Genomic DNA, 144179 nt, shown 5'->3' with positions numbered 1-144179 from the left:
CAGAATACAAATGATGACTTGAATTATATTCATATCTCTAAACAACGATAACAAAATATAAATAACGTGATATCCATAAAGAACGATAACTGGATATAAATGATAATTCGAATATCATTTACATCGCTAAAGAACGATTAAAAAATAAAATGAAAACTTGAACAAGGCCCGAACCTACAACCTTTGAATCATTAAACAAGCACTCTACCGCTGGCCTACAAGGCGTAGATATGGAACACTTTCATAGTTCCGGAACTACTTGTACAAGCACATGCATCGTGTAACACAGCCGCGACCCGAAGTGGACTTTGAAAATATTCGCTGTTCACGAGTGCGGTCACTTTTTTTTTTTGACAACTGTACATACACATGAAAGGCATGTGCATGCATATGCACACTCATATGAGAACATTACACATCTACACACGCATGCATAGCCTATAGCTTACACATACATACTTGCACACATGTGTATACATACATAATACATGTACATAAATACTTATCCATACTTTCGTCTGGGACTTCCATAAAGTACGGGTAAATATTAAGTAAAATATTAAGATAAAATACTGTGTAATTGCTAACTGAATCTCGATCCCACAGATGCCGAACAGTCCAGTGCCTGTGTTTTAATAGCATTTGTGTGTCTCGTCGGAATAATGGTTTGTGTACAAGTATTTATCGTCCGAAAGAGATTATTGAGAGTGACCAGTGAAAAAAATTGCGGGGATTGATGCAGCTGTTGGGTATTGGGGACACGGAGCTTTATTGCACTCTACTGTTCATCTCCAACTCTGTAGATACAGAAGCTTCGGATTTTAAGAACATGAATTGGATTCAGGGAAAGAGTACGTACCGGTACGTAGTTTGATAGTGCATTAATTGAGCGCTCTTCTCCTACTATTAATACAATTCCGGGACTACAAATTACCTCAATGAAACGATGATGGATTAAGTAGGTCTGATGTCAGTAGATTTACTGGCATGTGAAAGAACTTCTGCGGGACAAAATTCCGGCACACCGGCGACGCTGATACAACCTCTGCAGTTGCGAGCGTCGTTAAATAAACCATAATTTATTTTCTTCGATACGCCTTGTTACATTGTTTCGCGATAGACTTAGAGATTTAATCATATCTACTATATGAGACCATACTTCCTCAGCTGCTATTATGAAGCAGTTTTTGATAAATCTATCTCCGATTTCAATAACATTCTCTGAACCACATCATACTTCTCATTCATTTCACTGTAATAACCTGACGTAGTGACTTACTAAAACTGTGTTCTGTTTTAGTGCATTCGAAAGACCACCATTATACTCCGTAAACGTTGCACTTGACCAGTACATTCAATTTTGAAGGAATAGCCACGAATTAAAACCAACAATTTCTGTCTTTTGTTTCACACGACACGGTACGACCAATGAGCTCTATACAAAACTGGAGACACCACCATAATGCTCTTTCCTGTCTGTAAACGTGACTGTAGAATCGCAACGACGTCATGTTGGAGAGAGTATTGGTCTCTCTTTCTAACTAATGTGTATCAATATCTTTCGTGAGGTTCATGTTCTATGTGCGCAATAAAAACAATAAAATGGGTGAAAAGTTGTATGCCTTTGGTTGTTCGGAACAACAAAAAAATAGAAAGTGATATCCGGTTTCATAGGTAGATTTATTCTGCTTTTGTTACACGAAACAAACGAAAGTAATACGTAGCGTTACTATAGGCCTACGGTAGTCATCATTTGTTTATACAATCTTGGCCATTAAAATTATTACATCATTTAAATTTTAAGGGTGCTATTCATAGACATTTCGCTAGCCCGCACTACGAGCGTGCTAAACTAGCCTCGGCTATCGGCTGATTACTTGTACAGGATTCATATCATATCATATCATATCATATCATATCATATCATATCATATCATATCATATCATATCATATCATATCATATCATATCATATCATATCATATCATATCATATCATATCATATCATATCATATCATATCATATCATATCATATCGCTAACACTGGTTTGTGAATACGAAAAACGTTAGTTCGCTGATCATCCACCGGAAGCCCTCGCAGAGAATGTCTATGAATATGGCCCTAAGAGTGTTCCACATTCTTGCCTTGAAATCTTAGAACAATGGGTCCAAGCAACACGAAGAGAAAATTGGTTGTCTTCCAAACACAGTTGCATGTAATAGACATATCACAAATTAATGAGTCGAGTTCGCCCCGGAGCGCAAGTAAAAGTACTCAAACCCAAAGCTGTTCCATCAATATTCAGTTTCCAGCATACTTGCAAAATAAAATTTCAGTGAGGACGAAACTAGTACGTTATTTTCTACGAACTGTTCTAGTGTGCTTCATTTTCCTGTTTATATTAATTACTTTTTTATCGTTTCTATGACTTCTCTTATACTACCTCCGTCCCAAAATATGGTATAGTAACAAACAAAACAAGTTTACTTATTGCTAGTGATCTTGGTTTTAAACCAGAATGCTGTTTTAAATTGGGTTTTTATCACGTTTTATTGGAATAATTTGTTTTGTTATCAACAGTAATCTCACTAGAGGTTTTGATTTATCTAGAGAAAATCAAAACTCGAGCGGGATTTAATTGACTAATAATAATAATAATAATAATAATAATAATAATAATAATAATGGCTTTATTTAACCTGGCAGAGTTAAGGCCGTAAGGCCTTCTCTTACACTCAACCAGGATTAAAACTTGCTTACACTGTTAAACATAAGACTGGATCGGAATTAATTACATACTGATACAATTTAGGTACATAATGAGATCAAAAGAGATAGTTACATAAAAATTTACCTCATAAAATAAACATTAACATAGTGTGAAATACATATTAATGTTGTTGGAATCAAATACGAATCACATAAAAACAGAAGTCGATAATTCAATAAAAAAATGTACACAGTAAAAATAAAAATAAACACATTATTATACATATTAGTATTAGGTTACAATTAAGTAGGATTTACATAATTAAACCAGAAACCGACAATTGAATAAAATGTACACAAAAAAATAGATTAATAATAAAAAACAACACAGTGGGATACATATTGGCGTTAAGTGTGATAAATAAACACGATTTACATGATTACACAATAAAAATAAGAAACAAAAAATAAAATAAAAAATAAAAATAAATACAGTTGAACACATGTCATTAAATATTTGCAACGCGTTAGGTCCGGCAACTCATCATAAGGTATTTTTCTAATTTACATTTAAAGGAAATTAAAGTTCGGCAGCCCTTGACTTCAGGCGGCAGAGAATTCCAGTGACGAGAAGTAGCAACAGTGAAAGATGAAGAATAAAGAGATGATGTGTGCAGTTATTACACGACTAGAAGAAAGCATATAAAGGTTAGAAGTATCGAAGTACTCCAATACAATAAAATATTAATTGACTTACGAAAATAAAACTGTCTTCAAATGTGTTATTGTACACTCTTAGACAAAAAAATGACCGGACTCTTGAAGCATAAATTTTCCTAAGTTCCGTTCGGCCGTGCGCCTGATACACAATACTAAAATCAGAGTAGTAAGGACGAAACCAGCGAGATCCAAGAACATACTCTTATATTGGCAAACAACGTTTTGAGCTGTGTATGTGTTATAGCTCCGGGGTAAAACTCTGACTTGCCACGCAGAAAACCCGGGTTCATATCCGCCTTCGTATAAGTATATATATTTGCTTCGTTATATTTTTTCTCTAGCTAGAAACAAATGATACATTTATTAACGTGCACAGGAGTTTGGATTAGTTGAACAATTAAACAAAAACATTCAATAATATCGGAGACTTCTTCGTAATTACCCTTGAATTAAAATAGATGTTCAGTTCTTGGATCTTCTCCCCTCTCCATAAGGAATATTGTTCAGTTACTATAATTTGTATAAGTAATAATAATAATAATAATATAATAATAATAATACTAATAGTCTAATAATAATAATGCAACAACCAGAATAATAACAATAATAATATTCATAGTATTACAAACTCAATAATAATGATAATAATAATAATAATAATAATAATGACCACACATTATTCCGCCTTGCATTTTCAGAGGAAAATGTTAATTTCGATTGGAATAAGGTAATATTTTCAGACGAAGTTACTTTTTCCTCTGACAATTACGGGAGGCAAATAGTTTACCGTTCACGAGGATCCCGATACGATCCTACGCATATGGCAACTCGCTTTCGCAGTAGCCGTGTATCTGTTCCATATTGGGGCTGGATGTCCAGTGACGGTCTGGGTGTTCTGTGGCGGCTCGGCGGAAATCTTTGCCCAACAATACAAGGTCTTATTGGAAAATGTTATGCTTCCCTCTGTACGGATGATACATCCTGATGATGATGTCATATTTCAACAGGTTAATCATCGTGTTCGCACATGTGCCGAGGTTATGAGATGGTTTTCAGAGAGGCCATATATCAGACTGATAGAATGGCCTCCCTGTTCACCAGATCTGAATGTCCTAGAAAATGTGTGGTCGGAGGTGAACGCGATGATAAATACAATGCCACGTCGGCCGACCACGAAAGATGCACTCTGGAATATTATCAAGGACGCTTGGGATCGTGTATCTTCACGTCGACAGTGCCTGAGACGCCTGATCCATCCATACCCCGTAGGATGCAGGCGGTTATAGATGCGGAGGGATTATTACCCGGTATTGAATTTTTTGTCTATTTTGATTTTTGTTTATTGGTCTCAGAGATGTATTTATTTATTTTGTTTAATACAAAGAAAAGGATAATGTCTGTTTATTCCTATCCGAGAAGGATTTCTTTTCAGGTTTATTATTGTTTATGTCTATCCGAGAAGATTTCCTTTAGTCTCTTTAAATACAAGATACAAGGGAAAAGATTGCTATTATGTATCTAACTTGTCCTTTGTAAATATTAACTTTCTGTTAAATATTTCACAATACTGGTTATTATCATTATACAAGAAGTAAAAAATGAGAATGAAAAAAAAAAAATAAAGTATAGACTGAGATTCGAACTCGAAACCTTTCGAATACAAGGCCACAATGCTACCGACTACGCTATGCGAGAGAGACGATGACTATTTAAGAAGCATGCTATATAATCATCATATAGTGGTGGCTAGGGAGTATCGGAAACATTTACGACAGAAGAAATTCATCCGCGTGTGTATCATGCTCTGACGAATGCACCCGAAGTCTTCCGAATCGGACATAGAATCTGGAGCCCGGTCATTTTTTTGTCTAAGGGTGTACCATCTCAACATTACGAATATTAGGCGAGATGGCAGTAGTGTGTTATGATTAGCTGTTTTCTTGTTACCAGTTGTGGCAACCATGGAATCTTAATTGAACTCTGTGAACGGTTACTAGTCAGGAAGGCTTTGTTGATTCAGTTTCATTTTTATTAAAACAGTTGCATTCCACTTCAATTATCCGGATCCCAGTAATCAACGTCATTTGACAGATGATTTTCAATAAATCTTAATATTAAACAATCTCTGATACGTGACTATCCATAATATAATATAGCAGAAGCTATATCATAACCTAAATAATATAAACAAGTGTTAGAAATGTTTTAATTAGGAATGATGAAATAAAAAACTTTTAATTAAGGAAAATGAAATAAAAAATAAACATTAATAATTTTAAAAGGAACAATTATTGAAAGTACAATTTTAAAATTTGAATATTTTAGTGGTTGGTGGTTCAGTTGATGTCATACTGGACGTGTGCGTAAAAGAATTGGAACTCGTTGATGTCTGGTTTATTCCTCAACTTATTCAGGATTTCCGAATGGTGCTCTTCATTTATTTGTAAATAGGGTTTCAGGGAAGATGCATAGCAATGACTAGTGATCTTTATTAATTCTTGTTCTTGAATGCCAATGCGAGTCATATTTGAAACTGCTGTGCATCGACTGGAGTGGTTTGTAATTTTCTGTTTTTTGACGTCCTGACCAGTGCAGTTCGAAATGTTGGCAAACAAAGAAACAAATGCTAGGGTAGTGATAAAAAGAAACAAATGCTAGGGAAGCGATAAAATTGTGCGATAAACAGCCATGATTGGTTGAAAGACTTCCTTTCGTACTGTTTTATTGGTCAAAAGTAGTATGATGTAGTAAAAGTGTAATAGTCAAGTTAAAAGGGTTCTTGACACAAATATTAATAATAAAAATGAGATTGCAAACATGTAATAATAATAATAATAGTAATAATAATAATAATAATAATAATAATAATAATAATAATAATAGCAACAATAACGTAACTCATAGTTTTAGTCTTTTCAAAATTAAATACTTTTGAGCTAGAAAACTGAAAGTAAATTTTGTTCACAATACATGCTGCAAATATATTATAGCAATACTAATAACAAGAGGAATAAAACTTGAAAATAATAAACATCTTTTCTATTGTAATTTTGAAAAGTACAATAGTTAGTTAAACTAGAAAACAAATATATTCCTTATTTCTTGTTGGTACACTAATCTTCCTCAATAGTTGCTTCATCAGGTATTGAAGGCCCTGGATTCACTAGTTCAGAATAGTGAACTTAAGATTCCATCTTACCGTTACAAGTTTCTCCAACCTTTGAGGACACCGACTATTTCTGAGTTTTGTAGGTATGTTGTCATGAGCGGACCAGTTTCTTTCGCATGCAGCCGAAGAAGGTGACACATTTAATATTCGCGAAGAAATTGATTATCAAACCTGTCCAGAACATAAGTCTTTCCCCCAGACTGCTGTTTCAAAATGATTCCAAATGCTTGAAGAAGGTATCATTGTACTCACGAGCTTACACAGTACAGTATTACGATACGACTGGTTACGGACTATAAGCGCCGCACTGAAATTATCCATCAGCTGTATTATGTATTTGTATACAATCAAGACATCCAACGTCCAGCAGCATACTCCAACAACCCTAGAGCCTTGCACACAGAAGTAAAACGCCCGGATGTGTATGCAAAATGGATGGCATATATGATGTTTGGTTCCATTCAATAAATCCAATTAATCCTAGTAAACAGGGTTTTAAACCCATAAAAACCGATGTATATGGATTTAAACGGATTAAAACAGTTTTTTTTACGTCACTAATTATTGCGCATACGCGTACGAAATATTTCGCAGTGTGGTATTCTGTTCAGTAGTGAAGGGACTATCAGACAGTGCAGTTGTGAATGTTTCTAATCTTCTGTAGTGCATCAACTATCATATTTAAATAGTTCATTATGAACAGGAACCAAATGGGCACCTGCTGTGGTGTTCCTGCTGCAGAAAACGTAACACCAACCCAGTCAATTTTGAATAGAACATTTAAGGCTCAATAGTCGTACAAAAACGGTTTATAATTTAATGGAGTTTTTATATTAATTAGCGTCTCTCAAAACAATGTTTGGTTTTTCTTTTGTTAATTTGACATCACACAGAATGAAATGTATCTAATGTTTATGTTTTTCTTATGTTAATTTATCAAACAAGTATCTAGATGATGTACTAAAGTTACATTATATTGCTGAGAACTCTAACAAATGTATACCATATATTGGAACAGAATTAATGATATCTTTCTATACCATATTTTGGAAGAGAGGAAGTATCTAAGTTTCATTTCTTATATGTTTTGTAGATGTTATTATTTTAGTATATGCATTGTGACTGTTCATTATTTTTACCAGCTAGTCTTTTGAATATGTTACAGTATTTCTTGTTAACTTTTGAAGTATGATCTATTGTATTTTATATATTTTGAGCTGAGTGTCCTATAGTCGAGACTCAATAAACTGATTAGAAGTCTTCAAATTTTTGTACAATCAGATCTACTAGTATTGCTAAGGGGAATATTAAACCAGTATGTTGATCTGACAATTAATTGTAGGACCTACTTCAATTCTCGAACTGTTGATCCTTTCACTTTAGTCACTTCCTCTTACTTTTACATCTGTGTACACTTTGGGTTTAGGACTTAATATTATTGGCATACCGATGGATGGAGATCTTAGTTTTAACTCTTCCCAGAGGCGAAAGATAAATAGGATAGAAAGAATGATATTAAATTCAGCCGCCTTCATCACATGCAACTTCAGTCTCCGATATCCGAATGTTCAAGTAATAATAATAATAATAATAATAATAATAATAATAATAATAATAATAATCCGTGGCGCTACAGCCCGTGAAGGGCCTAGACCGACCAGCCGGCTGCTGGCCTCAAACCCCACATGCCGAAGCAGAGGTGGACGATCATCCAACCAGAATGGAGGTAACGTGTGGTTGGTACGTTGATTAGCACGTTGATCCCCCCCAGCCGTTATAGCTGGCATTTGCAACCGGATTTCGCTACCTATCGTAGCTTCCCAAGTGCATCACGATGCTGGGTGGGCACCGGTCCCATACACTAGCCGAAATTAAGTATTAATATTGCCTTCTATAAATCCTGTTAATGAAATATAAGAGTGAAACATAGTAAGTAAAATAATGTCACAGAAAGACGTTTTAAGGTCTTATTTGGGGTTTAAATGCATCGAGAGTTACATACTTCCATGATTACGTAAAAAAACATCTGATCGAAACTCTTGTGCTTCAAAAGAAACCCTGCATACGCCACTGATTTTTGCCATATATTTTGACTTTAAGATTGTTGTGTAAAAATTATGCCAGACTTTTCCTGGGGACGATATAGCACGGTACTAAATAAATTAATCACAAATCTAGTGTCTTGAAAATTTTCCAGGAGTCGAACTCGTGATCGATAGCTTTCGTAGATACCATTTCATTACAAACAATGTTATTTTTCAGCATAGGTCTACCAGTATTTAATATTATTTTTGTGTTTTCATTTATTAGAATGCTGATAACTTAGTTTGAAATATAATACAGGGACATCATTTTATTTTTACTAACATTTTTCTTATTAACCTGACTATACCTTTGTATTAACAGTTGAGAACCGGAAACACCGTTTGCTACCCCCTTCCACGACTGGAGTTCGATGATACTGGCGTAAAATACAAACAAATCACTTTACTAGATATAGGAGGGAAATATCGCCATTTTGACTTTGGTAATTTTCATTATACAGGTTTTTGTTTAATCAAAATACAGTACTGTATTAACTAAAAGTGTTTTTACTCACGTATTGAGTTGTTCATGTGAACGTATTCATCATGCATTGTATATTATACTGTCTGCAGCACATTAGCGTATGGGTGCAATATAGAGAATGAAGTTAAATTTAAAAATAATCATAACATGGATATTTAAACACATTTTTGAAAATGATAGCCATTTATATCGATACAGGCTTCAGTTCTTTTGTGCATATTATAGCACTATAGACTATTGCATCTAATTCCAATTACCAGTTTCGTCCTTCGCACTAGTAACTCATGTTGAAATAATGTTGTACCTAGTCTATAAAAGAGTACCTTACGTACTGTAAATTCGGTCTTCACTTCTGCCTGACCCGCACAGATAAAATTACTCAGACATGCTATTTACTGTCCGTTCAAGTTGTTATGTCGTAGGATCGTAGAAAGAGGGAAAATCACGTGACAGTTAATTACTTAACGAGGCCCTTTTATTTCAGTTATTTTAAACAGTTGTATAATATTACGTAGACGTCCAATTCCTAACAGAAATTAATGTTTTCAGAAAAGAGCAAGCTAAGACAGCCCAGCCACTAGCCTTTACAGAGGGGCGAGCAGAAGCAGGTGGGGGAAATCGGGATGCGACTTAGGCAAACGGACGACAGTACGTGTGCGAAAATATGATCCAATATTGAAAGCTCTTTCGTCACTGGAAAACGCGAATATATTTCTGGAACGTACTATACTCACTAACTCAGTCCTGTTTATTATATGCGGGCTTGGTTCTGTGTGGAGGACAGTTGGAACTTCATTAGTAGAAGGGGTGGGAGTGAAGTACATTCAACAACTCAGGTACAATAAAAATTGAAGTAAAAATAAAATGATGTCCCTGTATAATGTGTATTGAAATAATATAGAAAACGCTAATAGTTTGAAGCAGGGATACATAACCGTAGTTGGAAGATGGGAGGGTGGGTTTACCTTTTTCCACAAGCTACGACGTTCTTTTGTGATCGTGTACTGTGTGTTCACACACATGGGATATGTCTGCTGAGTTTGAGTGGTGGCTTGAATGTATTGTGATATTTTTAACGAAATTTAATGCAATATGAACGCTGAAAATTGTGCCGTTTTTTACTTCACATTTAACTTAGCGACTTTTCTGGCAGCTCTTAGTTTTAACAAGTTTCTCTATATTTGGCACAAATGAAGACGTACAACGTCTTCGAAGATATACATACCAAGTGATCGTCGCGTATCCTATTTCGATACTGACTTTTAATGTAATTCATTTTAGAAATGGTTTACTCGCAAATGTATGTAGATCGGAAGATTATCATTACATTTGTTGCACACACGCGCAGCCGTGGAACTATCACAGGGCAGTGATTTAACCCAGATTTTCCCACCGTCCTTTTTTAAGGACAGTTGCAGTACCTTCGGATATTATGTCATTGTTGGTGTTAGGGACATTTTATAAGTTGTGCGATAATGTTGGTAGTATTTGTTAGCTTTAGAAAATATACATTCCTTGTTTCAGTTTATTTCAACATCATTTAACCTATTTTTGAGAGTAACTAATGTGCTACTGTATTTTTATCACAAAAAAAGTTTTGGGCTTATCTGGGTTAAATAGTTGCCAGCCTTCTTTGATAGAAAATTTAATTGTAGTAGAATTCTGTAATTCAAGTAATATGCCTCACTGCATATTTAGAACTAATGAGACATTTTACTTTGTCGTTCTCTTTGACACAAAAATATTGCAAGTCCCATGATTAGTGAAATAAATATCTGGACGTCTTTGGATAAGCCATTGAAAATTACAATAATTCACAAGGCCGCCGCGACTGCGAATGAATTAATGTGAATGTCATGTTAAGAGACGGACAGCTGGCAAGTCCTTTCCTCTCAAGTCGAGGAGGTGGGGGTGCTAATAGCTCAAATGCCACTAAGACGATTTACGGTTGAACTTGACTGGTTTGGAGTTTCGAAAATAATTTCAAAGATAACGACGAGTTGATATTGTGTACAATAGCATTTGCTGCAAAAAAGACAAGGACAACACTGTCTTAGAAAGAGATAGAAATTCGCTCAGCACTCGCGTAGTGTATCCAATTTAGTACAGTGCTCACTGGGTACGGCTGGGTCACTAGTGGAAAGCGTAGTCGGCGCTGTTTGCGTTTGTCATTATCCAGTTGTTCCATTTTTTAAACAGCTCTGGGTGCATCAAACAAAATTAAAAATAATTATTTACCGAAACTGCATTATTTCAGCTATCACTCGAAAAATCTCCTTGCAACTGGTTAGTTCCGAGTTCAGAACTTTCAAGAACCAAAATAGATTGTTGTATAGACTTGTTAATTGGAAAAGAAAAAAAAAGGTACATGTTTTCCCGTCAGGTTACGCTTAGCAGCAAACAAATTAAATACATTTTCTCGATATTTGTTGAAACTGATAATTAAATGTCAATTCCATATACGATAATATATTCTGTCAATTTATTAAATATTTTCCTAGAACATAATCAAATTTGTACATGAAAAACGACCATACATTATTATTATAATTTTGCAAGTGAAATTGAATAACATTTTGTTCCAGTATTGATAAAGTAAAACATTTCATTTTAACCAGCTAAAATAAATGCATCTCATGCAGAATTCCTTGCGTTATCTAATTGGAAAAAATATACCAGTAAAATATGTGAAACTTGACGTCTTTCTTGATTCTGAATTATTATATTACTCTAAAGTCTGGTATTTTATGCTTGCTTGTGTATTGGATATACTACATAGAGGACGTAAGCTCATATTTGACACCAAAATGAACCTGATTATACTAGGTCTTACTTACTTACTTGCTGGCTTTTAAGGAACCCGGAGGTTCATTGCCGCCCTCACATAAGCTTGCCATTGGTCCCTATACTGAGCAAAATTAATCCAGTCTCTATCATCATATCCTACCTCCCTCAAATCCATTTTAATATTATCTTCCCATCTACGTCTCGGCCTCCCCAAAGGTCTTTTTTCCTCCGCCCACTCAACTAACACTCTATATGAATTTCTGGATTCGCTCATACGTGCTACATGCCCTCCCCATCTCAAACGTCTGGATTTAATGTTCCTAATTATGTCAGGCGAAGAATACAATGCGTGCACTTCTGCGTTGTGTAACTTTCTCCATTCTCCTGTAACTTCATCTCTCCTAGCCGCAAATATTTTCCTAAGCACCTTATTCTCAAACACCCTTAACCTATGTTCCTCTCTCAAAGTGAGAGTCCAAGTTTCACAACCAAAAAGAACAACCAGTAATATAACTGTTTTTACAAATTCTAACTTTGAAATTTTTTGACAGCAGACTGGATGATAAGAGCTTCTCAACCGAATAATAACAGGCATTTCCCATATTTATTCTGCGTTTAATTTCCTTCCGGATTATAATAGGTCTACAGCAGAAAATGTTACAATGTGATTATTTGAACAATGAGATGCTAACAAAATCACGGTGCTCCATTATAAAGTATTCTGACAATACATGTATGATGTTACCAATACTTTTAGCATCCTCAAATAACCAAACAAAAATGAGTATTGATTGTAGATATCTTTCAGTTCGAATTCTTATTTTCATTTAAAAGTTTTTCCAAGGCGCAATGTTTTCGAGGAGCCGGAGTCAGGTTTATAAACACACGTTTTAGTCTGGATGTGAAGTAGTGCTTATTTTTGTCCCTCGTGATAAATATTTCCTTCAAATTATATTGAAAGAAGTACAGAAGGGAACAGGAGGATCCGCTTTGCAAGTCACTGTGTCTACAGGTTTATCTTCGGGGCTCAACTTGCATCGAAAATGTTATGGTCTGCATCTCTGAACTTGGATTTGTGTGGTTACCATAAATTTGTATGGAAATGAGGACCGCATTACAGCCGATACATAATGAAAAGCTGAGCACGTGTGTGGCTGTTCAGTTTACCTTCTGGAATTGCTGTATGGATATAACCCCAGTGAATGTAGTGGCGAGAACAAAAGCCCAGTTCCTCAGCTACACCTCTCCACGCCTCAAGCATTGCAGGAAGTGTAGCCTACACACATACAGGGAGTTGTGTTAGTGCTACAACACATTGTAGTGATTCTGAGCGCGTATTTTGGAGGAAACTGTATCAGTCGTTTCCGAACACCTTAATGGCCTCATTTTCAGGAAGAGGAGGAGGCGACTCAAATGGAACTGCTATAATTCTGAAATAATTTCCCTTAAGGGGACTATGAAGTTCTCCAGAGTGTTTCCTTTTCCCCATAGACGAGTATTTGATAACATTGAACCAATTTATTATTTCCCTGCAAATTGAGACCAGCTTTATTTGGTTCCTGACTGAAAGATTTTAGTACCGGGTGGACTAAGACGTCATGCTTAGGTTCGAGTTACGGAATTAGCGCTGATTCGAGTGCTAATGAAATTTTGACTAGTTTAAGGCACCGGTGCCCACCAAGAATTGTGATGAACTCAGAGCTACGAGACTTAGCGAAATCCAGTTTCGAAAACTAGTTATGATTTTAGAGAAAGATGAGTGGAACGGAGAAAAATTCTCTCCGGCACCGAAATTTGAACCCGGGTTTTCAGCTCTACGTGCTGACGCTCTATCCACTAAGCCACACCGGATTCCCATCCCGGTGTCGGATTGAATCCTCTCAGTTCAAGTTCCACCTCTTGGGTTCCCTCTAGTGGCCCGTTCCAATCATCTTTCATCATATGATGACACAGAATTTCTGCATGGAAATATCATATACACTTCGATACATCATAATTAAACCGCGGGAGTGCGGGCCCTTTACCGTCAAGTTAAGTATATCTGGAGCGTTCCGTGGCGAGTGTACTGAACTCTCAGGTAAGCAACTTACTGTGCGTGCTTCAGAAGTACAGCCTTGAGTATATGAATTGCATACATACAATAATCATACATTTTGTACTTATGTAATTGATGCGATGTCGACAGAATTATGCAGTCCGTGCGCCAGATAACTTAAGTTAAATGCACCAGTTGAAATACCGCTCTTTAAGTTGTTTTGGTGCCTAAATAATATAAGGAGCTGCATCAGTGACAAAAAGAAGTACATTATTATATTTAATCCTTTCCGGCCATAAAAGGCGCACAGCCTTATAAAAAAACTTGGACAATAGTTACATGGTTTACCTTTTCGAGTTTCTCTGAAGTTAGCACAATTTTTTTTTCCTGCACAGTTCTCGGAAAGTATACCGACCACCACATTTGCCACATATCTACCACTGACGTCCGTAGACTCATCAACTGAAACCCATATATTTTCTGATCATTCACGCTTTCTCGAATTTTGGCAATCTTATTCTTGTATGAAATTGGTAAATATTCTTTACGTATTGTTTCTTCTGGAATATATTGATTTGTGTATTTTTCCAGAAATGATCTAAAGTGGGGATTGTCTAAAGTTCTGAAAGGATTGTTTGTGTGTACCAACATGTCACATAAGTCTGTATATTGAATTGTGACCGACTATTTGAACTCGATTGTTTCTTGTTTGAATTGCGTTCAACATGTTTGTGTCCTTTACTATTACAGTGTCTTTCAAAATAGTACTTCTTAATTCGTAATAATCTGAAACTACACACGGCATATACACTTTCTCCTTCTATAATAGCCTAAATATATCGCGTCCGAATTGTTCCACTAAATTCTTCAGTATTGCACTTCGTGAACGAGTTGTTTTAGGCATTGTAATATGTGTCATTTCACATACGCAACTTTTCAGTATGACACCTAAGATCATTGTGCAGAAGACACGTTTACCTCCTAGTTGGATGATCGTTCACCTCTGGTGAGGCCTGTAAACCTGAGACCGATAGTCGGTTGGTCAGCCTTGGTCCTTCTTGGGCTGTCAAGCCACGGATTACTTACTGTTACCGAAAGATTGCTACATTGCGAAATAATGCATGTAAAGCACTCTGCAATATGGTTTAGTGCGAGTTGCAACTTATTTTTCAAAAGCATGCTCGCAACATTACTTTTTTCACAGAGCGCAGCAGAATTTTATTTAACAAAGCTCTCAACTGTAGAGGTCGTTGAGAATAGGAATTAAAATGAACAAGAATTGGACAGACAAATTTCGCCTGGAGCCATCTATCGGGGAAAGAGTTTCTTCTTCTTTCACGTGCTTTTCTCTGCTAAATATTTTGATCGTCTTATGAAATCAGTTATTATCGTCCGGGTTTGAACTTATACCTCAGCAAGATAAGCTTTGGACCAGAGAAGAAAACTGTTTAAAGCTAAGTTCATAAATACCCAGCGGATATTTTCTAGTCGACATTTTATTTCCATGCATTACTCTAGTCCAGTCGTGTTCACAGAGGGCAACCTGCACTCAGTGCATGTACGTGGAGCTAGGGCAGGGCATTACGCTGTGATGACGTAACAGCGCGCTAGCTCGAGCTTTTCCCCACCTGGGCGATCTTTCTTGGCTTGTAGACTTGGATTTCCAGACAGATGTGACAAATCACTTAAATCATGCCCGTCCAAACAGCGCCACCGGCGCAGCAGCGCGCCAGTCACGCTCCAGACTGTGCGCCGGAGCGCACAACTGATATGGGCAGTCTACCTCCCCTCTCGCTTACCCCGCCAGGCTGCGGAGAGTCTGTCGTATTTGCTCCGCGCTTGATGTACGTACAGACTATAGAGTGATACGTGAATTGAATAATTGAAAGAGGGGAGAAATTTAAAAGGTATGCGAAAACGCGTTCTTGCAAAGGGAGTTGGGGCTGAGAGAAACAGAGTATGTGAGCTCCAAGGGTGTTGACCACTTGTCTCACTCTGGGTTACGCTGTTCCACTGAAGGAGCCCTAGAAAATTTTGAAGGAGAGAAGACGAAAATGGACGTAACTTCTTTGTTACCACATTCGGGGGGAGAGGGATGCATGGCACGTGTATGCTTGATGGTAGCATTTAAAGGCGAGTGGTGAAAAGAAACGGAGAGTCGTCGATCTTCAAACAGAAGTGCGAGGTAGCCGATTTCTGGATTCCACATAGCGGAAATGCAAAATGCCTTCTATGTGACCTTGTGCTTTTAAATTGAAATAAATGTTTCTTGGAACGCCACTATAATCGAAAACACAAGAATACTTACAGCGCCGGTAGGCGTCGATCGTGAAATGAAGCTGAGCGAACTTAAGCAGGCGTTACAGTTGGTTCTAAATTGTGTTCAATTTGTGTGTGCGATCACTTTGTTAGCAGCTTGACGTGCTCGTAGTGCGTTTGCTTTTGCAAAAACCTGAAGTGACGAGTCCGTCTCTCCGTGCGAGCTACAAAGTATCTTTAAAATTCGTCAAATCAGACAAGCCTCTTTCGGAGGGTGAGTTTGTGGTTGTCCCCACTACTACCACAGTATAGTATATACAGTCACGAAGCTTGAGTTGTGAGGGTGCTAGGAACAATAGACTCTGCCGGTACTATTTCGCATTGTCTGTAATGAGGCGATAGTAGCGATCCTAGTGATTAGCAACTATCTATGGATGCATATTTACTACGTATTGAACTTCGTGACTGTATATACTAGACTGTGCTACTACTCTGATAGTCGCGTGGTGGGGCCTTGGCGCGGTTCAGTGTTTGTTGGCGCACTGACGCAGCTGAGTAGCGCGCCTAGGGCTCGAAGTCTGGACAGGCCTGGTTTAATTGACCTAAATATTTCCTTGCAAGATAAAGATCCCCTGATTATTGATTTGTTCAATAAAATTAAAGCATTTCGAGTGGAACTTAATTATTGTGGACACAAAAAATGGAACAAAGCAAATTTGCCTCATTTTCCAAATCTAAGCAAATTTGCGTCTTATGTTTCGGACTCACAATATGCTGCATTTGTGGAGTCTTTGAATAATTTGGATAAGACATTTGAGGAACTATTCAGTGAAATAGAATTCCTCCAGTTGGATTTTCAAATATTCATGTTCCCATTTTCCGTTGATATATCCACAGTTCACTCTACTCTTTAAATGGAATTAATAGGTCTCAAATGAGGGGCTCACAACCAGAGTGGATCAAGTCCACCAGTGATCAGTTTGTGGATTAATACAATTTCGGATGAAAACTTAGATTTATTCATTGCCATAACAAACAAAGTCCATAACTCATTTGTTACTCCACAGAGGGCAGCATTTCCTATGGAAGGTGAAGGTTGCTAAGCGTGAGCCAGGAACTTTAAGACTCAATATCTTAGAACTATTCCAGATGGACTTGGTCCACTCTGGTTGTGAACCCCTGAAATGTGACAGCTTTCTTGAGGTGAAGTTCAAAATAACTGAAGACATAACTACATTCTATCATTATATCTCGTGTGATCGTTTTCCACGTCTGCTCAGGCATGCACAAAAAATAATGAGTGTTTGGTACGACGCACTTATGTGAGCAGTTTTCTCTGGTCTAAAAATGTGTGAAACCAGCCACGGATCACAGCAAGCGATAAGCATTTGACATCTATGATTCGGCTGCATTAGAGTAGATAGATTGTTCCAGATATTACCCATCTCGCCGCACAAACACACATGTAATGTCTAGCATTTTAAGTTCATATTTCTTCCTAAAACACTGTTTCTGTTTAGAATTTCTTTTGTCAATGTAAATACAATTGATTTATATTGTTTATATTTTGTTTGAAAGACGATCCTACATCCTCATCTTCTTGCCCCGCTGGATCCGCCGAGTTCCACAGCGCCTGCCCAGTCTGCACCCTCTCGCCCTGGTCTAGGCTTCAGGGCGCTCCCATGAGCAACCCTGCTCTAGTCTTTAACCAATCCATAATACAGTAACATCTTAGACCAGGAGTCGTCATCTCAGTGCACTATGGTGCAGGCACAGTTTGCTCGCTGCTCAGTTCTATCCCTTAGACATCAACTGAGCAGCAGGAGGTGGGGGGAAGGAATCAGGTGATGGCAGTGGCGTCCGTTCACTTGTTCAACCCTTTTAATCAGTCTTTAATAATTATAATAAACACGGAAGAAGCATGTACTTAATTTATTTTAAGAGGCACTGTGTAATAAGTAAACCACTTTTTAGTTTAAGACAAGAAACAATATGTATTTTTCCGTTATATATTGTATCGGTTTTGAAAATAAATAGTTTTTTTTATATTAAAGTAATTGAGAACTTACAGACGTATAGGCCTAATGCATTTTCACTATTACGAAATATTAAACAAATCGAATTCATTAATATTTAAATCATGTCATCCTATTCCTTTGTTCAAGTGTCATTAATAAAATAAAATTAATTATCCATTTTTTATCTGACACTAATATCACGAAAGAAATTATTTGTTATTATGTATAACATATGAAACAAATTATCGTTTCTGTTACAAGGCTAAAGTAGGCTTAAATGATTTTATTACAATGTAAATAACAAATTATAAAATTTATTTTCGCTGTTCGTTAGCATTGGTTTTCCTTGATTTTTAAATCACTTTTTAGTTTAAGACAACAAGCAAGTTGTACTTTTTCGTTATGTATTGCAGCGGTTTTGAAAGCAAATATATATTTTTTTCATATTAAAGTAATTGAGAACTTACAGACCTATTATGCATTTTCGCTGTTACAAAATATTAAACAAATCGAACCCATTACTATTATTTAAATCCTGTCATCCTATCTCTTTGTTTAAGTGTCGTCAATAAAATAAAATTAATTATCCATTTTTTATCTGACACTACATATCACAAAACCAATTTGCAATTCATTTTATATTTCACATGTGTCTGGTAATGTCATAAAATAATGTTATAAATTTCAATCAAAGACACGACTATCTGCAAATGTTTATTTGCTACATGAATATAAGGTATATAAATGTTTTCGCCTTGTGGGGCATCATCAGATATATTAAAATTATGTGATCTGAACTTAGATTAAATTAGATTTATAAAAGCAAATACGAACAGTGTGTAATACATGGTGATAAAATTTCATGAGTTGTATGTATACTAATTGTAACAAGAAATAAGATAAAAAGATGAATTTCAATGTAGTATAAATTCAAATATGATTAAAATTGGAATTGTGTGTACATATAACTCATGTTACATTATAATACATTTTATCAAATAATGTTATGCGAATTATGATCATGTTAAAATGAATAAAAGGATAAAATCTTGGGTTATAGTTATTCAATGTTTAGAAAAACACGTCTTGGAGAACTGTGTATCATACCGAAGTTTGCAGTGATCGATGTTGTAGGTTGATTGTGATGTGCGTATAAATTATCATTCATATAGAGTACTTTGCTTGATTGTAATCTAAATTTTGTCTAGTTTCGATGCAAATAGTGGTTAATCCTTGTCCCTTTAGATCTAAATAATCTATCTTTTATAATGCATATCGTTGTTGAATTACTGTGTTTAATTAAGATGTGTGTATATGGAAGAATTGTATATGTCTCGGTGTATGTGGGAGTGTTGATGGTTTGAAGTACAACTCATGAAATTTTATCACCATGTGTTACACACTGTTCGTATTTGATTTTATAAATTTAATTTAATCTAAGTTCAGATCACATAATTTTAATATATCTGATGATGCCCCACAAGGCGAAAACGTTTATATACTTTATATTCATGTAGCAAATAAACATTTGCAGATAGTTGTGTCTTTGATTGAAATTTATAACATTATTTTATGACAAAACCAATTTCAAATCTAGTCTATCAGGTAAGGCTCCCTGTAAAGCAGATTTGAATAATTTCGAGGGAAAAATTGTTCCGGCATCGATAACCGGCCCCGGAACAATTTTTCCCTTGAAATTATACAAAACCAATTATTTGTTATTTTGTATAACATATGAAACCTATTGTCGTTTCTGTTACAAGACTGAAGTAGGCCTAAATTATATTATTACAATGTAAATAACAAATGATAAAAATTATTTTCGCCGATCATTAGCATTGGTTTTCCTGGATTTTTAATTCGTTTTTCCCTCACTAACTGATTTATGTTAGGTGTCAATGATCGTGTAGAATACAATCGAAGAAGGCATTGTAAATTATGGTCAGAAAGTTGGCTTCTGTGATGGGATGCGTTGGTTTGGCTAGACACACTGCACACTACTGCCTCCTCAGCCAGCGTCTCGGCGCTCAGAACTAGTATGCAGGCCAGTTGACGATGGCTGTCTGAACATATTGAGATTTCAATCAATGGCTTTCCGAAAACATGCTATGAAATATTTCATATAAAACAATTTTTATCTCGAAAAGGAAGAAAAAACGATCAAGATTTTATTAAAATTTTTGTTTGAAATATCTCGAAGAATATCCCTCTGAAATTAATGACAATACTTATGGTTCACTCTCTATAGTTAACATTTGTAGACACAAGTGTAAAAAGATATTGCATCTGGATTTAATAAATGATGTTCATTTTACCTACCTTTCGTTTTTCGGCCACTGCTTCCTATATAGCAATACTCTCCAGCCATGTAGCACGCAAAGGAATCGAAGTCATTCCATGCTCTATTTTTCTGATGTCGCTGGTCTATTGTAATGTATGATGGCATGTAATCTTGATTTTATTAACAAGTAGAAAGGTTACCCAGTTTCAACTGGAACTATATATTTTTCGGTATTTTTAAACGTTTTTGTGCATCGTAGTTTCAATTGGCAGCTCCAATTTTATAAATTAATTTTGCTTTTCAGTATTTCATATTGAAGAAATAAAATTTACAATAGGGATTTCTACCTAATATGAGAAATTTCCTTGTCAGAATCTTTACTTGAGCAAACTTTTATTAAAACTCTTGGAATACACATGCTTGATACGACGCTCCATTAGCCTACTCTTCAGCTAGGCTTGCAGATAAAAATAATGAAACTTTTGTCTTCGACTTTATATACAAATGAAGGGTTCAGAACCATAGTGGACCAAGCGCCACTTACTAAAACCGCAGAAAATTAAGATTAAAGTGAAATTATTACCATAATTCAATGGGAACATATAGCAAGTAATATAAAACTAAATGATATGTCAATCTTCATTAAACTGTGGTATTCACTTAACTTTAACCCTTGCTTTCTCTGTTTTTAATAAATGGCGCTTGGACCACAATGGCTCTGAACCCTTCAAATATAATCGTTATTTGTCTGTTGACAGGATACGAAAACTTAACCAAGTACTGAGTATACATAATTTGTAATAGACTACATGTTCCAATCGAATTGTTGTTTTCAGTATGTGTCTCCCGTACTGCATCCTGTGGCTTAGCTAGCGAAAAGTAGAAACGTTCACTCAATGTTCAGCAATATGAATATATTTTTTGTCAAATTTGAAAACAAATTTTGTATCTCAGCAGTTAATACTACCAGATGCAATGTGCAGGTCTTTTTTATAGCATATCTTTTATTCTTAGTGTGTTATTTGACGACGTTGTATAATCTAGTAAGCTATTTAATATCATTGGAGTTTATTTTATCGAGATAGTATCTGACGTTATGAGAACGAGGATTCGCCATAGGATTATCTTGCATTTGCCTTACAGTTGGGAAAACCTTCGGTAAGCTCAGCATGTAATTAGCCCAAGCGGGGATCAAACTCACGCCTGAGCGCTGATCCATGTCAGGAGGCAAATGCGTCTACCGAATAAGCTATACCCGTGAATTCTTTATGCTATCCACAAACTTAAAGGGGGCCTAGACCTGATGTGAAATCCTCCCTCGTCAGTACTGCTTTAAGGAAGTAAAATGACGAAATCTTCGAACCAGAGAAGCGATCTAAACTTTTGAATGAAGAGTTATTTATGATCTGTTGGTTTAAAATGAGATTCGTTATAACGGATCTAGATCAATCACTTACACTATACTGAAGTTCTCAGAATACCCTTAATGTGGGACGTCACGCATGACTAAATGGTTTATGGAAAAGACGGGTATTAATTTCCTTTCCTCATAAATCTGTCTGAGAAGACTGAGGATTTCTTTCATTGTTTCCCAAATTACATATCACCGCGTCTCTGGATTTTCCTTAATTTAGAGCTACTTGGGATCAACAAAGTTCTCACATGGAATTAAAACGAAAGAATCATTCCTGAATTCGAATTGTGAGCTATATTAGTTTCTATAAGCTTTCACTTAATGAGAAAAAAAAGTCACAGGTAGTTAAAATAATAACAAAGGCATTATCGATATTTATACTCGGACTATCGCAATTCGAAAAAAAAAAGAGAATACAGGGTGTGCAACATATTTTCAGAAGTCATTCTCTGAGATCAATGTATATTGTAAGTTATTATGATATTCTCCTATAATAACACATATCGTCGTTGTTCCTGCAGTAACTCCTATGTGACATATTTATCGATTTTCAGATTTTTGCTCTATTAAATAACTTAAATAGTGATAAAGCAAATAATAAAATCTTCTATATGTAATTATATTTCTTTGTTTCGAAAATGTAAGAATTTACAATCTCCTATGTACGGCTGCCATATGATGAATAAATGTGTTTTTCTTCCTACTGAAACATTTTATATCTTGCACATAGGAGTTATTGCAGAAAAGACGACGATATATTGCAGGTTCAGAAAGATTTTGTCTGAATATGTTTTCGATAACCCAGCTTCTGTGTGGTAGTGAAGCATGGACCATACGAATCCAAGATGAAAGACTCATAACATCTGCTGAAATGAGATTTTTGTCCGGATACGGTCTTCTAGATCACAAAAGGAATGTTAATGAACTCGAAAGAACCCCTATAACTGAATAGGCTACTAAGCCTGTTACTTGAGAGGCAGATGATGATGTTTTCGATTGGGGAATAATAATTACACATGTAAGACATTATTAAGATCTAAAAAAAAGCCTTCTTCCATACATACCGCCTACAAAATTTCATTAACCATATTATATTATGTAGGGAAGAAAATAATTTATAAAATTCGTTAGGGACGATTGGAAGTAAATAGTTACGCAGTTTTCCCTTTCAATTGTAAAAAATTGTAAAAAAATTGCAAATTTATGAAGTGGTAAAAATTGTACAAAATTGTAAAATTGTAATTGTAATCTTGTAAAATTTTGACTTGTTCCACATCTTAAAGCTTCATTGCCAATGTCAGATCTATGGAATATAGTAAATGAAATGAAAAATCAGACTCGTTAAATTTGTATAAAACTGACTGTATTTTATATGCGTCGCTCGCAGATTGACTCTTAGACACAGAACTGAACCAAATCTGTGAAACTGTTAAGGAAAAATTCTGTCTGAGAATGAGTGAATCCCACAGCCCTAGTGCAGTAATGCGACTGGAAAGATTAGACCAGGCCTGTGCACTAATACCTCAAAGGGGTCACTGAAGACTGTCCCTTAACTCTCCACTCCACCTTTCTCGGCTGAGACAGGTTTTGAAATCAGTAATGAAAGGAAAATTCTGAAACATGAAATTCTGCAATAATTACAATTCATTTGAGGGGAGTGGTTAGTAATGTCAATGCTATTAAAGAATTTTAGTACAAAGGTTTAGTTCACTATTTCTAGGGTTTTAGTATGGATGTAATGTTATGTTATGTTATGTTATGTTATGGTATGTATGTATGTATGTATGTATGTATATGTAATGTATGTATGTATTCACACTGCAAATGGGTAAATACCCGGTGGCAGTGGTAACTAATTACACTCAATAATAAATACAATTAATAATAAATCAATAATAATAATAATAATAATAATAATAATAATAATAATTTATTTATTTATTTTATTTATTTTATTTATTTATTTAGAATATTAACGTGCAAAACAACAGCACAAGGCCAATTACAGTTTAGCACGATACAAAACAGAACAAAACAACAAATGATGATGAGAATGAATGATAGAAAATGGCAATGAGATGAAATACAAACAATAAAATAGTCTACATCAATAATTGATCAAATGCAACAGAGTAGAATAGCATAAATAATTATAAAATTAGTACAATGAGATAATTGAAATAATGGAATAGTCTACATTAATCAATTGACCAAATGCAACAAATAAATGGACAAATAATTATTAAAATTAGATCAGTGAGTTAATTAAAAATGAAGCCTGGAATAATATGAGTAATATTGTAAAGATATGCAATTGATAATAATAATAATAATAATAATAATAATAATAATAATAATAATAGTGTTCAGAGTGAAATAAAAATTTCCATGGTTATACAATAAATTATTCTGAATGCAGTGGTATAAAAGACAACTATTTAATATCGTATCCAAGTGCAAAAGAAAGGCCCTAATTGATAACCTGGTTTCCGACTGTGCTAAAATTATCTTCACTCATATGCCCTGTATTTTTTTAAGTTGTCAAGTAATGTGAAATGTAAATCATAAAGCAAAATTTAGTTAAACATTTCACACTTAGTGAAACAGGAGAAATATTGAAATTTGATTAACAATTTTTGCCATTTTTTCAAAGCATATATATATTTTCCTCGTGTTCTACAGTATGTGTGATATTCTCAAACCCGTGGGTCTACGTTATAGGACACAGGCTGCAGAAAACACTCTAAAATTTTAATGTAAATTGATCCAGTAGTTCGAGAGAAAAATGCACATAAGTTTGAAAAAACATAAACTTCTGGAAAGCTGCATTTAAAAAAAAGGATGTGTGAATTACATACTCCGCCAAATTTAAGATACCATTTAAAGGGCTGATCTGCGGAGATACTCCCCACAATATCTATATTGTTTTAAAAATCAAGTGTGTACTTTTTTTTTCAAATACAAAATAATCGATTTTTTTACCCCTAGTCACTACCCGGTCACTTGAGAACGAGTTTCACGAACACCTGTGCTACTTGAACACAGAATTCCCTATGTCAGTCAGGATATTTTATTAGACTCGCGGATCACATCTTGCGAATTTGCGCGTAGGTTATTGCAATACTTTTGAAGTTCTTCCATCAGAACCCGCGATCTTGCTGAGATACTGGGGCGATCAATTTAAAGAAGTCCGACTCAAGTTTTATTTTGAATTTTCAATTATCGTGACTCGTTGATTCCTAATGAAATTTTCGGTCGAAATCTCTCATACGTTCATTCTTCTCTCCAGCAATTTTATGCTCTAAAATCTTTGTCGTTCAGTTCAACAACTCCATTCCTTCTCGAAGGGGATCTAATTTTGCTGTTATGTTGTCTTCATTCGAAATACCTTCCTCTCGTCTGAGTGAGCGAATGTAGGTTCCAAACCAATCGTGCCTACGACCGCATTCTTAATGCGATTTATTCAATTTGTTAAACTTCTATTTTCTGCTCGTTAAACTTTTGAATAGGAACTCTTCTGTTATTTAAAGTACATAAAGTTGTGTGAAGTCCATTACATAAATTATATACCATGCGTGATGTTAAATGTTGCACTATATCTTATACAACTTAAATGAAGGCACAAAAGGAATGTAAAATTCAGTTTGGAATTTAAGAGAAAAATATATTGTAACAATATACAAGGTGTTTTGGATTTAATGTTTATAAATTGAAGAAATTGTTTCTCTGCTCATTCTACGTTCATATACTCCTATAATACAAACTTTGCCACCGGCGTAGCTTAGTCGACAAAGCCGCTTGTCTACTGATCTTGAGTTGCTCTCGGCTTGGATGGATTACATGGTTGGGTTCTTTCCGAAGTTTTCCTCCACTGTAAGGCAAATATCAAATAATCTATGGCGAATTCTCAGCCTCATATTCCCAAATATCATATCGCTATCAGCAATTCCATCGACGCTAAATAACCGGGTATTTGATACATTACCTTTATATAACCAGCGAAAAAAAAAATGCAAACCTACATTAAAAGCTATGTACAATTTGGAAGTTACTGATGCAAGATACTTGAAATTATGAGAATTTTTCTAAAATAAATGCTAAAAATATACCAAAATTTAAGAAATTTATTATCAAGTCACTGCTTTTTTTATTTACACATTAGTAATATCGGTACATATAGGCCACGAGAAGTGAAATAAATTAACATGAGATATTAAACATTTCACAAGCCATTTCAAGTATTGTAAATGCTTCCTACATAATGCCAATGAGGAAAACCGTTAAAATACGCGATCATGTAAACTGTAGTCGGTTTTTATGACTATTTCATGACGTATGTCGCATGCTGTGAATGGGCGTGTAGTGCACGGAATAACAAGAAGTTCTGACTTCCCTAGCTCAATCGTTTTTTATAATTTTTAATCGTTATATCCTAGTTACATTGAATTTAATCTATATTTACTTAACGAACGAGCACTTCGCTTATTAAATATTGAACATTTAATCTAAAAAATTAGGCTTGTATACTTTTTCTCTTGTACGGAGGAAGGACCCAAAGGCTTACACTGCAGCCTGAGGATTATTGTACATACTACTCCTATTCTGTGAATGATTGGGTAGCCGAACGGCCGCGCTCTTGTACAAGTACAACACGCCGCAAAGTGAACTTAACCCGGGCTATTGTATGGATGATGTTTTCTGAATTAATGATGGCGAAATGAATCCGAGGTCCAACGCCGAAAATTACCCAGTAATTCTGCTTCAATTGGATGAGGGGAAACCCCCGGAAAAACTCCGAACCAGGTAATTTGTCCCAACCAGGATTTGAACCCGGCCCCACTCGTTTCATAGCCAGACGTGCTCACCATTACTCCACGGCTGTGGACAGGCTTATGTACTTAATAAATTTTGAGTCACACAAAGTAAAAATGTGTGCTATGTGTTATATGTACTATAGATTTAGGTTGAAATATCGACTGGATAAGGTGAAATTTCTAGTTTATATGGACAGTGTTTGGGAGATTTCAGAAATACGTACTCTTCTTTCTCAGTCATCGTTTCACAGTTCTTCAGTTCACTTCAAACTGTAAGATAAAATAGATTACAAGAAATCGCATTTCCGATATTATTCGTGCAAGCCTCTTGTGATATATGACAGACGTAACACTTGCTCCTCCTTTAAGGGTGCACGTGTAGCATGTGACTCGAAAGTAATTTTCTTCATTGCCATGTACGCACTGGAGTTAAAAGAAGCTCCGCCACAAGAGAAATCTAACGGAGGTCTTCTATGCGACTTAACAAAAGCGGAATTTGGTTAGATAAGTTAGTTAGGTTGGAATTTTGCAATTATTGCTTTTCTTTTTGGCGCGATCATCAAATTCAAACTAACACTTCAAGACACTCAAGAACAGAACGCAGTCGGACTACGTCGAGGAGTGTTGTTTACTACGTACGAGCATAATATTAAAGAGATAACGAAAGAGAAACTGATGCCGTTTGGGATCCTTAAGTCTAGTCTCAAATGCAAAGAAGCAATCCGTATATAATATCCTGATCACATTATTATTATTATTATTATTATTATTATTATTATTATTATTATTATTATTATTATTATTATTATTATTATTATTATTATTACATGTGAATTAATGTAGGCTACGTCAGCCAGTAAAAAACTCGATAATAAATGCGATCCAAGCGTGACGTCATGGGAAGGAAACATTAATAGTAGTTCTTGAAACATCGTTACCCATACTTGTAATTAATTATGAATAGGCCTATATTAATATCTCAATGTTGTACACACACTTCCTTACATACTTACTTATGGCTTTTAAGGAGCCCGGAGGTCCATTGCCGGCCTCACATAAGCCCGCCATCGGTCCCTATCCTGTGCAAGTTTAATCCAGTCTTTATCATCATATCACACCTCCTTCAAATCAATTTTAATATTATCCTCTCATCTACGTCTCGGCCTCCCCAAAGGTATTTTTTCCTCCGCCTCCCAACTAACACTCTATATGCATTTCTGGATTCGCCCATACGTGCTACATGCCCTGCCCATCTCAAACATCTGGATTTAATGTTCCTAATTATGTCAGGTGAAGACTACAATGCGTGCAGTTCTGTGTTGTGTAACTTTCTCCATTCTCCATTCTCCTGTAACTTCAATCTTCTTAGCCCCAAATATTTTCCTAATAACCTTATCCTCACACACTCTTAATCTCTGTTCATCTCTCAAAGTGAGAGTCCAAGTTTCATAACTATACAGAACCACCGGTGATATAACTGTTTTATAAATTCTAACTTTCAGATTTTTTGACAGCAGACTAGATGACAAAAGCTTATCAAACGAGCAATAACAGGCATTTCCCATGTATATTCTGCGTTTAATTTCCTCCCGACTCTCATTTAACTTTTTTACTGTTGCTACAAGATAATGTTGTACACAACTAAAATTTTGTACAGACGCAGAAACAAAATTCGGGTGGCCCAAACTTTGTTTCTGGATCTGTAACTTACACTAATGTCTTAGTATTGGGAATAAATTTGAATAAGGAACAAAAAAAAGTTTCCTTCTCAGGCAGGATTCGAACCACGAAAGTTTAGTTACCAATCTATCGTGCTCTGGAGTGAACAAGGCTCTGAAATCAGCTACAATTGTCGGTCCGGTTTTTTTGCTATTACTGTACGTAACTACAAAAAAAATCAGTAACGTAACGCGTCACAAAGGGATATTGGTGTTGTGTCTGCATTTACTTCTTTCCGCTCTACTCTTCGACTTAGTTCTGCCGCCACTGAATGCACGGTTGCCACGTATTCCTGTCATACAGTTTGTTACAGATTTTCAATGAAATTACAGCGAAACCGCCAGCGTTACGCAACAAACCCACATAGACACAGTTGTTTGTAATTGCTCTACAAAACCCTCAACATTCTCTCTCCAACTTCTCGCATTTTACTTGAATACGCACTGCTAAATTCAACCAAAACTGCTATTTTTCCCAAAACCCGTTCGCAAATAATCACAGTGATAACACACTTTTTTGGTTTACCTCAGTGCCCTAATTCATCTCTCCCCAAAACAATTCTGTTTAGTCCTTTTCGACTCTGTATAGGGCGCACATTGAGTCAATGTAAGTCTACGCTTATGGATCCGTTATAGCTACGGTCCTTGAAAAGTCATTATAGGATATAAATTGGAATACATTTTCATTCTTAATGACTTCATAATATTGTCATATACGAGTAGAATCAATGAACAAATTTATAGTGACCAGACATGTAATAATTTGTTCTTTAATAATTAATACAAATTAAATACATATGTTGCCACTATTTTATAATATTTTAACATCACAAATACATGTATTTAATGTGTATTACACTTTATGTGAAATTTAGATATTGCTATCACTGTCTGATGATGCTTAATACGGCGAAAACGTTTATAGGTATTCAATATACAATATAATTAATGAACAAATTATTATATGTCTGGTCACTATAAAAATGTTCTTTGATTCTGTATGGTGATTATTATAAGTCATTAAGACTGAAAATTTATTACGTTTTATATTCTATATAACTGATCATAGACTTATCTGAAACAAACTCCTAAAATTAATTGCAAACTTGAAAAGCCAGGCGAATGAAGCCTGTCTTATGAGAATTTCGAATATCTGCTCTGAGAAATGCCACGTGCAATACGCCTATGCATATTTTTCTTCAATAACTTTAACCCATTAGATATTGTATGAATAAAATGCGGTATTCTTTTAAACCATTCAATTTTTGACGCAAATTTCTCTATTATTTTTGTGTATGGAACAACCGTCCTAAACTTATCGGGGAATTTTGAGTAGCTAAGTCATGTATTTAAATAATTTTTGTCCTCCTATTAAGCAGGACATATTGAGGTCTTCCAGCCACTTTCTAAACTCAATTCTATCGTGGGCTAGGTGTTTTCTTTCAACTAAATTATTGCCGCATCTGATGGCCAGCTTCTCAATACACTACTCACATCCCCGTCTTGGGCTTATTCTTCCTCTATTCATTATGCATACTTGTTATGTAATAACTGTTCCAATAAAGGCCAAAACAGTCCAAAGAGTGGCTGGAGGTTAAGACTCTCATCTATACAGTCAGCATTAATAATAGTAGGGATGTTAGTCCTACGAAATATTCTACGGTCATATGCGGCCGGAAAGATTAGATCAATTTAGAAAATCTATGACCCCATCAGGAATCGAAACCACGACCTTCCCGTTTTGCAGTGTTACGCCTTAACCGTGCGCACCCATGCATCCTTTTTACATGTCCAAACTATTGCAGTGACTTGTTTTCCATTATCTTCACTATCGATACCTGCTGACACTTAATTTGATACTTATTATAACGAAGAAAGTCTGTCGTGCCTTTTAAATAATATTTTGTATGAACTACGACAGTAGTGTATGAGATATTCCCCAAAATACTTCCTAATTGCTGTAAATGTATAAGTAAATAAAAGTAAATAAGTAATTAAGTGAGTGATTGAGTAAATGAATGCGTGATTGAGTAAATAAGTAAGTGAATGCGTGATTGAGTCAACGAATGAGTGATTGAGTAAATTAATTAGTGATTGAGTAAATGAATGAGTGACGGAATAAATGAACGAGTGATTGATTAAATGAACGAATTATTGATTAAATGAACGAGTGATTGATTAAATGAATGAATGATTGAGTAAATAAATGAGAGGTTTAACAAATGAACGAGTGGTTTAGTAAATGAACGAGTGGTTTAGTAGATGAATGAGTAAGTAATTATGTGAATGAGTAAGTCAGTATGTGAATGAGTGGATAAGTAAGTGAATGAATGAATGAATAAGTGAACGAGTGAATAAGTGAGTGAGTGAATAAGTGAATGGATAAATATGTTAGTGAATGGGTAATTAAGTAAATGAGTGGATAAATAAGTAAATAAATGGGTAAATAAGTAAATGAATGAGTAATAAATGAACGAGTGAGAAATAGATAGATAGATAGATAGATAGATAGATAGATAGATAGATAGACAGACAGACAGACAGACAGACAGACAGACAGACAGACAGACAGACAGACAGACAGACAGACAGACAGACAGACAGACAGACAGACAGACAGACAGACAGACAGACAGACAGACAGACAGACAGACAGACAGACAGTTAGATTTATTATGTGATTTTAATTTTGGGTATATACTATTATCCCTTCCTCAGTTCGTGTCGCAAACTTCAACAGCTGAAGTTCTAATCTTTCTCGCCTTCAAGAGGAACAATCCAATCTTTTTTTCGTATGCTCTATTCCCCATGAGGTCAAGACATGCAAGCGAACTCGTATTCTTACTTAGCATCGAGGGTGGTAGATATTTTCTCCGTACATTTTCCAATTCGACATGCTGTAATGAAGTATATTTATAGGAGTACTTTTTAAGTAAGAAATAAGTGAACGAGTAAATAAGTAAATGAGTAAGTAAATAAATGAGAGATTGAATGAATAAATAAACGAATGATTGAGCGAGTGAACGAATGAGCAAGTAAATAAATGTGCGAATATTGGTAAGTAAATATGTGATTGAGTAAATGAGTGACTTATGGAGTAAACAAGTATATAATTAAGGTGAGTAATTAAATGAGTAAGTGTGTGACTAAGTGAGTGCACGAGTAAATGAGCGAGTAATAAACTGTGTACGTTGTTTGGAATAATTACGTTTAAGTGTGATGTTGAAAAGAGGTGAAATTGTTGATTTAATTTACATTGCGGTAGTATGTTAATAATTGTACTTTGTTCAATTGAGAATGAAATATTCTTTTAACTTAAGAAAACCACTAATACAGCATACTTTATATAGCAGAGCTAATCTAACCACTTCGACTAATTCAAGTTCTATCAATTGTCAGCATTGTTTCTTCACGGAATTTATTATATTTCTGCATTCCTGTAGTTCGTCATTATTTTCATTTTCGTAATCGTCATCGTCGTTTTCATTCATTATCCTTGTGGAATTTACAGTCGTAATCATAGTTACAGCACAATCTGGTATATACAGTCACGAAGCTCAATACTTAATAAATGTGCATCCATAGATAGTTGCTAACCACCAGGATCGCTACTACCGTCTCATCACAGAACCTTTCCCTAGCAGACGATAAAATGTATACTTTTGATTTCGTGTTCTTTTGAAAAAAATGAACACCTTTCTTTCACTATTGAAATATGAAATACATAAGGTTCATATATAATTTTCATAAAGCATATATTATATTTTATAAACTCACCTTCCTGGATCTTTCGGAAGAAGGATAACTCCGACCTGTTTTTCTTACAATTTATAGTACTACAAACGTCTCCTCTCATATTATTATTAAAATTATTGTATTTTAGCCATTTACAGTTATTACAACCGATAACGAACATTTAACAGTTTACACAACTTTTTATAACAATGCGAAATACGGCACGATCAATGCTTTTTCGATCTAGACCAGGCCGTAATGTATGTTCGGTTTTCTATTTCAATGTATGGAGCTCAGTGAAATATTACATAACCTTATTGCGTATCATTGCTAAGTTTTATTTAGTGTAATGTGTCCACAAGTTCCGTTTACTTCTTGTTGCATAATATGTTGCAGAAATAAATACAAAACTGTGTTATTTTAATGTGAAGAGAATTTTACATATTAACATAATCTGTTCGCATCAACATTTTAAGTTTAGAATGGAAGATATTTTGAGGTTTACTAAAAATAATTTATATTGTGATTTTAATTTAGCACATCTACCTTCCTTAATTGTAGATAGAAAATTTACCATAACACTCCTATGAAATTAGTGTACGTACGATTGTGTTACTTCTTCTCTTAGGTAGTAGATAAATACGATAATTCAGTACTCAATTGTAGTATTCAAATCCAGACAATTTGAATGTGCGGGGTATCCTACATGCCATTATGCTTAATTTATAATATATAAATGCGAATATTGAAGTACTGGTACAGTAAATATAACCTATAATTTCAACATATCTAAATATCCATGCGATGCAACTGAAAATTATTGAATCGTGCATAAATGAATGTACAAAAATTCGTTTAACCGAATTTCCAAATATTTAATCGAAATAAAGAGAGGTAGGCCTATTACATATACGAACAACGTAATTTTCACACCAAAAATAATATTGCACCTTAACTCGCAAGTGAATTATGTCTGAAGTGTCTCATAATCATTGTTTTAAATTTTATTAATGCAATTACACTACATTTTAGAGAAATATATGTTACTCTTTATGGATTCCAAATAATTTTCATGGTTGAAACGCCGCCCTTCATGGTAGAGTTAGCCGAGTCACATGGTCTGCCTTACGGCCTGTAGCCTATTAGATCACGATGGCAGTGACACAGTCTATTGTTCCTAGTACTTACAGCGCTGCAAGTGGCTAGCAACTATCGCGAGAAATGCAAAAATTCATCCCAAGCTTTGTGACTGTATATACTAGACTGTGGTTACAGCATATTTAATCAGGGTTGGAGATCTCATTTTTAATCTTGTAAGAAGCAGTAGAAATAATAATAACAAAAATAATTATGATGATGATGATGATGATGATAATGTGAACATTACAATAATCCCTGTTAACGTTTTGTAGTGTGCTACTGACCAATTTTGTTAGGTTACATGTCTGCATACAATATCAAAACTACAATTAGGGTGAATACAGGGACATCATTTTATTTTTACTTCAATTTTTATTGTACCTGAGTTTTTGAATGTACTTCACTCCCACCCCCTCTACTAGTAAACTTCCAAACGTTCTCCACGCAGAACCAAGCGTATTCAGTCAAAGTCGCCTTACGGTCATAGTAAACACAAACAGTACTGAGTTAGTGAGTATAGTACGTTCCAGAAATATGTTCGCTTTCAATATTGAATCATATTCTCGCACAGGTACTGTCGTCCATTTGCCATTTGCCTATGAAGCAATCGACTCTAATAAAGTAACAATACTAACACTTCTTGACCTTAGCAAAGCTTTCAACTCTGTAAATTTCGCCCTGCTCACCCATAAATTGAGAAATCTGCATTTGTCAGAGACTGCTGTGAGTTGGTTCGAATCCTACTTACGGGAAAGACAACAATGTGTTGTATCCGGGAATCGAAGCTCTTCCTGGTTTAACATAACATCAGGTATACCACAGGGTTCGGTACTGGACCATTGTTGTTCACGATATATGTCAGTGATATTACATCTCATGTAAGGCATTGTAACTATCACTTGTATGCTGACGACCTCCAATGCTACATCTCTTCCCGCTTAGATCGAATAAATGACGCTATAGATAAATTGAACAAAGACATTGACTCGATTGTGACATGGACAAAGAAATTCCATCTTAATATCAATCCTGGAAAGACACAAGCAATCATATTAGGACATAAACGGCAAACCGACGCTGTAAAGCACCTCGACATTTCCCCCGTTAAAGTAAGTACAGTGCATATCCCTTTCAGTTCTTCGGTAAAAAATCTTGGCATTCACATGGATAATAATCTCAACTGGGACATGCAAATCACAGAAACCTGCAGAAAAGTATATTCTATTATTCATGTGCTAAAAAGGATAAATGTTCATCTTCCCTCTTGCTTAAAAAAGTCCCTTGTGCAGACCCTTGTATTTCCCCATTTTGACTATGCTGACATTTTACTGACTGACCTTTCCAGCGACAACAAAATGAAACTTCAACGTGCTCATAATTTGTGTGTACGTTTTGTAAGCAATGATCGTAAATATGATCATATTACCCCATCCCTGGAAGCAATAGGTTGGCTTAAACTAGATAAGAAAAGAAATTTACATTCACTTCTCTTTCTCTTGGAAATCTTGAACTCTTCTATTCCTTCGTACCTGTCGTCTCGCTTCACTTACCTTTCTTCCCACCACAATCTGAGCACACGCTCTCGCCATGAAACAATACTAACAATACCATCCCATCGCACCTCCTCATACTCATCCTCTTTCACAATAGCCCTGCCAAGACTCTGGAATTCGTTACCTGCTAGCATCAGGGACTGTCGAAATAAAATTCAATTCAAACGCAAACTTACTAGGCACTTGGTCAGTAATTGAGACTCGTTCAGACATGGTTTCTTGTAAATAGTTCTTTTAATCTACCACAAAATATCTCAATATCCGGTAATTTCATCACTATAGAGTTTTGTTATTGTAGGTTTAATTTGTAATTTAGTAAATACAAAAATATTCTTTGTTCTTAACTTCTATGATAAAATGTCTAGCTTTCATTAATCAGGTATTCTTGTCGTACTTTAATTTTTATTGTAATTGTAATTGTAAATTTAATATTAATTGTAATCTTATTGTTCATGTTATAGTTGTAATCCCCTGGTAGAGGGGCAGAGAAGGCCTGACGGCCTTATCTCTACCAGGTTAAATAAATAAATCTAATCTAAATCTATGTCGCATCCCGGTTTCCCCCACCCGCTTCTGCCCGTCCCTTTGTGGCTGGGCTGTCTTAGCTCTTTTCTGAAAACATTAATTTCTGTTAGGAATTGGACGTAATATTATACAACTGTTTAAAATATCATAAATAAAAGGGCCTCGTTAAGTGATTAACTGTCACGTGATTTCCCCCCTTTCCTACGACCTTGCGACAACACTACTTGGACGGACAGTAAATAGCATGTCTGAATAATTTTATCTTTTCGGATCGGGCAGAAGTGAAGATTGAATTTACAGTACGTAAGGTACTCTTTTATAGAGTAGGTACAAAATTATTTCAACATGAGTTACTAGTACGAAAGACGAAACTGGTAATTGGAATTAGGTATAATAGTCTATGTGCGATAATATGCAAAGAAAGGACTGAAACCTGTATAGAAATGAACGGCCATTATTTTCAATATGTGTTTAAATATCCATATTATTATTATTTTTCAATTTAACTTCATTCTCTATATTGTACGCTAATGTGCTGTAGACAGTGTAATATGCACTGCATAATGAATATGTCCGAATGGACAGCTCAGTTCGAGAGTAAAAACACTTATTGTTAGTACTGTACTGTATTTTGAAAGAAAAACCTAATGAAAATTATCAAACTCAAAGTCGGGATATTTCCTAGTTTACGTAAATGGATGAACTACTTTTCTTCCTTCCTATACTTATTAAAGTGATTTGTTTGTATCTTACGCCAGTAGGCTATCATCGAACTCCAGTCGTGGAAAGGGGTAGCAAACGGTGTTTCCGGTTCACAACCTTTAAGCCAAAGGTATAGCCAGGTTAATATTAGAAATGTTAGTAAAAATAAAATGATGTCCCTGTAGTATTTACTATGAATATAAAAGCGGCCATCAGCGTGATCTAGAGGAGCGGAAGCCGTGCCCGAAGGCCGCGCTCGGCTGTGGATTTGAATTGCGTTTGAGTTAATTACCACTTTTTTCGAAGCCTTCTTCATCTGTGGGCGTATTCCTTCGATGATTTATAATCTTGCGGTTGATGAAGCGTCCTTAAATAACCCATTAAAAAGTAGAATCCATTTATGTGACTAGAAGTAAGCGTCTAAGTCAAGGCACAATATTTAAGAGTCACTTAGTATACATATCCTGCGTTCTTCATTTCTCTACGGCTTCGGTAACAAATTTACTTTGCTGACATTGCAAAACACACATGACATTCAAATAAAGTATCGAGACGGTTTTTTAAACTTACACCGAAATCAATGCTAACGAGTTTTGGTGACAAATTGTTTTTAAACTTTTTCATCCATGAGAGGCGGTATCGAACTATTTGAAATTTAGATTTAAGAGCAGTGAGATCAAGAAAGTGAAGCGACGAACAGGCGCTGGCCATTGATAGCTTCTGCCCTCTCGCTCACTCTGATGCTTATTTAGATATAAGGTCCTCTGAAATGCCCCTCTATTGAAAACGGACCGGGTGTGTCGCAATAAGTATAGCGCTAGGTGATGAAAAACTTGGTCCTTCAGTTTAGTTGTCGAAATAGTTTGATATGTTGCATGGAAATGAACGTGATCTTTTTTCTCATTGACTTTGAGCCGGTTTTACCAACAGATGTTAAAACTTAAATTGTTACACTGATTTAACAATAAATTCAACACAAAAACTGTTGCATGACCATTTGTTGTTACCTTAAAAAATTATTTAATTTAACATGAGAATTTTCTGTGCTAAAGCATTAACAAAATTATTACGATGTACCGAAGTACATATGATATTTCCTTACAGAAATGCATGAGGATAGGCCACTGGGGGGAACCCAAGATGTGGGACTTAAACGGAGAGGATTCGATCCGACATTGGCATGGGAATCCGGTGTGGCTTAGTGGATAGAGTGTCAGCACGTAGAGCTGAAAACCCAGGTTCAAATCCCGGTGCCGGAGAGAATTTTTCTCCGTTCCAATCATCTTTCGTCATTAACGAAATTGTTAAGACCTGAAGTATGGTTGGTTTACTCCTTGCGGTGGATAAGTGGTTAAACCTCTGTCACGCAGTCGACCCCGGTTCGAGTCCCGATCAGATCTGGGATTTTTTCTTCATAGAGACTTTTTCTTGAAAAACCCATAGTGACACTTGTGGCGGACAAGATCGCAGTTGTGGTTTCTGCCGGGGTTCTCCCATTTTCCTCCATATTTGGCATCTACATCATTCCGTCACCATTTCTCCATTTCGTCATCATTCCATAAATTCCCCGATCGGCGACTGGCGACGTACAGAGGGGGCCTAGAGGCGAGTGGAGTGGCTTGGTCGAAACTTGGGTACGCAGCGAATCTTAGTGTAGTCAACCAGTGTGGGTTTGGAAATGCGCCTAGGCTGAGGGTTAGTGCAATAGATCGTAACAGGTCGCAGTGCTGGGCCATAGTGCCCTTCCGTAAATTCCATTCCAGTCCATTCCATTCCATTCCAAAGCTGGTATAAATTAATCTGTAGCTGCAGAATTGTTGTGTAACCTTTTAATGTACCGCACGCCATGAGAAGAGAGGTGTATATGATTAATAATTTCCAAAAACTACCTGAGGTATATACACTCAAAAACAGTTACTATACTTCGTTCCATAATATCGGACAGGAGATGTAAACATTGCCGGCAGGGAAGGAGAGTAGTATAATTGCTATTCAACCAGTGTCAGAGGTCTAATTCCAGGCTTATCTTGAAGTTGGACGGTCTGAAGCGTTCTACTGCCCCCCCAAACTTCAAAATAAGCGTGGAAGTAGGCCTCTGCAATGGGTTGAATAGGAATTATACTTGTCGCCTTTTTATTTTAATTTGGGCTTAATTTTTTTAGTCGATTCATTTTTCATTTGTAAATTTTACAGTGAGTTTTATTCTTGCTTTCTGCGGGCAATGTTTACTTCTCCTGTTAGACATTGTGGAACAAAATGTAAGAGAATAGAATACCAAATTCGCGAGAAGTTAGAATGCACAACGGAGATATGCCTCTCTGTCTGTCTGTCTCTCTCTCTTTCTCATATGCTACAGGTTTTAATTACGTTTGTTTCTAATGCTACACTAAGAATGACACCAAAATAAGTAATGTTTTCATCAATTGAAGAAGGGCTACAAAATGTTACGTTACTTTGTTCTTACTGCACCTCCCCATGGGAATTGAATTCATTTTAATCCACATCCACTCGCCTTTCTAATGTTGATTTTCACATTTTCCCTTTCCTTGCATTCCAAACTAGTTTTATATTTTGTTTACTAATTGTATTAACAAAAAGTTTTCTATATTAGTAACAATTTTGTCTTATATTTGTTTTCACACCACCAGTTTCGCGGTTCATTTTCAGTAACGAATAATAACTTTCATAGAGAGCGTAATATTGGAGAGGTTTTCTCTACGCATGGTGGGTAAAATGTATTCAGAAAATTTTCCGTTCTGACAACGCCTTCCTGATTCAGATTTTTCTCAATTTTCGCGAGAGTTAACAAAATATTAGTCAACATCCGTCTGAAAATCGTTGGTGAAACAGAAATGCACGCAAAAAGTAAATATTTTAGCATGTGTTAAACAAGCTGTTAGTGCATTTTTAACATTTGTTGATGAAACTGGCACTTAATCTGTTTCAATGATAGCTGACAATTTTTCTGAGCCAGTACTAATATTTTTTTCATGAACACGAAACTTTGTTTATTACGAACTTTATTCGCAATGCCCTGCCAGATCAGTCAAGATTCCCGCCATTCTAATGACTGTAATTTATAAACTGGGTGAAATAACGGCATTAATGTAATGGTCGGAAAATCACAAATTAATGCCAGGTACAATACTAATGGTTTAGTTACACAGAACGTATAGATGATAAAATTTGAGCATTGATTTGTGAATAAACGGTTCACTTTATGCAAAAAAGACAAAGACATAAATTGGTCATCTTTTTAATATCTATCGCGACATTCATAGTAAACCTTACAATTTTAAAGAGATATGAAAACATCTGCAACGAAACTTTCCACACTATTTTTCATTGGTTGAACTATGCGTTGTAGAAAAATGTCATTAGAAGTATTGATTCTATTTCATAGAAAGAACCTCCTGTTAAACTTTGTGCACTCAAACCCCTAACACACTGTATAGTAAAGAAAAAGTGTGAAGAGAAAACGAGGGTATAACATTTGAAGAGTCCACTGCAAGAATGATGGATTTCACTTTCTTGCCGAAAATGAACCAAGACTGTCAATGTCCAGTAATGATCGGAAAATCATAGTTAAGCTTTGAGCGCTAAGCATTTCAAACTTTCAATTGCTTCTCCTGCAAAATGTATTCCAAATGACATCCATCATTTTTGCTGTGGATTCTTCAAATAATATATCAATCTTCATTAAACTATGGTATGCACTTAACTTTAACCCTTTCTTTCTCTTTTTAATAAATGGTGCTTGGCCCACTATGGCTCTGAACCCTTTAATTATATGTTAATAATATCAGTAACTTAAAGGGATTTTTGATTGATATGTTTATGATGAAAACATTAATGAAAAATGATTTCCATTTAGTATGGCCTTTATTCAACTTCAGTACAATAAACGATATTAAATAGGAAAGGTTTTAATGTGTTGTTACATAAAAATTCAGTGCTTTTTACACTCGAATTGTTTGCTGGGTGATCACAAAACATTTCACAGACACTCGGTGTAATTGTTGGGTCTCTATCAGTAGTTCTCAGATACAAATATTTAGGTCTCTCTCCATACGATTCATAGTTTCGAACGAGATTTAGCGTTTACACTTAATTTTTAGATTAAATGATGTACTTATTACTCCGTATTGTCTAATAAGTTACTCGTAACAAAATATCAGTCATTATTCAAATGCTTTTGTTACCCCGTTAATAATTTTCTTTGCTTCTCTTACTGGTAATAAAAGTGTTAACCATTAGGTATTGGTCTCTGTGTGTGATCCGGCTGTCTCGCTCCTCCTCGGGTTGTCACTGTCATCAAGGCATTGCGGTCCTTGGTACCGTACCCAATCATTTTCTTGAAAGCCCTCTTGAAGTTAGTGTTGCACAAGGGATATAAAATGGGGTTGAGTGTAGAGTTGATGTAGCCAAGCCATATGGTGGCCGTGTGTAAGAGAGGATTCACACAGTCACTGCAGAAGGCTATGACCATAAACAAGACGAAGTACGGGAGCCAGCAGAGGACGAAGGCGCTCATGATGACACCCAGTTGCCGAGCGGCTTTCTTCTCCTTCTGAAGAACGACTGAGTCAGAGTCATTTCGCTTCTTTGTTGTGTTCTTGTGCACGAACGTGCGTCGATTTTGACTTCCCACGGAGTTCTCCCGGTTGTGGTTACCGTGTTTGGTATCGACCGCTCCTCCAGGTAATTCAACATACTCCACATTAACCGTAACTCCCTCAAAATGCGAGAGTCCATCTGTCTGCTTGTCTTCTGGCGTATACGAAAACACAGTGAGATTTCGAAACTGATGCGTTTCTCCGCCCATGACGTTTTTCTTTTTGAACGTCCTAGATTTTGACCGTGAATGAGTTGGTAATTGGTCTTCTGCAAGAGAGTCCGTACCCCACACATTACTTGTCCCCACTTCTATCTTAGTGCTGTGATTGCATTGGCCGATCTCAAATCTGCTACGCTTCTTTATCTCGAAGAATATGCGTCCGTAGAGATACACCATGAGTACAGTGGGTATGTAAAAGTTGAGGCAGGCCGCTGTCACCTTGAAAGCCACGTTACTCGCGAATTCAGTTTCGCAGACTGTGGAGGGATACATTCTCTTCCCTCCCGACTCGATATAGTGCCAGCCGATGATCGGAAGAATCCAGAGTGCCGAACCGATCCACACCAGACCGATCATGATGAGCGCTCGTTTCTTCGTGCGACGACGGAGATACCTCAGCGGAGACGTGATGGACCAGTACCGGTCCATGCTGAGGATGAAGAGGTTCAGGATGGATGCCGTCGATGCTGTGTAGTCTGCTGACAGCCAGAACTGGCACACTGCAAGGCCAAAAACCCATCGACCTGCGAAAGATAAGGATGCGAATCAGAAAATATGACATTTAATACCTGAATTTTCAGTAATTTAAATTTACATTCTGAATAGTTTCAAAACAACTCTTCTCGAAATTATTCGGCCATTTTATTAGACACATTAGTAGAATATGTGACACACATTAGTAGGTACTAGAGTTGAATAAAGAGAACATCATTAAGAAGATTTCTCCACTGTCTACATTATGTCTAAATCTTTCTGTCAATTCTTGTCTACTCGGCTCCGGAACAATTTTTCCCTCTAAATTATTCAAATCAACTTTACAGGGAGTTATACCTGAAATCTTGATTTGCATAATACACGTCACTGTTCGTTAACAGAAAACCTCAATTTAAGTCACACGGAGTTAGTGTGCACTCGAAGTTGGTTGCTTGACGGTTGTCAGCCCACTTTGAGGTCTGTGGATATGGAGGGAAGAATTGAATCGGTGTCGGTTAGAGTTCCCGGGTAGCTCAGTGGTAGAGCGTTGGTACGTTAAAAACCGAAGGTCCCGGGTTCGATACCCGGCTCCGGAACAATTTTTCCCTCTAAATTATTCAAATCAACTTTACAGGGAGTTATACCTGAAATCTTGATTTGCAATTCTTGTCTATTATCTCAAAATATCTGTTGTTAGACAAACTATATCTTTCAATCACCGCAACTCGTATGCGGTTGCTATCAACTCACATATAAAAATTCAACCATAGGCAGACTAACGCATGGTTAGCACGAATCTGACGTACCGCCGGACAGACATTATGACTGAGCATTGTTTTCGAGAAGAGAATAGGAATTTTCATATGCCACTAACACCGGGCGACATAATAACCTTACACATTTAAGTAACGAAATGATTGAGCGGTCTCTTGAATCTTAAAATATTGCTGAAGTCGATTCGGTTGAAAGTGAGTTTGATTCACAGGGCAAGACTCGGAAGTAATTTCATTGTATTAGGGCTACTGTCCGTCCGAATGATTATGTTGCAGCCTAGTTTCCCTCACCCGTTTCCACTGGCTCCTTTGTAAAGACAGGGTTGGGCTGTTAGACTCTTACATTTTAGTTGGTTATTTAACGATTCTGTATCAACTACCCGGTTATTTAGCGTCAGCGTTGATTACATTTGTGATAGCAAGAAGGTATTTGGGGAGAAGATGCCGAGAATTCGACATAGATCACCTGACATTCGCCTTATGGTTGGGGAAAACCTCGGAAAGAACCCTACCAAGTAATCAGCCTAAGCGGAAATTGAACCCACGCCCAAATGCAACTCCGGATCGGCAGGCAACCTCCTTAGCCGACTGAGCTACGCCGGTGGCTATTGGAATCTTTCCTGCAGATATTTGTTTTACGGAATTAGAACTCTGCTGAGACGCCGTTAAGTAATTGTCACGTGATTACCCCCATTTCGACGGCCCTGCGCCTTGAATGTGCGATGCCATAAAATTACTCATGACAGACAGAGACACTGCTTATCGTAAATACAGACGGAGCAAGGACGAATTAGATTTTAATAATTACAAAGTTTTAAGAAATAAATGTAATCAAGCAGTAAGAAATGCTAAATTACGCCATGCACATTCCCTTATTCTACCTTCGGTCAGTGCGAAAGAATTGTGGCGTAACCTTAATAACCTGGGTCTAACAAAAGCAAAGCCTCGGGTAGATAACATCAACTTGTCACTCAATAGTCTAAATGAATATTTCGTCACTGCTCCACCTGAACCATTACATAAACAAGAGACTCTTGAATTTCTCAGATCTTACTCCCAACCTGTATGGGATAAATTCTTTTTAAATACATTAACCCGACTGACGTAATAAAGACGCTGCGACGTATGAAATCTAAAGCCCAAGGTGTAGACAATATAAATATCACTCTCCTGTATAAAATAATAGATGTGATCCTGCCGACCGTCACCCATATATTCAATACATCTATTATGACTGGGTCCTACCCATCACTCTGGAAAACGGCATTAGTGAAACCTTTACCTAAATCTAACACACCTTCTACAGTAAACCAATACAGACCGATATCAATTCTTCCCACTCTTTCAAAAGCATTAGAACATATTGTACACGGACAACTTACGAACTATCTCGACGAACACAAACTCCTCGATGACTATCAATCGGGTTTTAGGCATGGACACAGCACTACTACAGCCCTACTTGAAGTGACTGAGGACATCCGTGAAGCTATGGATAGGGGTGAAGTAACGGCGCTAACTCTTCTCGATTTCAGCAATGCCTTTGGTTCTGTTGATATCGACATGCTTCTTGCAAAGATGAAGGCTTTGCACCTGTCAGACAATACCTTGAGCTGGATGGACTCCTACCTACGGGACCGCCAATAGTGTGTTTCACTTGATAATCAATTCTCCCAATGGCGATACACAAATCGGAAGTGCCGCAGGGCTCCGTATTAGGACCACTACTTTTCTCTATCTACATTAATGACGTATCAAAGAACTTACAGTATTGCCGATATCACCTCTATGCCGACGACCTACAACTTTACATACATTCCAGACCCAATACGATCAATGAATCGATTGACAAGTTAAATTGTGACCTAGCCATTGTCTCCACTTGGGCGGCCAATTTCGGACTCGCACTTAATCCAAGTAAGACTCAAGCCATAGTTATTGGACATAAGCGTTTAGTTAACTCCCTTAATAACAGTAATCTTTCAGGTTTTACCCTTAACAACACGCTAATCCCTTATTCATCTGTAGTAAAAAATCTTGGCTTCTTTTTTGATAATACTCTAAGTTGGAATTTTCAAGTTAAAGAAACGAGAAAAAAATCTGTTCCTCCATTCACTGTTTGAGTCGCTTGAGAAACTTCTTTCCCCAGCAACTAAAACTTACCCTAGTACAAACCCTAGTAATGCCGCACTTCGATTATTGTGACGTTTTGTTAAGTGACCTAAGTTCTGAACTGTCAGTCAAGTTACAGCGAGCTCAGAATATGTGCGTCAGATACGTGTGCAACATCCGACGATATGATCACATATCACCGTCCTTCGCAAGTCTCTCGTGGCTCCGACTTAAAGAACGCAGAACTTAACACTCTTTGTCTTTACTCTTTCGAATTCTGCACACCTCAACACCAAATTACCTTTCGTCTCGTTTCTCTTATCTATACTCTAACCACGACGTAAATACCAGATCACTTATCTGTGGCACGCTAAATGTACCTCTTCATAGAACATCTTTTTATTCCTCATCTTTTACAATATCCACCTCGCGTCAATGGAATTCCTTGTCACAAAGTATTAGGGGCTGCAAGACAACAAACACCTTTAAGAACAGCTTAAAAGATAACCTTATTAGCATTTCACTCCAATCATACTGATTTTAACTATCACTGACTACACTGTTACTTTTTTCTTTAGACATCATCCTGATTGTGCTGTATTTTCAAAATTGTCTCATAATAATCTCTTTCTATTATCTAATATCATTTGAAATATATTAACATTCTATGTATTATAGTTTAATTCTGCTACACAGTTTATTTCAGTGTTTAATTAATAGTTCATAGTATTTTGTTGTTTAATTCGTAAATAACTCTTGTATACATGTAACTCTCATCTAAATCAAATTGTTGAATTCTTTGTAAGTTCATGCATATGTATATACACTTTTTGCTGGTTGAGTGGAAGAGAAGGCCTTACGGCCTTAACTCTGCCAGCTAAAATAAATCATTATTATTATTATTATTATTATTATTATTATTATTATTATTATAACCACTCGGACGGACAGTACAGTAGAGCATCGATTATCCGAAACAATTGGGGACGGGTGTGTTCAGATAACTGATATTTCAGATAACCGATCATTTACGAAAACAAATTGTACTGGTGTCATAGAAGCAGTATGAAACAAAGAAACACTGTTATTAAACACAACTGTACATACAGTATATATTTTGTATCGTAAGTCTCACAAATAACATAGAGAACTGACTAGCCTAGGTTGACAAATTCAATATGGTCATTAACGTAGCCTACAGTTTAGTAAGATAAGTCCATTTCTTTCTTTTTTTTTTTTCTTTTGCTTTAGAGCTGAGACTCGTTTTTTGCCGCCAAATTTCGCAAATAGCGCTAGCAAAACTTCTACATGGCACGCATGCAAATTTGAATTTGCCGACTGGAACGCTTTCGGTTAACCGATGTTTCGGTTGATCGGTATTAGGATAATCGATGCTCTACTGTGCTACTATTTTCTAATATAAATTCGTCGAAATTAAACTCATTCGAGAGGACTACATCTTTGGCATAGGAGTAACATAGCTCGCTACTACGCTGGAGGTCAGTGCTCGAGTCCCACCGCCCGGCATATATATATATATATATATATATATATATATATATATATATAAGTTGTTACACAAGTTATTGGAAACGAGTATTTCTTGTTTGGTAGTAAGAGGACAGAGAATAAAAGAAAGGGCGGGAGGGAAGAAGGGGAGGTGGAAGAAAAGGAGAAGGAAGGAGGAGGGTGGGAAGGGGGAAGAAGGAGGGAGGGAGGGAAGAAAGGAAAAGAAAATAATTAATTCATTTTGATATATGTTATAGCGTTTCTATGCACTGCTAAGTCTGATTATATTACCTTAAAGAATAGCCTATGATATTATTATGCGAAAGAATTTGAACTCTTCCTTGTGGTATAACACTAACCAAGCAACCGCAAAATCTGCTGTGTTTGTTCAAGTGTCTTACGTTCAAGTGGGTAGTAGTAGATGGGTGTATAAAAGGAGGGTTAGTTGAAGCACAACCCGGTGTTACACTACATTCGTTATATCGTTATTTAACAACGTTGTATCAACTGCGCGGTTATCTAAAGTTGATTGAATCGGTGATAGCGAGATGGTATTTGACGTGATAAATTAAAGGACTCATGACATTACTTGATATTCATTCTACCATTGAAAAAAAAAGTAAGTAAATATAATCAACCAGGTAATCAGACCAATCGATATTCGTATCCTTCTTCAGCATGACCTCGATTTATTTTACTCTCTTAGAAAAGAGAAAAATAAATTAATAGGCCTGTAACATGAGTATGAATAGGAATCTTTTCATGCCTTCGGTTTACTTATTTAAATATGTACCTACGTATTACTTACTGTACTGAAACAAAATTTGTGTTAATGATTTTATAGTTAAATACAATTTCAAAAATAACAATAATAAACTTTCGATCAAAAAGCGGACATGATATTTGTTACTGGAAGTGACCTAAAAATAAGTAAAACATTATTTCAAACGTAACGAAATTATCTATTTAAAATAGCAGTTGTAAACGAAGAAAATGTTTTCGCGATATTGTTTAAGTTTGACATTTTAGTGAAATGACTAAAAACGACTATATATTAAAGTTTTCGAAAGGCAAAAGTTTCACTTTCTGTCGGCAGTTTAAACTTGGAGGGACTTGAATATTGTATGCTTTCCAAAAACATGCCAGCTCGATATACTACTAAATAATGTACGAACCGTTAACGAGTTAAAATTAGCAAAGGAATTTAGAATTCTTTTGGGTTTAGCTATAACCTGTCAAAATATTTGCACTTAATTCACTAATAAGTGCACATGTGCACATGTGTAAAGAGTACGCGCGGCTTCATGTATTTCCGTGAGAGTAAACATATATTTGTTAGCCTCTTTAATTATCTAGGCAATGTTTTCTTTCGCCTATTTTCGTAAAAGTCAAAATATATTTGTAAAATTGGTAACCCTCGATGATTTCTAGACTATGTCTTCTTGCATGTAATTCCATGAGAGCCAAACGAATTCTAGAGAAAATTCACAATTGAGAATTTCAAAATAAATATGACTCACCTCTGGTACAGGGTGTTTCAAAACCTCTGCGATAAAATTTTAGGGGTGATAGATCTAACAATAAGGAACCCTTTTTGTTAAACAACCTATATCTTTTGACGCGTAGTTTCGAAGTTACCGTTGAAAATGTTTCTGTGCGGGAGTACGTCAATGTATGCGAATGTGTGCACCCCTGTTTGTTTGTTGAGGTGTTTGTAAGAGAAGTGAAGGATTGTTGTTGTTGTTTGTTTACGTTTAATATTCAATACCTTTTCCTTTCAGTTCAGTGTAATCATCAATTGAGAATGGATGTCTGCGCGGTCTTCCACCAATGCGCGTCCACACCTGTGGAGTAACGGTCAGCGCGTCTGGCTGCGAAACCAGGTGGCCCGGGTTCGAATCCTGGTCGGGGAAAGTTACCTGGTTGAGGTATTTTCGGGGGTTTTCTCTCAACCCAATACGAGCAAATGCTGGGTAATTTTCGGTCCTGGACCCCGGACTCATTTCACCGACATTATCACCTTCATTTCATTCAGACGCTGAATAACCTAGATGTTGATACAGCGTCGTAAAATAACCCAATAAAAAAACCTATGCGTCGGAGACGAAGAGACCCATCGTCTCGAAGGTGCTTATAAAGTCGAGCAAACATTGTATGGTGAGGGTGATTTCTGTTTTGAAACTGTTGTTGGTACATGTGGAGAGCTCTTCTTCCGTTTTCACGAGCCTTCCCATAACACATTGACATGTCGGATAACTAGGGAAAAGTGTGGACATCCATTCTCAATTGATGATTAGACTGAACTGAAAGGAAAAGGTATTGAACATTAAACGATAATAAAGAGCAACAACCTTCTCATCTCTTACAAACATCTCAACAAACAAACGGGGGTATCCACACCTGTGGAGTAACGGTTCACCGCGTCTGTCCGCGAAACTAGGTGGCCCGGGTTCGATTCCCGGTAGGGGCGAGTTACCTGGTTGAGATTTTTTCCGGAGCTTTCCCTCAACCCAATATGAGCAAATGCTGGGTAACTTTCGGTGCTGGACTCCGGACTCATTTCACCGGCATTATCACCATCTCATTCAGACGCTAAATAACCAAAGATGTTTATAAAGCGTCATAAAATAACCTACAAGAAACAAACAGGGGTGCACACATTCGCATATATCGACGTACGCCCTCGCAAAACACTTTCAACGGTAACTTCGAAACGACGCGTCAAAAGACATAGGTTGTTTAACAAAAAGTGTCTCTTATTGTAAGATCTATCACCCCTCACAGTTTGTCGCAGAGGTTTTCAATCACTCTGTATAATATTTCTATATAATTCCTTACATTTATTAACAGCTTTATCTACTAGGTTAGGCAACGATTGTCGACTGCCTGTTTGGAATGGCACATTTAACTACTGCTACCGGTCTAGAACAATTAATTAGGAATTAGGTATTTCGAAACAATACCCGTATCTTTGTTTGTACTGAAATTTGGAATAAAATCGATCCGACATTTACCTTTCTTTATTTTCAGATTGCAGAAACCATTATAATCTTGATCAGATTGTCCTACTCAATAATTTGAACTTCAACATGAGTCCAGTGCTCTTCCATTGAATCAACTCACTCAGTTAATACTCTAAAAATACCAGACAACCTTATAAATTGATTTGATATAAGAGAAATCTTTCAATTAAAATAAAAATTCAGCAAAGTTTGTAGATCATGTGGTTGTTCCTAGTGGGTGAGCGTGGCGACGTATTTGTATACCTGTAAGTAAAGGATGTGAACTGGAAGAGGATGGTCTTTAGCTTCTCAGGCTTAATCGATCGCTTCACCCGTTCGAGTCCCCGTGCAGGGCGTTGGGCGATATTGTGCTGTGTCGCAGAGCGAGGTGTTGGGGTGAGACAACTTTGCATATTGATAAAGTTTTAAAAGTGTATTAATGTTGTTTACACGGCTGCAAAGACGGGATCTATGATGTCGCTTTATTTCCAATTTCGTCATCGTAACTTGGAGAAATTTCTGACATCAGTGTAAGTTCATTTTCTGAGCATTTTTTATGTTGGTGATAGATATTGCCATCGCTTGTAAGATGATGTAGGGCGGGGTGCAAAGACTCGAGTGCGGAAGAAGACGGAGATGGGAAGTCTTGAAAATAAGGGTGATTTACTTGCTGTCAGGTCAAGGATCTTTCGGTGTGGTCCGCGATGGCGAGAAATAAATCACAACATACTTTTGGTCGCCTCGTTTTTCAGAAGCGAAATTTGTCGTTAGCAATTGCTTAACGTGATTCGATGAATTAACATAATTTCTTATTTCGCTTAATCAATCCAGTACCGGTTAATTATTTCACGACTAGAGACTTGTAGTTTGAAGGCAAGCTAGTGTGATTTTGTCTTATGCTACTATTTTACTAGTTTTTGTGTAACTAACTGAATATTAACTAACTGAATATTAATATGAAACTCATTATATACTTGAATTCCATCAATCACCAAGAAACGAATTGAACTCTCTTATTACTAAAACATACGGAAAAGGCGAATTAAAAGGATGCTATGGAGGTACAGAAGTGCTTATCGGGCGGGACATGGAGCATCCCTATGCACTGCAACCTAAAGAACATTTCTGTGCACCCGTGATGAAATGAGTTGCGTGTCCTCTGTGCTGCGTGGCTAAGCCGACCCCATTGTCCGCCACAATACTCAGTGCTCTCCATCCGTTTAAACAATTTAAACCTAATACTACTAGGTGTGTTTGAAAAGTTCGTAGTCTGATCCATAGATGGCATTGAAAACGTGTCAAAAATGCCACCATTGTAAGGGACAATTTTACATTAGTTCTAGTACGAAAAATCATAATTCTCTGTTGACTATATGTTGTATAGTTAATTTATAATTCAGTGCGCCGAACTGATTAGCAAAAGTGGAAAATATCGTGCTTCGTGCTACCATTAAATATTTCGTAAAAAAAGGAAATCAGTCCAACAGAAATTAAAGCAGAATGGATGCTATACTGAGGGAATGTGTGTTTTAGACCGTGAGAAAATGGGCGGCACTATTTAAACATGGTCGAGGGAGTGTGGAAGACGAGCCCCTACCACGCTGTAGCGGAGAACTGAGAAATATGTTCCCAAATTGAAGCAGCAGAAAGCCGCCATTTGTTTGTTAGAAAACGCGCGGGATTTCGAAACCGCTATTTGAATACGTGTTGTATTGCGTATCCGAAAGCTAAATGTTTTTGTTTAAAGGAACAATACTTCCTTTGCGATATATCTTTAATAACGTGTGTCTCCTGTCAGCAGAGTTGCTAGGTTTTCTGCGAGGGAAATCGGGATACCAGAAGCTAACTTAAGACATTATATTTATCATCACTTTAACAAAGAGATTTATAGTTGTTTTCTGCAAAGTAGTATTCGCGTGCTTTTAATGTAATATTCACCTCCCTGAGAAACACTAAAATACGAAAGACACACAGTAGGTTACAGTGAATACTACAGGCTAATCGTTTTTTTCTTTTATTAACCATGAATATGTTTCAACCATTCGCTACTAAATTAACTTTGCAACTTTTCTTTTTCGGAACCGGTACTGCAACAGTACATCGACGATGAGTCCATGTTTAAACATAGTTCACTGCACTACAAAACGCAGCAATTGTATGTGTCTGTTATTAGTGTAAAATACAATATCAAAAAGCTCTTTTTTTTTTGGCACTCAACGCACCTAAAATACACAATGTTGATTACTTGCGAGAACATCACCTAGGTACCGAAACGGATTAATCAACAATGTGGTAGAACTAGGGGAACTATTATCTTGCGAGTAGAGTTACCTTACGGCAATCAGCTGGGTTACCTCACAGACTTACTAAATTTCCGCGGGTTACCTCTATGTTTACAATGTAACCATCTGAGTCAATATATAAATAAATATATCGGATAACAGGAAATGCAGACTAACTTGTTTAAATTGCGTTCTAGGCTATTATCCCTCAAATCGGGATTTTTATCAATCTCGATCCGCTTTATCGGGATTCAACCAGGCTGTCAGACTTCCATCATTTTCATAGGAACTCCGAATGTGAATATTCATAACCAAGGTTAATAATGTCTACTTTTTAATTTAATATGCAAGTTAAACTGTTATATAAAAGCAAATAGCATTATTATTTATTATTATTATTATTATTATTATTAGTAGTAGTAGTAGTAGTAGTAGTAGTAGCAGTAGCAGCAGCAGCAGCAGCAGCAGCAGTATAAAAACTGTTTCATTAATCCGTAACTAAGACAAGAGTTACTTTCAATCAGGGCTATTAAAAAATTAACTTTTTGTAGTTTATACAGTTTCTGTTGAGTTGTCCAAAGGAACGATGGTGTGAAAATTCCTTCCTCTAACAGGCTATGTGGCCTAATACTTGTTCTGGGAGATGAATTTGAAATGTGTTATGCCATTACTTAATGAGTGGTTAGTACATGCAGTATTAATGAACATGTTTCAACTTTTAGGCTCTGAAATTTGTTTATATATATTTTTAAACAGGATCTATTTCTACCGTCCCGCGCCGTGGCGTGGTGGTCTAAGGCATACTGCCTAGGACTCGCATTACGGAATGCGCGCTGGTTCGAGTCCTCATGGGGAAGAAATTTTGTTATGAAATTTCGGCCAGTGTATGGGACCGGTGCCCATCCAGAATCGTGATGCACTTGGGGAGCTACGATAGGTAGCAAAATCCGGTTGCGAAAGCCAGCTGTAAAGGCTGGGGGGATCATCGTGCTAACCACACGATACTTCTATTCTAGTTGGATGATTGTCCACCTCTGCTTCGGCATTTGGGCGTGAGGCCAGCAGCCGGCTGGTCGATCTGGGGCCTTCACGGACTGTAGCGCCACGGATTATTATTATTATTATTATTATTATTATTATTAATTCTGTATCCTCGAATTCGGCGAATAATTTTATTATTCATGTATGCACTGAAACAACAGCTGTTTGAAGAAAGGGAAGGATAATATGGAGTGGATGAAGGACAATAACAATTATACGGTAATAACGTAGTTTGAGAGGTAACAACTATCTTCGAAATGAGTTGAAACACTGAATGATTCATTTTAGGGTAGAAATTCTCTCTGCGGATTGCACCTATCCATTTTCGGTTAAGTGAATCTTTACTCAGAGGAAATCTGAAGCACAAACAGCCGTATAAGTACAATAGTTGTCTTCTGTAACATAATACGGGCCAAAAATATTGTAGAAATTAAAGATTAACTAATCAGTGAAATGTAACATTCCTTCCTTCTTTGTCTTTACATCTGTGTGCATTGCTGCAATTAAAAATAGCACACGAACTAAACCTGTACTTATTCATCTCAACCAAGCAAATGGCCGCCCGTTGGCTGTTCAATTTGGGAGCATAACACTAGCGCCAGTGAGCGGTCTAGCGGTTATTTAGTAAGTCTATGGTGGAAGACGACCCCCGCAGTGGACGTCCAGTAACAACAAGTGAAGAAATCTTATACAAATTCACGGTATGATGTTGAATGACCGTCGACTGAAACTGCGGAAAATTAGCGAGGTTATGCGTATCTCAACTGCGCTGCATGTTAGTCAATGACTTCGGTATATCCAAAGTCTCCACAATGTGGGTTCTGCGTTTTTTAAAACCAGAACAAAAGCACGTCCGATTTAAAATTTCAAGGGATTGTCTGGCTCGATTCGAGAAAAATACGCCCGATTTTTAGGTGGTTTGTGACCACTGATGAAATCTGGATCCACTACTATAGTAGTGTCAGAGTTGTAAGCTCCGAAGCCTGTTGTGGTGCTAGAGACGTCCAGTCGGAGCGTGAACTTGCTTTATGTCTGTGGAAGCATCGGAGCACGCAACGAGTTATAGTGGAGCGCTCCGCTCCGTTTAGGCTGTGTCTGTCAACCCTGCACTACTACATACTCGTACCAGAGACGAAACTGCAGTCGAAATAATGGAAGTACAGTGAATCTCCGCTTCCAAAAAGAAGCAAAAGCCGTACAATCGGCTGGGAAAGTCAGTGCGCCCGTGTTCTCGGATTGTAAGGGCATAATCATCATTGACTGTATAGTAAAGGGGAGAACAGTAACCAGAGAATATTATTCAAATCTTCTGCAGCAACTGAAAGGGAAAATTCTCGAGAAGAGGCCGGGTATGGCCAAGAAGAAAGCGTTATTCCATCACGACAGTGCACCTGCTCACACGCTTGCAATCGCGGTTGCTGAAATACACGAACTACGGTTCGAATTGAGCCACCGGCGTAGCTCTGTCGGCTAAGGCGCTTGTCTACCGATTCGGAGTTGCGCTCGGGCGCGAGTTCGATTCCCGCTTGGGCTGATTACCTGGTTAGGTTTTTTCCGAGGTTTTCCCCAATCGTAAGGCAAATGTCAGGTACTCTAATGGCGAATCCTCGACCTCATCTCGCCAAACATCATCTCACCATCACAAATCTCATCGACGCTAAATAACCTCGTAGTTGATACTAAGTAAAATAAAATAAAAACCGTTCGAATTATTGACGCGTCACCTACTCAACAGATCTCGCATCCTCAGACTTATTTTGTATCCCAAAAACTCCTAACTTACTTGGCTGGGAAGCGATTTTCCCCAAATGAAGAGGTTATTGAAGAAGCAGAATATTTTTTTGCAGACCTCGAGGAATCTGTGTACAAGGCGAGTATCGCAGCATTGCAGCACATGTGAACCAAGTGTGTGAATCTCAAGGGGATTATGTTGAGAAATTAAGATTGTTCAAGAATAATGCTAGTTTCATTTCTACGTAAGGATATAAAATTCTCAAACAACTCTCGTATGCCCTAGTGGTGATCTCCCTTTCCTCATGGATCTATAAGGTATGTTTGAGTCTTCGTATCCCCGTCAAACCAACCGATCGAGAGATTTGGGAGTCTATTTACACATAATTATGAGTCATCTAGAACTCATCAATACCATCATCTAATAGTCTTTGGATAAACCACGAGGAATGTCTGGTCAGGCTCTGATGTCACACAAATACAGGAGACTCCATATTTTTAGGAAAATGAGATGGTAATGAAAGGGGAATTATTGTGAAGAGTGTTAGAGGAATCACTAGGGAACAACGGCGAATCCCGTGGAAAACGTTTACTCCCTTGACTCTTTCTACCACAAATGCAACTCTGCCATCGCCGAGATTTGAAGTTGGATCCACGGACGTTGCGAGCCAGCGAATTGCGAACTAATTGCGCTACCAAAGCGGCAAAGGCATTCAGTAGTGGAAAGGGATCAATTACCAATTGTTTCCAGAATGTGAAAGATTTGTGCTGTAGTAAGAATACGTTTCTCACATGTTGAAAACCTCACTTTTTCTATATTGTTCCCTACTACAGTCAACTGTCGACATAACGAACACCATTTTGAAGAATTTTCCAATTCAACGAAAATGATCGTAATCTCCGTTCATGTATTCATAAGGCACAATTTTAAATAATTCACTTCGCAGAAGCCGGTATTGCGAATTGTCATTGGAACGTAAAGAAAAAAATCATTTCTTCAAAATTTAACAGAAACTAATTTATTTTGTGCGTTTCCCTTACTGCCGCAGTCGCGTATCGTAACCTTATTCAGTGAGTGTCTTTTTCACTCAAACTCTGCTAAGGTGTTTCCTCGCCTAGGACTATGTCGTTTTTGTCACAAATGGAATCTACATTCCAGCATAGCCACATCAGTGGCTCAAGCACTAGCGCGTTGGTCTCATATCCTAGGCGACTCGAGTTCATTCCCCGGTCAAGTCATGCAATTTGTAGTGGAATATAAACACGTTGAAGAGGGTTAAATCGGGGTACTCCAGTTTCCCTATATCATTCCACCAACACTACCCACCACCCTCATTTCGTTTAAATGTAAAATAGTTAAAAATACACTAGGTAAAGTCTTGACGTAGTACGAGTTTCCGATGTTAATGTAGGAAGGGTTTAGGCCTGGGTCCAGGGACATACTATGTATTCGTCTGAAGATGATACCTAGTTCTATCAGGACTTAGGCAGGATGGTCCATCTGTCAGCAACGCATGGACGAATGCCGTTCCGGTTCCGGCCATCAAAAAGGAAACCAATCCAGACAAGCCTACAGGGTGTCCCTAAATTAGACCGACAAAATTAGGGAGCAGATAGATAACCTTTGTGGAAGCATATTTTGTTAAGGAACCCATTATTTTATTAAACGACTTGAATATTTCATTCTTATGTTGCTACAGTTCAGCATAGATTATCCGAATACCTATCAACTGAAACATCGGTTAACCGAAAGAGTTCCAGTCGGCAAATTCAAATTTGCGCGCGCGCGCCGTGTAGAAGTTGCGCTAGCTCTGTTTGCGAGATTTGGCTGGAAAAAAAACGGGTCTCAGCTTTGAAGCAAAAAAAAAAAAATAGACTTCTTTCCCTAAACTGTAGGCCTACTTTAATGGCCATTTTGAACTTGTCAAACTAGGCTACTGAGTTCTCTGTTTTATTCGTAAGATGTGTGATACAATAGGCTGTATGTACAGTTTTGTGTTTAATATCAGTGTTTCTTTGTTTCATACTGCTCCTCTGACACCGGTACAATTTGTTTTCGTAAATGATCGGATAATCGATGTTTTACTGTATTTGCAGTATCAGTTTAACGAAATTTAAATTTAACCAAAATAATTTTACTGTTCAAATAATTTTGTTATATAGAAACACTCATACACTACATTATAATATTTTGGGTTTAGTCCTTTCTTTATTGTTACTAAACTATCATCTTCTATCTTTCCACCGCATGTAATGTATCGCATTTGAAACTAATGTTGAAACAACCGATTGAAGTCAAGACCATTTAAGAGTTCCTTGTGATGGGCAAGTTCATTTTAGATTAAGCCTACGTTGAAAAGGTACAAACTCTCCAGTAATAAATGTCTCTCAGTTTCTGGTAGGAGATAGTAACAAAGTTATAGCTGCTCTTTCTAAGAGTTACCATGAAGATACTCTCTACTGATCAATCCAAACAAGATATTTCAATTTATGTATACTAATAATTTTAATGCAATAGTACAATAAAATAAAAAATGAACTAACTATAAAGGCCATTGCCTATAATGGCAGGAAACATCACCTTCGGAATTACAATTTTATTATGATTCAGAAGGCTGTGATGACTTAATTGGAAATTAAATTAATTGATTTTATTTTAATTGTGTATTAGTTTGGTGAGAGAATAAGGTGCTAAGGAAAATATTTAGGGCTAAAAGAGATGAAGTTGCAATAGAATGGACAAAGTTACCCATCTCAGAACTATACGCATTGTATTCTTCACCTGATATAATTAGGAACATTAAATCCAGACATTTGAGATGGGGCAGAGCATGTAGCACATTTGGGTGAATCTAGAAATGCATATAGAATGTTAGTAGGAAGACCTGAGAGGAAAAGTCCTTTGGGGCGCCAAGGCGTGGATGGGAGGATAATATTAAAATGGATTTGAGAGAGGTGGGATATGACGGTAGGGACTGGATTAATCTTGCTCAAGATAGGGACCGATGGCTGGCTTATATGAGGGAAGCAATGAAGCTTCGGGTTCCTTAAAAGGCATTTGTAAGTATGTATTAGTTTGGTGAAATGCAAAGATTTAAATATCATTTAACTTCCGTATTTAAGTTAAATTACAATTAGTTAATTGTGGATTACTAACATGTTTGTAAAATCGACCCTTAGATCATTTGATAATTCCGCCCTTCAATTAATATACTACTACTTTAGGGCGAGACGTAAACGAGTCAGAATTGTTGATAGGTGGTGTAGCTATTTATTTTTGAACACTACAATTCGCAGTTGACACCTTGTATTCACGACGCATTGCGATTCAGTGTTGGTCTGTACATGACTGTTGCTGAAGTGGAAACTTTTATAAAAGCAGACATTAGGTTACATAGCGGGATTTTTAGAGACATTTTAACACGCAAAACATAACTTTCAGGAATATTGTTACTGTGGGTTAAGAAGTGGAGTAGTACAGTACAAGATTTAAAGCCGTCAGTCACTCAGTTCGACGTCATTCCATGGCATTTGACAAATTCCTGAAGCCTACGTAGGATCCTGCATGATGGGTTAGAGGTTCATCCTTACAAGGGTCAGCTTGTCCACGATTCAGATGATTATACAGATGATGCTCCACTGAACATCAACAGAGGATAATTAATTACTTACTACTAGAATGGAATAGTGCTTGTAAAATCAGAGTGGACATTTCATCGGCATGATTTTCAGACGGCAATGTAGAAGTTAGCTTCAGGTCCGTAAACTATTGTATATAATTTCGTCTGTAAACTGTGTATTTCAGTAAATGTAGACGTATCGTTTAAAATTATATTATAGATTTATTAATTTGTCATACAGAATAATATCTGTAATAATGACAATTAATATTTGAGGAGAAAAATTCGCTCCGGCGACGGGGATCGAACCCGGGTCCTTGGTTCTACGTACCAAGCGCTCTGACCACTGAGCTACGCCGAATTCAGTCCACAGCACCGGATCGAATTCTCTTCCTCCAATGTTTCCCTTTTATGGTCTGACTCCATGTTAGGCATATATGTTGACGTATATGTCCAATGTCAACTGCCATTATACCACAGCCCGTATCTCATTCTAATGTGACATTAGTAGTGTGTTATTGAATTGGTATACTCGTTCCAAGGAAACGGAAACGTGTACTATCGCTTTTACGAGGTCAAGCTAGGCGTATGCCCTTTAATATAATAGTTTCTCGATACTGAAAAGCAGGGACTAAAATTACCCATCGAGAAACCTACTGAACGTACCAGCAGAACGTTAAAACTATGCAAATCTGTGATAAGCAAACTGCTGATAGAAGTTTAAGCAGCTGAGGTGAAGGGAGTTAATATATTTTCTCCCAGAAAAGGTAGTAGAGTCTTAACTTGTGAACTTGATGATTACGAACAATGCACTCCAAGGCTCAGATTCTTAAAATAGTTTGAAAATTATAAAGAAATCCGTATGCTACGATCTTTTGTAAGAGGAAAATAAATTTCACAGGCTGCATAGAAACGCTGAGAAAAATCTTTCGCATTATAGAGATTTAAAAAAATATGAAGATAACCGTTAGCTTCTTTGTTAACTAAATGACACAACTGCAAAGAGAGAAACCTAACTCCGATTTGTACAGATAAATATAATATCAGATCACATAAGGTCAATGGTGTCCCTGGACGAAATTTTACAAGTAAACATTCCGATGGGGGCTGATAAAAATGTTATTTTTTCTTCCACTATGTTAGCAATGTCAAAAGAAGTGGTGATACAAATTTTGGCAATTCGAACGCAATCACGAGAGCTGTAAAAATGTTTCCCTGTGGCCGTTTACAGAAAAAGCACAATTTCATGGAAAGATTTATTGGAACAGATACAGCAATTGTTGAGATATTTGTCAACATATTCCACCGAAATTGAGACATTTGTCATGCCGTGTGATCAATTTTGTATCCCTGTGTCGTAGAAGTCAGCAGTCTGGGATCGGAACCGGTGTGTGGCAGCCGTCTGCATCTCTCTGTCGATCCCATGATATGACAAATGTCTCAATTCCCACTGGACTATGTGGGGAATATGTTCACAAATAGCTCAACAGTTGTATCTGTTGCAATAATTTCTTTAAAATTAAATTGCATTTTCTTTCTTTCAGAGAAACATATTTTTACGGCCCTCGTAATTGCATTCGAGTGACCAAAATTTGTACAAGCATTTGCTTTAACAATATTAACATTGTGGAAGAAAAAAATAACTTTTCTTTTATCTATCTTCCATCAGAATATTTGAGATCTGGATACATTGTACAGTAAAAAAATTTGTTGGCAGCATGATACTGCGCTTAGTGTTTTTGTAACCGTAGTGCAGGTCAACGTTTAATTATTGTGCATGCTGGGGATGAGATAGGCTTCAGTCTCGGTCCTATCTGATGTTTGATGGAAAGAGCAGTGCTTCCGACTATCATAATAAAATGTTAGAAGAAATCTTATTCCTACATTAGCCTCAAGGTTCGTTATCGTCTCATTTATATTATTTTATTTTTCTCACTTTGTGTTATACAGTATTTCATGTTATTTTAGGTCTCTAGTCTAACATATATTTTGTTAAATAATGTCTTTATAATTTTTTGTATTGTATGTGTCTATACACTGTCGCGTATACTATTTGCGATGTTATTTCATTCTCGGGAACATTATTAAGGCTGGTTCACAATAAATCGGGAACGGAAACGACAACGAGAACGAGAACGGAAATAATGATAAAATAAATGTATTTACATGTGAGCATTCACAATTAACTATTGTGAATGCTCATATTTAAATACATTTATTTTAACATTATTTCCGTTCTCGTTCTCGTTTCCGTTCCCAATTTATTGTGAACCAGCCTTTACTTGTAATAAAACCGGACTATCCACTAGGCTATATCTTTATCTTGCGCGCAGTCACAACACACGACTGCAGCGACACTGTTTACGTTTCACATACTAGTAATATGTGTGTTAAATACTGAATAATATAATTTTTTGTATTGTATGTGTCTATACACTGTAGCGTATACTATGTGCGACGTTATTTCATTCTCGGGAACATTATTAAGGCTGGTTCACAATAAACCGGGAACGGAAACGACAACGAGAACGAGAACGGAAATAATGTTAAAATAAATGTATTTAAATGTGAGCATTGACAATAGTTAATTGAGAATGCTCACATGTAAATACATTTATTTTAACATTTCCGTTCTCGTTCTCGTTGTCGTTTCCGTTCCCGGTTTATTCTGAACCAGCCTTTATTTGTAATAAAACCAGACTATCCACTAGGCTATATCTTTATCTTGCTCGTAGTCACAACACATGACTGCAGCGCCACTCTTTACGTTTCACATACTAGTAATATGTGTGTGCTGTAACGAAGGGGTTGAAGGAAGAAACAGTTTTAATTTTAGGCGGAAAATTTTCCGGAAAGATGTAGAGGCAAATTTTCTTGTCGGAAAACTTTTAACCGAAAGTTTTCCTACTCACATCACTAAACCCAGCCACGTAATCAGTCGAAACTAGATTTGAACTCACGCCCCAGCGCTGCCTCGGATCACTAATCGATCTCGTTAGCTCCTGAGATACGCATCTGCAACACGATGCAAAAAACCCGAGTCTCTTCATGACGTAGAACGCCGTGGAAGTCTTAAATCATACATCAGATAATACTTACGTTAAAAGTGTTAACATAGCTCATTTAATATATCTTACTAGGGATGCCATAAATAAAGAAGCACAAAACCAGTACAAGATAGACACGTCAATTCGATCAACGTGAAATGTATGAATATCTTAGAAACTTATAGGCCCGGTTGTAGAAACACTGATCAAATATGATTGGCGATCAAGGAGGGCTTGATTGGCCATCAGTTATATTTCTGTTGCAGAAAGAACAATCAGTATTTGATCGGAGATCAGTCTTCCTTCAGTTTTGATCAACAGAATTTTGCTGGTTAAGTGACTGATCATTGATCAAATATTTATGTTGTTATCTTTATAGTGGAGTTACTGTAATTTATATAGTAAATAGTTACAGAGTAACAATAGTCTTCTTAGAATGAAAAAAAAAATATTATTAAGAAGAAGGCATTTCCTTGATAGACGTGAATTGTTTTTATGTATACGCTAATGACAGAGAATTTGAGCAAAGATTTAGGTTAAGTAAGGATTTGTGTGTTTTGTTACTTTCAAAAATTGAAACAAATATATGCAGACAGACAAATCGAAACCTTCCACTTTCTCCTATGAACCAACGCTGAGATTTTATACTGTTGGAATTTTTCAGACAATCTTGGGTGACCTTGTTGGGGTCCACAAATCAGCTATTTGCCGAGTAGTTAGGAATGTTACGTATGAAAATGCTTTGTTATCGCAGGATCTCATAAAGCCCCCAACCTCAGACAGGGAACGATTTGAAATCCAGAGAGAATTTTCAGCCATGTCAGGATTTCCAAGAGTAATTGGTTGCATAGACTGCTCACATCCCCATCCAATCACCTGGTTGAAATGATGCCGAACTTTATCAAAATAGAAAGGGCTTCTTTTCTGTGAATGTACAGGCAATATGTAGCCTACACCATCATTGAAATTCTGGAATGTTGTAGCCCGTTGGCAGGGTTCTACACATGACAACACAATATTTTTAATGAGTAGATTACGAGCTCAATTTGTAAACAGAGAGATGGGAAATGGAATTCTTTTGGGCCATGGAGGCTATGCATGTTCCAACTTCTTGTCGACTCCCCTAGCAAATCCCACAACAGAATCCCCCTCACGTTTTTTATTCGCTTCATTTTTTTCACTATATTGTTGTCTATATACAAATAGAATCCGCCTGTTTTCTTTCTACAAAAAGCAACAAAACAGCAAAGTATTAATTTGTTTTTCTAGTCACCGCCCACTTGATGCATTCGTTTCGCGATTTTTAAAGAGCATCAAATTGGCTGTGGTTGCTAAATAGGGCTGTTGTCAAATGCATTTCTTTCTCAAATCAGCAATTAGTAAATCGAAACAAGTTGATTGGAGATTTACGTTTGTGCAACGCAGTGAACAATCAAATAAATCAGACATCAACTGATTGGCGATCAGGAACTGATTTGATTTGCGTTTCTGCAACCGGGCCATAGTATATCCAATATTGACCTAAATATAATTTTACCTACTACAGACACCACGTCAGTATCACTTACTTATGCACTTAATCTTATCTATCACTTTATTTGACAAACATTCCATGATTACCATTTATTTTTGTGGCAGATAATACAAGTCTGTGTATCACCACCACACACCTCTCATACTTCTCAGAACTGTAAACAGAAAGAAGGAACTTTGTTTCTGGATGGTCTTGTGAAATTTCGTGCAATTTATATGTTCATATTATTCTGCAAAATTTTATATGAAGAGTACAGGAGAAAAACAATGAAAGTCGCACTTCTCTTAAGAGTGATATCATCTAATTCAGTACATTACTACAAAATTTATTGCTGTTCCTACTGAAAAAGTAGGAAAGGATGATGGTGATAATTCTCCTTCACCAGTTTTGATAAGAAAAAAAAAAACATAAATTTGGGAGTAATAAATTGAATTAGATGATATCACCTTAAGAGAATAATTTATTGTGACTGTTTTTTCCTTGTACTCTTCAACTTATTTAAAAGATTCTAGTCCTTTCTTTTGTCCATTGAGCATTCATGAATGGAAGTAATCTTTTAATGTTGGCATTAAGCCCAGGTACAAATTAAATTAAATTCTACAATTTTCAGCAATTGTCAGTACTGCTGCACAGAAATGCAGCTGTGATAAAAAAAAATTACCCACATTTTGTGCGAAAGCATATTTTTAGAAGTTTCCACTTTGTTGTTCTGTAAGAAAGATTTCAATTTGATAACCCGAGCAAAGTGAAGACTCGCATTCAGTTCGCTAGATGTATTATCTTGTATCAACTGAAGTGTCATTTCGACACAATCCCACGAATTATTGCAATTTTCCAGATTTCTGTCCGACTGTATTCAAAATCGCGGACTTCGTCTTCTCTCCCAGACTTCCTTCTTACATTAAAAACTTATGGACTATCCGCGAAATCCGTGGCATAAAGCAACCCTATGTTATACACTGTTTTAAACAGCCGTTCGTTCGTGCTCGAACAGAGACAATTCAATTCTCCCGACCTCACCAGTGCTGTATTCCCGCTTAGTAGCTTAGTGATGGAGCACTCGACTGAAGGTTGAGAGGTCCTTGGTTCAAACTCCAATGCCCCTAATTTTGTGCAATAATTACCTGTAATTGTTATTTGTTTCATATAGTAAACAATAAAATATTCGCTGAAGAAATGTATTTTGAGTTGTATACATTTCTCGACAAAAACTCCATAATTAAAACTAGGCCTGACATTATTCGAACCGCATTATTGATCGGTTGCGTTTGATGCCGTGTGTCATTGGTGGCAAACAATAATTTGAAGGCAAAACTGAAAGAACGCTTTTTCGTGTGTGTGTTTGTGTTTGTGTGTGTGTGTGTTTGTATTTTTGTGTTTTGTGTGTGTGTGCGCGTGCGCGTGTGCGTGTGCCATTCTCTTCCTAGTGGAGCCTAATTTTCAAAGCGACTTTTCGTACGACTCGATCGTTTTTCAGTTTCGTGCTTTTGGCACGTGTTATTGTTCCTGCTAAGCCACTAGATGGCACATCAGCTCCTTTAGCACCGAAATTTGATATTAAGCGTTTTTCCTGCTTGGTCTTCACTTGATAATCGGCGCAAACAGTTGAAAGTCAATGTTCAAAATATTTTCGCACTTGTGTTAAAAGTACTTTTTGCTTGCTACCTTATAACAATAAACTTTTAACAAGGTTACTTAGCATTGAAAGATACCATTAAAAGTGGTTGTCTGAGAAATGTTTTACATGACTTTCTAAGAAAGAAGAATTAAGTGGGAGTTCCGGTAATTAAAATAATTGCAATTACGAAAACTCTATTCTTGAATTAGGTGATTGCAGGCAAAATTCACTCTTCTATATCAGTCATCGTCAGAATTTAACTCTATAGTCCTCATTTTAGTATTACTTTATTATTGCGTGTAATTAATTTTGCATTTCATTGTCTCCGTCTCTCTTAATTTTATTAGGCTATTTTCCGGTCCTTTATCAACTGCTAATGTTATCTAGCGTCTGAATGAGATGAAGGTGATAATGCCAGCGAAGTGAGTCCAACGCCAAACGCCGAAAATTACCCAGCATTTGTTCTTAATGGGTTGAGGTAAAACCCCGGGAAAAACCTCAATCGGGCAACTTGTCCCAAATAATATTTGTACCAGGGCCCGCTCTTTTCACTGTGAGGCATGCTAACCGTTACTCCACAGCGGTGAACTCCGTCTCTTAATTTGGAATTGCGTACTCCGACAGAAGCAGAACAATGGAAGGTATTAGTAATTCAACATGCTTGGAAGCAATGAGAAGCACATAATTATTTAAGGCTCTGAATCGGTGAAATTTTTAACTTCTATAACTTTACACCAATTAGTCCGAAACTTTTACCACACATTTCTTACAATGTGGATATGCAATAAATAAATTTTCACATTGATATTCTATTTAGTTTACTTATAATTATTTTTTTTGTTGCTTTTTAAAATAGATTTACTGGATTATAATTGTCCCAATTTACAAATTTTACATAATATTTCCTTAAATGTATATGTAATTTATTCCTGATGGATGTATGTAAAATATAACACATGCGGTTCATATTCTTCGAAATAATTTTTGACAAAAAAATATTTACTTTTTAGTTAATTTTTCAGTTTTTTTTAAACTTATATTCTCAACACATGGTGATTTTGAATACTTTCAATAGCAGAAGAAAACACACGTGTCAGTTTACTTCACATGCTTTTGTGGACGTCTGCACAAAATTTCACTGAGATTGGAGAAAAACTGCATTCATTAGAGCATTTTGAATGTTAGAAAATGTCGAAAATTGGAAAATAGGGAGAACGAGTGTCAAAGTGCAGCATGTATATGATATATAGTATCGCTCTGGTCCCTTTAAATTCGTCCTGAAGGGCTTTAAACTGTCATAGGGCCAAAATAAACATAGGTATATAACTGAAACATTATTTATTTTTAGAGTTAAAAAGAAGTTTCAATTTTTAATGGATTTTTTATTATTCTCACTGATCCATAGCCTTAAGAAAGTTGATTAAATATATTGTTTCAGGATTTGAAATGAGTGTGGGGTTAAAAATGTTACTCAGATTCCAATACTCGCCAGAAAAAAAGAAGTGTTGTCCACAAAATTGATTCTATTTTTACTGAATTTGCCTGTAAGGATTGGGTCATAAAGATTATATTTACACTGCTTCGTTGAAACTTCAGTTTTATGTCTTGCGACATGAAAAACTCTATTATTTAAACCCATCAGTGGGGCTGAATATCGTAGTTTACAATTCATTGTATATTTTCAGATATGCCTAGTAATATAATAAAATAAGTATATATACAATTTCAATCATAAGACACATCTATTTTGCAAATGTTTATTTGCTGTATGAATATGGAATATATTAACGTTTTCGCCTTATTGGGCATCATCAGATATAATAAAATATGTAATCTGAACCTTGATCAAATTGAGCAAATAACAAATGAGCAATGTCTTATACATGGTGTTGGATCTTCATGAGCTTTATGTATAAAAGTATAAATAAAATGAAGGATAATTAATTTCAATGTGAACTTTTAAAAATTGAAATTGAAATTGATTGTGTATACATATAACTCATGTTACAGTATGAATGCAAATTAACCAATTAGAATTGTACGAATTATCAATGATGTTAAAATAAATTATGAATAAACGAATAAAATGAATATATTAGCTTAAAATTAATTAAAATTCACATTGTTCGTAGAACGAAATGTCTTAAGGTACTATATACAATATTGATGTTGTGTTGTGACTGATGGATCTTATGTTGTCGATTGGTTGTAATTATACATGTAGAATTTCAATTGTGTACTGAAAAACATAGGTGGGGAGAATCAAAGTTGTAAATCGTAATAGTTATACTTGATATGAGCATTAATTAATAGTCGAAATAGAGAAGATGTAAAGTTATTTATTTTAGAGATGGATGTAATAAATTGTTGTAAGATTACTTACGTATACGTTCGCTTGTGAACTGAATGTTATCTGACATTGATACAAATATATTCCATATTCATATAGCAAATAAACATTTGCAAAATAGATGTGTCTTATGATTGAAATTTTATATATACTTATTTTATGAATATCGTAGGTATAACGTAAGTAACGTAAACGAGATTAGCTTCAATTAGTATCGGTCTTTACAGTGAAACTCGTGTGATTTTGTTAGGTGGAGTTTCTAATATGCTCGACTTAGTGTTCGGAAGCTCACTGAAAAGTTATCGCCATGAACATGACTGTCTCCACTTGATCGCCATGCATGCAAATATAGTTCAGTTACTTCAGTTACAGTTCACGTCTCTGCGAACTTGGCGCAATGAGACTACACAATATGAATGGAGATTGGCTATTCGCTTGTCGAGAGTACGGGAACCTGATGTAGGTTATAAAAAATGTATTATGCTAACACAGCAGTGTCAGCACTGACTGAGCGAAAAAATTAATTTCGTAAATCTGGTTCAGTGTAGTTCACTGCTCGCCATATACCGAAGATCAACGAGTTTGACTTCATTTCTCCAGGACCAGGGTTGTACAAGTCTGCCACATCTCGCCACATTGACGTATTTGGCCCAATAATTGAGACGGAATTGAATTTATATATATATATATATTTATTTATTTATTTATTAACACTACAATTGGGTATACACCCGGTGGTAGTGATATATAATATACAATAATTACAATTACATGAAATAAAATAAAATAAACGTAAATCTATAAATATTAGATGCAATAAACCTAGGACTATAAATAAAAACTATTCTATAATAACGCCTACGATAAGCAAAAGTAAACCTAACTTACAAGTACTTCCATTTCACCCAACTATTACCAATTTAAGTAATTACATATCACCTTAATTAATTACATACCAACTTAATTACATATCATCTTAATTAATTACATATCACGTTAATTTATTTACATATCAACTAAATTCATATCTTCTTAATTAATTACATATCAACTTAATTAATTATATATCAACTCAATTAATTACATGACACAACTTAAATAATTACACTGCACCTCCAATTAAATTTTCAGTCTAATCTTCTCAACCTTTCCTTAAATGTATTGATTTTAAGAAGACCACCCTGAAAGATTGCCGCAGGTGAGCTGTTCCAGTCTACTATTGTGCGGTTAACAAAGGAAAATTTTGCCACGTCCGTTCTTTGTTTTCTACATTTAAACTTCCTAATATGATCAGTCCTTCCTAAGTATGATGGTGTTGCTAATCTAGCATTGATATCGGTCCATGCTTTGTGTGCCATTTTTGCCTTGAACAATGCGGTGAGTCTGGTTTTTCGTCGCCTTGACTTGAGAAGTTCCCACCCTAAGTTTTTACTATCTCCTCACCATGTCTCTTCCCCATTTTGACATATTTTGCTGCCTTGCGTTGGACCTTTTCTATTGAATCGATTTGGTTTTGTCTGTACGGTTCCCAACCTACTGCTATGCAGGGCGATAAATTTAATATTTATAAATTGCTACATGAGATGTTGAGAACAAGATAATGATATAGGGATACTAAAAAGAGAAACTGATAAGGCCATGGAAGATTGGATGAAAGAGAAATGTAAAGAAGTAGGGGACTTAGAGAGAAAAGAAAGATATGATTTAATGTACCGTGAAGTTAAATGTTTGAAGTTCACAAATAAGAACAGAAAATCCATGTGGCTGATAGAAGACGAAGTAGGAAATGAAATAACAGACAAATAAGGAATACTGAACACATGGACGAAATATGTAGAAGATCCATTTTGAATCTTGCGTACACTACTTTTAACACTTGAGTATAATTAATTGATTAACTAGTGGACTTACTCGTGTTAATTAACATACAGAACAGAAAACACGCTACAAAGACATCTCAACACACATAAAACACAAATAAATAAATACGACCACACAGGTGTATACAAACTCACATGTAATAGTTGCGATAAGTTCTACATAGGACAGACAGGCAGATCATTCCAAACACGCTACAAAAAACACATTAAAGCAATAACCAGAGGAAACAATACATCTACATACGCCGATCACATAACCAATGCTAACCATACATACAATAACATAAATACGGACATGGAAATCCTACACATACAACCCAAGAACCAAAAACTCAACACACTAGAACAATACGAAATATACAAACACACTAAAACACAGCCCGATCAAATTCTCAACACACAGATCAATTTCAGTACACACACACTATTTGACTCCACTCTTCAACACCTTTCAACAATCAAACACACCCACATAACAAGCAGAGAAATTCGAGATGACGCCGTGATCTAGTAGGCTCTGAGGATGGTGCGTGAAGCACTGAAACAGCTGTAGCCGCACAAATCTTACATAATTAACACGAGTAAGTCCACTAGTTAATCAATTAATTATGTAGAAGAGTTATATGAGACAGGGAATAGTCCAGATGAGTTAGCCATAGAAGACGAAGCAACCGTATCAGAAAACGAAAAAGAATTTCGTTTACAACATACTCCGCATGTGCAGTAAACATGAGCCCCTGTATAAATGCTACAGTCCGGATTAGCTTACTTAATACTCTAAGGTTCAAACCTAACCATTTTCCCCCCATTACTACAGATGCTAGTGGATTATGGTGATTTTCTAGTTCGAAGTTTTAATTTTCTTTTGCCAACTTCGTTTCGAATTTCGGTTCTGAGAAATACTAAAAGTGGTAGTGATTTCCTAACTGTTATGTTGGCAGCAGTAACATACGTTGACAGTAGTGAAATTCCATAAAATTCAAATTGTTCTAGATTTCTGAGCCGATTACTTGAAGTTAGTGAAATTTACACAGACTAATAATTAATTAATATTAGTATTAATATTAATACATGACAGTTAATTTGTGTGTTGCGTTGCGTTGTGGTTACAATTCAAGATTATAATCGGATAAGTGTAAATACATACGGTAAATTAGGGTCTGTTGGACAGTCGGGCATGTTGGACACTTTGTACTTTAACGTGTTACCTCTCCACTTGTGGGCACCACATTCTACTAGAAGTCAATGACGGAAGTAGCCACGAATTAATTTGTATTATCTCGTGGGGTACGGCGACTTATGACGGAGGTGGACTTGCTTGCTTTTTCCACTCTGGAATTAAACCCATCCGAGCTTTGCCAGTCTTATTAGGTACACTTAAGATGCCTTTCTTGGAAATAACGAAACCACGTTTCTTGCAGGCTTCTATGATTTTAACGTAACTGTACTTGGCATCGGAAAGAGTTGTTATGTACCCCTCCTAAAAAGGCTTGATTTTCTTGAGCATTGCTACTGTGATACACCGTGCACTCTGATTATGAAATCACTCACTACTGGTCTTTCACTTCTCGCCGCAATTCAGCTGTCGGTGTGATTCCTGACGCACATGACACGTCATTCAAATTCATTATCAGAGATCGGAAACAACCCTGTATATTGCAAGTTGTATTGGATTGGAATTATTAATAAAAGTGGTTTACAGTCCTTTATATGTTGTCTCGTGTTCTCTCAGAATTATATAGTAATCTGCCTTCAATAGCGTATTTAATTTCTTGTCTAAAATTAAATTCTTTTCAGCTGTTTTCTCCCCCTCTTCGTAGATTTTGGTGACGTTACATTGCTACTGCTTTTAATTAGATGTATTAAAATGAGAGCGATCTAGGATATCGGGTGATACGGGAACGGCATCGTTTCAATTATCTGACATTGTTTGCGATGTACTCGCAGATACTAAAGCTGATACTCTCAACTCGCTGTTGTGTGCCGCTAATGGGGTTCGATTTTTTTCGTAATTGGTTACGTCTATTCTCTGTGGTAGTTTAAAAACGAACGAACAGGGAAACACATTTCGTCATTATATTTATAACTCGCTTCTGTCGGAGTGATATTGCCTTAGCCCAATGGCAGTTAACACGAATGTGAATTCGCTAAGTGGCGCGAATATGAAATAATTTAATGCTACTCCAAGCCCACGCTCTCGCTCACATGATAGAGAATATAACGGTACAGCGAATAGAGTTGTCTCGGTTTAGAGTTCAAGCGAGAAATACAGCATGTGGTACAGAGTGTAAATTACGTCGAATCTACTTCAAAGATGGATTCAGCACTTGAGAACAATGGCATTAATTTCCTGTGCTTGTAGACCCAAGTCCAAAATCATTTTTACTCCAATTCAGTCGAATATTATATTTAAATTGCTTGCAATGTCGAGTTGCGCAAGAAAAATTGAATTACCCAACGTAAACAATCGTACAAGTTGAACAATTACATAAGCTCTCGCATTTTGAGCAATTTTTTAAGTTACACTCAGTTTAAAAAAGTGGCATCATATGCACAGCAAAAAGTGTAGAATTGCGCTATTTAAAAGTGGTTTAAAAGGTTTAAATAATTTCTATTGCGCAGCATTGACTCAAGTGCGCTTGGATCTGCACATGTGTTTGTTGAATAGGAGTAAATGTTACAAGGAGAGGACACGATTTGTATATCACCGAATGGAATAAGATTGTGAGAGATGAAAGTACAAGACGTACTGTTTAAAGTCATACCTGGTATGGGTGGCCAATGACCCCTCGTTTTGAAAATATTGGCTATTGTTTGTGACATACTTCCGTTAGGTGCTTAATAGGGAAGCATTAGACTGTGTAACAGCGTAGCCCATATGGTTGGATGCTGAGTTGTTATCCAGGCAACCTAACTTCGATTCTTAACTGGTCCTATTTTTTTTCTTTTAATAATGATTAATATTGTGATCACAGTAAACTATTTACATATATCATATTTCTCAATGTATTGGACGCTTCATCATGTTTAAACAAATTATAATTAGCTAACATTGTATTGTAAAGGATAAACAATGAAATACTGCTCATGTAGGCAGGTAAGATGTGTCACTGGTGTCAATTCTGTTTCTGTAGTAGCTATTCCACTTCATTCTTTCCCAATTCATTATGATAAATGTCATAAAAACACACACAACATACATATTTCCTACATAATGCACAGCAAATGAAAGAAGGTTGTCCACAGTCACATACATTTTTCCGGACTTCTACTGCGAAACAGATATAATTCACATTCACAAACGCTTCTCATTCGTTTATTAATTTTGATGTATACCACACATATTTCAACATGGCTTTGAATATAGGAGCTGACAACTGAAAGTGAATAAAAGAAATAATAAAAATAATAATAAAAATAATAATGATAATAATAATAATAATAATAATAATAATAATAATAATAATAATAATAATAATAATAATAATATCAAGCTTTAAAAAATGAGAATTCATTAGGATTCGATCTCATGTTGCCTGGATGACAACTCAGCATCCAACCATATGAGCTACGCCGTTACACAGCCTAATGTTTTCCTTCAGACACCTAACGGAAGTATGTCACAAACAATAGCCAATATTTTTAAAACGAGGGGTCATTGGCCACCCATACCAGGTATGACTTTAAACAGTGCGTCTTATACTTTCATGTCACAAAATCTTATTTAATTCTGTGATATACAGAGCGTGTCCTCTCCTTGTTAGTATGTTTTCAGTATTTAGAAAAAAATGATGCAATTGTTAGATTGTATGAGGCTGAGAAAGCACAGTAGATACGAGATATCATAGAAATGTCATTTTTCTATACTTCCATAATTACTTACAGAATCCATAGATAATTTATTATTAGCTATATTAATGTTATTTTACTCATTGTCAGGCGCTAGGGGACATTTCAAGCTTCAAAATTACACCAATATCTTCTTGCTATCACAATTTTCCATGCAAGGTGGTTACATGGAAAAACTCAAAATGTGAACGAGGCGTTCAATGGAACAATAGCGAACAGGTGCCTCAAGGAAGATTATACAGGTCATAAAACTGTAAATTTGTGTGCCAGTAATGCTGTGTGTCATTTTAATAAGAGTCCAGAAGTAGAAATTGAAATTCTGGGAAGGATGGGCGTAAAACATTAACCCAGATAAGCCTGAAACTTTTTTTAATATGAATTTCATCATATCCTTATGAAATGTGCTTAAAATATTCGTTTATGTAGTTTTTTAACAACCACTGTGTAATCATGGCATTGGTTTTTGAAATAAGTGGCGTCCTACATATAGGTCGGTAGGATATAGGGAGAACATATGGGTAATATGCATTAGTTGTCCGAACTGTAGGAGCGAATGCAGATAAAACGAGTTGTGATTTCAATGTAAATCAAAACTACAATAATATATTGCAACAATATAATTTTAGACTGAATACTTTAACTCATTCTTGTGATAATATATTATAAACTGTAAACACAAATTATATTCGTAATCACTGGAATCCTACACTTTATTCTATTAGCGATCAGATGCGAAAGCAAAGTAATAATATGAACATTCAGTGTTCATTACTGTGAATTGCAACAAAATAAATCCCCATATATAATTCAGCGGTAAATTGTGCAATATTGTAACTTGAAAATGAAAATTAACTAATCACAGTGATGACATAAATAAACTGTCACATACATGCGAAGTTCTGAATATTTATTACACATTAATGTGATATACAAGAAAACACTTGACATGTAAGCCAATGCCACACTTCCTTCCTACAGGAAGTCTTCTGATGACACACTCTACACCTGGTTTGACAGTTCTGTTAATCACCAAATGTTCGAGCCTGTCGTATCTCGAATCTGCATGTTCCATTCGCGATGCCTTGCTTGGGCCTCTTTTTGTTGAGCGCTTATTTGTCGTCTGAATGCCAGATGATCCAGCTTTCCGTCATTATTTTTATGGAGAAGCCATGCATTTTGCTCAGCCATGTCAATACACTGCATGATTATGGGGAAGTACCATTTTTTACCACGAATGACAGTTCTATACAATGATATATTCTGATTTGCACGATCAACTCCACCCATGTGTTTGTTGTAGATAGATATATTTCTGGGCTGAGAAATTTGAATTTTCCTTTTCTCAAGTCTTGAATATCTAGAGACACTTTGCAGTGGGTTCACAGGCACGGCATTTTATGCTACAGTAACGACACTGTTATCGTTCCACTTGCAAACGACAACTTTTGCTTTAGCTGTTTGGAAGTCATAAGATCCTCTCTATCTTTTCTTCATCTCAAGAGTAGTCATCAAGGGACAGTTTGACTTCCTGTTGTCTCGAATTGTAGCAGTAGCTCTGATTTTTCGCTTTCCTAGCTCCACAAATAGAGGAATACTGGTGAAAAAGTTGTCGAAGAAAAAGTGATGGGCTACATCAGGGTGCTCAAACCTTAACATGTCAGAATACTGTAACACGATGCTACCTCCAAGCCGTATTGTTGATAATCTTCTTTTATTGGGGTCGAAGCCCCTTGATATGGCTCAAACCAAATGACGAATCCATTGTCTGTAGCGCCAAGCCAAAATTTGAAGATCCTCTCTATCTTTTCTTCATCTCAAGAGTAGTCGCCAAGGGGCAGTTTGACTTCCTGTTGTCTCGAATTGTAGCAGCAACTCTGATTTTTCGTTTTCCTAGCTCCACAAATAGAGGAATACTGGTGAAAAAGTTGTCGAAGAAAAAGTGATAGGCTGCATCAGGGTGATGGGTTTATTCTTGATAAATTGTTTGCAACCATGGTGTTCTTGAAAATCTGCTCTTTTATTCACTATGTAACATACATATTGCTGGATTACAGAATTTTAAATATTAAAAAGACAAAATTATTTTAACAGAAATGTACGCGGATCATCCTACCGTCCTACATATAGGTCGCTTCAGTTTAGCCTATTATAAACGTGAAGTAATCACAGTAAATTGTAATCTTACTTAATAATACTTTGTATTCATGTCTTATAAGTGTACAAATAAAATTACAAAGTTCTAGTTCCACTTAAAAGTAAATAAAATAAATTACACTTACAAAGTGTTTGTCATGGTAAGACACAGACAACTTTCAAACACAAGTATACTACGATATGAACACTTGCAACATCGGCTGTCTCATCACCAACTAAATAGATGTCTGTAACATTAGCAACAGGACTGCCAACTTGTAGGAAGTCAAAGAGATAGATTTAAATTGAGAAAATATATACCGTCCTAATATAGGTCAGTAGGTTTATCTGGGTTAATATAGTTAATAATTATGTAAGGAGGTTTACATAATTATGCAGCATAAAATAATAGCATATTTTGTATATATGGTAATATTTAATTAATATAAATGAAAATAAAATATAGCACTATGTCAGGCACTAAACAATAGTTTAAACTATAAAACAATGAAAACTCTGTGGCCCTACTTAAAAACTGCATGAGATATCATGTTTCAAATTTTACGTCAAAATTATAAACAAAATAATTTTATAAACAATTTAGAAACAATTTCAAGGGATCTGTTCAGTTAATTCTCTTTCTGGTACCATACTCAATTGTATACAAATTTTAAAGGCAATATTATTCAAAACATAATGTTTTATATGTAAAGGTGTGCATATACCTTAAAGTGTTTTGCTTGTAAACTGACGATATGATTTCATCCTTACACATTATTTCAGAAGAAAAGCCAAATTCAGAGAATAGGTGATAATGCAGACTTAACTGAAGAGTACGAAGAAACAGAATTGTTGTATAAGTCTGCCTAACATGTGAAAAGGAGAACAAACTGTAAAATTAGCGTAGTTATATTAAAAGAGTATATAAATAAATAATATTACATCTCAAATAATTTACAATTTGAAGAAACAGAAAAGGCTTTGGAGAGGATGTGAACAATATAGAAGCTGCAGTCTCTTACGAAAATAGAATACTGTTACTTACAGAAAGGTAACAGGAATAAAACCTGTTACAATTATTAAAGCCAAAAACGTGTGCAGTTATAGACGTGTCTCTGCCTGAAGACAAATGTGGTTACAAAAAAGAGATAACAATACTCGATACCAATATTATCTGTGCTTTGGTTAACGTATTTAAAGGACTTCACAAGTATACATTTTGTTCCCGTTACCAGGACAAAAATAATAGACATTCAGTGATGAAAACACATGAAAGCAACACATGCTGACGGCGACACTAATTTCTACAAAATATTGTACAATGGTTTCTAACTTAAACCATTCAATATTTGAAAAATATTTAAAAATAATAGTACCATATAATACAGGGACATCATTTTATTTTTACTAACATTTTTAATATTAACCTGTCTATACCTTTAGAGAACCGGAAGCACCGCTTGCTCCCCCCTCCAAGACTGGAGTTCGATGATACTGGCGTAAAACACAAATCACTCTACTAGGTATAGGATGGAAGAAAAGTAGTTCATCCATTTACGTAAACTAGGAAATATCGCCATTTTGAGTTTGATAATTTTCATTAGGTTTTTCTTTAATCAAAGTACAGTACTGTATTAAGAATAAGTGTTTTTACTCACGAAGTGAGTTATCCATGCGAACGTATTCATTATGCAGTGTATACTGTCTACAGCACATTAGCGTACAATATAGAGAAAGAAGTTAAATTGAAAAATAATCATAATATGAATATTTAAACACAATTTTGAAAATGGTGGCCGTTCATTTCGATACAGGCTTCAGTTCTTTTGTGCATATTATCGCACTATAGACTATTGCATCTAATTCCAATTTCCAGTTTCGTCCTTCGTACTAGTAACTCATGTTAAAATAATTCTGTACCTAATCTACGTACTGTGAATTCAATCTTCACTTCTGCCCGACCCGAAAATATAAAATTACTCAGACATGCTATCTACTGCCCGTCCAAGTGGTTATGCCGCAGGATTGTAGAAAGGGAGGAAATCACGTGACAGTTAATTACTTAACGAGGCCCTTTTATTTAAGTTAAATTAAACAGCTGTATAATATTACGTAAACGTCCAATTCCTAAGAGAAATTAATGTTTTCAGAAAAGAGCTAAGACAGCCCAGCTTTTACAGAGGGGCGAGCAGAAGCAGGTGGGGGAAATCGGGATGCGACGTAGGGAAACGGACAGTACCTGTGCGAAAATATGATTCAATATTGAAAGCTCTTTCGTCACTGGAAAACGCGAACATATTTCTGGAACGTACTATACTCAGTAACTCAGTACTGCTTACTATCTGCGGTCTTGGTTCTGTGTGGAGTTGGAACTTCCTTAGTAGAAGGGGTGGGAGTGAAGTACATTCAAAAACTCAGGTACAATAAAAATTGAAGTAAAAATAAAATGATGTCCCTGTACTATATAATATAATGTATTTTAATATAGCTTGATTCCCTTAGAAACACATTACGCCGCGAGATATACTAGACATTGTGACACATAGCCTGTAAAATGGATATGTTTCATCATAAGTATAATCATTCTTCGTATACATCATGGCATCAACAAGGCATCAATTGATGCGTATGAAATACAGTTCTTTCTCTGAATTTAATACAAAGAGGTATATTATAGGCCTACATCAGTATTTGCAATTCATAATAGCAACTGCTCTAATGATAAGATTAAAAATCAGAGTCTTACGGATAGCACTTATCGAGTGAAATGGGATAAGATTTAGGAGAAAATTATTATTTCTGAGAAAAATATTCATTTGGTACTGATATGGTATGAGAATTTTTGTTGTACTCTATCCAAGGAATAAGCTGTTAATCTCTGCACAGTTAAATTACTTTCACCCTGTACTGTATATGTAGATGTGTATATTATTTTATTAAGTAATAGGTTTGAACCTCGTAAGTGACATCAATCAGGAATAACCATTAAGATCTTTATATCGGAATTTGTAAAACAATGATTAATAAGCAGTATGCCATTCTGTTTTAACGCACTTTATAAATGGAACAACTACAATTTTATTTACATTAAAAGATACATTAAGAAATTATTATATACATAAAATAGAAATAAAAATTAAGGAATTTACCCCCGTATGAGCAAACGCTCGTGATAGGGAGTAAATAATCGGTTTACATACCAAATCTTCTTTAAGTCCGTGGCATCATTGTATTTCAATTTCAACACTCAAACTAGGGTAGGGCCTATGTTTATGATTTCCGTAATTTTTCCAAGCGTATTTTCTAGAACTTGTAAAATGATTCAGATATCCACGTAGCGACATATTTTGTCACACGTAATGTTATGCAATATTATCTTTGTTTTTAAGTACAGAAAATTCTGGGGCGCACTGTAGCGTCGCAGATAATATGTTGCGCTGAAAATCTGAAGGTCGCGGATTCGATTACCGATAGGTCATGGATTTTTTCAATTTTGTCTCATCCTTTGGGCCACACTATGATCCTGGGGTTTACTCAGCTTATAAAAAAATGAGTACCTCAGGCATTTCCTTGAGGATATGTAAGGCAAGCACGTTTGAGTGACGTCCCTGTTCCTACCATTACAACTTATTTAAAGGTTGTAAGAGCCTTGACCTCCTGGAATCCTGTGGGCCTCCCTGACCTATAGTGGAGGTATCTTTATTTCTGTAGAGCATACTGCATTATAAGCTGTAGAGTTTTCGACTCTACAAAAAAGCCTTGCCGCCTGCGTAGTGACAATTAGGCAAAACGCAAAACTCTCAAGTACGAGAAGAAGCCGCAGAATCACGGCGCTCTTAATACTTCATACCAAAAGTTATTCTTCGACATTCTAGTCTGCTCAGTATCAAGTATTAATCTCAAATTCTTTCAGAAGCAACAGCAATTAGCACTTACAGAGCTTGGAAAAGCGTTGACTTATCCTCTGAGAAGAAAGTTGGACAAAATTTTATCAGAAACTTCATAATTCATATCATGTAAAATGTTTTCATCGTAATGTGTAGAGACTCGTAAATCACGCACTCATTTTTTTTAGTTTGTGCTGACAGTTTTTATTTCATTTGTTAATTGCAGCCTTTAATTAGATATAAATTATCGAAATGCGTTTTACTTATTGTAAAAATCAGGAGTAGACAAATTTCTGGCAGTATGTGGCCACGGCAGCTTAAAATTCTATGTTGTGCCTGAATTGTTTATTGAAATTAATTTTTTTAAGACTTTCATTTATTTCATGTAACTACGACTAATACATAATATTAACAAAATCGATTGTATGAAGAAATTCAAGTGTGCTTCTTAGATTAATATCGATACATTTCTTGCGCAGCTCAAGATATTGTCACTACATAGCTTCAGTGGAGGCCACAGAGCGTCTCTGAGAGCGTGTGTTTGCAATGCATAGATACTGCATTTAATATTGTTTAATATATTTCAGTAAATGCATCTTTATGCTAGCTCGAATGTTTTTCTCATTGCATGTGTGGGCAAAAAGTGGCGACTCCCGAAAGTAAAGGAGTTGACTCGTGAAAATTTTAGTTTTGTCTAACCGCGGTAAAAAATTATATTTTATTGCTTACAGAGTGGAAATGAAATAACCCTGCAGATTTTCAGAGCGAATAGCTCATGTTTTATGTAACAGAAAGTGTAATACCATGCTGGATACTTATTTCTTATTAGATGAGAAAAAATGCTTACTACTTTGGTACTATTTGGAAATATATTCGAATGCAAATAGTCACAAGATCAATAAGAAATAATTATACAAATTTGTTCTATACGCTTGTTTTTTCACATTGTAGAGTCAAACCAGAATTACATCTTACGCAAGCAAATTATTACTAAGGGCTACAACATAGTAAGGTGGTTGAGTCTTGCACTGAAACTAGACGTAAGTGCAAGAAAAGACAACTTATAGGGCCTATTATATATTTGATTTTAGAAATAATTGTTTAAATTTGTATATTTAATGCGCAAAATTATAAGTTGTGTATACTGTATGTTAGTTTTAATTATTATGTGTATGTACTATTCTGTGAACTATTAATAATAAATCCTTAAATCCTTCACGTATTTCTTAATGGTTCTGAGTTTAGACGGCCACGAAATCGTGCTCTTACAACCTCTCCAATATATTTGAAACTTTAAATATTTATTTGGTGTAAATTTTTTGCTATCGCAGGACAAACATTGTGTGATACACATTCATGAAATTATCTTTTTGACTCTCGTGTGATTATGAAAACGAGGCTTGCCTCGTTTCACAAACTTTACATTCGTACCAAAAAGAGAGCATTTACAAACTGGGATTATAAATATATATATTTTCGATATCAGGGTGCTAGTAACTTGCATTATTTATAAGAAGTTTAAATCGAGTTTGCAGTTCACAACACTTACTGTATACTGAGAAAATATAGAAGTCTAAAAATTAATCGGTACATATTAAGGTATCTGGCCTCGTAAGTGTTGTAAAATCTACTTTGAATCTGCTTCGAATACACTGTAATTAAGGTTGTAGTGAGAAAGTGGGAGAGTGATTACGGTGAGATGATATAGTTCCCTGCTTAAGGTCCATCTCAAATTATTACAGAGGCTATTTCTAGATGATTGGAGGTTAATACGGCGATAATGGAGAGATGTTGATTAAGTACATCAAGGAAACAGAGGTGCATGGCAACATTAGCAACATCAGAGCAAAATTCGTGGAATCTGTTGGAAACAAGTCCTTGCTTGTGGACAGAAGATTGTTGTAATTTTACCGAGTTATTTTACTAATAATAATAATAATAATAATAATAATAATAATAATAATAATAATAATAATAATAATAAGATTATTATTATTATTACTATTATTATTACTATTATTATTATTATTATTATTATTATTACATACTTACTGGCTTTTAAGGAACCCGGAGGTTCATTGCCGCCCTCACATAAGCCCGCCATTGGTCCCTATCCTGAGCTAGATTAATCCAGTCTCTACCATCATATCCCACCTCCCTCAAATCCATTTTAATATTACGCTCCGATCTACGTCTCGGCCTACCCAAAGGTCTTTTTCCCTCCGGCCTCCCTACTAACATCCTTTGCTGCAGTCTTGCCAGAGAATCAGTCTCATTCCGAGGCTTATTTTGAGGTTTCGTAACAAGCTGCTTTTTACGGTGATGGGTTGTTAGCCCTTCGCCCAATCCCCAAGCTGGAGGGCCACCCCTCATCGGCTGTCCGCGACTGCTCATTCAATATCTGCAGTGCTTGGGAAAAGTGACATAAGTCAGTTTTCACAAAGCTTTTTCGATAATTTATTGACAACTTACACTGGTTTATGTCCATTTGATTTTTTTTATGTATCAATTATTGTAAATACCTATGTATTTTTTATATATTTTGATGTACCGAAGTACATATGATATTTCCATGCAGATATTCTGCGTCATCACATGATGAACGAGTGATGGAACGGAGAAAAATTCTCTCCGGCGCCGGGATTTGAACCCGGGTTTTCAGCTCTACGTGCTGATGCTTTATCCACTAAGCCACGCCGGATACAATCCCGACGCCGTTTAGAATCGTCTCAGATTAAGCTCCATCCCTTGGGTTCCCTCTGGTGGCCGCCCTCTGCACTACGTCATAGATGTCTATGAACGCAGGACCGAAGTCCATACATGTGTTGAGGTGCACTCAGATGAGTGACTGATTGGCCGGGATCCGACGGTATGGGCGCCGTCTTAAATCACAAAGTGATTTATTACGCATATCATATATATTTTGATGTACCGAAGTACATATGATATTTCCATGCAGATATTCTGCTTCATCACATGATGAACGAGTGATAGAACGGAGAAAAATTCTCTCCGGCGCCGGGATTTGAACCCGGGTTTTCAGCTCTACGTGCTGATGCTTTATCCACTAAGCCACGCCGGATACAATCCCGACGCCGTTTAGAATCGTCTCAGATTAAGCTCCATCCCTTGGGTTCCCTATGTATTTTTTTCCAAGCGAACGGATGTTCCGTAAGTTGTCAATAAATTATCAGAAAAGGTTTGTGGAAACTGACTTATGTCACTTTTCCCGAGCACTACAGATATATTCACAGCTACCCTTCATATCTGGAGTCCGTCTCCTCGATCCACAACCTGAGGACGCGCCATGCCGTGGTGATAGGGACTCACAATACATGGATTGTTATTATTATTATTATTATTATTATTATTACTACTATTATTACTGTAATTATTACTATTATTATTATTGTTATTGTTATTATTATTAGTTCATTTTTTTATTGAATTGAAGACATAAGAATACTACGATTCTGTTTGTGACCGAAGAGTAATGAGTCGATTGCCGGAGGAGTCAAACATCCAAATTCAAAAAGAAACCTTTCATATCATATTGAAAATGCTTATGATGTAGGTGCACATAGATAAATAGTCTAAAATAAGAATACAAAACAAAAGCAAACTGGGTAATACAAATTAAAAGTGTAGCAATTTATATAAAAATTAGCGGCAAATATTCTATTCTACCCAGTAATCCAATAACCTTTCTAGCTATCGATAGCGAACTCACACCCAACGCCACAGTAGAAGTAGATTTATGTGAATTTTAAATAGCTATTTATCTAGATCGGCGTCTGCTTTGAAGTTAGTGACAGAGTCTCGTTGAATACTTGTAATTTATCAGCTGATACATCTATAGAAGCCCAGTGTGATGTAGAAGGTCGGCGACAGGATGTGAGGGGAGCCGTGGCAAGGAGGGGTGTTCCAGGAGTCTGTCAGATTTCTACTCAGTTACTGGTTTTAACCTGTTTTCAGAAGAGTTTTGTAATACACGGTCCCTATTGCAAGTTATTTATCATTCTACCTTTCCTCGACATCACCTCCAAATGTGGTTTCTAGGAGGATATTTCGTCTATACAATTTCGAAATTGTTTTTTTCCGGGCGCTATCTATCTTAATTAGTATAATTTATCGCTTCTGTATTGGAGATACCTTTGAAGATCCGTCCTATGTTGAACACCGTTGTCTAAGAAGTCGTTTATGCTTCGTAATATTTTCCGAGAAAGAAAATGAGATATATACACTGTATATTATACAATTGTATAGTAAACGAGGTAAGACATATTGTGCACCTTGCCTATATCAACAGTGGGTATGGAGGGGGAAGATAAGTTTTTAGTTTGAGCTGAACTTCCGTGTTTGTAGATTCATTTAATATTAACAACAGTCTCCTCTCACACGCCAAACTCTTTTTCTGATCTAACTCAATGGTCGTCAGCACTCGCTGAAATGGGTAACTTGTAAGAAGTGTATCGCAATATGCAGAAGGGAGAGTAGGAAAGCATACCCGCCAGCAGCCACGGATGCACGCTAGTACAATGTCTTATCCCCGGGTAAGATACGCTAGCACGAGGGTACACTGTGCTGATGACTACTGGTCTAACCTTTCGTTTCTCGCGCAACTCACATGCCAGGTCTAGCCTCCTGTACTGTATTTAGCGCAACCTGCTATCAGTAGATAACAAATGATGCTTACGTCACAGGTGTAAGGGTGTAAGTCAGGTGTTAGGGGGCGTGGCAAGTGACGTCAGAAGTGGGCGTGGCCAAAGTATTACGGCAGAAGTGGGCGTGGCCAAAGTATGGCGTCATGGAGGGGGCGGGGCTTAAAGTATGACGTCACGGAGGGGTGGGGGCTTAAATTATGACGTAGGAAAGGGGCGTAACTTAAATTACGTCATAAATGGCAATCTAAGAGTTCAAGGTTAAAGTGTGACGTAATGCGGGTATGTAATGGCATGACAAGTTCATACATGTTTATCTCCTCAATGTGGGGGGCTTAAATTATGACATAGGAAAGGGGCGTAACTTAAATTACGTCAAGGTTAAAGTGTGACGTGCAGGTATGTAATGGCATGACAAGTTCATACATGTTTATCTCATCAATGTTGCTATGTGTGCAAATATAATGCAAATATAATATCCGGCAATTGTTCTCAGGTGAAAGACACAAGTTCATACATGTTTGAAAACTGCTACGTGTGCAAATATTATGCTAGGTCACATCCGGCGAAGAATTAATCTATCACACTTAAACACATACATTCTTTTTCTTAAGATTCTAATGTAATGGTAATTTAATTGATTGGGGAATGGGTGTTGGAATGTGGGACATAAATTGATAAAAAATTAATCTAGCACACTTGTAAATTAAACAGGATGTGGCTGAAGTGACGTTATAAATTTGTAATTGAAGTTGGAAATGGGGGAGGCGGGGTAAAAATGTACTTTAAGCCAATTGTTGAGTAACTGATAAAAAATATTAAGATTCTAATGTACTGGTAATTGAATTGATAAATAGTAATGGGAAATGGAAATTGGAATGTGGGAATTATTGATGGCGTAAATGGTTGTACTTTAAACCAATTTATAAAAAAATTAATCTAGCACACTTGTAAATTAAACACATACATTCTTCTCATATTATTATTATTCCAATGTAATACATTTTGAGTGGTTTGTTTAGCGTATTTAATTTAAGCCATACATTATTACCAACATTAAATTCATCAGAATGTGACATTATTATGATTTAGAGCAGTAATTGTAGCAGATAAATCAACGTAGATAAATATTGCATGATGCAAATAATATGCAAGCTGTTAAATTCACATCCGGTGAAGACACAAGTGCTGAATAATGGCCAGCTATCCAATGGATGTCCTGAAACTGGTTGTACTTTAAGCCAATTGTTGAGTAATTGATAATAAATATTAAGATTCTAATGTACTGGTAATTGAATTGATAAATAGTAATGGGAAATGGAAATTGGAATGCGGGAATTATTGATGGCGTAAATGGTTGTACTTTAAGCCAATTTATAAAAAACATTAATCTAGCACACCTGTAAATTAAACACATACATTCTTCTCATATTATTATTATTCCAATGTAATACATTTAATGTAGATGTATATGTTGTGTAATGCATAAGTGTGCAAATATTATGCAAGCTTGCTGAATCACTTCCGCCGACGATGCAATTGCTGAGTAATGATAAAAGCATGTTCTTTAAGCACCTGCAACGTGTCATATTACACAAATATTGCATGATGCAAATAATATGCAAGCTGTTAATTCACATCCGGTGAAGACGCAAGTGCTGAATAATGGCCACCTTATTATTATTATTATTATTATTATTATTATTATTATTATTATTATTATCGTTCCAATTTAATACATTTTGAAGTAAGATTTATTGGATTTATTAATAATTTAATACATTTTGAAGTAACATTTATTGGATTTATTTTAAGCCATATATTATTACCGAAGCACTTCGTAATATAGTAATTGCTTCTTCTTCTCATTATTATTATTATTCGTCATAAAGAAGATTAAAGTGTGACGTTATAAATTTGTAATTGAAGTTGGAAATCGGTGAGGGCTGTTTATAATTTGAAATACATACGGCATAACTTAAAGTGTGATGTTATAAATTTGTAATTAAAGTTGGAAATGGGGGGGGAATTTGATAAAATTCTAATATAATAGTAATTTAATTGATAAATAGTAATGGGTAAGGGAAATTTGCAAGTGTTAATTGAAATTGGAATGGAGAAATTATTGATGGCGTAAATGGTTGTACTTTAAGCCAATTGACAAAAAAATTAATCTAGCACACTTGTAAATTAAACACATACATTCTTCTCATATTATTATTATTCCAATGTAATACATTTTGAGTGGTTTGTTTAGCGTATTTAATACATTATTACCAACATTCAGAATGTGACATTATTATGATTTAGAGGAGTAATTGTAGCAGATAAATCAATGTAGATGTATATGTTGAAGTGTGGAAATATTATGCAAGCTTGCTGAATCACTTCCGGCGACGATGCAATTGCTGAGTAATGATAAAAGCATGTTCTTTAAGCACCTGCAACGTGTCATATTACACAAATATTGCATGATGCAAATAATATGCAAGCTGTTAATTCACATCCGGTGAAGACGCAAGTGCTGAATAATGTCCACCTTATTATTATTATTATTATTATTATTATTATTATTATTATTATTATTATTATTATTATTATTATTATTATGGTTCCAATTTAATACATTTTGAAGTAATATTTATTGGATTGATTAATAATTTAATACATTTTGAAGTAACATTTATTGGATTTATTTTAAGCCATACATTATTACCGAAGCAGTTCGTAATATAGTAATTGCTTCTTCTTCTTCTTCTTCTTCTCATTATTATTATTATTCGTCATTAAGAAGAATAAAGTGCGACGTTATAAATATGTAATTGAAGTTGGAAATGGGGGGGATTTAATAAAATTCTAATGTAATAGTAATTTAATTGATAAATAGTAATGGGTAAGGGAAATTCGCAAGTGTAAATTGAAATTGGAATGGGGGAATTATTTATGTCGTAAATGGTTGTACTTTAAGCCAATTTATAAAATGTTAATTGAAATTGGAATGGGGGAATTATTTATGGCGTAAATGGTTGTACTTTAAGCCAATTTATAAAAAAATTAATCTAGCACACTTGTAAATTAAACACATACATTCTTCTCAGTTTATTATTATTATTCCAATGTAATACATTTTGAGTGGTTTGTTTAGCGTATTTAATTTAAGCCATACATTATTGTTACTATTTTCTTTTACCAAGCACATCCCCATCCCCAATGACTAGATTCAGTTTAATCATTGACATTCTCTCAATCATCCTCAGGTTTTATCATACAAACATGTAATGAATCCACCGCTCCCAAATCAATAAGCTACCACTGGAATTATGTTATATTCTGGTAACATATATGTTCAGAATAATCTCAACTTATACACCAATTCTTAAGGATTATTAATATTTGAAAACCAATATACCAATTCTCAATATTGGAAAAGGATTACTAATATCTGAAAGGAAAGTGTTATAGGTTAATTCTCTAAACGAACCCAACCCTTTGGTTATGTGAGATGGAAATGGATGGTTAAGACATACAAGAAATTACAGTGCAAAACTATTTCCAAAAAGAACATTTATTACAATTCGAACATTCTTCATAATCAAGCTTAACATTCACCACGCTTCATCATGGTCACTGTTTTTTACACTCAGAGCATTTAAATTGTGCGATTTCTTCTTCTTCAGCTCAAACCGAGACTGGGGATGCAGTATAATCGAAATTAAAATAAAAAATAAATATTGTGAGACATTATTAACGCTATGGCTGCTATTATACTACCAAAGTTGTTTTGACAAAGATCTTTTATAAAATATGTGATAGTGTAATAGTTGTATAAATTCGAGCGTATTATTCATCATCTTGCCCCCCCTCCCACTGCTGTCTAAACTTGTTCAATGTCAATTATTCCAAACTGCAATACTTCTTTCATTACACTTCTAAATAATTCACCACATCATCCAGCCATATTACCTCCAAGGTCATTATCAAAAACATGTTTTTTATCATTACTCAGCAATTTCATCGTCGGATGTGACATTGCATAATATTTGCACACATAGCAGATAGCTATTATTTACTTGTAATCAATACAATATTTGTGTAACATAAGACGCCGGATGTCAAATAACAGCTTTCATATTATTTGCATCATGCAATATTTGTGTAATATAACACGTTCCAGATGTTTCAAAAACATATTTTTATCATTACTCAGCAATTGCATCGTCGCCGGAAGTGATTCAGCAAGCTTGCATAATATTTGCACACTTATGCATATGTAATAACATATACATCTACATTGATTTATCTGCTACAATTACTGTATTACGAAATAATAATGTCACATTCTGATGAATTTAATGTTGGTAATAATGTACGGCTTAAATTAAATACGCTAAACAAACCACTCAAAATGTATTACATTGGAATAATAATAAGATGAGAAGAATGTATGTGTTTAATTTACAAGTGTGCTAGATTAATTTTTTTATAAATTGGCTTAAAGTACAACCATTTACGCCATAAATAATTCCCCCATTCCAATTTCAATTAACATTTTATAAATTGGCTTAAAGTACAACCATTTACGACATAAATAATTCCCCCATTCCAATTTCAATTAACACTTGCGAATTTCCCTTACCCATTACTATTTATCAATTAAATTACTATTACATTAGAATTTTATTAAATCCCCCCCCCTTTCCAACTTCAATTACTCCAACTTCAATTACATATTTATAACGTCGCACTTTAATCTTCTTAATGACGAATAATAATAATAATGAGAAGAAGAAGAAGAAGCAATTACTATATTACGAACTGCTTCGGTAATAATGTATGGCTTAAAATAAATCCAATAAATGTTACTGCAAAATGTATTAAATTATTGATCAACCCAATAAATATTACTTCAAAATGTATTAAATTGGAACCATAATAATAATATTAATAATAATAAGGTGGCCATTATTCAGCACTTGCGTCTTCACCGGATGTGAATTAACAGCTTGCATATTATTTGCATCATGCAATATTTGTGTAATATGACACGTTGCAGGTGCTTAAAGAATATGCTTTTATCATTACTCAGCAATTGCATCGTCGGCGGAAGTGATTCAGCAAGCTTGCATAATATTTGCACACTTATGCATTACACAACATATACATCTACATTAAATGTATTACATTGGAATAATAATAATATGAGAAGAATGTATGTGTTTAATTTACAGGTGTGCTAGATTAATTTTTTTTATAAATTGGCTTAAAATACAACCATTTACGCCATCAATAATTCCCGCATTCCAATTTCCATTTCCCATTACTATTTATCAATTCAATTACCAGTACATTAGAATCTTAATATTTTTTATCAATTACTCAACAATTGGCTTAAAGTACAACCAGTTTCAGGACATCCATTGGATAGCTGGCCATTATTCAGCACTTGCGTCTTCACCGGATGTGAATTTAACAGCTTGCATATTATTTGCATCATGCTATATTTATCTACGTTGATTTATCTGCTACAATTACTGCTCTAAATCATAATAATGTCACATTCTGATGAATTTAATGTTGGTAATAATGTATGGCTTAAATTAAATACGCTAAACAAACCACTCAAAATGTATTACATTGGAATAATAATAATATGAGAAGAATATATGTGTTTAATTTACAAGTGTGCTAGATTAATTTTTTTATAAATTGGTTTAAAGTACAACCATTTACGCCATCAATAATTCCCACATTCCAATTTCCATTTCCCATTACTATTTATCAATTCATTTACCAGTACATTAGAATCTTAATATTTTTTATCAGTTACTCAACAATTGGCTTAAAGTACATTTTTACCCCCCCTCCCCCATTTCCAACTTCAATTACAAATTTATAACGTCACTTCAGCCACATCCTGTTTAATTTACAAGTGTGCTAGATTAATTTTTTATCAATTTATGTCCCACATTCCAACACCCATTCCCCAATCAATTAAATTACCATTACATTAGAATCTTAAGAAAAAGAATGTATGTGTTTAAGTGTGATAGATTAATTCTTCGCCGGATGTGACCTAGCATAATATTTGCACACGTAGCAGTTTTCAAACATGTATGAACTTGTGTCTTTCACCTGAGAACAATTGCCGGATATTATATTTGCATTATATTTGCACACATAGCAACATTGATGAGATAAACATGTATGAACTTGTCATGCCATTACATACCTGCACGTCACACTTTAACCTTGACGTAATTTAAGTTACGCCCCTTTCCTATGTCATAATTTAAGCCCCCCACATTGAGGAGATAAACATGTATGAACTTGTCATGCCATTACATACCCGCATTACGTCACACTTTAACCTTGAACTCTTAGATTGCCATTTATGACGTAATTTAAGTTACGCCCCTTTCCTACGTCATAATTTAAGCCCCCACCCCTCCGTGACGTCATACTTTAAGCCCCGCCCCCTCCATGACGCCATACTTTGGCCACGCCCACTTCTGCCGTAATACTTTGGCCACGCCCACTTCTGACGTCACTTGCCACGCCCCCTAACACCTGCCTTACACCCTTACACCTGTGACGTAAGCATCATTTCTTATCTACTGCTATTCCATATTACATTGGGCGTACCTCAGTTCCAAGATATTTATATTTCAATTTATATTATTTCGTCATTCCTTGACACAAAGTTCTAATCTGAAGACATAACACCTAATTAGCTGACATTGTTTCATAACTAAATTACGAATTACAGAGCCCTGATTACCAGTTGTTACTATGCTGTCAATGGTAATATTATGGTCATACAAATTTCATTATGACCATCAATGACAACTTACTTTTGTACATAGTTATAACATTTGTTGCGTTTCATAAACCAGTTTGTCAATGCAGGTATTTACATACAGGCTGTTAAAAAGTATCCAATATTTTGGGAGGTGATAGTATGCATCAAAACAATAAAATAATGTCTAATAAACATTAGTACTACGACACATACTTTCTGAGTTCTGAACATTTGTTCATATGAGGTGCTCAATGTTACGTCCGTTCATGGCAATGTATTTCTCTGCCTTACAATACAGCGGGCTACCATATAATCATGCCGTAGTTGACACGCCTGGCATGGAATACTGATATGTCGCAAGGAATGCTGAAAAGAAAAATTTGGTTGCGGATATGAGCGGGGTTCGGCAGAGATGGTGTTGTGAATTTTGGTAATCAGCATGTGTGGGCTGATGAAAATTCCCATGCACTTGAAGGAAGAAGGCATCAACACCGATTCTCAATCAACGTATGGGCAGGGGTTCTTGGCGATAGATTAAGGGCCATACGTGCTACCATAGAGATTAACTGGAGCTTGTTATCAGGACTTTCTAATTAATGCATTGCCTACCTTGCTGGAGTATGTACCATGTCAGTAAAGACTACAGATGTGGTTCATGCATGATGGCACAACAGCACATTTTTTCCGCAATGAGCGTGAACACCTGACGCTGACATTTCAGGACCGCTGGATTGATTGGAGAGGCCCCATACCTTGGCCTGCTCGTTCCTCAAATCTAAATCCCCTAGACTTTTGGTTATCAAGATCAACCAGGTCAATTTCAAAGAGTGCGTGATTCCTTACGCCGAAGGGCAGAGGAATGCATTGCCATGAATGGATGTCACATTGTGCACCTCCTATGAACAAGTGTTCAGATCTCAGAAAGTATGTGTTGTAGGACCCATGTTTATTAAACATTTGTTTCTTGTTTTGATGCATACTAGCACTTCCTAAAATATTTGATAGTTTTCTTAACACCCTGTATAATTATTAAAATGTTGGTATTCATTCCGCAACGAAATGAGAAGTATTATTTCAATCGAATTGGAACATATTTTGTCTTAGATTTTCTAAATTTACAGTCTTTAATTAATAACATCAATTTACAGTGCTGGCCATCCCTGTATATAGCTCGACCAAGCGGCATATACTACCTCTCTCGTCTCTCTCTTTCCTTTTCGCTGTAAAGCGCTCAGGCTCTTCTGAGCTCTAAAGCGCGCGCTTGCCCATATGGGGATCAGCTGACATGACTGTACTAGATGAATGAAAAGAAAAAAGCTTAATATCGTTAGAACTCGAACCTGCAACCTTTTGGACTGTAGTGCAACGCGTTAACCGAGACGTTTCTGCGTGCTTTGTTTAAAAAATGTTTCCCTTCCAAATGCCGGTTTTTATTAATAGGAAGAGATAAGAAACGAGTAAAAATTAAGAATAGCTGTCATTTGTGTAAATTTCTGCAAAGTGAATGGCAGCTACCTAAAGCACAAAATATATAAATTAAGTTAGATACCGCAGTTTTTGTGTTGGAAAAAATTTTTTGTGCGAGATCGTGCGTATTTGCTTGGTTTCCGCACAAAACCAATCCGCGGAAAGTGTGAAATTCCACATTCAGTATTCCCAACCTAACACACATAACAATTTCCTTCTTCTTACCGCTGAAGTGACATATTGATTTTACTGCTTTAGGCTTTTAACATACTATTTTTAGAGACGTTCAATATAGTAATAAATATAAATTGGAAACTTACCACTGCAATTTCACCTAAATTGCACTGTTAATTATTGTTTTTAAATATTTGCAAAAAATTAAGTAAACTCTACAACTCCACTAAAGTTACTGCATTCGTGACAGTAACATTAAGGAAGCCGTGAAAAAATCAACAAGATTCCAGATGCCGATGTTATTACTGCAATATGTTATATAAATAATATTGTTAAAATATTAAAATGAAAAATAAATCATTACATAACCTTACCGTTTTTTTAAGTTCGCATTCATAGACTGGGGGGGGGGGAAGACAGACGTATATCACGGCCTGCTGGAGTATAGTAAACACAGAAAACATTTTAAAGCAACAATGTTGAAAATAGATATTTTTGTTTTCCAAATTTGCCGTCATTGAACAGAAACCAAGATGTTGATTTCATTGCAACTAATTAGAATTTCCTCTTTCAGGTATGTAATAAACGATCTTTGATGTACGATACACGAGCGGTATGTTTTCTTTCAATTCTCGGAAATTGAAAAAGCTCAACTACGTTTCGCTTTTTCAAACTTTTCCCCGAAAATGAAAACTTCAACATACCGCTCTTGTAACGCATATTACTATTCCGTATTTAATGCAAAAAGCGAAAGTTCATTTTTTTCGTTCTGGTACATAGCAAATTATCTCATGTCTTGAATGATAGCTCAAAAATAAACTAGAAACGTGAATATCATTCCTAACAAGACACAAGAGCTGGATTCTTGCGATCCGAAGATAACAGTTAATTGAGAAAGTATGTGTTATTTTCGTGATACATACATTTTTCCTCTCGAAGCAACGTAGTAATTTTTCTTCTTTCCAAACTGTGTAATTACTTCCGCCATAGCAAAATGTTGAAATTAACTTCCATCTAGCTATAGTACTGTACCCCTGTCACCAGAGACTCACTCGTGACACGGTTCTTGATCAATAGAAAACCTAAATCTCCATTAAGTGCAAGAAAACATCTTGAATCTCTTCATAAGATAGCGATCGTTATACAGGGAAGCCTTTTAGGAAATCGAGGCGGAGATTGGCAGTTCTTGAGGAAGTGGGTTCTTGCGGATGAAAATGTTATAAAATTGAATTTATCGATCTTGATCGAGCTAAACGACGACTCAATGTTGAGAATATCGAATTTTAGGTTACTTAAGCCATATGGATGTAAAGTAAGAAGCAAAGGAGAGAAGTCTGGTTCATCGGAGTAGACTATCGAAATTACGACAAATTCTGTGGAGGAAGTAGTAGCATTGCCAAATTGGTAAGTAAAGCTTCTCCGAGCTAATTTCATGTGAACATAAAGGTCAGATTGGTGACATAGTTTCACTCGCTGATGCAGCGCAGCTGACACGTGATATCATATCCGCGAGCTCATATTAAGTTTTGTGTTCTACCGTCAACTTCAGAACATATGATTATTTCCCTATGGATGTATGCATAAGTACGTAGTGTCAAGTAAAAATAAAACATAGTTACATGACATGTACTTCACATTCTGTTTCTTAGAAAGATAATAAATCTCACAAAATGAATCTTGCAAGTTTAGGCATATTTCTTGTTTTGTTATGCTTATTTCAGACTTTGTATGTGCGTATAAGTCTCGTCACGGTGATAAAAATCACACGCATACATTTGTAAGAGTCAAGTGTAGGCCTGTCTATTTCCACATGGTTTCCTTCTCAGTTTGTTTATTCCATAATTCTGTTCGGCCACCTTACTATAGTATCAATGATATCTTTCATTTTCTGGAATGTGACTATTTATTAAGCAGATGTTAAAAATCCGGGAATATATTTACAAAAATTTTGAGTAAGCTAATATATTTAAACGACTCCTAACAAGAGGAGATAATGTACATTTCCTTACAGGAAGTGGTCCCGCGCCGTGGCGTCGCGGTCTAAGGCATCCCGCCTAGGACTGTCGTTACGGAATGCGCGCTGGTTCGATTCTTCATGGAGGAAGAAGTTTTCTCATGAAATTTCGGTCAGTTTATGTGACCGGTGCCCACCCAGCATCGTGATGCACTTAGGGAGCGACGATAGGAGCGGAATCCGGTTGCGAATAGCAGCTATAACGGCTGAGGGGATCATCGTGCTAACCACACGATACCTCCATTCTGGTTGGATGATCGTCCACCTCTGCTTCGACATGTGGGCGTGAGGCCAGTAGTCGGCTGGTCGGTCTATGCCCTTCACGGGCTGTAGCGCCACGGGATTACAGGAAGTACATTTGGTTCCACGTAGTTGGTTGCTACTGACAGCAGCTGTGCTTCATTAGAAGCAACTGACAATTTTTATTTGTTAATTTATTTCTACATTTATGAATTAAATTTATATTTGGTATTGTTTACAGGATTTAACGTCTGGGAAAACGTGTGCCTGCATCCATAGCTACAACGAAGATACTTCTGCAACTGTGGTCAGAAAGTGTAAGTTTATACTAAAATTAAATTGTTATATCTTATTTTATCCTGCCAATTTTTAATGGACAAATATTATATGACTGCACTGTAATAGGACATTTCTTCTTGTAAAGTATTTTCAGAATAATTTATAAATCCGTGCGAATAAGGAGAGCTAAACGCTTGCTGCAGGAACTGTTAAAAACGTTACGAATAGAAGAGTGGCAATCCAATTTTATTCCTACTGTGATGGAAAGTTTCATTCCGAAACAACCTTAATATATAGGAACTTTTAATACAAACGTGTGCAATATCGGCTATACGGCTGACGATCAGGTTCTTAGATAATCTTGCTCCTTTCTACTTGAGATGAAGTTCGCCTTCCTCGAAAGGAGATAGAGAATGGGAATGCATATATCTCAGTAGCAAACGCGTCAGTGTGCAACTCGATAGAAGCTTCCAATTGAACAGCCATTTGTCGATAATTATGTAAATGTAACTGCGTAAGGGAGAATACCAAAGGAGGAAGATTCTATCCGGTGCTCTGGATTGAGCCTCGGCGTAGCTCAGTGGTTAGAGCGCCCAGTACGTAGAACTGGGGATTCCCGTGTTCGATCATCGACGCCGGAGCGAATTTTTCCCTATTAATAACCAATGGTAACCATAATAGATAATTCTGTAGGACCAAAAAATTAATCTTTATGTTTATTCATATGCCGAAAACATTTCACATTACTGTGAGGCCGATATTTTGCTTGTTTAAGAATATGGCTTTATAACGAGGCCAAATAACTTCAGAAAATATTAATCTCACCGCATGAATCACTTCTGAATTCTAAAAATAAATGAGTCATCAGATGACTGAAAGCAAGTAATGGTCTCTTAAACCAAATTATAGTAATTTAGCAATTACTTCTGATGAGAAAATTTAGTTAAATAATAACATTATCTTGTCAAGAACAATCCTGTTTATTATAAACGATGGAAGGACTTCAATTGTGAGCGCAGTGTTCTCGAGTAAAAGAAAGTAATTTGTGTTATTGAATAATCTATTTCTAAATTTCCTGAAATATGATCCGGATAATTGGCGATCAGGATATTTGACGTTCGGATAATTGCAGTTCTGTTGTAATGTGTTTAAATATGGTTATGAGTTAATTTTATGGTGGAGAGTCTTGCAACTTTGCAACTTTACAGGAGAAGGTCTTGGAAGTTCGTCAAGCTACCGAAAATCAGTTCATGTTCCTAATAATTTACAAATTTAGAGTGTGTTTGTAAAATAGTTTTTTAACAAACCGAAAGTAATAATACATAAATATTATAATTAATATTTATTTTAAAAATAATGAATTAAATATCAAGTATTGACAGGCAATGTATTTTCAATTCAAACACATGTTGAATTTTACATGAGTTAAGACACGGCCATTTACTACACTACTAACGGCCATATTATCAAATTGCACACTTAAAAGAACACGAGTGGAAGAATGAATTAAGTAATGATATGGCTTGCATGAATTACGATGTAATAAGGTGGGATGGCACTGTATGCAAAATCTGTGAAGTAGGCTACCATCTCGCCGGAACAAACGCTTAATGACGGTATTACATTACATTATCAAAATACAAACAATATAGTAAGCATTACGTCTTTTGAAAATAAAATTGAATAAAACATTCCAAACCGGCAATGTAAAAAATTCAAGATACGGCTCACTCTGGATCAGCTTCCGATGCAACATTAATTCGGTATGCATTTTCTGCCGTCGCACATGTTTTGAGATTATTTATAACATTGGGTCTGTTTTAGGTAGTAGTCGCAATACGTTTCTATTCTTTAATAAGTGAATTCGTACTGATCAGTAATAGGTTTGAGACATTTTCAATACTCTTTTATTATACTGTATGTAAATGGTAAAAACAGCGAATTCCAGTGTACATAGTATAAATAATTCAATTATAAATATTAGTGTAACTATTAAACTCTTAGCGGCCATAAAATGACAATGTTTGATCATATTGTTTATCAGTTTCACTATCATAAAGGTCATGTCGACTAGAAACATCACTAGCGAAGCGATGAAACCATTCGCCCCTTGGTGAAACAAAATTAAATGCGAGCGAGGTTTTAGTTCGTACGAAATATGTATCCTGTCGCTTAGCTATTCCCTCAACTAGCTTACACTGAACTTGTCACAATCTTCGATCTCCTGTCACTTAGTTATCTCCTCACCTAACCCACATAACCTTTAACTCGCAATATTTACGCAAATAAACGCCGTCGTAGAGTGAAACATAGCCAACACTAGGATTTTGTTAATAAGAAAACAGCATTATATGTCTCGGCAATACTAACATCTATATACTGGGTGAACAGTATAGAGCAGAACAGGTTTCACGGTCTTGATTCCCCCACCTCTGCGCGCATAGCCGACCGGCCAGCCGACTAAGAGCCGTGAAACCTGTTCTGGTCTATACTGTTCACCCAGTATTTCAAAGTATTAATAAATCAACACAGTGCTAACGAGAGTATATTATATCATAATATGAATAAATATTATTATTGTCAGTGCGATGCGTCTAATTTGATATCTCTCTTCATCAAACCCTACCTAACTTAGTCGGCAACAGTCGATCTAACAAGGAGAGGACACGCTCTGTATATCACCGAATAGAATAAGATTGTGTGAGATGAAAGTACAAGACGTACTGTTTAAAGTTATACTTGGTATGGGTGGCCAATGACCCCTCGTTTTGGACATATTGGCTATTATTTGTGACATACTTCCGTTAGGTGCTCAATAGGGAAGCATTAGCCTGCGTACCAGCGTAGCCCATATGGTTGGATGCTGAGTTGTTATCAGGAAACCTGAGTTCGAATCTTGACTGGTCCTATATTTTTTTCTTTTAATAATGATTAATATTGTGGTCACAGTTATCTATTTATACCTATATCATATTTCTCAATGTATTGAATGCTTCATCATGTTTTAAACAAATTACTAATTAACTAATATTGTATTGTAAAGGATAAACAATGAAATACTGCTCACGTAGGAAGGTAAGATGTGTCACTGGTGTTTGTTCTATTCTGTAGCAGCTATTCCATTTCATTTTGTACCCGATTCATTATAATGTCATAAAAACACACAAAACATACATATTTCCTGCACCATGCACAGCAAATGAAAGAAGGTTGTCCACAGTCACACACATTTTTCCGCACTTCTGCTGCGAAACAGGTATTCACATTCACAAACACTTCTCGTTCGTTTATCAATTTTGATGCATACCACTCATATTTCAACATGGCTTTGAATATAGGAATTGACAACTGAAAGTGAATTAAAATAATGATAATAATAATAATAATGATAACGATAATGATAATGATAATGATAATGATAATATAAAGCTTTAAAAAATGAGAAGGCATTAGGATTCGAACTTGGGTTGCCTGGATGACAACTTAGCATCCAACCACATGAGCTACGCCTTTACATAGTCTCATGCTTCCTCATTAGGCACCTAACGGAAGTATGTCATAAACAATAGTCAATATTTCCAAAACGAGGGGTCATTGGCCACCCATGCCAGGTATGACTTTAAACAGTGTGTCTTGTACTTTCATGTCACAAAATCTGATTTAATTCGGTGATATACAGAGCGTGTTCTCTCCTTGTAAGTCTTAGTCAGTAACGTTGAGAACAAGGGAGGACGAGAGATAAATCATATTTCTCCTGGTAACAATTTTATGCCCATAATATTTTGGCGACATTGTGTACTTGGTTATCATCGTAACGGCACAGGTGAAATCTGCGGTACCTCTTTCTCCAAAATTATATATACTGAAAAGTTGAAAAATATGCAGTAATATGAGTAGTGTTAATGGAATGAATTTTCTCAAGATGAGAGACGGGAGAATCCCAATACAAATTTTCATCGTCAGAGCTTGTCTACCAGGAGTGTAATTACAATAATCTCCGGGGATAGAACACAAATCCGCGAAATGTAAGTTCACAATATACTACTGAGCTAGTGGAGAGGCTACATCATTGTGTGTTTTTCAGATTGTTTGTATGATGCCGTGAAAGATTAGTTGGTCAATGGATACAAATGCAGGATTTCCGTGGTTACATGCCCTGCAGAATGTTTGCATGGATTTGGTCTCATGGGGAAGAAACCACGATGCTTTGGACTCTCCGCTATACCGATGATGGTTATAAACCATCCCCCCAATAGCAGCGTGACATTCACTTCCGCAAGTAGTCACATTGATTACAACAGTATTTCAGAGTAATTTATTGAAAAGTACATACTGTATATGCAGGAAACACAAACGTGATATATAATGTAGTACTTGCATGCATTTATTGTTACACGATACATGAAGCCGAGAGAAATGAAATTCAAATACTCCGTAATTTGGAATGAAAATTTCTTAAAAAATTCAAGATCTTGGACTGTAAAATTAAGTAGTCTATAGGGCAGGGCAGGGCACCGGTAGCGAACCCAATCTCTAAACGAGGACGCTTAATATTCATCCGCCACTGCATCAACGCTGCGCTGTGTTCGGTGAGGAAGAAAGGAGTTGAAGAGAAGTCATATGGCTCCCCGTGAGAGTATAATTTGTTCTTGGTGCCCAGCCCTGCTATAGGGTGAAAAATTGTAGTTGAAAGAAATATTAGAACAAATAAATCTCTGAATTATCTTGGTTGCGACTTGTCATATGAAGGAGAGAAGAATATACCGGGTAAAATGATGTCCCCCCACCATAAAAAAGGCCCGACTCTTGAAACTCCTTACAGAGCATGATTCACACCACAACGATTTAACAACGGTTTTCAACCCATTACTATTTGAGCATTAATACAGGATAGTATTTCATAAATAATGTCAAAAGCACAAAATAAATCTGAAAATAGGATCAAACTAATGCCTTAGAGTTATTTTTAACAAATATTATACATACGACAACCCCGAATATGAAAAATCGTCGCAAGCATTCCAATAGCTCTGTGTTTAGCGTGCTTGCCAGCAGATTACAAAGTTCAGGATTCGGATATTATTAAGATTTTTTTTTTTAATTAATTATGAAGGTTAATTTCGTTTACCGTCATTCTGTTTTACTGTAAGATTTATAAATATTCATCTACTATTAAGAATATACCAATTTTTATCGCATCTTTTCAAATGCCTTTTGGGTTACGACAACAATCGAAGTGAAATTAATTTCAGTAACTGCCAGAGCGATCTCCTGTGTATCACTACTTTTGAGTACTGGCCATGCGTAATGCTTTAAATCGGGAATGCTTTAAAATTTAGGTGGGCCATTTTTTCTTGAACTGTATATTTTCTAAGATATTAGTGATGTAAATCAATTTCTGAAACCATCTAAAGTTCAAAAACGACCCGAATAAAGTTATACAATTCATTTCAAATTCCAGCTGAATCATATGGTAATAATACAGAGTGAGTCAGCCAGGGCTAGACTGACGTCAGCGGAATGTCGTATGCGTAGTAATTCTGCGCCATCGCAGTGATCAGACCTCTTGCTCGCGTACGTTTCGTGCCATCAACACCATCATTACTACTACTACTACTACTACTACTACTACTACTACTACTACTACTACTACTACTACTACCACCACCACCACCACAACTACTGCTATTATCACCACAACTACTACCACCACAATCGCTACCATCATAATCACTAACACCACCACAATCACCACCACTACCACTATTAGCACTATTGCCGCTAATACTACATTCCCACTTAAATCTTGCTATTTACTCTTATTGTAGATATAAGTATTATTGAAGATGTTGAATACAGGTGTAGGACGACTCACTCTCACCCTACGACTCTCATTGTGACGTCACTGGCTTCATTGCATGTAATAACTGTAGGCAACTGACAAGTAGATACGAATAAAACTGTAGACAAATATTTCCGGACATGCATGCACAGTTGAAAGCTGCACCAAAATATTGGAAGGTGAGTGACGGCAGAGTAACAATAATTGAAGACTGGACATAAAATAGCTGTAAGTGTCAAAAAGACAAACTGTAGAAATTTTATTTTTTATTTTATTTTAGTAGGTTATTTTACGACGCTTTATCAACATCTTAGGTTATTTAGCGTCTGAATGAGATGAAGAAGATGATGCCGGTGAAATGAGTCCGGGGTCCAGCACCGAAAGTTACCCAGCATTTTCTCATATTGGGTTGAGGGAAAACCCCGGAAAAAACCCTCAACTAGGTAGCTTGCCCCGACCGGGAATCGAACCCGGGCCACCTGGTTTCGCGGCCAGACGCGCTAACCGTAAACCGTATAAAACAGAGCTTTCTTTTGCGATTAGCAATGTAATATCACAGTCTAGTATATACAGTCACGAAGCTCACTACTTAATAAATATGCATCCATTTGTAGTTGCTAACCACCAGGATCGCTACTTCGCCTCATCACAGACCCTTTCCCTAGCAGACGATAAAATGTATTGTACTTTAGATATCATGCTCTTTTGAAAAATTAACACCTTCCTTTCACTATTGAAATATGAAATACATAAGGTTTATATATTATTTACATAAAATATATATTATATTTTAAAAACTCACCTTCCTGGATCTTTCGGAAGAAGGATAACTCTGACGTCTTTTTCTTACAATTTATAGTACTACAAACGTCTCTTTATCGCATATTATTATTCAAATTATTGTATTTTAACCATTTACAGTTATTACAACCGATAACGAACTTTTCACAGTTTACACAACTTTTCACAACAATGCGGAATATGGCACAGTCAATGTCTTTTCGATCTAGACTAGCCGTAATGTATGTTCGGGGTTTCTATTTCAGGGTATGGAGTTCAGTGAAATATTATAACTTTATTGCGTATCATTGCTAAGTTTTATTTAGTGTAATGTGTCCATAAGTTCCCTTTACTACTTGTTGCATAATATGTTACAGAAATAATTAAAAAACTGTGTTATTTTAATGTGAAGAGAATTTTACATGTTAACTTAATCTGTTCGCATCAATATTTTAAGTTTAGAATGGAAACTATTTTGAGGTTTAATAAAAAAGAATTTATATTGTGATTTTAATTTAGCACACTCACCTTCTTTAATTGTAGACATACCACTCCTATGAAATTAGTGTATGTACGATTGTGTTACTTCGTCTCTTAGGTAGTAGATAAATACAATAATTCAGTACCGGTACTCAATTGTAGTATTAAAATACAGACAAATTGAATGTGCGGGGTATCATACATGACATTATGCTTAATTATAATGTATAATTGCGAATTTAGGAATATAAGTTAATTATAGTAAACATAACGTATAATTTCCATATGAATGGCAGAGCATTGGAGACCACTAAAATTAGACAGAAAAGGGCAACTAGTACAATAAACATAATCTATAATTTCAACATATCTAAATAGCCGTGCGGTACGGTCTCTCTCTCTCTCTCTCTTTTTTTTTTTTTTTTTTTTTTTTTTGGAAAATTGAATTTTAAACGATACTGACACTTACAGCCTTTATATGTCCAGTTTTAAATTGTTGGTAGATTACTATGGCATGCCTTGCCACCACTAGTGTGTTAAGAACAAAACCTAGAACGACGCTAATTGAAAGGACGTGCCCTGAAAAGAGAATTATTACGAACATATTTACTGTATATTATTGACTTGCTGAAATAATTTGAACATGATTATACAGCTGTGACTTCATATTTAAGGTATTTTGTCTTAAATACTTAGGAATGCAGATTTATATTTATTTGTGCGGTGAAAGATTGTATTGTTTAAACGAATTAGTTAAATACATTTCGCAAACTAATTTTGCTTTTTTAAATTGTTTCCTATTCTAATTTGGAAATAGTTTTGGTGTAGTATATACTTGCCATCGTTTTAAACAGAGTTCTAACACGAACAACATATCAGTACGTGTTGAACACTTGAGTTGGACAAAGAGGAAATCGATATCCGATATCACCACTCTCACTTCTTGTGCCAACAAAGTAGAACACATTAGTTCCTGTAAACTTAAATTGTACAGTTATTTTTTACGTGACTAGCATGGAGATGTGGAAATGAGCGGAGATCCGCATCATCATCATCTTGAAAGAAACGCGATGGCTTATCTCTGTTCGGAAAGAAATTGTTCTGTCTGAACGGTGGATCACTTGCGTTTAGGAGTTGCATGAAGATGGTAATTTCAAAATAGACATTGTCATCTCTTTTGTGCCCTTTTCCGTTATATCCCAATATACATTATCATAATATTCTAATACGAAAGCCCTTATACAGTGGAATCCCACCGTTGGAATCTTCTGTTATGGAAACTTATATTTCGGAAAGCTAGCAGACTTCACCCATTAAAGGAACACCAATACGTTACTATAAGGCGATTGCTTTGCTCATGCTCGACGTTGATATTGAAAGACACAGTAAAGAAAAATAAATAAATTTATTTTCACTTACACATGAAAATACGAACTTAAATAAGAATTATTTTAGCATCTAAATACGACAGTGTGTTGAAAAGTAATGCCTCCTATTTTTTGTCGCTGTGAATATAGTTAAAAATATTAGTGATAGTATATTGCAGGGATGTCGAACAGCGCTCTCGAGCTGTGAACTGAAGAGCCTTCACTCCTCCCTTACCGTGCAACGGTTCAACACAGGTAGCAGGCAGACCGGGCGAATGATCGTAAACAAAAGCGAAACTACTAATGCGGCGGCTGGTACTTAGATAATTTTTATACATCTTACTAATTTTTAGGAGCTCATTTTAGATTGCACTTGAAAACTTTGATGAACGAAGAATGTAGGTCTACATGAGGATGGATGGATGGATGGATGATGATGATGATGATGATGATGATGATAATAATAATAATAATAATAATAATAATAATAATGATAATAATAATGATAATAATATCGTTTTATCTACTGGATCATTCATGAATGTTGTTCATTAGTGGCAGAAATAAATCACCTTAATAATGTTGCTAATTCATGTTTAAAATATCAACTTTATGTGTATGTGTTGTAGCAGTGCAAGTTCAAAAACGTAAACTGTTTTGATGTATAAAATTAATTAATCTTACTGTGACTTGAAATTTGTTCATAGTTTTTGTTACAGATTCAAAAATATCTTCACCTCGAGTTCGATCCTTTAGTAAAATGACATCTACAAGATCTTCATGAACATTGAAATCTGAATCGACATCCCTTATGAATATAGCTAGCTGCGCCGTATCTTTGCGCTCGGTACTTTCATCAAGATCTAGTGCATAACAAGTAAAAGTTTTCATTCTTGCCATCAGTTGTCCGTCCAAGTTATCTCCCATTTCTGTCATGCGCTCAGCAACAATATTACGAGACAAACTTAGAGATTTAAAAATATTCCAGACATATCTCTTTTGCCTTTTCATAAGCGGAACCGGATAATTTTTCTGCTCCATAAGTTTCAGCATGCATTGAATTAAAACGCCTTTTAATATTACTCGTATTATGGCTTGTGTATCAAAGTTTCTTTCTACATATTAAGCAATGCGCCTTTCCGCCCTTTAAGATAAAGAAATGTTTATCTCTCCACTCACTATTGAAACATCGTTTCATATCCATACCAGCCGCCAGAGTTGATAAACACACTGCGTACAGAACACTGCTACAGTAAGGGTAGACTGACCTCACCGCTCCAGCTCAGGTAGTAAGCAGTACCTAATCGTTTCACAGCTTGAGAGCGCTGTTCGACATCCCTGGCATATTGTATTCAGTGAACTTTCTGCTTTCAATGACCCAAGTTTCGTATCTCTGTCAATAGAGAGTTCTGAGTTATAGTCTGAAACATGGCGGCCTATAGCAGCACTATGTCGTTGCGTCTGAAGCAACGTGATGTGATCGAGTTTTTAACAGCAGAAAATGTGTTCCCCGATAGACATTAATCGGAGATTGAAGGCTGTTTATCGTGATCAATGTGTCGACATCAGTACTGTGAGACGTTGGTATGCTCGTGCTCATAATGAACCTGGTGCAACTCTCAACTTACGTGACAAAGGACGCAGTGGAAGTCAGTGGAAGACTACGTACTGCAACTGATGACGATCATCGGAATCGTGTCGAACTCATTAAAGCGAATCGTCGCATAACGCGGACGAGTTTTGTCATGCTGTAGGATGGGCTGCTCCATATGTGTACGAAACCTTGGAATTTGTGCTTTCAGTTTTTCTTTAGGGCTGCACAATACTTCACAGAATTAATTGCAGTGCCTTTAGGCATGAATTCCATATGCACCACACCTTGAATATCCCAAAAGACTGTAAGCATGAGTTTGCCTTTTTTCTGATATATAGGAAAGGAAAGTTAATCCTCTTAGTTTGGTGCGTATTCATCGTTTACATTAAATTATCGTATATGTCCTTTTTAAAAACACATTTAAAAGCAAATATAGTAAACAGTAATATTAATCGTAGTATCATTATGGAACTGAATTCTTGCGGCTAGCATAGAACGTATGAAAAATTGTCACCTCCGTTATATTACTCCTACTCTTTCCCTCTTAGACGAAAATTATTGCACGCTTAACTTCTTCTTGAAATAATATACATTGCTCTGTCGATATACTAGATGAAAGCCAATGTTTACCTATTTAGATACAGGGACATCATTTTATTTTTACTGAAATTTCTAATATTAACCTGGCTATACCTTTGGATCAACGATTAAGAACCGGAAACACCGTTTGCTACCCCCTTCCACGACTGGAGTTCGATGATACTGGCGTAATATACAAACAAATCACTTTACTAGGTATAGGAGGGAAGAAAAGTACTTCATCCATTTACGTAAAATAGGAAATATCGCGATTTTGAATTTGATAATTTTCATTAGGTTTTTGTTTAATCAAAATACAGTACAGTATTAACAATGAGTGTTTTTACTCCGCTTTCCATGCGGACGTATTCATTATGCAGTGTATATTATACTGTATAGAGCACATTAGCGTACATTATAGAGAATGAAGTTAAATTGAAAAACAGTCGTAATATGGACATTTAAACACATTTTTGAAAAAGATGGCCGTTCATTTCGATACAGGCTTCAGTTCTAATATGCATGTTATCACACTATAGACTATTGTACGTAATTCCAATTAGCAGGTTCGTACCTCGTATCAGTAATTCATGTTGAAATAATTCTGTACCTACTCTATAAAAGAGACCTTACGTACTGTAAATTCAATCTTCACTTCTGCTCGATCCGAATAGATAAAATTACTCAGGCCTGCTATCTACTGTCCGTCCAAGTGGTTACGTCGCAGCGTCGTAGAAAGGGAGGAAATCACGTGACAGTTAATTACTTAACGAGACCCTTTTATTTAAGTTATTTTAAACAATTGAATGGGTATAATATTACGTACACGTCCAATTCCTAACAGAAATTAATGTTCTCAGAAAAGAGCTAAGACAGCCCAGCCACTAGCATTTAGGCCCGTTACATAGTCATCCGTATGCTGCGCAGTACGCACTACGGATCCGTAAGCAGTTTGCTTTCACAGTCACGCGTAGCAAATCCGTAGCAGATTAATTATATCAGTCAGCTTGTTTGTTTCAAAATGAGCGTGCTTCAAGGAAAGCTTTTGGCTGCACATTATTTGTATTAAAAAGAGTGCATAATAGACAATATTGTATTCACCCGCTACTAATTCTAAAATTCCTGAAGGAAGCTTTTATAAATCTACATAGTGACTTGCGCGAGATCGAAAGAAAGTTCCTTTAACTAATTTCGCAAGTTTATTCAATCGTTTGATTAACAATTGGAAAAATTACAATAAATGCAGCTTCAACTAGATCTACATAATTATGTCTAACCGAGCGGTTTGCTGTTAACATAAGGTGATAAAAATTACTCAGATGAATAAATTATTTATAATCGACATTTTATTATTTCTTGTTCATTATGACAAATTATAAAACCAGCAGTTATTTTTTTGTTATAATCTAGCCTATATAGATCAGAGTGTCTCAACCTTTCTCCTTTCCTTTATTTTAGTGCGGGCCTCTAAGTCTAATGTGTAGATTGTGTAGAATGTATTGTAGTGTTTTTTCTTTCTCTTGTACGGGGGAGGGACCCGAAGGCTTACACTGCAGCCTGAGGCTTATTGTGCTTACCACCCTATTCTTGTGAATGACTGGGTAGCAGAACAGCACGCTGCACCGTGTATGGGTGATGATGATATGTGAATTAATAATGGCGAAATGAGTCCGAGGTCCAACGCTGAAAGTTACCTAGCAATTCTGCTTCAATCAGTTGAGGGTATACCCCGGAAAAAAGCCAACCAGATAGTTTGTCCCAACCAGGATTTGAACCCGGGCCCGCTCGTTTCATAGCCAGACATGCTGACCATTACTCCACAGCGATGGACTACTGTAGTGTTACTCAACCTTGTTGATTTTGAGGCTCCTTTTTTTCCTTACATTACTTTAGTGCGGCTCCCTGGCCTGAGGTGTAGAGTAGAATGTAGAACATACAAAGTAGTAAAATGAAATTTGGTATCAATACAAAAAGAAAAAACCTAACTAGCTTGTTTTAATTTAATGTAAAATTGTCAGATAATAAAATTTTCAAAGAACAACTTTTAAAATTGCTTTATTATTATTATTATTATTATTATTATTATTATTATTATTATTATTATTTTTATTATTATTTTTATTATTTTTTTTTATTTATTTTTTTTCATGCAGCCCACTACCAGTTGGTCGGTAACCCTCAGGGCTGCAGCCCTCCTTCCCGGTTGAGAATCACTGATTTAGATTAAATTTGTTTTAAATACACTGAGGAAATATTTATATTGACTGGGTACTCTTAATTAAATATTCCTTATCTTATTTTATAGATAAGAGGTTTTATATATATATATATTATATACCGTAGTATGTTGCCCATAATGCTTTGGTAAATTCCTGTGAGTGAAAGAGAATCGTTGGAGGTTGATGGAGATTGGAGAATTGACATCAAGGAAGAGTATTGTTCTGTTTGGGAAATATTTCCAGTGTGACAGTGTGAACTGATATTTGTGTATTTTGATGTACGATTTTTCTGAATATTAGCCCACCAAAAAATGGCAAATGAACAGACTAAGTGAGTGATGTAAGTGGGAAGGACGGAATAAAAGGGGATGGTTCATGTTTTGTATTCACAGGACTGTGTTTAGCACTTCCATACAATAATGTAGTTTCTACTTCTGAAAAATGTCCTAACAGCTGGTAATATTGAAATTAGGAAAGAACGAGCCTCATCCTCTTTCATCTCTTTGGTTTTGTTTAGCATAACTAAATTATCCTCAACGGAAGTTTTTTTTTTTCTGGAACTTCTGCCATGTCTTCTCTCATCTTCATCACTCACCTGCACTTCATTGTGTGTTATTGTCCATTTCTACAAAATTTTTCAATATAATGTCACACATATCACACCACAACTTCTACCTGATGCCTCTATTTTTGTATTATTCACAAAAAGGATCCCAGAAACATTGCCTTCTATGTAATTTACTGATAACAGCTGCGTATCCAAAATCATAATGCTTTCAAACATGAATTGTACTGCTTATTATGCCGCTACGCTATGCGTAGTACGCATGACTGTGTAAGCCCACACTTGTCCAAGGTATTCAACTGTTCTACGTAGTCCGTAGCGCGTAGCGGGACGTCCGTATGGATCCTACGGATGCGTACAGTACGCAGAACTGTGAAAGCTCCTATATATGTAATGTATTTTGCTACGGATCCGTAGTCTGTAGCGCGTAGCATACGGATGACTGTGTAACGGGCCTAACAGAGAGGCGAATAGAAGCAGGCGGGGGAAACCAGGATGCGACGTAGGCAAATGGAAAATGATGCAATATAGAAAGCTCTTTCGCCACTGGAAAACGCGAACATATTTTTGGAACGTAGACTACTGTTTACTATGACCATAAGGCTACTATGACTGTGTAGGATGCGGTCTTGGATCTGTGTGGAGGACGGTTGAACTTCATTAGTAGAAGGGGTGGGAGTGAAGTACATTAAAAAACTCAGGTACAATAAAAATTGAAGTAAAAATAAAATGATGTCCCTGTATAAGACGCGGAGCAAGTGTCCTGCAATCGGAAAGCATCATGTACAGGTAGCAGCATGAAAGTCAAAGAATAATATGGACAGTAATATACGAGAAAGTGCACTTAAGAGTTACTAATTCATTTTAAAAAAGTGATTCTGATACAACGCTAATACAAACAAATTTTATATCCTAAAATATATCGGTCTGTAAAATACAATAATAAATAAATAAATAAATAGAAATAAATAATTAAATTAAAATAAATAAATAAATAAATTAAAATAAATAAAATAAATAAATAAGTACGTAAGTAAATAAGTAGGCCTAAGTAAATAAGGAATTAAATAAATAAATAAGTAAATAAGTAAATAAATAAGTAAATTTATGAATAATTAATTAAATAGGTAAAAGTAAACTATGAAATTAATAAAGTAGCGAAGTAAATGGATGAATGAATGAATGAATCACTGTTGATATTATGAAATGAAAATACGAAGGTACGGAGGTATAAATGAAATGTATAAATAAAGAAATGAAAAAAAAATGAAGAAGTGGATAAATGAAGTGTATTAATGAAAAATCAATAAAAATAAATAAAGGAATAAATAAATGAATGGATAAATATTACCTTTAACTTTACAGAAATATTCTTAATCATTACGCCGTTTTCAGGCGTTAAATAATGTTTAATACTTTGTGGGAAATAATCAGGCGTGAACGTGTTCGTGACTTGATGCCTTACCGGTATACGGGGACTTGGATTTTCATCACAAAAGACGCTTTCTTTAGACTCAAACTCACTCTACTAAATCAGCAGAGCAGTGTATATTTAAATTCTCTGTTATTGTTTGCCACCTATATACAATTTCCGACGCAGCACAGGAGTAAGGAGGTAGCCTTTCGATTCGAGGTAGCGCTCTGGTGTGGGTTCTAATCTCACATTGACTAATTACCTGGTACATTTTTTTCCGAGATTTCTACCTCTGAATACTTGGCTAATCCTCTGTCTTAGCTCTCTATCTCCATTTCCACCGAAGCTACATAATCTTTCAGTTAATAGAGTTTTTTCCTATAAATTATTAAAATAGCTACATTTGTTCCAATCCTATAGGTCGCTTGATTGTCTCAGAGATATGCTGTTCCACTAGATTGAGATAATTGTCAAAACCAACAGAGAATACATTACAACAAACCTCTACGCCAGAATCGTGTTAATGTACCTTCCTAGATCTTTATACACCCTGTATATGTCTATACAGCTTCCGACTAAGATCTTGAGTGCAGAGCAACCATATACATAAGATGACCATAAATGGAGAGGGGTTATTATTTTGTAAGGGCTTCATTTTATAGGTTACTGCAACGTAGTTTTGGACTCTCTTTTTTTGAACGTGGCGTATTCAATTTGACTGTTATCTGGAGTGGGTGTATATGTTCCCACTTGGTATCCGCCATAACATTTGGGCTGTTATTAGTGTAAATTACTTACATGAAGCTTGGAACAGAGCCAACAATCGAGTATTGGCTCTAGCAGCAGTTAGGTGCTTCACAGTGCCGAAATTGTGCTCTTGATCGAAAATTTAACGATCACATAGTGTAAACTGATCCAGCGTAATACTTGGCTATTGATGTTAATGTAAGCAGAAACTGCCTCGTATCCACCCTTGCACTTTAGTGTGAATTGGAGTAAGTGCGTATTTTAGACTTAACTCCAACGTACACCTCTCCCTTTTCTTGGTATCGTGTAGTTTTTATTAAAAGCTTGACTGTAATTCAAAATTCTGACACTACATAAATTTTGAACATATCAAAAGTTGTGTTATAGTAAGTTAAATATCTAGACGTCGTGAACTGCGATGTGTCCCGAGTTAAAATGTTGTACCATAACTTCTGGTTGAGAAATATAATTTTACTATTATAATGCTTCTTACTAATTTAGTGTTGGGTTTTGTGCTCTAGGTTGCGGGTTTGATCACGGCCTAGGTCGATGTGATGGCATTTAAAGGTAAGCGTTCACTACATCGTATCGCACTCCTCGGACGAATCGCACGCAACGAATATTTTAAGTGGAGTGTGTTCACTGTAACGGCTCTACCTCATCGTCTGATCGGATTCCCTATCAGCTGTTTAAAACGTATGGCGTACGATATTGACATTACTGAAAACAGAAGAGTTTTGAGGTTAGGTCTAATAATCATGTGTGTTAGCGAATAAGAATTTGTAATTGTTTCATGCTTCTTAATTGAAGAGGAATAAACGAAAGAGATATTGGTTACATAATATATATGTAAGAAGCGACTTGATTACTGTAATGGGAATCCCTCAAATTATATAATTCTTCGCAGTTTTCTACAAGCGAAATAAGTTTTCCGTCTGCCATTTTGGCGCGACACTGAACATGGCACAACAAAATAGTAACAGTTGAGCAATTAAAATTGATTTATTAAAGATGGCCATGATCGCACGCATCGGAAAAGTTGCTCATCCGAGAAACGTGGACGGATTTACCTATAGCCGATGTGTGAGATACGATGTAGTGAACGCGGTTACATAACAATTACAGCGAAGATTGTCTTTTTCCGATCCGTGCGATTCGTCCGATGAGTGCCATACAATGTAGAGAACGGTTAACTTAAGTGTGCTTAAATGCGACAGGCTCATGTCAGTAGATTTACTGACAGTACTGAAGGTGACGTAACAGCGGCGGTGCGCTGTGTAGTACAAACGACTGCCATTCCACAGATTGGTTGGGTAATTTATTTATTTTATTTTTTATTTATTTATTATTAATATTTGTGTGCTGAACAACAGCCAGAGGCCAATTATAGTTCAGCACAATACACAAACAGAAGATACAAAGGTGCAAAACAAAAATAAATAATATCATAAATAACAAAAACATACATGAATACAATTGTGTACAAACAGTAAAAACTAATAATCAAAACGAAACTAAACCTTAAAAGGATCTAAATTGTGCCCATGCAAATTGGCATATTTTATGCATCTACAGACTGGAGAAAGTGATTTTGAATTTCGATTATAAAAATTTTTTTGAAATCTTAAACCTTTTGTAGGAATACGAAGGCTGATATTGTTTATGATAGACTCACAATCAATATCACCCTTGATAACTTTGCAAAAAAAATTGATAATCAAGATTTAGACGTCTAGCATAAAGGCTACAACAGTTAAAATATTTACAGGTAATATCATAGTTAAAGTCAGTGGAATTGGGTATATATCGAAAAGCACATAAGGAAATAAATTTTCTTTGAATATTTTCCAATTTAACCGAATCGGTTGAAGTAATGGAATTCCAGGCTACAGATGCATATTCAAGTTTAGAGCGAACCAAAGTAAAGTATAGAATTAATAGTGACTCAGGAGTAGAAAAAGAATAAGTTATAGACCTTATTAAACCAAGCATTCTTATTGAATGATTATAAATATATTGAACATGATCGTGAAAGTATAATTTAGAATCGAGTAGTACACCAAGATCTTTTATAGAATTTTTCCTAATAATACAGGCGTTATTAAGAGAATAATTAAATTTTATGGAAGTAGTTTTTCGAGAGTACGAAATGACAAAAGTTTTTGTTTCATTAATTTTCATTCCATTAATGTCAGACCAAAGTTCAATGGAGTTAATATCATTTTGAAGAGTTTGGCAATCGGCAGAACTATTTATTGAGCGAAAGATTTTGAGATCATCAGCAAATAACAGGTAGTTTGAACTTATTCTTTTACATATGTCATCAATAAATAATAAAAATAATAGAGGGCCCAATGTAGATCCTTGGGGAACTCCACATAAACAATTAAATGGGTCCGAGAGAGAATCACCAAGACGAACACAACATTGTCTATTAGTTAAATAGTTTTCAAGCCAGCTCACGTAGTTAGAAGAGAGACCAAAGTTTTTTAATTTATTTATCAGAATATTGTGAGGTACAACATCAAACGCTTTGCTAAAGTCGATATAAATTGAGTCAATTTGACCTTGGGTTTCAACAACAGGCATAACAAGATTAAGGTAGGATACTAAGTTTGTAGTTGTTGATTTACCTTTAGTAAAACCGTGTTGTGCTGAATTAATTTTATTCTTAACATAAAATGAAACATGTTTGTGGATTATTTTTTCAAACATTTTTGAGAAATTGTTTAATATTGAAATAGGTCTATAATTGGAAACAACATTTTTTTTACCATTCTTAAAGATAGGAATAACGGATGCTTCTTTCCAAAGCATAGGGTATGTACCGGTTAATAAACTTAAATTAAATATAAAGGTTAAAACGGGTATTAGAATATTAGAACATCCCTTACTTACTTACTTACAAATGGCTTTTAAGGAACCCGAAGGTTCATTGCCGCCCTCACATAAGCCCGCCATCGGTCCCTATCCTGTGCAAGATTAAGCCAGTCTCTATCATCATACCCCACCTCCCTCAAATCCATTTTAATATTATCCTCCCATCTACGTCTCGGCCTCCCTAAAGGTCTTTTTCCCTCCGGTCTCCCAACTAACACTCTATATGCATTTCTGGATTCGCCCATACGTGCTACATGCCCTGCCCATCTCAAACGTCTCGATTTCAAGTTCCTAATTATGTCAGGTGAAGAATACAATGCGTGCATTAGAACATCCCTTAATAATAAAATTAGGAATGCCATCAGTGCCCTTTGATTTATTAGGTTTAAGCTTTTTTATGGCTAATGAAACGTCTTCAACTGTAATTTTAGGTAAGGATAAGAAGTCAGTAGAATTATACTCCAACAAACAGAGATTAGAATTAGGCTGTTTTTGAATCGATTTGAATTGATTAGCAAATGCATTAGCAATTTCTTGCTGATCAGTAATGTGAATCCCATTTATTAATAATTCGGTGGGATAATTATTGGATTTACGAAAGGATTCTACGTATTTCCAAAATTTCTTAGGTTCATTCTTCAAATTTTCATCAATGGATTGTAACCATTTAAATTTGTCAGATTTAATCATAGCTTTAACTTGTTTTCTGTAATTGGAAAAAATTTGATAATGGTGATCAGTTTTGAATTTCTTAAAATTTCTATGTGCTTTGTTCTTTTTCCTAATAAGTATACGCAAGGTATTTGAAAACCATTTAGGATAGTGCGATTTTTTTACGAAAGTGACAGGAACAGCAAGAGAAATAACTTTGTTCATAATCTGAGATAACGCGTTAGCAGCAACGTTAACATCAGTAGTTTGATATATGGAATTCCAATCATGATTGTATAGAGTGGAATAGAGTTTGAGAATAATTTATGAAGGTACTAGATTGGCAGTGATCAGGTAGCGACAAATACACTTCAAGATTAATGGAGATAGATGGATGATAAGAATCCTCCAAAACTAGAGAATGATTGGCTAGTTTTACTGTACTATTAATAATATTAGTAAAGACAAGATCAAGTAGATTTTTATTTGAGACAGTAAAATTAATTTGGTTTAATCCCAGAAGGCAAGACGAGGAATATAAATCACTGGACTTGATTTTAGAGTAGTAATGAATATCATTAAGATTAAAACCAGTTGACCAATCCATACCAGGACAATTGAAATCACCAATAATTACTATTCTAAAATTATGAGTATCAAGGTTTTTTTCAAGAAAATTGAGGTAAGATTTTAAGTGATTATGACCGAAATCAGGTGGGAAGTAATGATTTCCAATTAATAAATTAATACCATCAGCCATTTTAATTTCAATCCAAACACATTCATTAATAATTTCTAAATCATATCGCCGACAGGTAAAAGGTAACTGGTTGTTAATCGCTGTTAGGACACCCCCACCTCTTTTTTTATTGGTGTCCTCATACGTTCTGTCTGCTCGAAACACAGTATAATTGTTAGGGAATAAGTTTGTATTTAATACTGATTCAGATAACCATGTTTCAGTAAGACAGATAATGATATCATTATTACTTACTACATTTTGAAAAATTTCATCAATTTTTGTATTAAGACCAATAATAATAATAATAGTAATAATAATAATAATAATAATAATAATAATATCCTGATTGGGAGGGCGAACCCTAAGTACATCTGTCAAGGGAAGAATTTGGACCTCCCGACGAAAATCGTCACGAAATTTTCTGGGGTGGACAATCATGACTCGAAAGTAAGTGGTGCCGGATTCCGCAATCGCTCTTAACTCCTATAACAGTGATGTCAACTGATGCCCATAGGAGCAAGCGCGCGCTTTAGAGCCCAGGAGAGCCTGAGCGCTTTACAGTGGAAAGGAAAGAGACAGACGAAAGAGGTAGAATATGGCGCTTGGTCGAGCTATATATACAGGGATGGCCAGCACTGATTCAATGGATGAAGGGAAGAGAACTTATTAAAACTGTATCCATGTTAATTTTTAGATTTGTCTGAGAAGTATAAGTGCATTATAAGAATGTAAGTTTTAATATTAATGTTCATTTTTCACAAGTTTGCTTTTTTATTCAAAAGGAATATTTTCTCAACTTTTTTTTACAGAAAAGTGAAATTTTCAGATATGTTTGTTTAGTAGCCTTAGAGGTACTAAAACAATGTTTTCGTAAATCTAATATATCGTAAATACGTATTACTGAAGATAGTGTATTAAAATGTTTGAAAATATTCGCATGGAAAATGTTTGTAAGGAAATGAATTAACAAAGCAAATACTGTTACATCATAAACAAAAGATATGTGCCTGTGTGTTGGTAAAACGTCAGCTCTATAGCTTCAGCAGATTTCGAGATAAATTAATATTCTGATAACAGAAAGTTGTGCACCAATATCACCTAAAAGCTAATGCGATAAGAGTTTTATTATGTAATATTAGTTACAGTTAAAACATATACCTAGACAACTTTGCTATGTACTATAATATTGTTTTGATTACTTTTATAAGGCTAAAGATATCATGAATATCAATTTCAACTTATCATGTCATATTCAGTGTCTTTCTTTGGGATAACACTTTCTTTATGTATGATGTATTTAATTCACTTAGTACAGTATAGTTGTAGTTATTATGGAATTTGTGTGAATAATCCTTCTTTACTCTTTATTATATTATTAACGTTTAAAACACAACTGCAATGTTAGGCTAAGAAATAGGTGTTAGTACTTTTGTTTTACAGACAATATAGAAAATAACGAACAGAAAGAAGCCATATAAAAATGACATAAATATCACGTTCGGTTTGAATTTGTGCACCACTATTTTCTTAATCCAACAGGCTGCTTATTCCTCCTGGCGTACCCAGCGCTTAATGGCCGCGCACGACGTCAAGGTCAGAAAAATGCGCTTGCTTTGACATCACTGCCCTGTAACATGGCTTATGAAAGTGGATCGCACTTGCAATGTTTGCAACCATACATTGTCTAACACTATACTACTCTAGTCATTAGGTGATATGGCGCATACCTGGCAGATATCCGTTATTTACATGAGCGACATACTTAAGTAGTACGATTCAGGGTACGTGCCTGTTCCTACGTTAACGAATACTGTATGTTGAATACGTGTAGACTGTTGTGTGTTTTGCAAAATGACTTGCAACCCTCATGCTGTGGTATATATACTGGTGAATTAGGTGATACAGAATTACCAAGCGGACATCACGGCTCCACCGTATATCGGCAGGTCAATTGCGCGGGAGCTGCATAGGATATTGGAGCAACATATCTGTGGCGACGCTGTTAAAAGCATTCACGAACAGTTTTCTGGAAAAAGAATGCAGCGTCTATGACAGTGTCAAGATTGAAAATAAAACTGTTGCAGCAATTGTCCGAAAATCCGAGATATCACCGGAAAAAATGCAGCAAAAAGTAGGTAATCGCTCTTGAGAGAGCTGGTATGACACAACATAGAACTGCTCGTGGCTGGCGGACGAAAATCTGTCGGCACTGAGACTATAGACCAGGCATGTCAGAAATCAGACTCTAAATGTGCAGTTATGTGCGCTGATCGCCGGTCTGTGCAGGTTGCATCAATCAAGCGTTGCTTTTACCCGTTCTTAGCTGGAGGGGTGTACAATAATCTATTCTGCGCTTCTAGGGTTGGATTAAATAGATATTTGGACATTATAAACATAGTTAGCAGAACGAAAAAAACACAGTTATTATTAGTGTCTATATTTGACAATTGGAGTACAAGAAACTTTAGGCTTACTCGGTTATACTTCACAAAGTAGTGGTTTGTAAAGCATAATTTATTAATATGATTTTTATACAGTATTTGAAAAAAAAAATGCAGTAATTTCGAAACAACAAGAAACGAACAAGTATTTCATTCTACGTAGTAGGTACTAATTATTTTAAAGTAATAGACTCTACTCTTTCATTATTCGTCAAGCATTATTATTTACTGTGACCATTGGTGCACAAATGTTGAAGAAAATATTATACTCCCAATTAATTACATGCAGTAGGACATTGTGAAGTTTTTACACTCAAATCATTTCTTTGCTGTATGTCAATATAAATTAATATTAATATTAATAAATATAAATTAAGCTTAGAATTTAAATTCACATATACTGTAGTTTATTTGAAAACGTTGAAAGCAAGTATCGAAAAGTTGGGAGCGTTACTCAAAGAAATTAAAAGTGTAGTTCACAAGCTGTGAAGCGACGATATTCTCTTTGTCAGATTTAAAGATTTATTAATATAAGTATATTGAATTAATATTGTAATGTGAGATGGAAAATTTGCCATTATATATTTTTCCAGAAAAATTGTCCGCCTTGCAAATAGTTGTTTTCTTCTCTCCTTACAACCTCAAGAGCCTCACATGTATTCCTCACTATATTCTCATCACTTACCAGTTTATGACATGAAAGTCGTAAGTCGTCTAACCTTTGATGGCTGTGTTAGTACAGACTCCAAAACAACGCCATTGTCAAGTACGTTTTACCGTGAGACTACTGATTAAGGGGAGAGGATGGTATTTTTTGGTGAAAAATTAGTAAATTAAAAAAAAATTAAATACTCTGTGATATGTGTGGAATGCATAGGATAAGATCTTGTGAGTATTGTGCCCTTATCTGATGTTGAGTCGCCATTTTTAAACTTCCTGCATTATGGATTTTTAAATCACTCGCCCACTTTTATCGTTGTTTCCGGTAAATTCAATTTTCAAAAAAAAAAAAAAAAAGTCTTTAAAATACTCTTTCATATGTGTGGAATGCATTGCATAACATTTTGTGGGTATTTGCGCCCTTATCTTTTAAACTTCCTGCGCTATGGATTTTTAAATCACATGCCCACTTTTATCGGTTTCCAATAACTTCATTTTTTTTTGCTACATTGCCAGACAAAAATGGATATATTTTCTGAACTATTAAAGATACATGCATGAAATTTAGAACACACATTCTTTAGACTATTAGGAAACGTTTCTCTGTAACATAATTTTGTTAATTGATTTCAGTTTAAAAATATGTCCGTTTGTTTGCAAGAAAGGAAATCAGAAAATTGTTATTAAATTTTAATTGTTTATTTTACAAAAGTTGGGACTAATATCAAAATTCTGTTACAGACAGTTTGTAGCACATGTTTTTAAAGATAGATTCAAACTTTTTTTTGCAAATACATTGCAAAGAAAGTTTGAATCTATCTTTAAAAACGGTTTAGATATATCTGTTTTAGTACAACCCTGCTATGAGCTCTCTATATACAAAAAATTAATATTTTACACCAAATAGGAAAAAAGTTAAAAAAAAATACCATCCTCTCCCCTTAAGAAATAAGCGCTGGCAATATCATATTTTGAGAACTTTACTAATCTGATCTAAATTGTCACCTCACAACACTATTACCTCGACATAGGCTGATGAAAGCCATTAATTTTAAAGTAATTAGTATTGTTGGCTGAGGAAAACATTATAACAATTATGTTATATGATTCGTAATTTCTCGTCTCCGTTATCTGTGAACTCCTCACTTTATTTATCATAACTCATTCACAGACACAGTCTAATCGGCACTCGTACTGAAACTGTGTTACTGAAACAAAAGCTGCTGCAGGTATTGTATAGCCCTGTTGCGTTCCCCTCCAGGGCGATTCACTCCCTCCAGGTAGGGAAATAGAGAGTACACATCGCACAGAGACAGTCGCACAATGTGCGCGACTGCACAATGTGCAGGGTTTTGACATGTCTGCTATAGACTGTTATGGTCCACCGCTGTGGAGTAACGGTTAACACGCCTGACTGTGTAACGAGCGGACCCGGGTTCAAATGGTGGTTGGGGGAAGTTACCTGGTTCAGGCTTTATTGGATTTTTCCTCAACGCATTAAGAGCAAATGCTGGGTAACTTTCGACTCTGGATCCTGGAGTCATTTAGCTGGCATTATCACCTTCATATCATTCAGGCACTAGATAACCATAGAACTTTATAACAAAAAAAAAAAAAAAAAAAGAATTTTGCGTGAACGCTCATGGACATATAAATGAGTGAGAATTTTACGAAAGTTCTCAGCCCGGAATATATCACGATATGGGTCAAATAGTTCTTTGTTATTGGACATCACCTTGTTCGAGCTGTGCTTCAGTAGTGGAAACTCCTCCGCATTGTGCCAGCTGTTTCTTTTGTGAACCGGGCTCATGAATGGCGTTGGTGCACGATCGTAAGCAATTCGCATATCATTAGTATTTGGCTCTTTCAATCATGTGCTTTACTGTACCCATTCACCAGTGGAGTGTACAGTACGATTATTTAGTCCTGACAGTCGCCGGAAATCTGCGCCTGGGTCAGGCGAGCCCATTAAGTTACGCTAAGGGATGTTCAGGTTAGTATGTTGCCTACAGTCAGAGCGATAGGATGTCACGCATGCGGTATAGCGTTGTTTTTCCAGTACAGTTAATCTGTACTGCATTCCTTTACCGACCGTTCGCCCTTATCTCTACTCCGGAACTCTCCCCACTACTCCTATTACTTCCCCTCTTTCGCGTCGCTGAGCTGTCAGGACTAAATAATCGGTCTTTATGTATTCGTTAAATTTCACCTAATCAGAGACACCTATCGTTGTAATATTGTTTAGTCAACTGTCCGAAGACATGGCTGAACCTCACAAGTGATAAAAAAGAAGGCACCACTTATGAGGCAACTAGACCAGGAGGTAATGGATTAGGTTGGCAATTTTCTTTCTCCCTCCATTGCATACATCGCCTACTAGCTACATATTACACTAGTCAGACTTCACATGCATTATCGTTTGAAATTAGCGATTTCTTTCTTTTTTATTTGGAATTCTTGGCAGTTATTTCCTCCTATATACACAATTTAGAAGGCAATAGGAGGTAATAGCTGGTAGCACGTACGAGTAATATTTTCACAATGATGAAATGTTCCACAGCTAATTGATAGAAATGAAGAAATTCACAATGAAATTAGGCATTTTATTACAAAAAATGAAACATGGGCACAATTAATTATATATTATTCTATTTCAAAATCAGTCTTAATAAATAACACACTATATTTTGATTTTCCCTAAGTAAATGCAACAGACAAAATCAAAATATCGTAGCATTCACTGGTCATGAAGTCATGATAATTCCCATCTGACATCAATACCAGTGTGTGCATGATTATATCCCATATTACTGTCTCATTATATGAAGTGTAGAGAGAAAGTATTTTAATGCTGAAGTCACCTGTTTTAAGCTTTTCATGAGAATATAGAATTTGAGCATCGCACACTCCGAAAAGTTACTTCAGAGGATATATTTTTTTTTGACGTCTGTGTCAGATGTACAGTACATTCTAATGAATTAGTGCTTATATTTTTTATGCTTAGTATATAATAATAATAATAATAATAATAATAATAATAATAATAATCCGTGGCACTACAGCCTGTGAAGGGACCAGACCGACCAGCCGGCTGCTGGCCTCACGCCTACATGCCGAAGCAGAGGTGGACGATCATCCAACAGAGTAGATGTATCGTGTAGTTAGCACGAAGATCCCTCCAACCGTTATAGCTGGCTTTCGCAACTGGATTTCGCTACCTATCGTAGCTCCCCAAGTGCATCACGATGCTGGGTGGACACCGGTCCCATACACTGGCCGAAATTTCATGAGAAAATTTCTTTCCCATGAGGACTCGAACCAGCGCGCATTCCCTAACGCGAGTCCTAGGCAGGATGCCTTAGGCCACGACGCCACGGCGTGGCACATGCTTAGTATATAAGGTTGTGAATGTAAGGGAATGTTGTAATATGGAATACAATTTTTTTGTAAAAGATGATTGGAGTATCATGTTGAATTCATAATTGTACGACGACGCAGTCCAAATAAAATAAAAATTTTTCGTGATATTGCTTATTGCAAAGTATTTTTTTTTTTAATCTGACAAACATTGTTGTTTTCAGATAAGTTACTATTAGATTAAATGTTTTTTCAGGTATATTCAATATAATAGTAACTTATCTGAAAACAGCAATGTCTGCCAAATTATTAAATGCTAGTCAAGCAAAAATATTAATGCATACTTCAACACTAACACTAAATTACTTTTAACAAATGCCAATATCTGGTTTAATAAGCAATGTATTGATCTCCAAATAAATCCCAAATTTGCATCGATATCAATCCTGAACAATATACCAGATAAATATTCAATTTAAAATTTTTGTTTTTACCCCAAATATTTTTAACATTGTGTAAATAGAAATTCACATTTAAAAGAAAAATGTAACAATTATGCACATAAATACTAAATAAAGATTAATAACAATACAAACAGAATAAAATAATAAATAATTAAATAATGTAAATACAAAATTATGTTTAATAAAATTTGAGGACCGAATGAGCAGCTCTCGTGTTCGGTCGCAGTTCAGAAATGATTTTAGTAAAAGAGATATAGAAATAAACTAGAAAATGAAATAAAAAAAGAGCTACAGTGAAATCATTTATTATATTATTAACATAGAGAAAAAAGTTATATAATTTTGTACGTCAATCAACGAGGACAATTTATGAAAGAGGAAACGAAATAAATGAGATGTATATAGATTTATACAAAAATTCCGAAATTAAAGAATACAAATATAACATTATAGGCTGATCATTGATTTATACACACAAATTTACTTAATTAAATTGAAGACATTAACACGTTTATCATTTTCTTAGTATAATTTAGTGGGTTACATATTAGAAGTTCTGGGAATAATTTATATAGCTACAGAATTATACAACCGAAGGACAAAATTGATGCTGTGATTTAGACCCACTGATGTGAAACATTTAGGTTTTACTTATGTTAAATTATTATGTGTATAAATTTTCACAAGAAAAATTAAAATTTGTTTAAAGAAACGTTTTGATTAACCAACTAAATTGATTTTATCTGAATTTAATGTATTTAAAATTGAACAAATGTATAAATATATCGTGTTAAAATTTTATACATTTGTTCAATTTTAAATACATTAAATTCAGATAAAATCAATTTAGTTGGTTAATCAAAACGTTTCTTTAACCAAATTTTAATTATTTGTTAAAACTTCAATTATCCGTGAATTAACATTTTGTTTTGAAGGAAAAATGATTTTATAATAGAAACCAATTATTTATGTACCAGAATAACTTATGCTCACTGTTGAAATATAAGTCTCAAGTTTTTACTCCCTCCGGCCGAATGTCTACACATTTGTAAAGGATTAATAGTGTAGAAACGGGGACCAATCTCTGCGCTTAGCGACCGTCACACTGCTTGGGTGAGTGTGGAGTGAGGCAAGCGGTCTGCAGATAGTGTTCTGAAAACAAACATTGTCTTTCACCGGGGCGGACCAACATGCAACAGATAAGCTAGATGAGACGAAAGTTTTCAGTTAAGATAATTCTATAGTGCGAGTACGGAAGTTTGACGTACGCCAAGCGCACAGAGTGGTCCAGGTATCTCTCAGTAGTTTTAAAGTCCCTTCTTTATAAATGCGGGGTGATTTTCTACAGAAGCAATTACATGTACATGTTTACTTAAACCCTAGAAAACAATATATAGGTTCCTTATATCAAAACACTCAGCCAACATCCCTGAACAACCTGTGAAAGTTTGTCGGTAGAGTTTTGGTTCACTCTGTGTATATATATGGGTCATTCAATAATTAGTGGCAACAATGTTTGCATGTGGCGCTATCAGCGGTAAATGATGCAAGCTGATAACAATGATAAAGAAAAGCATTTGATGTGTGTTATCTGTAATTTTTAAGAAAATAATTTCATTTATTAAGATATTTGTAGTGAGTTTAATTTGTAGACTGTTATCTGTAGTGCTCTAAAATTTTAGCAAATACGAACAAAGATGCTTCATTAAAATTCAGATTGCAAGAGGCAAGAATACTCGACAATGCCATACAGCGTTACTCGAAGCTTGTGGTAGAGAGACTTCACCATATCGTACCGTGGCTAGGTCGGCACATGCGTTTCGCAACGGGAGGGAAGATGTTCATAAAAAATATGGAGCTGGCAGACCGCAATCGGCAAGTTATAATGTCCATGTGGACGCTGTAAGAGCACTGCTGGAAGAACACCGTTGTTGAACTTGTATTGAAGTAGCAAGGGAAGTTCGAATTGCTCCTGGTACGATTCTTCACATACTTAAGAAGTTAAAGATGAGGAAAATCAGCGCTCGGTGGGTTCCACAGAATCTTAAAGAGGAAAACATGTGGCAGAGAATGAAAACAGCGAGATTACACTTAGAACGCTATAGACGTGAAGGCGAGTATTTTCTCGACTTATTATAACTTTAGATGAAACCTGAATTCTATGCTACCAACTAAAATTGAAGAGAGAATCAAATGAGTGACGGCACAATGATTCCTCAAGGCCAAAAGTATCGGCAAGAAGAGATTCACTTAAAGTCATGTTCATTGTTGCTTACGATTTGACGGTGTCCTTGTCACTCACTCAGTTCCTGCGGGAAATCATGTGAATGGTGCATATTACAGCTACTTTCTGGAACATCATTTACGACCAGCTGTTCACCATAAACGTCCAAATCTCTTGAATTCTCATCCTATTGTGGTACTTGATGATGCTCGCTTTCACATAGCTGCCCTTGTGGTTAATTTACTTAGCAGATGGAACTGGGAAATTCTGGAGCATTCTTTATACTCCCCAGATATGAGCCGATGTGATTTTGACCTTTTCGCGAAAATGAAATTACCACTTAGAGAGTTCGCTTTAGAACCAGACAGACAATTATAGCAGCAGTAGAGCAGTCTGTTCGAAGATTAGTACAACAAGACGCTGTGCATGGCATCCGTCGTCTCCCTGAGGTGTGGAAGCGGATTCTTCATGTTGGAGGAGATTACTTCTGAGCACTGCAACAATGTGACTGTTCCAAAAATGTTTTCTTTGTTGTTAATTCAAATGTTGCCACTAATTACTGAATGGCCCATGTATATTGCTGTTCAGATTATAAAAGTTATGTTTTATGAAATATAGAAATGTAAAATGGATTATATTTTCTTCTGTTGGTATACAGTACAGTGCATGATTAATTTTTGTATGTTCTTTAAATTTAGTTCAAGGAAATAAACTATAGATCAATAATATTTGCGACATTAAAGAGAATGTTTTGTTGCTAAAGGCGTAAATCATAATTAACTTTCCAGTGGTCGCATGGATCACAACAGTGATCCAGTACTTTATTTTTGATTGGTGACTCGAGATGGCAGCTCTTATCATAACTACCATATGGGTATCTTTCGTTCTTATATTTCTCTACCATCTGAGCTAGTCGTTGTAACTGAATAGATTAAGTTAAGCAAGTATTTTCTTGGCGAGTAATTAAGTTCGTGCATTCTTGGATGACGATTGTGCTCCGTAGAAATATTCTGAGTCTTTTTATTTGTTTCAAAGCATTTATTATAATAGGTAATTGGACAAACAATTGTTTTCTGAATACTAAAACAAAATGAATATAATTAAACTTTGTGAATGTTGTGAGATCATTAATAATTATTAATTATAATTAAACCGAAAAATAAAACAAAATAAAATTACACGCAACAAAAATATTTAAAATATGGATCACAAATATGATCCTCGCGACCACTGACGTTGCATTTGAGTGCGCGACCACTGAAGGATTAAGGACATTCCTTTCATATTCGTACTACATACTTTTTACTGAAATGAAATGATGGAAAACGTACTATTAAATTGAGAGTAGTGATGAAATTAAATTTTAAAGGTTGAGGGAAATGGGGGGAACCTCGAGAAGTCTTAGGATTATATGAAGGGTTCAGAGCCATAGTGGGCCAAGCGCCATTTATTAAAAACTGAGAAAGCAGGGGTTGAAGTTAAGTTAATACCATAGTTAAATGAAGACTGACATATCATTTAGTTTTAATATGCATACTTTATATTACTTGCTATAAGTTTTCATTGAATTATAGTAATAACTTAATTTTAACCCTTGTTTTCTACGTTTTTAATATATGGCGCTTGGCCCACTATGGTTCTGAACCCTTCATATATTCACTAAAAGTCACACAAATGAACTCCGAGAGTCAAACCCGAATTCGCTTAATGGTTGTCCCGCTCTTTAATATGGAGCTATTGGAGAAGCTCGTGTGAAATTAGTCTTGTATTTGTGCCCCTTTTTACAAATAGAGATTGCAATAGTGATTTATGTTCCTACCTGTGATTGCGTACACAGAGCTGATGGGCATCACTATTCCCCCAACGGTTATATCTGCAGCTGCCAGACTCATGATGAACATATTAGATACCTGAAACAAAACGAGATGGCTATTTTGTAACCATAGACTTGTTTAACTTCCTTTGCTGTCAGGTGAAAATTTTTACACGGAGATGCGTGTAATAGAGACAACTGAATTCCTAGTCACATATAACATTTGATCAGTTTCACTATTATCGTCACATAAAATTACAATTCTACACGTTACAAATTGCGTCGTCACATTTGCGTTCGGAAAATACCGCGTTCTCATCGCATTGTCAAGTTGGATTTACTGTACAGTAGTGGCAAAAAAAAAAACGGACCGACCCTTGTAGCTGATCTCAGAGCCTTGTTCACTCCAGAGCACGATAGACTGGTAACTAAGACTTTCGTGGTTCGAATCCTGCCTGGGAAGGAAACTTTTTTTTTGTTACTTATTCAAATTTATTCCCAATACTTTTCGATTGCTGGTAAAATTCATGTTCTGGGAATAATAAGTTAATTAAGTAGTAAAATATCGCTGCAATCGAAAAGTATTGGGAATACATTTTAATAAGGAACAAAAAAAAGTTCTTCCCAGGCATGATTCGTATCACGAAAGTCTTAGTTATTAGTCTATTGTGCTCTGGAGTGAACAAGGCTCTGAAATCAGCTACAAGGGTAGGTCCGGGTTTTTTTGCCACTTCTGTACATGCTGAATTAGAAGTGCAGGCTGGATTCATTACACACAAACAATGACACCAAAACATCGCAGAAACAACTGAGAGGTTAGAACATAGATTTTGTCACATACATACCGTTTGTAAAACTTTCGAGCGAATTAATGATAACGCCTTAGGAATTTTGCTTCCCCCTTCCCCACACTAGCAGATCGTCTTCACTCGAGCGTCTTCACTTAAAACAAATCATAAAATCATAATGAAAACAGAAACACGGCAATGTCTTATGCGCGATTTGAAACTATGGTCCTAGATTTCATATAGCGAACAGTTTCATCCTTACACTACGTCTGGCTGACTTTGACATATTCTGGGTAGTGATTCAAGAAGGAAAAGTTTTGTCAATGAACACACATCCAACAGAGTTTCAGTAGAATAATATACTCCCACGATATCGCATCTGGATCAATGTAACCCTGACGGGTGGATCTGAGAAATGTTTAACCAGCAAGCTCACAAGACATCAGTTTCTTTACTAGCGCTTTGTGGGAAAAATAATCTACGAAATATTAGTGTACAACGTCGAGAAATTTTAGCGATAACCTTAGCCTATTGGTATTAGGTATTATTGTTGTTTTTTACATTGTTATTTAATCTCCAAATAGATGTAACCATATTTCACGAAAGTACACTAGGGCCCTAGTTATAAATAGCAAGCAATAATAATAAATAACAACTTTAAAGTAGAGCTTAAATCTAAACCTAACAATCAAAAGTACTTAAAGTATTTAAATATGAGCATTCACAATAGTTAATAATAATAATAATAATAATAATAATAATAATAATAATAATAATAATAATAATAATAATAATTATAATTATAATAGCAATAACAATAATAATAGTAGTAATAATAATTATAATAATAATTTTATTAATAATAATAATAATAATAATAATATTTTTATAACTATCATTGAAATGAAGAGTGATGGTGGTATGGTGGAGAGATGGGAGAACACAAAGGGTTTGTCAACAACAATTACGACTCCGTCATGACCGGGATTCGAAACCTGGGCTGCAATCATCACAAGCCAGTGTTCTACCTGCTGAGCTACGAAGACGCATTTTAAGTAAACACTTTCGAAAGTTTGTAATAAATTCTTCCGGGCACTCTTTATATGAATGATTTAAAAGTCCAATTTTTTATTCCGTGTTATCGCACCTTGTATCGGTACGCAGCAATCCCCAGTAATTAGAGTTTAAATGCTTTCGCATATTGAGCGTATCTGAGAATAATATATCGAGTTTCATTGTGGTTTTCGTTCCATTAGTGTCTCTTTTCTAAAGCGTGGTTTTGTTTACAACGCTGATCGCCAGACGAACCCTGCCAGCAGTCGTACGTCGTACTCACGGTCTTATCGATTGCAATTAATAGGATTGTTTTATTTACAACGGTGAAAACTGGCGCAAAAAAGCCACCTTCGGCAATCATCAGTGTTGATTGATTCTGAAGCAATTTCACGATGCTTGGCGTCCTGTTCCGATGAACTAAAGCAGTCTTTGTTCGAAAGGCATGTACAGTGACGACAACCTCACAGCAGTGGGCAGGTTTGTAGATTATGTCCACATGTATACAACTCGACCACAATGGCAGTAAACACTTGGTTTACTGTATATGCTTGTTTGTTGTCGTATGTCAGTGACAGACTTGCTTTATATCGATATTGATTAATTTGTTTATATGGGTGTCAAGACGACACAGTACTTAGATCACGTTATGGTTCAGTGCAGTATACCCATCTACGTGCATTCTCACCGGCCGACTGACCTAAGGCTAGCTGTGTATCCACGGCGCATGCAGACAGCCTCACATACTCCTGCAACAGCGTCGCCGACCGATGATCTCAGAAGTATTTATGAATATGATATGAAATGGAAAGATGATGACGAATGATGTCGATGCCTATTTTTAGGAGACGGGTGGAGTAAGAGAAAATTTCCAAAAGAAAAGTCTACTGCGATCTTACCCGCCATATTTGTGCTACTATAGATTTGTCAATGAAAGGGCCTAGGCCTGAAAGAAACTGGAATCCGTACCGCGTGTCAGTTATTATACCAACACATGTAATTTTATTACGGTGAAATAGATTAAATTATATTATTAATTTAAGTTTGAAATGCGCATTATAGCCCCTATGTTATCTCGTGAAACCTACTTGAGCATGAGGGGAAGCAGAAAGTGGACTGAGAAACTTCCCTTCCTCGCTACGATTCCACTCGTAGTCAGCTAACTCACTTACCCTCACCATAAGGTTCTTACTATTAGCTACTTCGCAATCTTGCATTTGGTTTTACGATATAACGAATGACCTATAACAACGTAACACTAATTGTCTGCCTAATGTTAACTAAATTATTACTTAATTGCTTCTGTTCCAAGCAAAATGTAGTAGGCTTGTTATTCAATTTTTTTGTTAAAATTAAAGAAAGGAAATTGCAGAATGAATGAAACGAATGAGTAGAACAAATGAAGTGAATGGGTGAAACGAATGGAATGGGTGCGTGGAACAAATTGAACGAAATGTTGAAACGGATGGGTGAAACGAATGGATGGGACGGACGAATGAGTGGAACGGATATAACTTATGAATAAGTGGAACGGATGTGACGTATGGATAAGTGGAACGGATGTAACGTATGAATGAGTGGAACGGATGTATGGATGAGTGAAATGGATGTAACGTATGCATGAGTGAAATGGATGTAACGTATGAATGAGTGGAACGGATGCAACGTATGGATGAGTGGAACGGATGCAACGTATGGATGAGTGGAACGGATGTAACGTATGCATGAGTGAAATGGATGTAACGTATGCATGAGTGGAACGGATGCAACATATGGATGAGTGGAACGGATGCAACGTATGGATGAGTGGAACGGATGTAACGTATGAATAGGTGGAACTGATGTAACGTATGAATGAGTGGAACTGATGTAACGTATGAATGAGTGGAACGGATGCAATGTATGAATGAGTGGAACGGATGTAACATATAGATGAGTGGAACGGATGTAACATATGGATGAGTGGAACGGATGTAACGTATGCATTAGTGGAACGGATGTAACGGGTGGATGAGTGGAACGGATGTTACGTATGGATGAGTCGATCGAATGTATAGATGAGTGGAACGGATGTAACGGGTGGATGAGTGGAACGGATGTAACGGTTGATGAATGGAACGACTGAACAAATGAATGAATGAATGGATATAATGAATGAATAATGAAATAAATGAAAGGGAGTGGAATGGTTTGCTGAATTTTTTGAAGTGTTTTTCTCTTTACCAGTTTATTACTGTGAGATTGAAGACCACATGAGCTGAGTTTCAAAGCAAGATCTTTCAGGTCGCACTGCTAGGTTTGTCTTATCCGCGGGTAAGAGACGCAGCTCGAGGGTGCACTGTGCTGATGACAGCTGCTCTAGTGCATGAGTCACAGACGCAGTACGATCAGGGGATTTACTTTCGTATGCAATCGCAAATAACTACAGACATCATAAACAAAATACACTGATTAGAATCAACTGCTGAAATAACCCCGTTAGTGGTCACATCTCGAGGTATTCTTACCGTGTATCCTGTGCCCTTCAGTCCTTCCTCAAGTCTCTGCCGATGCAGTATCAGCACAATGGGCTTAAGCAAAACATCAAGCCTAGTAAGGTCAGAGGCGATGAGATGATGATTGAATTATACTAGACGTAATGTTGATGTGTTTGACAGGGCTTTAACTAAATCTGTGGATAGGGCTGTAGTTATGAGTATGACGGATGGTTCCGAAGAGAGACAGTTTCCCGCCCCTGGGCATGAAGATGGTCAAGTTTAAGCACTCGGGATTTAACATCTGTTTGTGAATTATGACCTCAATAATGAAGGATAACGAAACAAGTTGTGCTATTTTTCAAAAGCGAAAGGTAATGCTGATTGATTATGCATCGTATCACGCTATTCTTTACAACATGAGTTCCCATTAATACAGAAATAACCCATAAAAAACTTTGTTATAACAATTGCTCAAAATTAAATGAGAAGGAATATAATATTTCTTCTTATACGGACTTACTATAACACTTAAAACTCAATACGGAATGAAATATTTTAGTACTATTTATTGTTTCGGAAGACTTGAAAAGTGCGCTTCATAAAATAAATAATAAATAAATAAGTATAAGCCGAGCGTTAGACATTTGTTCTTGTTACAGTGATGAACTGTGTAGTAACATCATAGATGTTTATCAACAGTAATCTCACTAGACGTTTTGATTTATCTAGAGAAAATCAAAACTCGAGTGGGATTTAATTGACTATTACACAATTAGAAGAAAGTATATAAAGATTGGAAGTAACGAAGTACTCCAATACAATAAAATATTAATTGACATACGAAAATACAACTGTCTTCAAATGTATTATTGTACCATCTCAACATTACAAATATTACGCTAGATGCATGCTAGATGGCAGTAGTGAGTTATGATTACTAGCAATGCCTTCTCGTCGAGAAGTTCTCGATCTATACACGATGGCAATGTTACTAGTCTAGAAGGCTTTCTTGATTCAGTTTCATTTTTATTAAAACAGTTGCATTCCACTTAAATTATCCGAATCCCAGTAATCAACGTCACTTGACAGATTATTTTCAATAAATCTTAATATTAAACAATCTCTGATACGTGACTATCCATAATATCATATAGCAGAAGCTATAACATAACCTAACTAATATACACAAGTGTTAGAAAAGTTTTAATTAACGACGATGACATAAAAAATAAACATGAATAATTTTAAAAGGAATAATTATTGAATGTACAATTTTCAAATTTGAATGTGGTTGATGGTTCAATTGATGTTATATTGGACGTGTGCGTAATAGAAGTGGAACTCGTTGATTTAGGCCTACATGGTGTATTCAACTTATTCAGGATTTCCGAATGGTGTTCTTCATTTATTTGTAAATCGGATTTCAGAAGATGCATAGGTATGATCAGTGATATTTATTAATTCTTGTTCTTAATTGCCAATGCGAGTCATATTTAAAACTGCTGTGCATCGACTGGAGTGGTTCGTAATTTTATAATTATATATATATATATATTACGTCCAGATCAGCGCAGTTTCAAATGTTGGCAAACAAAGAAACAAATGCTAGGGACACGATAAATTTAAACAAATGCTAGGGACGCGATAAAATTGTGCGATAAGCAGCCATGATTGGTTGAAATACGTCCTTTCGTACCGTTTTATTGGTCAAAAGTAGTATGACGTAGTAAGACTGTAATAGTAATTTCAAAACCTTGCAGTGTTTAGCTAACCTCTCCATAGTACAACTACAAAACTTCCTTTAAAATGTAATATAAATGTTGTAGGTAATTTTTTTTTTTCTCCAAACAGGAGTGATTTTGTTTTTGCCATATCTGATAGATGTTATTGGATTAAATGTAATTATTATAAACGGAGAACACAATCACGATAATGCAAGAACCATATCAAGTTTTCTAGTAATAATAATAATAATCTCTAATAATTAGTGTATCAATCTTTGCGTCTGTAACAGTTGTGCAGCAATATTGTTTGTTTTATTATATTTTCTGTGACGTTATCTCTGTACTAATATTGTTATTAATCTACTGCTATTTCAATAATGTTTTGTAAAACGTTTCTACATTGTCGAAATATATAGGCGGAACACTATGTATGGACCTATCATATTATATATGTGGTAAATCAAATATTAAATAATTATTAATTAGCAATAATAACTGTATATCGAAGTTTTTCATACTATTTTATTTATAACTTCATGTTACTGTTTTGGTACGTTCCATTGACTGTTCCATTAAACGTTTGTCATAAACGCAGGAAATAAAGCCTTATTTTTACCATGTGACAAAAAAAAATAAAAAAAAAATAAAATTGAGGAAAGTTCTGTGAGAGTTAAAAATGAAAAAAAAAATGCCACAATTCTCTTCACTTTAGTGTGTTTAATTGTGATGATAGTGAGAACACTTATCAATATGAAGAAGACAGTCTCTGGTCGATGGTTGCCGAAATAAGGAAACCATCCGCCCTCAAAACTCGTTAAAATGGATCGCCTACGATCGACTCCGTACAAAAGCTAATACCTTTAGGCCAGCAGTCATCAGAACGCTGCATTCTCGGGCTAGCGTCTCTTACTCGCGGACAAGACACTGCCCTAGCGTGCATTCGTAGCAGCTGTCTCTCTATCCCTTGTGCACGACGGAGCATATTTCCTTACCCTCTATTTACTCTACCCATTTCAGCAAGTGCTGACGACCACTGCTTTAGGCCAATTATGTGGCTGCAAGGCAAAATGTGATGTCATTTATAGTAGTTTTTCAGGAGCGAGAATTTTAATTATGAGCGATTATATAAATTCATAAAAATGTTTCGTAATAACTGGTTAGAGAGAAAAATAATGTAAATATACTCGTCTTCTTTTGCCACTATGAACATACCATCAGAATGCACAACATATCACAATTTTTTTTTTCTAAAAAATAAGACGTATCACCTTTTGCCTTGTAAAGACAGAATTGCAGAATCCCATTTTACCTCAGAAGTAGAGCTCTGTAGCAAGCGACCAATTATTTAGCAATTCATTTAGCAACTTATTTAGAATATTTTATCTATTTGGATCATAAGTCGAACTTTTACTTTCGGCTGATATTTTAAATTAACACTTTTTTCCAGTTCTAGCAAGTGATTTCTTTGTTTTTGCTTTTTACAATTCATTTCATGGTTAACTTTTACTATTTCTTCGGAAAATTTATCATGACTCTTGAGAAAGTTTGTTTTGTTTTTTCATAGAAATGCAAGTGGTTTTGGGCACGCCGTTTGTGTGTGTGTGTGTGTGTGTGTGTGTGCAACTGTTGGTCGGACTTTCTTCATACTAAGTTACAATGATAATATTAATGAGCGCATATCGGAACCTCCTCTCAAACTGAGCACAGTTACTTAGGTCCTCCTGTTTGGGGGTTGGGCGAAGGGCTAACAACCCATCATCGTGAAAAAGCAGCTTGATACGAATCCATATAATATCTTCACAGCACACATACAAATATAAAAAAGTCTTAGTTGCCCAAAATAAATCTAAAGTTGTGAAATTTTGAATATGATTTTACATTAAGACACTAAATTAGAGAAAGTAGTTCAGTTGATATTTTCCGTGAATCTTTCCAGTTTCATATAGATATTCAGTAATCTTTATAAGAAAAATAAACCTAGCAAAAGTTAGGATAGGAGAAAAATGTCGGAGAGAAGTGCAATAGGGAGAGATTACGACGACAATACCCTTCATTACCTATTCTGTTCAATATTTACTTGGATGATTTATAGAAGAGCTGTTTTCACAATATGGGAGAGGTGACGGTAGGAGAAAGAAGAATATGTTCAAAAGATTTGCTAATGATATGGCGTTGTTAGCAGAAAAGGAAATCATATTAAGGGATATGTTACTGGAGTTAATAACAAGCCACCGGCGTGGCTCAGTAGGTTAAGGCGCTTGTCTGTCGGTCTCAAGTTGCGCTCGAGCGTGGGTTTGATTCCCGCTTGGGCTGATTACCTGGTTGGGTTTTTACCGAGGTTTTCCCCAACCGTAAGGTGAATGCCAGGTAATCTATGGCGAATCCTCGGCCTCATCTCGCCAAATAACATGTCGCTATCACCAATCACATAGACGCTAAATAACCTCGTAGTTGATACAGCGTCGTTAAGTAACCAACTAAAAATAATTACTCTTAAGGAAAGGTTTTTCCATCCGGTCGGGACGACTTGCCTGGGTGAGGTTTTTTTTCGGGAATTTTCCTTCACTCCTATGGATGAATATCAGGTAACTTTATCAGGCGATTGGAATTCCACTCATCTTCGGCACTTCCTTTCCTCCCCTATCATACTTTTATTCATCATCCCGTCACTTCTTCTGGTTTTCAGATCGCTCTACAGGCGGTCCTCCGAAGCTGCTGGCTCTCTCGACTGGCCTCCGTGAATTGTATTTATGTGATGATGGATAGCTTCTGCAACGGAACCCGGGGCAGACCTTCTCGGTGGAGGACTTCCGCCTCGGATCGTTAAGGGAGCATTGGGGGAGGGGGTTGCTGAAGCAGGGATGGTACATGGACTCTGTTGGCTATAGGGACCGGTTGTTAAGGGGATCAAGTTGTTAGGTCGGTGAATGTAGAACAGGGATGTCGAACAGCGCTCTCGAGCTGTGAACTGCAGAGCCTTCACGTCTCCCTTACCGCGCAACGGTTGAACACAGGTAGCAGGCAGTCCGGCCGAATGATAGTAAACAAAAGAGAAACTGCGGCGGCTGGTACTTTGATAACTTTTATACGCCTTACCAATTGATTAGGAACTCAGTTTATATTTGCACTTGATGAACTCTGATAAACAAAGAATGTAGCCTACATGAGGATTAATTATGATGATGATAATAGTAATAATAATAATAATAATAATAATAATAATAATAATAATAATAATGATAATAATGTTTTATCTACTGGGTCATTCCATAAATGTTGTTCGTTAGTGACGGAAATAGGTAAATCATAATAATAATGTTGTTAATATCATGTTTAAAATATCAACTTTGTATGTGTTGTAGCAGTGCAACTTCAAGTTCAGAAACGTAAACTGTTTTGATGTATAAAATTATTTACTTTTAGCGTGACTTGAAAGTTGTTCATAATTTTTGTTACAGATTCAAAAATAACTCCTCTTCGAGTTCGATCCTTTAGTAAAATGACATCTAAAAGATCTTCATGAACATTGAAATCTGAATCGACACTCCTTGTGAATATACTGTAGCTAGCTCTGTCGTATCTTTCCGGTCGGTACTTGCATCAACAGCTATAGTGAGTAATAAGTGAAAGTTTTCATTCTTGCTATTAGTTGTTCCTCCAAGTTATCTCCCATTTATGATACGCGCTCTGGAAAAATATTACGAGACAAACATGTAGATTGAAAATCATTAACGTATTCCGAACATATCCCTTTTGCAACAGCTATGAGACAGCCTTTCACAAATTCTCCGTCAGTAAATAACTTCGAAGCCGTTGCAATAGTTTCACAAATTTTGTAGCTAGCACGAACCAAGCTTATTCTACTAACACCCGATGATGATGGAAGATTTTCTGAATTCAATCTTTATTTTAATTCTTCTACAGCCTTTTTACGAGTGAATTTTTTTAGTAGGTTATTTTACGACGCTCTATCAACATCTTAGGGTATTTAGCGTCTGAATGAGATGAAGGTGATAATGCCGGTGAAATGAGTCCGGGGTCCAACACCGAAAGTTACCTAGCATTTGCTCATATTGGGTTGAGGAAAAACCCCGGAATAAACCTCAACCAGGTAACTTTCCCCGACCGGGAATCGAACCCGGGCCACCTGGTTTCGCGGCTAGACGTGCTAACCGTTACGCCACAGGTGTGGACTTTTACGAGTGAAACCGGATAACTTTTCTGGTCCATAAGCTTCAGCATGACGTGTGGAATTAAAATGCCTTTTAATATTATGATGGCTAATGTATCCAAGTTCTTTTCTATATATTAAGCAATGTGTCTTTCCGTCCTTTAAGATAAATAAATATTTATCTGTCCACTCACAATTGAATCGTCGTTCCATATCCATACCAGCCGCCGGAGTTGATAAACACACTGCGTACAGAACACTGGTACAGCGAGCTGACCGACTGTCGTTTCAGCTCAGCTATGGTAGGAAACAGTATTAATCGTTTCACAGTTTGAGAGCGCTGTTCGACATCTCTGATGTAGAGGATTGGTGGGCACGCAACTCATCCCATATAGGGGGTGTACAATAGACCTCAGATCGTAGTGCGTGGGATATTCTCTCCCTCCCTCCTAACAAAAAAAAATGATTTGCGAGAAAAGCTGTATAGAATATTTTTAACTTATTTTACCTCTATATTACACCTACAAATTTTGTACAGGTACTTATGTATTTACAGTCCGCCGAGTTAGCTCTGTGGTAGTGTGTCTGCTTCCAGACTAGCCGACATGGGTTCGATTCCCGGCGGGGTCAGAAATTTTGATGTAAAATTTCTACCTCTGGACTAGGAGAGATGGCGGTGGACAACTTATAATCACCAGATTGTGCACCAATATACCTGGGTTAAATCCAAGATCACTCCGGAGTGCATATGAAGAGAAGGCATATGTCACTGTTGATAGTGATTCGTCCGTCGGATGGGGACGTTAAGCCTGGCAACCCCCTTGGTGCTATTCGATAGGAGCAGGCTACGTGCCGACACCGGGTTTCCCCTTCTCCCATCCTCATCATCATCATCACTTATTCCAGACAATTCACTTACACATACACTTACCTTAGTACACGACATAATTCTCCACAGATACTACACATGTACAGTGTGACCCGCCGAAGTGGTGTACAACTAGAAAATGTGTCACATTTCTGCCATCTATCCGCAGTATGCGGAACCCGAATCACGCAATTGAAGTGGGTGGGCATTGAACACACACACTTACGTATTTACAACGCGGAAATGAACCCCGATATAAGGCCATTGGAAAAATTTGTCGGCCATTATCGACCACGTTGAAATGCGACAACGATTAAAGTAATACATATTATGTAGATATGAGAGTACTACCATTACTTTCGTCGAAATCTGAAGCAGAATCCCGGACGTGGAAGATGTGTATTCGAACACTGGTTAAGCGCAATAATTATTAGTGTCCAGAATCAGTAGCATGTGGACTTCGGTATTCTCTTTGTACAGAGAACAGAGTTGCATTTAAATCTATAATCTCATGAAAAATGCCATGAATTACCATTCATTTAAATTGATCGTCGAAACAGTTTAAAATATTGAAATTTTCTGCGGACGTAGCTCACCGAGTGACGAGCTGTTCTCGCGCAGTGGAGCCAACGTTCTAAACCTCAAACCTCTGAACTGGCATCCAGCCAAATAGCTTCAATAAATCAGACGACTACACTTTAAATTCGCTACTAATAAAAGTGTCTGCAATTAATAAGTTACTAAACTTTTTACCACTATATGAATCTATATTTCGTAGTTCTATTTACAGCGCGAGAGGGATATGAATTGCGTCCGGAGCATAAGGGGAATATAGTATGAAATAAATTCCGTCCCATTTATTATCGTCGATATTGGAGCATAGGTCCCCGATGGGAGAGCCGGTTCGCTAGCCTTTTGGATAATAACTCTTTGGGAATAGACCTTGCAGGCCAAACTCACATGATTGGTCGTAATACATGATTATAATTTACGTTTTAAATTTGGTGAAAAGGTAAGAAAATATTTTATCTGCATATTCGTAATTGTAATTCAGTTAAGCACTTCTTGATGTCTAACTGTTCAGGCTAGCAAAGCAGTACCGCAAACGTCGACATTTTGCGTATTATCATAGTCCAATATATACAGTCACGAAGCTTGAGTTGTGAGGTTGCTAGGGACAATAGACTGTGCCGGTACTATTTTGCATTGTCTGTAATGAGGCGATATTAGCGATCCTAGTGGTTAGCAACTATCTATGGATCCATATTTACTACGTATTAAGCTTCGTGACTGTATATACTAGACTGTGGTATTATAATGTGATTCGGTAGCCTTTTGGATAATAACTCTTTGGGAATGGACCTTGCAGGCCAAACTCACATGCTTGGTCGTAATACATGATTATAATTTACGTTTTAAATTTGGTGAAAAAGTAAGAAAATATTTTATCTGCATATTCGTAATTGTAATTCAGTCAAGCACTTCTTGATGTCTAAACTGTTCAGGCTAGCCAAGTAGTACCACAGACGTCGACATTTTGCGTATTATCACAGTCTAATACAATATTCCGCGACCTTTTTTTTTACTCACGTCACATCCTAGACAGGCCTAGACTCAACATGGCACACCAAAATGTTAATCCCCTCAAAAATATATGAGACTCTCTTTATTTAATTACGTAGTGTAATCAAGTCTATTATTATTATTATTATTATTATTATTATTATTATTATTATTATTATTATTATTATTATTATTATTACTGTCAAACAGAATTCGACTCTTGTATTTATTAGCAATTTATTCACTTTAATTCACTGTAGAAAGTACACATTTCTATTACCAATATTAAAGTACATAACTCTACTCATATCTTCGATGTGATACTTGAACCTGCTTATCTGCACACAGGTGGCTGATCCGTGGCGAAATTGTTCACCGTGTAAGCCTTATTTCTTCATCGATGGATTTGAGTCTCTCCCTCTTTAATGTTTTAATTTCAGTTAACGTCGAGAAGCCCAGTTCACACATACATGTAGTTGAAAATGACTATAACATATTAACCTTTACTATTTCGTGCATCACAATTTTCAGAGGAGATGGCAAAGACTTAGCAACAATGGCTTCGCGGTGAATGAAACAATGTGAGCTCCGTATGCTAGGATATACTTCATGTACATTAGCAACGAATCCTTTCATAGAAGCGGCTCCATCTGTAAAACGCTACCGCAATCCTCCGTTGTTAATTAATTACGGACCACATATTCATTAGTTGTGCGAAATATTTCTCCACCGGTTTTCGCTCGGGCACTTCTTTGCACAAAAAGAATGCAATTACATCCACATGAAAGTTCCGAATGTAGGCAAGAAGTGCCGCGGCACACCGGTTGCGGAACACTGGTCTAATATATACAGTCACGAAGCTTGAGTTGTGAGGGTGCTAGGAACAATAGACTGTGCCGGTATTATTTTGCATTGTCTGTAAAGAGGCGATATTAGCGATCCTAGTGGTGAGCAACTATATATGGATGCATATTTACTACGTATTGAGCTTCGTGACTGTATATACTAGACTGTGGTATTATAATACAGACCCCGAAATGAGAACTAAGCAGTGCACTCCGATCCAAAGTCCATTCCTGCCCTCTGACTCCTTACTATAGTTTAGTAGTAAACATTAGTTCATCAGTGGTGCATTGGCTATTGGTCAGGAACATGTGAGGAGAATCGTTTCAAATCGTATTACGTCCAACATACAATTTTTTACACGAATTACGAGAAAATGAATTACTCGTAAAGCGAACAAGTTTTCAAAACACTACACAGAACTATTTTAAGTACTTGTTCCACAGCTTACAAATATGACAACTTGGAACCACCAGGCTTCACAGCATGAAAGATAAAGAAATAGAGAGTAACAAATTTAATTTCGTCCACTGGTGGACTGTTGTAGTTCCTTCCACGACCGTCAAGCAGTGTTACCATATCTCGGTAACTAAAGCGATTCTGGCTGTAGTTTATACAGGGATATCATTTTATTTTTACTGACATTTTTAATATTAACCTGTCTATACCTTTAGAGAACCGGAAACACAGCTCCAAGACTGGAGTTCGATGATACTGGCGTGAAACACAAATCACTCTACTAGGTATAGGAAGGAAGAAAAGTAGTTCATCCATTTACGTAAACTAGGAAATATCGCGATTTTGAGTTTGATAATTTTCATTAGGTTTTTCTTTAATGAAAGTACAGTACTGTACTAAGAATAAGTGTTTTTACTCACGAAGTGAGTTATCCATGCGAACGTATTCATTATGCAGTGTATATTATACTGTCTACAGCACATTAGCGTACAATATAGAGAAAGAAGTTAAATTGAAAAATAATCATAATATGAATATTTAAACACAATCTTGAAAATGGTGGCCGTTCATTTCGATACAGGCTTCAGTTCTTTTGTGCATATTATCGCACTATAGACTATTGCATCTGATTCCAATTGCCAGTTTCGTCCTTCGTACTAGTAACTCATGTTGAAATAATTCTATACCTACTCTACGTACTGTTAATTCAATCTTCACTTCTGCCCGACCCGAAAATATAAAATTACTCAGACATGCTATCCACTGCCCGTCCAAGTGGTTATGCCGCAGGATTGTAGAAAGGGAGGAAATCACGTGACAGTTAATTACTTAACGAGGCCCTTTTATTTAAGTAAAATTAAACAGCTGTATAATATTACGTAAACTCCCAATTCCTAAGAGAAATTAATGTTTTCAGAAAAGAGCTAAGACAGCCCAGCTTTTACAGAGGGGCGAGCAGAAGCAGGTGGGGGAAATCGGGATGCGACATAGGCAAACGGACAGTACCTGTGCGAAAATATGATTCAATATTGAAAGCTCTTTCGTCACTGGAAAACGCGAACATATTTCTGGAACGTACTATACTCAGTAACTCAGTACTGCTTAATATCTGCTGTCTTGGCTCTGTGTGGAGTTGGAACTTCATTAGTAGAAGGGGTGGGAGTGAAGTACATTCAAAAACTCAGGTACAATAAAAATTGAAGTAAAAATAAAATGATGTCCCTGTATGAAATCGCTTATTTTGCAGTGTAGAATGTTTTGTAGCACTTTTATGTACATAATTGGCGAACATCCTACGTAACTCCTGTTATTTCCATGAAAATTCATTTAAGCAAAAGCGGTTTACAAATTGTGACCGTTAATGATTTAAGAAACGGACTCCCTTTTTCCCTCCTGTGCAGTCTCTCTGCCCAAGGTCTTAAAACAGCTTATACTAAGATTGCTAGAAAATGTAGAAATAATTATGCATGTAACAATTAATTTCTCTTGTCTGCCATCCGGAGTTGCGCTCGGACATAATTTCGATTCCCGCCTGGGCTGATTACCTACTTGGGTTTTTTCTGCGGTTTCCGCAACCGTAAGGCAAATGTCAGGTAATCTTTGACGAATTCTCGGCCTCATCTCGCCAAATACAATCTCGATATCACTAATCCCATCGGCGCTAAGTAACCTAGTAGTTGATACAGCGTCGTTAAATAACCAATAAAAAATAATTTCTCTTAAGGAAAGGTTCTTCCGTCGATACTGACATAACCAACTCATTTCAATTCGAATTTATTAGTTACATTAAAAATTACATATTACAATATTCAAAGTATACAGTTTGTACTCAAAAGAGCAAATGCTTGTGCTTTGTCAGTATACTTTTATAAGAAAAATTTTCTTCGAGATTCATCTGATATAATACATTGAAGTTTATCGACATTGTGTATTGCTGTTTTCAAATGAAGATAAGGTATTTTTATATTTCATGTGCATCATTTATGGATAACTTGACTCGGAAATGCTAATTACGATGAAGTAGTTCAGGAAAATCGCCATACAGAAGCAGTCAGACTGCATTCCCAAAACCACTGTTCAAATATCAGAGGAACTGAAAACTTTATTTCCATGAAAATCTCGATTTTCTGCAAAACCACAGTACTTCACATTTGTCCTTAGTAAACCTTGAAAGAGTACTAATGAAATCAAACGGAATGTGAACAATTGGTCAAGCTCTGACAGATGGAATCACTTCCCAGGCTATAACATGCGTATTGTGTCCTACATCACAGAGTTCGTTTCAAGTACTTGAATACGGGTATAAGATTTGTGAAATATTCGTAAATCTCTCTGCGTTTTTACTGAGAGAGATGGTGGATATGGCTTTCATTAGTTTTCGGAAGTTCTTGTATAGATGAGTATTTCATTCGGATACCTGAGAGCAAGCAGTCTGTGTCATTTGATACTGCGTAGCCTTCTGTATACCGAGTGCGTTGTGTTCTATTGATTTATAGATGTGAAAAACAATTTTGTATATATTTTTTAATTATTTTGTTGCTTTATTAAATGTACACAATAGAACGTATATCACTTTAAAATTCATTATCAGTTAAAGTATTAACTTCATACTCTTGCATTTTATTCCTTCTCTAAGCTAGTAAAATGCATATGAAATATCATATTCTTATATGCCATACATACATACCATGTGTTTCACTGCAAGCCCAGCATTCTCCAATCTTTCCTATTTTCTGCCTTCATCGTAGTCTCCGCATATGATACATATATCTTAATTTCGTCTATCATCTGATATCTTCTTCTGTCCCGAATTCTTCTCCCGTTCACTATTCCTTCCAGTGCATCCTTCAGTAGGAATTTCTCCTCAGCTAGTGACCCAATCAATTAATATTTCTCTCTCTGATCAGTTTCAGCATCATCCTTTCTTCACCCACTCTTTCCAACACAGTTTCATTTCTTATTCTATCTGTCCATTTCACACGCACCATTTTTCTCCATATTCACAATTGAAATGCTTCAGGCGCTTCTCTTCACTTCGTCGTAATGTCAATGTTTCTCCCTCATTCAATGCCACACTCTACACAAAGCACTTCACTAGTCTCTTCCTTAGTTATTTTTCCAGAAGTCCGCAGAAGATACTCCTTTTTCTACTAAAAGCTTTCAATACTTCGGTAAAAAGGTCTGTTTTTTATACACTTACAAAATTATATTGCGAATGGCATTCTCATTTATAATTCATTATAATTATTCAAATGTTCAAAATTCATGACAAATCAAAACGTAATGCGACGAAATAAGAGTTTAAGCATTCCTTTCGTGCATTACTCACAAAACGCTTTTGTAAACTCAAAATAAGTTGCGATTTAATTTGTGAATTAATTTTATTGTTGTCAATGTTTTAAGTAATTAAACAAAATTGTTTAATGCACTGATATAAAGTGTATAATATAATCTGCACTCAAAACGTTTATTATTAATGAAAATCAGTATTCAAAGTAACAGAAATATTAAAAAATTGAAGTGATTTATAATGAGATTCAAGTTAAGAAACGTAGTTAATAGTTTATAAGATTCAATGTACATTAAATCACTCAAGCATAGTTCTATAGAAGTTCGTAACTATAAGTTATTTTTAACTGAACATTAGCAAATAACTTTGAGGTTAGTTTCCACATATTTGTTGTTTAGTCAACTGTTTGAAGATAGATTTAAACCTCATAAGTGACATCACTAAAGCATCACTCATGAGGCAAATATGCCAGAAGATAATAGGGTAGGGTGGCCAGTTCCTTTCCCCTCCATTGCATACATCACTGACTAGTATAACTCGACCGAGGCGAGTGGAGACGCGGGAGTAATGTGAACTATCACGATGACGCTATACGAACGCAGGGGAAGTACAAGTGGCGCTCCGGGCTGCAGGACTCCACTGGTCTTGGTCGAGTAATAATATATTACACTAATTACATTTCAGCTGTATACAAACAATTTTCTTCCTCTGACATTTTCATGTGAGTTGTACTGTCAGATTTAAATATCAGCGAGAATCTCAATTATTGGTGTTTGTACGTAGCTTGTATAAAAGTGGCTTTACATATGAACTAGGTTTAGTACTAAGTAATATTTAAAATGGAATATGTGCTATCATCTCGAAATATGAATAAAATTCATGTGTAAAGTGAGTTGATTTTCAGTTGTTTCGCCACTGAGAGAGAAAACATAATCACCACCGTCTCCGGTATAGTATACAGGGTGTTAAAATAACTTTTACAGCGTTTCAGGGATGATAAAGGAGGTAAAAACGAACATCTGTTTTAAGTGACAAAAGTCTAGCAGATGCGCCGTTTTGCCGCTAGATGGCCCGAAGGATAGACGACTTGACTTCTGTCACAACACACACTGGTTAGTTCTGTTTGTGCACGACCATCTTGTAGGGCCTTATCTGTTGCCGAACAGTCTCCGTGATGGTCATTATTTTGTTTTTCTACGCGACGTCCTACCAGAACTTTTAGAAAATATCCCATTGAACATCAGAGAACGAAAATGGTTTCAGCATGACGGTGCCCCTCCACACTTTGATCGTCGTGTCAGGAACCACCTAAATGCTACATTCCCCGATCGTTGCATTGGCAGGGGTGGGCCGGTACCGTGGCCACCTCGATCACCGGACCTAACCCCACTGGATTTCTTTTTGTGGGGAGACGTGAAACGTTTTGTGTATGAGACACAGATCGATACGGCAGAAGACTTAGTTGCTCGCGTTGTTGAAGCTGCACATGTTATTAGAGACAATGCTGGCCTTTTTAAGCGTTGCAGACACTCTATAGTACGAAGGTACCAGTTGTGCAATGCCTTCAGTGGAGGGCAGTTTGAACACCAGCTCTAAAACGACAATTGGTCTTGTTCTTTATGGATTATACTAACACTTACGTACACAATAAACGGCGCATCTGCCAAAGTTTTGTCACTTACAAAAGATATTTGTTTTTACATCCTCTATTATCCCTGAAACCTTGTAAACGTTACTTTTTGACACCCTGGATACGTCTCAATACGTGTAAGGAACCTATGTTCAAGTTCATCCACTAGATATTTTGGTAAATGAAATCTAATTTTAAATTGCTTTGTCATTGACTTTAGTTAATGGATTTCCTCGCTTGTGGAAAATAAAAGAAGCGCGGCGAATTTCACTATAATCAAGAAATGTGATATCGGAATAATCAGAAACATGGAAATAAATATATTTATTTGTAATTTAACTCGGTATAGAAAAAATATCAAATTGTGTCTGCGTCATTTATCCAGAATCGGAGCTTAGAATAATATTAGAAGAAGTATGTCTAAATACAATGAATTCACCATTTTACTTATGACAATCTTTGTTTATTCTTTTCTTTCGGAAATATTTTCTGTAAACTTAATTAAAGTGATTAATTCGAGAAGATTCTTCAGTTATATTTAACTAAAAAGTAAAGACGAAATAACACCAAGTTATTATTTATAAAACCAAAATCCGCAGTTAAGTATAATTGCAGATTAATTTGAGGTTAATTGTACAGTATATAGAACTTGTCATCAATTATTTACAATTTGAAGTTAGGTTAAACATACTGGTGGTTTATAACTAAATTCAGGATATATCAAATTATTTAGTTACTTATAATGAAATTTAAAGCTTATTCGATGAGTTCATGATTTATAAAGAGATTAAAGTGTTATTAAATGAGATAATGATTTATAATGTTGTTCAGGGTATATTGGAGTACGTTAATGTTTTGTAATTGGATTAAAGTTAAATTAAAATACGTTGCTGTTTAATAATGGGATTCCAGGTATATTAAAATGCATTAATGGATTATAATAACACTCAAAGTATACCAAAATACGTCAATGAATTATGAGATTCGAAATGTATTAAAATTTATTAACAGATTTTAATGCTATTATAGGTACGT

General features: G+C 35.8%; 1 protein-coding gene across 1 annotated transcript; it reads right to left on the bottom strand.

The window, feature by feature from the left end:
- Positions 1-40032: 40032 nt before the first annotated feature.
- LOC138707684 (histamine H1 receptor-like) lies at positions 40033-124370 on the bottom strand. Its single transcript, XM_069837480.1, has 2 exons — positions 124286-124370; positions 40033-41508 (listed from the first exon to the last, which is right to left on the bottom strand). The coding sequence occupies exons 1-2, from the start codon at positions 124365-124367 to the stop codon at positions 40394-40396; spliced, it is 1197 nt and encodes a 398-aa protein (XP_069693581.1). The 5' UTR covers positions 124368-124370; the 3' UTR covers positions 40033-40393.
- Between the last annotated feature and the right edge of the window lie 19809 nt (positions 124371-144179).

This window comes from Periplaneta americana, chromosome 10, assembly GCF_040183065.1.
Source record: "Periplaneta americana isolate PAMFEO1 chromosome 10, P.americana_PAMFEO1_priV1, whole genome shotgun sequence".
NCBI classification, from domain to species: domain Eukaryota; kingdom Metazoa; phylum Arthropoda; class Insecta; order Blattodea; family Blattidae; genus Periplaneta; species Periplaneta americana.
Note: the sequence above shows the minus strand (reverse complement) of the source record. Positions and strands in the feature narration are given on the sequence as shown.

Bases quoted from the DNA above. Each gene is read 5' to 3' on its own strand.
- LOC138707684 (XM_069837480.1), bottom strand. From the start codon at position 124,367: ATGTTCATCATGAGTCTGGCAGCTGCAGATATAACCGTTGGGGGAATA. The intron at 41,509-124,285 runs GTAGGAACATAA...TATCTTTCGCAG, and splicing joins CTCTGTGTACGCAATCACAG to GTCGATGGGTTTTTGGCCTT.